Source organism: Pteronotus mesoamericanus, unplaced genomic scaffold, assembly GCF_021234165.1.
Source record: "Pteronotus mesoamericanus isolate MK-2021 breed Mesoamerican mustached bat unplaced genomic scaffold, CSHL_Meso_final contig_78, whole genome shotgun sequence".
Lineage (NCBI taxonomy): Eukaryota > Metazoa > Chordata > Mammalia > Chiroptera > Mormoopidae > Pteronotus > Pteronotus mesoamericanus.
In genome coordinates this window covers 10,163,012-10,307,190 of record NW_026555258.1, presented here as the reverse complement: position 1 = coordinate 10,307,190, position 144,179 = coordinate 10,163,012, and the positions used below count along the sequence as shown (strand labels likewise).

Below are 144,179 nucleotides of genomic sequence, written 5' to 3'. Positions count from 1 at the left end.
GATGGTGGACCTGGAAGGCACACCTGGTAAGTGTGGACTGTGAACCTGGGGGCTTTAGTCCTGCTTGCCTCCCACATCCAGATGTTTTCTCTCCACTGCAGTCTCTCCAGGAGCAGAAGGCTTTTCTGCACCACATCTGCAAATTCATTCAGAATCCACAATTCAGCTAAAAGCTTCAGCCTCCTTATGGCCTTCTGCCAGAGGAATCCAAAGAAAACAAGGAGGGCAGCATGTATGGTCAATAGCGGGGACAGGTCCCCAACATGATTCCTTTCTCATTCCCACCTCTGGTCCCCAGCCCCATCCTGACCCCGCATTTCAGAAGACAGAGTTACCCAGAGTCACCTCTCCCATTCCATAATGGCTTTATCTCCATTCACCAGGCCTCCTTGGGGTTCTCTGCGCTCTGAGGGAACAGGTGTGCTCTCTCTCTGCTCTTCCCCCAAAGAACTCTGCCCTGTGCCTTCTCCAAGTTTAGAAAGCAAAGCACAACCCAAGGGAATGGGGAATGGGAGGTCCTTCCTGCTTGGTGTTGAGAACACTCCCAGAGCCTCCTCAGAGTGATGGTCACATCTAACAGGCATGGCTCAGCTTTCCCTTTAGTAGGTGACTCAGCACTGAGAAACAATGGTGGGCATTTGGGAAGAGGGAATGTCAATACATGTGATTTTTTTTTTTTGGTGGGTGGGATAGATTAATATGGGGAAATAGCAATTTTCAGGCGATGGAAAGGGGTATGTGTGTGTGCGCACACCCATGGGCATGCCGGTCCAGGGACAGCGAAGAAGGTGGGTAGAATTTTATGTTGGTTTATGAGATAGTATCAGGTTATTTAGGCTCAAGGGATGTTGATGTCAGGGGCTCCTTAGTGTTGGATTTTTCAGTATGGAGTCAGAATAATGTTTTATGTGGTATATCCCTCGAGGAAGCTGTTAGAATTGTTCCAAGCTGCAGCAGTGGCCTAGCAGCTCCTTCCAGCTACTGGCCTCTGTTAGCTGATGTGAAATCCCCAGCCTCCAGGAGCCCCTCTGATTCTTGGGTCGAGGGGGAGGAAGGCAGTGCCCGTGTGAGGCTGAGAAGCGTCCTCAAGAATTTCTGTGCATATCAAAGGAGGTAGGGGCACACTCAGGGGAGAGACTAGACTTTCTGTTAATCTATAGATTTTTGATCGTTTTACTCTGAGATGCCCCAGCTTCACATCAAAACAACTACCCAATTTTTGCTGGATGCGTTTCTTCCCCTCACTCCTCTTTTCCATGTTGCTCTCTCCTTCCCTTCTTTCTTTTTCCTCCTTTTTTTGACTTTATTCTCTTCTAAGAAAGAATGGAGTTGTCCAGGAAGATCGATACAACAAACAGGGTAATAAAAAAATAGCCAAGGTACAGGAAGCAAAGAAAAAAGGTGTTAGGAAGATGATGATGATGATGGAAAGTGTGAGGCGAGTGCCCCAAATCAGCAGGAAGTCCGGATAACTTGGTTAGCAGATCATTTAACTCCAAGCTCCCTAATAACCAAAGTGAAGAGGGAGAGAGGTCATTTATGTGATTCTCAGTATAAATATGGTCTTCAGAAATAGGAGTATCGTTCTCAGAAATAAGTTAATTCCTTATTTTGGAGAAGTACTACCAACTCTGGCTCTTGGATTTGAGAGAAATATCTCTTGTGGGTTTTCATGAAGAGATTACTGTTCAATACAAAGAAAAGCCTTCTGCACAAGGTCCTCAGAAGAGACATAGCAAGTTCTCCTAAAGGTCTTCGGTGGAAGCCTGGAGGCCATTCTGCCAAGATCCAGTTTAATCCAAGTGATCCTAAGGGGGCTCATAACATATGCAGGTATGCAGCTCTGCTGGTCTGGCTCACCTCAATGTTAGTCTTTACGTAGGTCAAGAATTGCACCAGACCGGGCGTTCCTTTGGCTTTTATATCTTCATGATCATGTAGCCCTCTCAAAGATGTATTTCTAGCTCCAATATTTCTGTGCAGCTGCCGCTTATTAATGACTGGTTACCCAGCAGGTAATCTCAACAAACAGGTACACACACTGCTGGTTCACCAAATAGCAGGACCCTAATTTATCTTAAGTCAGGTATTCACCTGTATGTTCTTTGAATTACTGTGAAAAGATGTGCAATCAAGAGTCAAATCCTCAAGTTTCTGTTTTTTAATTTAATCTTTATTGTATTTTCCCATTACCATTTAGTCCCCTTATACCCCCTCCCTCCAGCAATCACCACACTGTTGTCCATGTTCATGAGTCCTTTTTCTTTTTTTTCTCAATCCCTCCACCCTCTAACTTCCACACCCCTTAGCTGTCATCCTGCTCTCTATGAGTCTGTCCCCGTTTTCTTTCTTTTTTAAAAATTTTTAATTTATTTTTTCAAATACATTTGTCTCTGCCTACCCCCCACCACTTTCCCTTGCCCCCTCCCACCTTCCCTCCCTCAGCTCTTCCCCTTTGGTTTTGTCCATGAGTCCTTGCTATATGTTCCTTGACTTTCCCCTTCCCTCCCTTTTCCCTGCCCCCCTCCCTCCTTCCCTCTTGTCTCTGTTGATTTCTTTTCCTTTCAGTGTTGCTGGTCATATTTTCCTTGCATCTTTGCACTGTTGGTTAGGTTCCGCTTATAGGTGAGATCATATGGTATTTGTCTTTCGCCCCCTGGCTTATTTCGCTTAGCATAATGCTCTCCAGTTCCATCCATGCTGTCGCAAAGTTTAGTAGTTCTTTTTTCTTTCTGCTACGTAGTATTCCATTGTGTATATGTACCATTACTTTTTGATCCAATCATCTACTGATGGGCATTTAGGTAGCTTCCAACACTTGGCTATTGTAAATTGTGCTGCTATGAACATTGGGGTGCATAGGTTCTTTTGTATTGGCGTTTTGGTATTCTTAGGGTATAGTCCCAGCAGGGGAATCGCTGGATCAAAAGGCAGTTCCATTTTCAGCTTTCTGAGGAAATGCCACACTGCTTTCCACAGTGGCTGCACCAGTCTGCATTCCCACCAAGAGTGGACTAGGGTTCCCTTTTCTCCACAGCCTCGCCAGCACCTGTTGTTTGGTGATCTGTTTATGATGGCCATTCTGACCGGTGTGAGGTGGTACCTCATGGTGGTTTTGATCTGCATTTCTCTGATGGCTAGTGATGCTGAGCATCCTTTCAAATGCCTCTGGGCCCTCTGTATCTCCTCCTTGGAAAAGCATCTGCCCAGGTCCTTTGCCCATTTTTTGATTGGATCGTTTGTCTTCCTGGAGTAGAGTCGAGTGAGTTCTTTATATATCTTGGAGATCAAACCTCTATCTGATGTATCATTAGCAAATATATTTTCCCATACGGTTGGCTCCCTTTTCATTTTGCTGATGTTTTCTTTCGCCGTGCAGAAGCTTCTTATTTTGATGAGGTCCCACTTGTTTATTCTTTCCTTTATGTCCCTTGCTTTAGGAGACATCAGTGAAAAAATTGCTGCGTGGGATATCTGAGAGTTTCCTGCCAATGTTCTCCTCTAGGACTTTGACGGTGTTGCGACTTATATTTAAATCTTTTATCCATCTTGAGTTTATTTTTGTGTATGGTGTCAGCTGATGATCCAATTTCAATTTTTTTGCATGTAGCCGTCCAGCTCTCCCAACACCATTTGTTGAAGAGGCTGTTATTGCTTCATTTTATGCTTCTGCCCCCTTTGTCAAATATTAGATGTCCATAGAGACCTGGGCTTATTTCTGGGCTTTCTATTCTGTTCCACTGGTCTATGGGTCTGTTCTTGTGCCAGTACCAGATTGTTTTGAGTATAGTGGCTTTGTAGTAGAGTTTGATGTCCGGTATTGTGATCCCTCCTACTTTGTGTTTCTTTCTCAAAATTGCGGCGGCTATTTGGGGTCGTTTATGGTTCCATATAAATTTTTGAAATGTCTGTTCTATTTCTGTGAAATATGTCAATGGTATCTTAATAGGGATTGCATTGAATCTATAAATTGCTTTGGGTAGTATGGACCTTTTGATGATATTAATTCTTCCAATCCATGAGCACGGTATATGCTTCCATTTATTTGTGTCTTCCTTAATTTCTTTTTTCAATGTTGTATAGTTTTCTGCATACAGGTCTTTTGTGTCTTTGGTTAAATTTATGCCTAGGTACTTTATTTTTCTTTTTGCTATATCGAATGGTATTTTTTTTTCTGATTTCTTCTTCTTCTATTTCATTGCTGGTGTACAAAAATGCCTTTGATTTCTGAATGTTGACTTTGTATCCTGCTGTTTTGCCAAATTCACTTATTAGGTTGAGGAGTTTTTTGGTAGAGTCTACAGGGTTCTCTATGTACACTATCATGTCATCTGCAAACAATGATAGCTTTACTTCCTCCTTTCCTATTTGGATGCCTTTTATCTCTTTTTCTTGTCTGACTGCTGTGGCTAGGACTTCCAATACAATGTAGAAAAGAAGCGGTGAGAGCGGACATCCTTGTCATGGTCCCGATCTTAGTGGGAAAGCTTTCAGTTTTTGCCCATTGAGTATGATATTAGCTGTAGGTTTTTCATATATGCCTTTATTATGTTGAGGAATGCCCCATTTATTCCCATTTTGCTGAGTGTTTTGATCATAAATGGGTGCTGTACCTTATCGAATGCTTTTTCTGCATCTATCGAGATGATCATGTGGTTTTTGTCTTGTCTTTTATTTATGTGATGTATCACGTTTACTGATTTGCGTATATTGAACCATCCCTACATGCCTGGGATGAATCCCACTTGATTGTGGTGGATAATCTTTTTAATGTATTGCTGGATGCGGTTTGCCAATATTTTGTTGAGGATTTTAGCATCTATGTTCATCAGAGAAATTGGCCTGTAGTTTTCTTTCTTTGTAGGGTCTTTATCTGGTTTTGGGATCAGGGTGATCCTGGCTTCATAGAAAGAGTCTGGGAGTCTTCCCTCCTCTTTGATTTTTTGGAAGAGTCTGAGAAAGAGAAGGTTAGCTCTTCCTTAAATGTTTTGTAAAATTCTCCTGTGAAACCGTCCGGCCCTGGGCTTTTGTGTGCTGGGAGTTTCTTGATTACTGCTTCAATTTCCCCAGCTGTTATCGGTCTGTTCAAGCTTTCTGTTTTTCCTCCTTCAGTGTTGGAAGATTATACTTTTCTAAAAATTTGTCCATTTCATCAAGATTTTCAAATTTCTTGGCATATAATTGTTCATAGTAGTTTCTGATGATCCTTTGTATTTCTGTGGTATCAGTTGTTATTTCTCCTCTTTCATTTCTGACATTATTAATTTGGGTCTTCTCCCTTTTATTCTTGATGAGTCTGCTTAAAGGCTTGTCAATTTTATTTATCTTTTCAAAGAACCAGCTTCTGGATTGGTTGATCCTCTGAATTGTTCTTTTTGTCTCTATGTCATTCAGTTCTGCTCTAATCTTGACTATTTCCTTCCTTCTACTTGCTTTGGGATTTATTTGTTGTTGTTTCTCCAGTTCTTGAAGTTGTAGTGTTAGGTCTTTTATTTGAAATGTTTCTATCTTTTTTAGGTAGGCTTGTATTGCTATGAACTTCCCTCTCAGGACTGCCTTTGCTGGGTCCCATAGGTTTTGGACCATTGTCTGTTCATTTTCATTTGTTTCCAGAAATTTTTTGATTCCTTCTCTTATCTCATTATTGACCCATTCATTGTTTAATAGTCTACTGTTCAGTCTCCATGAGTTTGCAAGTTTTTGAAGTTTCTCTTTGAGGTTGATTTCCAGTTTCAATCCCTTGTGGTCCGAGAAAAAGTTTGGTATTATTTCAATTTTCCTGAATTTGCTGAGGTTTGCTTTGTGTCCTATCATGTGGTCTACCTTTGAAAAACTGCCATGAGCATTTGAAAAGAATGTGTATTTTTCTTCTTTGGGATGTAAGGTTCTATATATGTCAGTTAAGTCTCTTTGATTCAGTGTGTCATTCAGCGCCACAATATGTTTATTAATGTTTTGTTTGGAAGATCTGTCCATTTTGGACAGTGGGGTGTTGAAATCCCCTACTATCAGTGTTTTGCTATCTATATCTTTTTTGAAGTCATACAACAATTTCCTTATAAACTTGGGGGCTCCTATATTGGGAGCATATAAGTTTACAATGTTGATGTCTTCTTGATAGATTTTCCTTTAAGTATGATAAAGTGCCCCTCTGGGTCTCTTTTTATGGCCTTTGTTTTGAAATCTACTTTGTCTGATACAAGTATGGCAACCCCGGCCTTTTTCTCATGCCCATTTGCTTGGAATATTTTTTTCCATACCTTTACTTTCAATCTGTGTAGGTCTCTTGCTCTGAGGTGGGTCTCTTGTAGGCAGCATATGTGTGGGTCATGTTTTCTTATCCATTCAGCTACCCTGTGTCTTTTGATTGAGGCATTTAGTCCATTCACATTGAGAGATATTACTGATAGAAACTTACTCATCTTTTCTCTTTGTACCTGTGTTCCTCTCTCTCTCATTCTTTTCCTTCATCTGCTTAAATCAGTCCCCTTAGCATATCTTGGAGTGTTGGTTTGGTAGAGATGTATTCTTTTAGCCTTCTTTTGTCTGGGAAACTCCTTATTTCCCCTTCTATTTTAATTGAGAGCCTAGCTGGGTAGAGCAGCCTTGGCTGTAGGCCCTTGCTTTTCATGACTTAGAATATTTGTTGCCATTCCCTTCTGGCTTGTAGTGTTTCTGTTGAGAAGTCAGCTCCTAGGCGTATTGGGGCCCCCTTGTATGTTACTTTCTCCTTCTCCCTTGCTGCCTTGAGGATTCTCTCTGTGTCTTTGACATTTGCCATTTTAATGATGATGTGTCTTGGAGTGGACCTCCTTGGGTCCCTCTTGAGTGGGGTCCTCTGTGCCTCCTGGATCCATGAGAGCCTTTCTCTCCTCAAATTAGGGAAATTTTCCATCATTACTTTTTCAAGGAGGTTCTCTATCCCTTGCTCCTCTTCTTCTCCTTCTGGTATCCTTATTATACAGATATTATTGCATTTCAGGTTGTCCTGCATTTCCCTAAATGCCTCTTCATTCTTTTTGAGTCTTTTTTCCATTTTTTGTTCTTTCTGGGAGCTTCTTTCTACTCCCATCTCACTGCTTTATCCTCCATCTCACTGATTCGATCCTCAGCTTCATCCAGCCTGCTTTGGATTCCTTCTACTGTGTTCTTCAATTCAGAAATGGTATTCTTCATATCCTCTTGTGTCTTCTTGATAGTTTCTATGTCCTTTTCCAGGCTGATATAGTTTGCTGTAAGATCCTGATAGTTTCTCTGCAGTTTCTCATAGTTATCTTTGAGCTGGCTGAGCTCATTGAGCTTCCTTAGAACCATTGTTTTGAATTCAATATCTGATAGTTCCCTTGCCTCTATTTCATTTAGCTCTCTCTGTGGGGAGTCTCCTTTTCCACTTATTTGGGGGGAACTTGTTTTTCTTCCCATTTTTGTGAGAGTCTGTTAAGTATTTTTGTCCTTTACTTTTCTTTCTGGGCCTGCCTCTGATGATGTCAGTTGTTGACCCTATATGACCTTGGGTTGTTTGTTTGAGCCTTCCAGGAGTCTACTGTCTGTGTCTGACTCCTGCTTTGGGCAGCTCTGTGACCCTTTGGTCAGGGCTGGGCTATTTTTTGGGATCGCTCTGCACTCTCACACCGGCTCCTTGAGCGCACTCCCGGCCCGGCAGGATCCCCAGCCTGCCTGGGCTCGCATGTGTTTGCCCCAGACCAGGGAGCTTATTTGCGACCTCACGTACTCATCTGGCCCCCCTGGCCGGCGAGCTGCCCGGCACTGGTCAGTTTAGGGTGTTCTATTGTGTGTTTTCCCTGCTTTTGGCTCTTTGGGTGCATTGCTTGCCCTCGCCAAATGGGGACTACGGAAATGGGAGGAAGTCAGCTCCAGGACTCTCCTCCAGGGACTCTGGGCAGCTCTGTGACCCCTTGGGCCGGGGATCTACTAATTTTGTGGGCCGCTCCGCAATCGCGGGCGAGCAGGTCAATTTACGCCTGCCCTTGCTGCTCTGTGCACTCCCTCACAGGCCGTATGGGTGCCAATCTGTGGGAGGCCTTGTCGGCCGGTGCAAGCGTTCGCCAACCTGCGCGGGTCACACACACACTCGCCAACCCTCGCCGGTCACTCGGCGCAAGTGTGAGCGCCTGCACTGGGTGTTTTTGGGGTGTCTATGTGTGCTTTTCGGCTTTTGGCTCTTTGGGGGTGTGGCCTCTTCCCGCACAATGGAGATTAGGGCAAGGAGAAGGAGTCGGGACTCTCCGGTTCCTCCTCCCGTTCTTTCCCCAACGCCTCCGTTTCTAGTCTCTCCTCAGGGACCTCCGGGCAGTTCCCTGACCCTTTCAGCCAAGGATCCACCCCCTGTGCAGACTGCATTTCAATCGCAGGCCATCTGGTTCATGCGCACCCAGCTTCGGCATCTTTGGGGTGGTGCTTTTCCAGCCCACAATGGAGACTACAGAATGGGGAGGGAGTCGGGACTCCCCAGTTCCTCTTCCCATTCTTTCCCCAATGCCTTGGTCTCCAGTCTCTCCTCAAGGCTCTCCCAGCCAGTCTGCACTCAGTCCCCCAGCTCACATGCACAAGCTGTGTACAGAGCGCACAAAAGGCAGGTTAATTGATTCCCTTGTGCCTGAGCGAGATGGGAGCTGCAGAGTGGGAGGTGCGTTATCACCTGGGCTCCACTGGCCACTGTATCAGCTCTCTTCACAAAGTTTTCTTCACCAGTCTTTTCCCAGGCACCAGCCCACCCTGCTGCCACCTCTACCTAGAGATCAAGGAGGGTGGCTGCCACTGCAATTTTTGCGTTGACCCTTTAAATGTTTCTTTGCATCCCCAGCCACCTGTCTCTGGCAGAGAGCGCCCCTAAGCTTTTCGGGGTTGTGTTTTGTTTGTATTTTCTTGGTTTTAGCTGCTGTAGTTTAGGGGTCCCTGTTTATGATTCAGACCCCGTTCTTCTTGGGGGAAGCTAACTGGCTGTTTCAATGTCCCTCTGGTGCTAGTGCTATGGGTACCCAGCCCACCCTCTCAAGCCTCCACCGCACTTCTCACCTGTTGCGATGTGTGAGAGTCAAATCCACTGTCAGCGGCTCCAAGGCTCCTCTCCCACTATCGTTCTATTTTTTTCCAGGTGATTACTCCACTATTTAGTTGCAATTCCAGTTTGGTCTTGGGAGGAGGTGAGCGTGACTCCCATTCACTCCTCCGCCATCTTCTCTCTCCCTCAGGTTTCTCAGAGAATGAAAAAATGATTTTACAATAGTTCACTTGTTAATTATTTCTGTCCAGTTGACCTCTGACAATTGTCAACATTTCTTTGCCATATATTCCTTAGACATTTAAAAAATAATTCTTTTGACAGTTGCCAAATGAGAGTGGGCTGGGAGGATGGGTGAAAAAGGTAAAGGGATTAAGAAGTACAAATTGTAGTTACAGAATATTCAGGGGGATGTAAAGTACAGTGTAGGAAATATAGCCAACACTATTGTAATAACTATGTATGGTGTCAGGTGGGTGTGAGATACATTGGGATGATCACATCAAAAGTTATGTAAATGTCTAATCACTGCGTTGTATACCTAAAACTAATATTATGTTGTATGTTAACTATAGGTCAAAAATAAAATATTAAAAATAAAATTAAAACAAGAAAAGTATTGCAAAAAAATTATTGACACAGTAATACCTAGGATATTTGAGGTACAAAAATAGACCATTTAGAACTCTGCAACATTAAGACTTTTATCATCTGGTTAGGAGTTAGAATACCTCCCCAATAATCACACTGAACCATGATTATATTCCCTCACAAGATTTCTGATATATCTTTTTCGTTGGACCATTTCCTTCCCTCTCTGTTAGCCACTATCGCTTGCATTTTTTATAGGCTGTAACAAAGGCATTCAGTTACATATATCACTTTTCTAAAGCTATATTAACTTTTTTCTCTGGTCAATAAGTCTTCATAGGTATTACATCAATTGTAAGTTTTAGTTTGACTTCCTAAAATATCTTTTAATTATGACAACTATTTTATACCTATGTTCCATTTTTATTTTTTTATAACTCAGTGTAAACATTATTTACTATGCCATATAATTGGGGCAGATAGATTAAATAATGTTTAACCTGTCTACATTTATAGGTCTACAGTTATATAACCTTGACAATTTCCTAACCTTCCCTACAAAAATATCATTTTCTCACATACCATACATTTCCCATAATTTGTGTAGTTATTACTAAAGGCCATTGCTCAGTGAACTCTAGGTTCCATCAGGTCTGGAGGTGTACAATACTCTGGACAGCAAGGAACAAGTTTTATATTAACTCAGGATTCAGGTACAATTGTGGCATACTGCCCATTTGTTTCCCATGGGGATGATCTAAGGTTGACCCTTAACCTTTTTAAACACCATCATTTATATCATAAAGAGCCAAAAATCCTTTCTACTCCTTGACAATATGGCTCTAAGAAAATATCAGTAAATATCATGCTTACCAGTAGCATCTCGACATAATTTAGGCTGGCCATAATGCTCCCACAAATAAGCCTCCTCTTATCTGAGCCTAACTGGCCACTGTGTTTAAATACATCAGATGCTGGTGCTATTTCCATGGCACACACTTCTTCCTGGATGAGGGCATGTGTTCCCTCCCAGAGTCAATGACAAGCAAGATATTGAATCTGTTTAGTAAATGCCCGGTCCGTTCAAATGGCTTCATCCTATTTCTGGGTCAAATGCCAAGTGTAGCCAGTTTCCTGGAAGGGGACTTCCTCTAGTAACCATTAGACTATAATAGTAATTCTTTAGGAAAGTACTTTCTCCTTGATTCAGCAGACTTAATCAAGCTCCCAGCTCCTAAGTCCCTTTTAGTCCTCTAGGCCAATGTTATGTGATCACAACCATTGTTGCCATGAGCCTAATTCAAGTACACTACTACAGCAAAAAAGTGCTGTGTTCTGCAACAGATTGCCAGATAAGCAGGTTCACTTGGTAGGTGCAATTCAGTTCAAGTATCCCAAAGCCTTCCCATAATCATTTTTTGGGAAGTTCTAGAGTGACACCATATAGTTGTGCCAATATTGCCCACTTGGAGATCACCATGATTCCTTGAATGCCTTCTGGTATAGTTTTCCATCCATGTTCATATCTGGTGCGGTCAAAAGAGCAAATTTTAGATTCCAATGTACTGGGCAGAGTCTCCCTCATACCCAGGGACTTGCTTTAACCAGGGTTCTCCTGGTTTACAGAAACATGATGCAGCAATTTTCAGCTGACAGTCATAGTACTCTATTGAGAGAGGTTCAAAGGCAGGAATCCTCTTAGGTGCACAGAGAATCAGCATGATAAATATAACAACAAAACGTGACTAAAATGATGTTCCTAATCTACTGCTATCCAGGCAGGCCCCCAGGAACTCTGCCTGATGTGTTCTCGGGAGATTGTTGCAGGGCAGCTTTGGCCCAACTCTCCTTCTCAGGGAAAAATGAATCCTGGGGCATCTTCCTGGATTGGCTGTGACTCAGCCCCACTTATGAGAGAAACAGCTCAGGACATTGTTCTCTTTTGCTGAGGTAGCTTTTTTTTTTTTTTTAATTTATTTACTTTTTAAATACATTTGTCTCTGCCTCCCCCCCACCTCTTTCCCTTGCCCCCTCCCACCTTCCCTCCCTCAGCTCTTCCCCTTTGGTTTTGTCCATGAGTCCTTGCTATACGTTCCTTGACTTTCCCCTTCCCTTCCCTTTCCCTGTCCCCCCCTTCCCTCTTGTCTCTGTTGATTTCTTTTCCTTTCAGTGTTGCTGATCATATTTGCCTTGCATCTTTGCACTGTTGGTTAGGTTCCGCTTATAGGTGAGATCATATGGTATTTGTTTTTCGCCCCCTGGCTTATTTCGCTTAGCATAATGCTCTCCAGTTCCATCCATGCTGTCGCAAAGTTTAGTACTTCTTTTTTTCTTTCTGCTACGTAGTATTCCATTGTGTATATGTACCATTACTTTTTGATCCAATCATCTACTGATGGGCATTTAGGTAGCTTCCAACACTTGGCTATTGTAAATTGTGCTGCTGTGAACATTGGGGTGCATAGGTTCTCTTGTATTGGCGTTTTGGTGTTCTCAGGGTATAGTCCCAGCAGGGGAATCGCTGGATCAAAAGGCAGTTCCATTTTCAGCTTTCTGAGGAAATGCCACACTGCTTTCCACAGTGGCTGCACCAGTCTGCATTCCCACCAAGAGTGGACTAGGGTTCCCTTTTCTCCACAGCCTCGCCAGCACCTGTTGTTTGGTGATCTGTTTATGATGGCCATTCTGACCGGTGTGAGGTGGTACCTCATGGTGGTTTTGATCTGCATTTCTCTGATGGCTAGTGATGCTGAGCATCCTTTCAAATGCCTCTGGGCCCTCTGTATCTCCTCCTTGGAAAAGCATCTGCCCAGGTCCTTTGCCCATTTTTTGATTGGATCGTTTGTCTTCTTGGAGTAGAGTCGAGTGAGTTCTTTATATATCTTGGAGATCAAACCTCTATCTGATGTATCATTAGCAAATATATTTTCCCATACGGTTGGCTCCCTTTTCATTTTGCTGATGTTTTCCTTCGCCGTGCAGAAGCTTCTTATTTTGATGAGGTCCCACTTGTTTATTCTTTCCTTTATGTCCCTTGCTTTAGGAGACATTCAGTGAAAAAATTGCTGCGTGGGATATCTGAGAGTTTCCTGCCAATGTTCTCCTCTAGGACTTTGACGGTGTTGCGACTTATATTTAAATCTTTTATCCATCTTGAGTTTATTTTTGTGTATGGTGTCAGCTGATGATCCAATTTCAATTTTTTGCATGTAGCTGTCCAGCTCTCCCAACACTCAGCAAAATGGGAATAAATGGGGCATTCCTCAACGTAATAAAGGCCATATATGAAAAACCTACAGCTAATATCATACTCAACGGGCAAAAACTGAAAGCTTTCCCACTAAGATCGGGAACACGACAAGGATGTCTGCTCTCACCGCTTCTTTTCAACATCGTTGGAAGTCCTAGCCACAGCGGTCAGACAAGAGAAAGAGATAAAAGGCATCCAAATAGGAAAGGAGGAAGTAAAGCTATCATTGTTTGCAGATGACATGATAGTGTACATAGAGAACCCTGTAGACTCTACCAAAAAACTCCTCAACCTAATAAGTGAATTTGGCAAAACAGCAGGATACAAAGTCAACATTCAGAAATCAAAGGCATTTTTGTACACCAGCAATGCAATAGAAGAAGAAGAAATCAGAAAAAATATACCATTCGATATAGCACGAAAAAAGATAAAGTACCTAGGCATAAATTTAACCAAAGACACAAAAGACCTGTATGCAGAAAACTATACAACATTGAAAAAAGAAATTAAGGAAGACACAAATAAATGGAAGCATATACCATGCTCATGGATTGGAAGAATTAATATCCTCAAAATGTCCATACTACCCAAAGCAATTTATAGATTCAATGCAATCCCTATTAAGATACCATTGACGTATTTCACAGAAATAGAACAGACATTTCAAAAATTTATATGGAACCATAAATGACCCCAAATAGCCGCCGCAATTTTGAGAAAGAAACACAAAGTAGGAGGGATCACAATACCAGACATCAAACTCTACTACAAAGCCACTATACTCAAAACAATCTGGTACTGGCACAAGAACAGACCCATAGACCAGTGGAACAGAATAGAAAGCCCAGAAATAAGCCCAGGTCTCTATGGACATCTAATATTCGACAAAGGGGGCAGAAGCACAAAATGGAGCAATAACAGCCTCTTCAACAAATGGTGTTGGGAGAGCTGGACGGCTACATGAGGTAGCTTCTTAAGAATGACAACTCCTCTGCGAATATTCTCGCTGTTCTGATTTTGTAATAATCAGGGCAGGCTAACCATTCGCTATATTAAAAAACCATGCATGTGTCCCCAGACCTAGTTCTTTCCCTAAGTCTGGTTTTATAAATGCTGGTGATAAAAAGTAAAAAAAATAAAAAATAAAATAAAATAAAATAAAATAAAGTAAAAAAAAAAAAAAAAGAATGACAACTCCCTTGTCATTATTTCGCATTATGGGATCTCTTTCAACTGTCCTGGTTCTCCCACTTTTTCCAATGACTACCTGTTTAACCCAGGCTGGGATTCTCTGGATAGACATTTTTTTGGTACAGATATACCGCCCTCCACAGGCCTGTAGCAGCATTAGGCTCTCCAGAGCTACAGCTCTTGTCCATTTCTAGGAAGGAGCAGAAGGGCAAAGGATGCTGGGACTATAGTATCTCTACTAGGAGGGAGTGGGGCATCACTTACGGTCGGTCTTAATTTAGCCCCACTAGGTAAAGCCACTCTCCAGCCCTTTTCTCTTTCTCTAAATTTAGAGGAATTTAAATTGAATTCTGGGCAGCATGTCTCCTGTCTAGACATGCAAATGTTATGCTGGACTCAAGCCAATGGGATTCCCAAGAGAAAGAGAAAATTTTTGAGGTGATGATCATTTTTGTGAGGTGATAAGTGGTATCATGACCCTCTCATGCCTGCTTTGCACCTCCCCAAATTCCCAAATATATGCCTCTTACACTGTCCATTAGACTCAGACGAAGCTGCATTTGCCTGGTATTGATCTATATTGTGCATCTGGGCAGAGTAGTCTCCAGAGCCTTTGCTCACCATCTTCAGGTCAGCCAGCTTCTTTTAAAATTGAAGAATAATTTTCATACAGTAAAATGATTTAAATCTTAAGTGTATAGCTTTTTACTGCTGATTTATTTATCTGTTTTCTTATTAATGTACATGGGTTATTTTTAGTTTGGCTCATTGTGAATAAAGTTGCACACTTTTTTGAAAATAGAAATAAGGTAGTTACATGATTCATTTTATTAAGAATTGTCAGACTGTTACTCAAAATGATTCTATAATTTTATATTTCCACCACCAATATATGACAGTTTCAGTTGTTCCAAATCCTACCAAAGTTTTGTATTATCTTTTAAATTGTAGGCATGCTATTGAATGTTGCATTGGGACTTTAATTTACTTTTCTCTGATGAGTAATGATGTTGAGCACCTTTTCACATGTGATATTGTCGAACATCTTCTTTTGTAAAATGCCTGTTCAAGCTTTTTGCCCACTTCAAAAAATTGAGTTGTATGCTTTTGCTTAATGATTCGCAGAAGCTTTTTATATATATTCTGAATATGTCTTTTAGTTTAGCAGATATATGTACTGTGAATATTTTTCTCTGTCCACTTTCTTAATGGGTCTTTTGATGAGCAGAATTTTTAAATTTTGATGAAATGGAACTGAATAATTTTTCTTTTATGGTTAGTCTTTTTCTTTCAATGACCTATCTATAAGGCGGGACAAACTTCTAATTACCGAACATCTTCTCTTTTTATTGTCTTATGAATGACCTTCCCCCTAAAGCACCAAGGTGCTTTATCTTATCCTCAGCTCAGAATGTCATATGTGCCTCATTTTTCCTTTCTGTCCTGAACCTGTCACATATGTAGGCTCTCTGGCTCTTTTGTGATGTGGAGTTCTCATATGTACCTAAGCAATTTATTTGTTTTTTTCCTTTTGTTAATATGTCTCATGCTGATTTAACTATCACAGCAGCAGGAAAAACCTAGAAGAGTAGTTTCTTCCTCCCCCACACTGTTAGTAGTTCATCTTTTCTTAAAAACAATTTTTTGTATGTGCTTAGTTCTTTGTGTTTTTTTGACAAGAAATCTTTAGTCATTTCAAGGTCACAAATTTTATATATACATATTTGTGTGTGTGTGTATATATATGTATATATATACACACACACATATATTTCAAGGAAATAATAGAGATCCATTTGATTCTTTGAAACTGTGACTATTATTACATGCTATGTAATTAATCATAATTAAGATTTGCATTTCCTATTGATAGGATTTTAGGATGTTGCCAGTTTTTATCTGTCATAAACTTGGATTTTATATATATGTGTTTATACATTCAATATACATTTATGATATTTCTATAGGTTAGATTTCTAAGGATGGTAGTTTCTAGAAAAAAGTATTAAATCACATATTTTTAAACATTAGCTTTAGGAATACATGAAGTGAAGAAAGGTTCTAACTTCAACACTGTGAAATAGATAATTTTCATGTCATCACTCTTGGTTCTTGTTTTTTCTGGCCATTAGTATTTTTAATTGCATGGTAAAAATAATGAGAAAATTAAAAACTAAAGCCATAGCAATATAATAAAGTAAGGATAGACAGAGGATCGGCAGCATGAGAGGTTTCCTGGATAGAAAAATAAAAGTTTTTAACTGATCTAACAAGCAAAACATTCATAGATGGAGAGCAGATAACAGCTAGTGAGGGGCGGTGGTGGATGGAGATTAGGTGGCAGGGATTGAGCAAAAACAAAAAAGGACTCATGGACAACAGGGTGGTGATTGCAGGGGGGAGAAAGTATAAAGGGTATAATTGGTAATGGGAAAAATACAGTAAAGATAAAAAAAGAAAAAGAAAAGTTTTTAGAGAATACAGTAAGAAATTATAAAAATCCTCAAAATGATAAAATCAGCTAAAATGTAATCTCTTTTCTCTTCCCTATTTCCATTCCTTCCCTCTTCAAGTACTTGCAAAGGCATTCAACAGTTATAAATTAAGTAATTGTTTTCAGCAATATAATGAAATGTGAAGTGTTTTGGAGTATATCTTAATAAAAAGGAAGACATTTGTTCAGGAAATATTTTGGGGAGGAGAATTAAAACAGTATTTGGAAGATGAGAAGGTGATGAATCTTCAAAGGGGAGTAGAGGAGCAGTGAGGAAAGCTACTGCGATGAGGCAGGGCCAATGGGTGGGGCTGCCGTCAGTGGATGTGAGTGTCCACAATAGCCTTGTCATACGTACGATAAAAATGCTAACCCCCCAACAGTTTGACTGTTCCCCAAGAGCCAATAGCAACCAGCAGATTCCAGTGGGTTTGTCAAGAGGATGCAGCCTGGGATTTCCTCTTACCCATCAGCTTCCTCAGGCCCTGTTTCAGGTCTTTGTTTCTCAGGCTGTAGATAAAAGGATTTAGCATGGAGGACAAAACTGTGTAGACAAGCGTTGCTATGTGGTCCTGGACAGTGTAGGTGGAGAGGGGCTGTAAATAGACATAAAAGATGCTTCCATAAAAGAGTATCACCACGGTGAGGTGAGAACCACAGGTGGAGAAGGCTTTGCGTTTCCCGGCTGCTGAGGGGATTTTGAGGACGGTGATGAGGATTCGCATATAAGAGAAGGTAATGAATAGAAAGGGCGTCACCAAAACAATAGGCCCTTCTGTCATTATCACAATTTCATTGACAAATGTGGAGGAGCAGGACAATTTCATCAGAGGGCTCAGGTCACAGAGAAAGTGATGGATAACATTGGAGTCACAGAAGGTAAGACGATTCAACAGAAGTGTGTGTAGGAGAGAGTGGACGTGAGCAAATGAGCAGGAAAAGGCCACTAGCAGGACACAGCGGTGATGGCTCATGGTGGTGACATAGTGGAAGGGGTCACAGATGGCCACATAGCGGTCAAAGGCCATGACTGCTAGGAGGAAGCTGTCAGTATTGCCCAAAGCATAAATAAAATACATCTGAGTCAGACACTCAGCATAGGAGATGGTCTTCTCTGACAGGAAGTTAACTAGCATCCTGGGGACGATGGTTGTTGTGAAGCAAATGTCAGTGAAAGACAGGAAACTCAAGAAGAAATACATAGGGGTCTGGAGTTGGGAGTCAGAGTGGATGGCCAAAATGATAAGTAGGTTCCCTGTTATAGTGATGAGGTATATCATGAGGAACAGGATAAAGAGTGGCTTCTGGTCCTCGGGCCGGGAGGACAGCCCCACGAGGATGAACTCAGAGACACTGCTGGTTTGGTTGACTGTTTCCATTGATTTGGGTCTAGTTATATACAAGAAGTTCTGCTATTTCACATGCTCCAATTCCATAACCCAAATCACGAGAGCCCAGCAAAGTCTTTGTTTCCTGTATTTAATCACAATTAGCTGCTGTGCAGGGGCAGTTTGCCAACCTCAGTCCTGATGCGGCCCTCCTTTCCAAGTCCACAGCCATCACAACGTCTTTCTACTGAAAGCTGGAAGGACAGAATAGGAGTTTCGCTTAGAAACCATCAGAGATGGACCTCTCTGATTTAAGTTCATTAATCTGTATTCTTTGAAAAGCAGTATTTCCCTGATGGGAATATAGCAATAAAAACAAGTCCTTGCTTTTGTGTATCTCATGTTCTAGTTGGGGAGATAGATCATCAAAAAACAAAATATATGATATAATATAAAGTAGGGATAAAAATCTATGAAGAAAATAAAGCAGTATTTAAAGGAATGGAGATGAGTGGGGAGTGTACATGGAGATTTTTTAGATAGAAAAGTCACAGGACACTCAGTCCCTGTCACAGCAAATTCAGCTGTTCATCCTAAAGTTAAACTTTGCACTACCTTGGAAAAAAAATAAGGATTTGCCAAAATACCTTACAGAGCAAAGCTAAAGAGGAACGTTGATCTCAGTTTGACAAAGTGTTTTTGTTTTTCCTGCTCTGGGTACAGAATGAGAAGCTCATCCTTAACCCATGGCATTTTATTGTCATCAGTCTGCGCCAGCCTCCCTTTTTTTGTGAATTATTTTTCCTTTCCTAAATCACATTTATACAGGAAGGGCATCAATTGTCAAGTATTCAATTCATGTTTTAAAAAATTTGTCTTTCATGTATGTATCTAAAAATATCTTTGAGAAACATATTAATTGTTAAAATATGTGTTTTTTTTTCTCATATCCAGTTACCTGGATGGATATCAAAGTGGTCTCCATTTCTTGCTCCTACAAAAAACTCTGCAGGAAGAGATCTTGTATCAGCAAAGGGTTTTAAACTTATTTTTTTGAGTCTGCATATTCATCTATACTTTGTGAATGGACATATTACATAGGGATTATCCAACATTTTGAGACATTGGTTATGTATAAATCTTTGGTTACCATAAATATCTCTACAGTGAACATATTTTATCACCAAAGTAAAATAATTTCTTCAGGGGTATATTTTTACACACATTTTAAGTGGGCTTATGCCCTGAAATTTTCATGCATTTAAAACATATGAAATTATCACACTCTTAATATTACAACAAACCATTATTTTCATCTGTCCAAGCTTCTCTCCAGTTTAAAAAAAAAAAAAAAAGCTTTCTTCACAACCAACCCAATAAAATTAATAGGATCTTAGGTAGCCAGAAACAATGGCAATACAGAAAACTGGTAAATAAAGTTCATTGATTTTCAGTCAAAAAAATAAAAACATTTTATATTATATAACAATTTATACATTAATATATTAATTCACTTAACAATCAGAAGCTGTAATTTCATTAACAAATGATGCATGGTTAATAATACTGTATTGCATATTTGAAAGTTGCTGAGAGAGTAAAACAAAAAAAAAAATGTTAACATTCTAATTGTAAGATACTAAACATCTTTAGACCTCAGTTTAGACCTCCTGGGTGATAGTGGACACAGATACCCGCGTTCTCATGAGGATCTAGTGAGAGAATGCATGTCAGCACGTGGAGAGAGACAAGCCTATTGGAAACACTCAGGAGAGGCTGCTGGTCCTCATCAGTCCCAGCATCACCTTCTGTCTTCGCTGTTCTGGATGTTCTCAAAATCAATTAAATCACATTTAAAATATCATATCCCTCACTGCCAAATCACCAGACTAATTTCAAGATTTTGTAAGATTTTATAGAAGGAATATTTGTTTATGCATTGAATAATTTGGGTTAGTTATTAAAATTAATAACAACCTATACTTACTGAAAATGTACTACATGTAGGCAAGCTTGTGCTCAGCATCTCACTGAATTCCGTGATGAGGGATTATGAAGTGTGTGTTGTCAACAGGAGACAAGGGCTTGCAGAGGTGAAGTGCTTTGCTCAGGGTCCCTAAGGAAGGGAGGAACCATCAGGATTTGAACCCCAAACTGACTCACTCTGAAGCTCATGCTCTTAACCCTGATGCTCCACCTCCTCATATTTGGGTATATAAGTTGTTTTCCTCACTAAGATTATTTCCTCATGAACTACTCTTCAATTCCCCCTTAACTGACAAGCTGTCAATTCATGTTCAGAATCTACCCTTGTAGTTGCAAGAGAGGTGACCTATCTTTCTGTGTTGTATAGATGGTGGAATTTGAAAATCTGAATATCCGTGATGAACGGGCCAAAATCAGGTGGGAAAATTGCCCATGCATGGCTGGGTGTGTCTAGTGTGTGGAGTTGCGGTCGTTGTGATCATGTCCTGGACTTCAACAAAAATGGGGATTTGATTTGTCCTCCATCACCTGTCCACGAGCTGGTACCTGATGTTTCATGACTAGCAAGTGTGAGTCCATATCTGAAAAGCAGTTTGTCAAATACAGGTCAATTTCAGAATGAGTCATTTATGAAAGGGTTGCCTGGGGAATATAGAATACAAAAAAATTGGTGGAGATTTGGATTAATTAATGAAATTGGGTGCTCCAGACTGTAGACCTCAGGATCACCCATGTTGATGACTAGAAAAAAGGAGTGGAAGTTTGGGATCTGAGAATCAGGAAGAATAGTTCTAACAGCACAAGGTCAGTGGGTGAGACTGAGAATACAACAGGTTTTTTGCCCCTTCTGATGGAATTTTGCTTCCTACAGATCAAACTGGATGGACCAATCTTGGATGGACCAAGATCAAACCAAAAGCCAGATGGAAGTTTTAGTCGCACCTGATGACTTTTCAATCCACAAACTACGTGGAACTCTCAGGGAGGAAAGAATGAGCCCCAAACTGAGCAGCCGGTGTCCTGAAGCTCACCTTCACATGCAGATGCCTCTCTCTCCTTCCCAGTGCCTCCGGAAGCTGAGCTGCGCCACAGCTGCTGCTCTGCTCCAAGTCTACTTCTCAGCCAAAGCTCAGCTCCCTGACACTTCTCCCAGGAAATCCTGAGCTGATTAACAAAAAGAGGAACAGGAAAGGAGAGAGGAACTGATACACTCCTTTAGAGGATAACACAGCTCCCTTCACTGGCCTCAGAGCCCCGCTTCTCTCCTAACACCTGGTCCCAGCTCCACATCTCAGAAGGCAGAGATACTCTGATTCAAGCCGCAAGGACTCTGGATAGTGGAAGCCCAGCCAGCTTCTCATGAGTTTGAGCTTCACTCTGGGGGCCTCTGGGGCTCTTGTTAGGGGAGGGAGTTGTGCTGTGATCACCTCTCAGGGGAGTCTGTCCTGTGATTTCTCTAGGCAGGGAAAGCAGAAAGAGAGTCAGAGTTAGCAGAGCGGACACCGAGGGGGTAAGGAGACCCCTGAGGTTTCCTGTTTAGATGCTGGGGCTAATCTCAGAGCTTCTACATCGCTTAACATTTCAAGGGCATGCTTCAGTTTCCTCAACTATGGGTTATCAAGGGTGGACAGATATTTATGTGGGTGAATATTTTTATGTTTGGCGATTCCAATGAGGACCAAGGCATATTCTAGAATTGAGCATGTCATAGGTGAACATAGGGAGCTTGCAGTGTTGAGGGGATTTGGTGAGGGCAGATCAATGGTGTGTATGTGCATCCCAGTGTCTGGAGAGGCATGTGAATTAGGTTTTTATCTAAGGGGGATCAGGCTAGTCTTTAAAGTGGATAGTCAAGTAAAGGCTATTGTCATATTTAGCAAAGGGGCTTTGTAAAAATAATGTGTTTTCAGAGTTTAGGCTCAGAACAGTGGTTTGAGGGTTGGAGTTGAGAAAAGGAGATGTTTATTAGCATGCTGGCCTTGCCACTTTGTTGCTTTTGACAAGTTACTTAATCTCTATGAGCCTCAGTTTGGAAAAATGAGGATAGCAACTATTCCTGGCTATACGCACTGAACCCAGAGCGATGATTTTCTTTTGAAATTCATATAGAGAATATCATGTATTCTGGTGAATGTCATGTATTCTGGTGAATGTCATCCATAACAATCTTACAGGAAATAACACACTCTTCTACTGCTCTCAATGCAAGCCACTGTCTCACACAATACATCTGTGTCTTTTTCCTTAGCCTTGAGTTTAATTTTTTAAATGTTAATCTACATGTGAAGACTAAGTACTACAGAGACAGAAAGCCCTGGATCTGCATACTGCCTCCTCTACTTACCATTCATCTGGCCTTCCTTCTTTCCATTAATTAATTCAACAAATATGTATTTATTCATCTCCAACTTTATTGAATAGAATTGACATATAACATTGTGTAAGTTTAAGGTGTGCAATGCAATGATTTGATATATGTATATATTGCAAAATGGCCACCACAATACTGTTAACTAACACATCTATCACCTCACACAGTACAAGTTATCGTTGTGGTGAGAACTCTTAAAATCTACTCTGGTTGCAATTTTCAAATATACAGTACAGTCTCACAGTTAACTATAGTCACTGTGCTGTAAATTACAATGAGAACTTACTCATTTTATACCTGTAAGTTTGTGCTTTTTGACTCTCTTCACCCAGTTCTCCGCCTCACCCCCCACCTCTGCTCCTGGCAACCACCAATTTATTCTGTTTCTGTGAGTTACGTTTTTGTTTTTGTTTTTATATTCCACATATAAATGAGATTATATAGTATTTGTCTTCTCTGTCTGACATATCACTTAGCATAATGCCCTCAAGCTCCATCTATGCTGTTGCAAATGACAGGATGATTTCCTTCTTTTTTTCATGGCTGAAATAGATGAATGATAGATAAATAGATCTATGTATAAGTTACATTTTCTTTGCCCATTTGTCTACTGATTAACATTTACGTTGTTTTCATGTCTTGGCTATTTAAATAAAGCTGCAATGAACATATGGGGTGCAGATATCTCTTCAAGACAGTGATTTTACTTCCTCTGGATAAATTACCCAAAAGTAGGATCACTGGGTCATACATAGGTAGCTCTGTTTTTAATTTTTTGAGGAACCTCCATACTGTTTTTCATAGTGGCTGTACCAGTTTACAAACCCACCAACAGTGCACAAGTGTTCCGTTTCTTCACGTACTTGCCAACACTTATTATCACTAGTGTTTCTGATGCTAACCATTCTAACAGGCATGAAGTGATATCTCATGCTGGTTTTGATTTGCATTTCCCTGATGATTAGTCATGTTGAACACATTTTTGTGTACTTGTTGGCCACTTGAATATCTTCTTTGGAAAAATGTGTTCAGGTCCTCTGCCTATTTTTAATTGGATTGTTTTTTGGGGGGGGGTTGGTGTTAACATATATTAATTCTTCATATATTCTGGGTATCAACCCCTTATCAAATATGTGGTTTGCAAATATTTTCTCCCATTCTGTAGGTTGCCTTTTCATTTCGTGAATCAATGTTTTGCCGTGCAGTAGAAGCTTTTTAGTTTTCTGTAGTCCCACCTGTTGTTTTGCTTTTGTTGCTTGTGTTTTGGGTATAACATCCATAAAATCATTGCCAAGACTAATGTCAAGAAGATTTTCCCTTGTATTTTCTTCTAGGAGTTTTATGGTTTCAGGTTTTACATTTAAGTCTTTCATTCATTTCAAGTTAATTTTCATGAGTGGTATAAGATGGGGCCCAGTTTCATTCTTTTGCATGTGGACATCCAGTTTTCCCAGCACCATTTTTAAAAAGTTGAAAAATGTTTATAGACTTTAGAGAGAGAGGAAGGGAAAAAGGGAGATAAACATTGATGTGAGAGAGAAACATTGATTGCTTGCCTCCTATATGTGCCCTGACCCAGGATTGAACCTGCAACCTAAGTATGTGCCCTGACTGGAAATCAAACCCCTAACCTTTTTGTGTATTGGACAACACTCTAACCAACTGAGTCAATGAAATCAGTACCATTTTTTGAAGATACTGTCTTTTCTCCATTGAGTATTCTTGGCTCCCTCTTGAAATATTAGTCAACCATATATGCATGGGATCTCTATTCTCTTCTATTGACCTGTGTGTCCATCTCTATGCCTGTAACATACTGTTTTGATTGCTATAATACAAAGCTATTGCATTATAGCATAGTTTGAAATAAAAAAGTGTGATACCTCCAGCATTGTTCTTGTTTTTTTAGATTGCTTTTGCTGTTGTGGGACTTTGTGGTTCCTTGTAAATTTTAGGATTCTTTTTTCTATTTCTGTAAGAAATAACATTGGAATTTTGATGGGAATAGCATAGAATCTGTAGATGACTATGGGTAGTATGGATATTTTAACAATATTAACTCTCCCAATCCATGAGCACAGGATGTATTTCCACTTATTTGTGTCTTCTTTGATTCCTTCCTCAATGTCTTATAGTTTTCAGTATACAAGTCTTTCACCTCTTTGTTAAATTTATTCCTAAGTATTTTATTGTTTTTGATACTATTGCCAATGGGATTACTTTTTAATTTACTTTTAAGATAAATAATTCTTTATGAAAAAAACATCTTTGAGAGAAAAAGGGACAGATTACACTAAAATAATAGAAGTATGTGTTTCTTTTGTGCAAACATATGATTTCCCAGAAATTATTCCCCTTAAAAAGGTGAGAATGAAGCAGCATTCAAAAGCCCAAGAGAAAATGCTAGCAGGCTTAGCTGAAGATGGCACAGGATGGTGGCTAAGGGGACGGACACTGGAGCCAGATACTGTGAATTAGGACCCTCCATATAGTATTCGCCTCTGAAACATCTATGTTCTTACTTAAAGAGTGAAAATACTTTTTTCCCCTATGTTTCTTTTCATTTCACCATTAGTTCTATAATTTGCTGTGTCTTTTAATTCATAAATATTAAATGACCCAATCTGGAATAATTATATATTCAAAAAGAATAACTGTAATGGATTATGACTTAGAGATTAAATGAGAATTGTGAATTCATAATGATATACAAGGTCTGTAAAGAAGGTATCCAGCCATGTAATATGAAAAATAGAGACATTTACTGAAGAAGATACAAGATACAAGAAACATTGCACATAGGACAATGACACTTCTGTCCACTTCAAAGTAGGCACCTTGGGACCTCACACAGTTCTCCCAATCACCACTAGCTGCCCCATTTTATTTTCCTGAATCTCATCGATGGTCTGAAATCTTTTCCCTTTCAAAGGTGATTTCAGTTTGGGGGAAAAGCCAGAAATCACAGGGCGCCAAATCTGTGCTGTAGAGGGGCTGAGTCACCTGGGTGATTTAATGTTTCAGCAAAAGCCTCTGCATGAGATGTGATGCATGAGAGTGTGCATTGTCATGATGAAGCTGCTAATCATCATTTGCCCATAGCTGTTGTGGTCTTCTGAATCATCAAAATAGTTTCCATGGGGGAATGTTCAAGCTTAACGCAATATTTGATGCAGTTTCGTTGCTCTACTCACTCAGTCATTTTGAATGCGATGACAACACAGTACACATGCTCATTCAACAGCATCTACTGCCACCACTGACTAGTACAGAGAAGTCATCCTTGTTCACACATGCACCTTCCAGTCCACTCTTCTTGGCTGCCAGGTTACATCGATGTCACACAAACCATTCATGTTATATTAACAATGGCTGGACTTTTTCTGGACAGACCTCGTAGTATCTATACCAGTGTATGCTAGCTGTTCTCCATTGCCCCTCCAGGTCCACTCTCCGGCTTTCTCCGTCCTGTTTTGTCTCAGGGACTGACCTTTATGGGCTACATCAAGTGGGCTCCCTGGCCCTTTGGATTTGGCCAATGGAAAACACAAGCCAAAAATCAAAAGGCAGAAGGAGAGAGAGGCTGGGGCATTTATTCTCTTGTCCTCCCTGCTGGACCATGGGTGACAGTGGCCACCCACAGCTCCTGTTTAGGGGTCCCACAAGCCTCACCAGGTTCTGATGACCACTCCCTCCCCTTGCACCTGCTCCCCGCTGCTCTTAGCCCTCACCACCCCTTAACAGTTTTCCTCAAATTTGCCAACATCTTTCTAAACAAGCCATTATTACCATCTCTTTTTTAAAAATCCTTTGTACCAGCTGGAACCATGTCTATGAAGAAAGACATTGCTGGCATCAGAGACATTGTTCCCAGGGACTTCAGTCCCCTCTGGTCCTGGGCACACAGATTCCCAAAGGGCAGTCAGGAATAGGCCAATTAGCCTGTGGTGGCTTCTCCCTGACCCAGATACTTGGGGACTTTGTTTCAGTCCTTACATTGGTAATTAAAATGTTACCTTTTTGCTCATTGCCCTGGAGTTGGTTAAGAAAAATGAACATCTGTAGAAGCACTGAGACCACAGATGTTTCTCTTTCTCGCCTGGGCACTGAGTCTCATGAAGGAAAACTGAGGAGTTGGGCAACAGTCTGGAGCAGAAGGGTCTGAGATCACTAAGCATGAACACAGGTCAGAGGAGCTGTAAATGTGCACTTGGCTATGGATCTGCCTGTGGGCTTCTGGGTTTGTGTGTGAGACTGTGTGTGTGTGTGTATGTGTGTGTGTGTGTGTGTGTGTATGTATTGTATGTGCCTGTCTACATGTCATTTGGTAGTTTCACATGTGTGCTTGTGTTATGTACCTGACTCACAGCCTGACTCTTCCTGAGTTAGACCCAACCTGGGCCCCGTTTAGCCCACGTAGACCAAGGTATCGGCTGCCTGGCATGCAACTAGGGGCTCCTCACTCATGCCTGTGACCGTAAGCACTGGCATCACAGCTGAGCATTGGGAGTGACACTGTTGGCTCTGCTGCTGGACAGGAAGGTGCCCAACCTCACAGGAGCCACAGTCAGGTCATAGAGGGACCCCATACCTCTGCCCAGCAGTGTGTGCTGGTGCACGTGTGAGTGGGTGACACCCTCGTGTGTGAGAGCAGGAGGGTGTGTTGTTTGGTTTTATCTATATGTTATCATATTGTATGAAACATGGTTGTTTGCCATGTGCGTACCACGTTGTGGTGGTTTAATGAGTGCGCCTGTGACTGAATAGGCCTAATGGCCCCAGGCTGACTGCCTTCCCCCAGGAAGGGGATGTGTCAGAGGGGCAGAAGCATGGCCTCATTATTAATGGGACAGTGTGTGGTACTTATTGTAGTGAGTATGTGGCCAGGTGTGCATAGAGTTGTTTGTATGTGTACTTGCAAGAGTTTTTAAATTGTTTGTGGCCTTGTGTGTTTTTGGTGATGTGTGTATAGTGTTTATGTGTGTGTGGTGAGTTGAGCGTCTACTGGGCGTGTCATGAGTCAGGTGGGTTGATGTGTATTGCGAGTGTGTTTGCAGGTGAGTGCTCCATCATTGTGTGTGGCGTATGTCTCACTTTGTGTGTTACTTATGATGTGCATGGGTGTGTATGAATGTTTATGAGCTCTTCTTCCCTTAGGGTGGCAACTTGGTAACAGGTAAGTAATATTCACAAATCAGCTTGTGTGTGTGTGTGTGTGAGTGCGATCTGCATCCATGACATCAATTTAAAAAAAAAATTTTTTTAAAGATTATATTTATTTATTTTTAGACAGAGGAGAAGGGAGAGAGAAAGAGTGGGAGAGAAACATCAAGGAGTGGTTGCCACTTGCGTGCCTCTACTGGGGACCTGGCCTGCAAACCAGGCATGTGCCCTGACTGGGAATCGAATTGGCGACCCTTTGGTTCACAGGCCGGCTGAGCCATACCAGCCAGGGCCAATTTTTCTTTAAGTCTCCTCATTCCAGGGCACCATTAGCTGGGATAACCAAACTCCAAACCACTTCCTGTTTCTTGGAATGGACCTGCCGTCATTTTCATGAACCTGCGTGTGACTGAGTCACTCAGAATTTTGCATCTCTCTCTTTTTACTAAATATCCCAGGCAAAAGAAATTCCAGGCATCTTGCTGTGAAAAGTAATTGGGCAGAATCACTTTCAAATAATGGTGACCTTGGAAAGTCATTTAAATCCTTGGCCTCAGTTTACATCTATAAAATGGAAAGAATTACACTTGCCTTGTGACTTTTACAGAGGCCCTGAGTAATGGTTTATTGTAAAAAAATGTATATCTACTGGAGAATTCTTGTCAGTTGGAAAATATATAAATATGAAGGCATTAAATTATCTAGTAAGGGGACTAAGAAAATTGGGGACCAATATGAGTCCTTACAGCTCTAAAATAACATACTGTGCTTGGCTCCCCTAACCAACAAACGGGAAGCTTCCATGTGGAATGGTTCTGAGCTTTGGCTCTGATCACACAGGTGTATTAGACTGAACCCTACAACGTAGCTAATACTTGGTAATTTGTGATGTATAGAAGATGATAACACATATATATTATTTATACATTACATATCACATATAATATATACACAGACACACGTGTGTACCATTCTGCCCCCCACTGTACCGCTGTGTGCTTACAGAGTTTGTATCATTTATGTTTCTGTTTCTTAAAAGCTAAAATAGGTGAAAGATCACAACTTCTTAGTGCAGTTAGAAAGTGGTTTTAATATCTGGCAATGTGAGTCTGGTGAATGGACTGACTCAGAAAAGGTAGATAAAAGTCCTTAAACTAGCACACAGATGTCCACCAAAATGTTGCTGTGTTGTTATGAAAGACAGTTTGTGGACTTTTCTGGTTTTAGAGCTACTGTGGCATCGAGTGGCTTTAAATGCTCACGATTTCTAGAGTGTCCCTGAGGTTGCAGCTGTAGGTCAATGGGACTCAGCAGGTTCTCAGTGCCATCGCTCCCACATCTCCTCAGCCCTGGAGCCTCACGTTACTTTAAGGCAGAAACAACTGTTCCCAGGTTTCAGGTTCATCTCCTGATTCTGCTGCAGTGAATTATTATGCATGGCTCTGGCCTGGTGGAGAAATTGTCTCTCCATGCTCATCGAGATCTAAACTCCTAGAAGGGGGATCTGCTTTACCTGTTCACTGACGGATCTCAGTCCTTAGTAGATGTCCTGACATGGACTCAGTGTTCAATAAATAACAGCTGAATGAAACAGTGAACACCGCCTGCTTCTGTTCAATGAGGTCTTGTTGGCTGTTTTCAGGTTCAGTTTTCCAGGAAGCAGACTGGGATACAGCAAAGATGCATACATTTATACATACAAAAAAATTATTAAGGATGTAGTTAAATTAATGAAATTACAGAATGAGATGTAATGGTTCTGGCTGTCTTTCTAGGATCATGAGATTCCCAAACCTCCTCTGTCCCCGGCAGAGAGAAGAGCGGCATTGGGGCCTCAGAACCAGAGCCACATGTCTGAGTTCCTCCTCCTGGGGCTCCCTGTCCCGCCAGGGCAGCAGGGCGCATTCTTCGCCCTGTTCCTGGGCATGTATCTGACCACGGTGCTGGGCAACCTGCTCATCCTCCTGCTCATCAGGCTGGACTCCCGCCTGCACACGCCCATGTACTTCTTCCTCAGCCACCTGGCCCTCACTGATGTCTCTTTCTCATCTGTCACTGTCCCTAAGATGCTGATGAATATGCAGACTCATGACTTCTTCATTTCCTACCCTGGGTGTATTTCTCAGTTGTATTTTTATTTATTTTTTGGTTGTGTTGATAATCTTCTTCTGGCCGTGATGGCATATGACAGGTATGTGGCCATCTGTCACCCTCTACATTACACCACCATCATGAGGGAGAGGCTGTGTGTGCTGCTGGTGGCTGGCTCCTGGATTTTCTCTTCGGGCAGTGCTCTGCTGCACACCCTCCTCCTGGCTCAGGTGTCCTTCTGCACTGACAACATCATTCCTCATTTTTTCTGTAGCCTCTCCATTCTAATCAAGCTGTCATGTTCAAACACCTCTGTGAATGAGCTGGTCTTATTCACTGAAGGGGCTATGGTTGTCATTTTTCCATTGTGTGGCATTCTGGTTTCTTATGGACACATTGGAGCCTCTATCCTGAGGGTCCCCTCTACCAAAGGGATCTGCAAAGCCTTGTCCACCTGTGGCTCCCACCTGTCTGTGGTGTCTCTCTTTTATGGGACAATTATGGTTCTGTACTTTTCCTCCTCATCAAGCAACTCCACTGACAAGGGCATGATTGCCTCTCTGATGTACACAGTGGTCACCCCCATGTTAAACCCCTTCATATACAGCCTAAGAAACAGAGACATGAAGTTGGCTCTGAGAGTTCTTTTAAAAAAAAACCCTTTTGCCATGTGAGAATTACCTAATCATGTTATTTTATACACTGACCTTGTCACACATCCTGAAAAATGGCATGTTGCTCACCCGTGCCTCTAGCATCCTCCCAACTGTCCTTACTGGACCTAATCCCTTTTACGCTAGTCATATTTGGTGTCCATTTATTCTTCAAAAAACCAAAATATGGCATTTCCCACAACACACATTCAACTTGTAGTCTTCAAACTCCTTTTAGTCAGACAAGCACTGGTCATCCTAAATAGCTCACACTGTTGTCTTCTCTGGCTGAGACGAGATGAAAGACTTGCTAAGATCACAAAGCACACCAACTACCTTTCTCAAAAGGAAAATGACACCTGTATTTTATACTTCCTTCAAAAAGATAAAACCAGTTTAGCTTTAGGCTAAGATTAGAGGTATGATACATGGCTGAGTTTCTGACTCTTAGGTGGCAGAAGGCCTGAATTCCCAAGTGTGTTATGGTACCTCACTTTGTCTATAACAAAATGAATAATTGGCCCTTCAAGCAAAGCCAGTTTAAATTTTGTGCAATATTGTTTTGATAGGTAAGAAAAAAACCCTCCTCAAGAAAAGGTAATATGACTTTTCATTATAATTCAGTTTCTGTTTGTTGAAGTAAATGAGATATAAATCACTTCCTTATTTCCCTTTTCTTTTGTTTTCCAAAGCTACAAATATTCAGTCAAGCTTCTAATGTTTAGTTTAATAAGGTCTAGTATGCTTATCATTTTAATGTATTACATAGTTAATGACGTGCTTTTGATGGTGCTAAAACCTAAATAAATTTAATTTGATTGTGTTTGTGACAAGAACATAACAGGAGCACCCTGTAGGAAGACTGTAATTTTTTGCCTCTTAGTTAGATTTCTGTGGTGAGATCAGGCTATGTCTCTCTGATTAATGTGAGTCTGGGAAAATGATTGTTGCCTTATTACCAAACTGAGAGCTCCCACTTCTAATTCTTTTTTAAAAAAGACATTTAATTTTTTTTTATTTTTAGAAAGAGGGGAAAGGAGGAAGAGAGAGAGGGAGAGAAACATTGATATGAGAAACATCAACTGGTTGTCTCTTGTATGTGCCCTGACCAGGGACTGAACCCACAATGCAGGCATGTGTCCTGCCCAGGAATTGAACCAGCAGCCCTTCGTTTTGCAGGACGATGACCAACCCACTGAGCCATACTGGTCAGGGCGAGAGCTTCCATGTCTAATAAGGAAAAGCTAAATGCATGGGTTCACAATTCATGCACATAAAAGTACTTGTTGCATGACTACTCTTGTCCCAGGAGATCTTAGTTCTGTGAATATAGATTTCTGAAAAGCCTCGCAAACCCATCTGCATGTAGGACTTACATCCCAGCCCTCCTGCTCCATTCATCAGGTTCCTGTCTTCATAGCAGTTTTTAATCTTCTAACACACCATAAGCTTTACTACTTCCCTTTATTGTCATTGTTTCTTCACGGGAATGTAAGCACTACACTAGATGGGTGTGGCGTCAGAAATAAAGAAATAAATTGCAAGCTTTATTCATAGGTAAAGACTACTATGAATAAAGGAAATGTAAAAAGGAAGAGCAATATGGCCATCAAAAAGAAGGACCCCTTACCCTTTGCAACATCATGGATGGACCCAGAGGGTATTATGCTAAGTGAAATAAGTCAGTCAGACAATTACTATATAATTTCATTTATATGTGGAATCTAAATAAAATAAACAAACAAAATAGAAGCAAACTCATATATAGAGAGAGCAAACTGATGGTAGCCAAATGGGAGGGGTGTTAGGAGAATGGGTGGAAAAGGTGAGGGGATTAAAGAGTGCTAATTGGTAGTTACGAAATAGTCACAACGATGTTAAGTACAGCATAGGAAATATGATCAATAATAGTGTAATGGCTATGTATGGTGTCAATAGGTACTAGACTTATGGGGGGCATCATTCTGTAACTTATATAATTGTCTAACTACTAAGCTGTATACCTGAAACTATTATAATATCAAATGTCAACTGTAATTGAAAAAAAAAGGGGGAGTAAGAGTGCCGGGGTGTTTATCGCTTATGTCGTATGGCCCAGGTAGATCTCGTTGGAAAGGTAACATCTAAACAAAGACCTTAGTGAGGACAGGGAAGCACGCTATTGGGATCTCTAGGGACAATAATCCCAAGCTTGAAAATCAGCAATTAGATGCTCAGAGGTGAGACAGTGCCTGGCCCACTGCAGGAACATTGAGGGGCCTCTAGAGCTGGGTAGGGCCGAGCCCGGGATGGAGAGTAGGTGATAGGTTCAGTGATATTAGGAGACCAGATCTGCAGGGCACTTACAGTCATAGTATCAACAGGTGTATTAGTTAAGGGTCTCCAGAGAAATAGAACCAATAGGGTGTGTATGTGTGTGTACATGTGTGTGTTTGTAGGAAGAGACATTTATTTTAAGGAATTGTTCATGTAATTGTGGATGCCAGTAGTCCAAACTCCACAGGGTAGAGCAGCAGACTGTAAATGTGGGGAGAAGTTGCGATTTGAGACTAAAGGCAGTCTGCTGACAACATTGTCTTTTCTTTGGGGGAAATCAGTCTCTTTCTCAAGCCCCTCAACTGATTGGATAAGGTTCTACTACATTATGGAGGCCTGTCTAATTTACTCAGAATCTCCTAATTGCAATGTTAATCCCATCCAAAATCAAAAAACCTTCATAGAAACATTTAGAATAATGTTTGACTCAATTATCTAAATACTATAGTTGAGCCGAGTTAACACATAAAATTGGCCATCATAGTAGAATTTTTGGTATTCATTTTGAGTAATCTGGGAACCCACTGGAAAGTATTAGATAAAAGAATAACATAAGCATACTTAATTTTGTTACTGATTCTTTAACAAACTCCCAGATTTTTTGAGGTATAAGTGACATATACTGGACTTCATAGACTTCAAGTATAGAATTTAAACAGTTTCAACATAGGTACAGACCCACTGAAACCATCATTATAAACTGTTGGGATCATGAAGTTTCCCCAAGCCTACCGCCTGCTCCCTATTTGCTCCTCCCAGCTGTCGCCCAGGGAACCACTGATCTGTTTCAGTCACATAGTTTGCATCTTCTAGAAGTTTCTCTAACTGGAATCATACAGAACATATTCTTACTGTTGCCTTCTTTCACTCAGCATCTGCATTTTGAGATTCATCTATGTTGCAATATGTATCAATATATCTTATATTCTTCTGCTCATTAGTTTATTCTTTTTATTGCCAAGCAGTTCTCCATTGTATAGATATAGCACAGCTTATTTTGCCCATTAATCTGTTGATGGGTATTTAGGATTCTCCCTAGTTCCAGCCTGATTTTTATTACATCCCAGCACTTTTTGCCATTTATCATTAATTTTTCATAATTTTTTCCTGAACCCCCTACTTCAGTGTGTGTTCTCCAAGAGGAATTTATTTATTTTATTCACTGCTGTCTCCAGAGTCTGTATCACTGTCTTACTTGTATGAGAACCTTAATAATTACCTAAGAAAATGAGTGAATGAATGAACAAATGAATTCATTTTACATTATCAAATGCCTGTTTGAGCCATAGCTGATCCCTAGGGATACAGACATTGACAATGACCCTCAACATTTAGTAGTCTTTCATTACATGCTCATTTATCATCCCTCAAACTCACAAGGAGACTATTATTATTATTATTTCCACTTTGAAGAACCTGAGTCTGAGCAATCGCTGATAAATTGCTCAGGAATGCTCTCTTAGTAAAGGGGTGGAGCCCTGAGTCTTTTCTCAGAGCACGTAGACTCAATCACCTTGCTGAGGAGCAAGGCACAGACCCTACCCTCCAGGACCCAACAGAGGAGTAGGGAGAGCAGCACCTTCATAGGGACTTTATGTTCTAGTGGAGGCCTGGGTCGTGCTGTGGGAATCTGCTGAATCCCCCATGCTGCCTGGGCCATACACTGCTGTGCAGAGAAGCTGAATCGTGATGAGAGGCCATGGGCACCTGGGCACCTCCTGCTCCCATCCAGAGAGTTGACCAGAAGCCTCAGGCATCACTGACATTAAGGACACTTTCACTTGAGACACCAGTTGCAGCTCAGCCCCTCTGGACCCTGAGCATGCTCCTTCCCAAGGGGCTGAGAAGAGTTGGGCAATTATCCCAGGTTGACTGCTGCTCTACTCTGGGACTTGGGGCTGTTTCCCTCTGGGGTTTCTATGAGTAGAAGGAGATCTTCTGCTCGTTGTTTTGCAGCTGCTGATCAGACATGAAAGTGGGCAGCGGTCCTCAGGCCACTGTGGTCTCCTCTGTCCTCTAATCCTGAGTGTGCTGCACAGAAAGTGAGGATCCAGGTAACAGCACAAAGCACAAGGTATTAGAATCCTAGCACTGGTACCTATCCGAAGGGGCCCAGAAATCGCAGTCGTGTGTGTGTGTGTGCGCGCGCGCCTGCGTGCGCGTGCGTGTTGTATGACTTTGTGTGTATGTGTGTTGTGTGGCTGACTCACACACCGAATACTTCCACGTAGGCTCCATCCATATAAATCAGGGAAGGTTGGACATTTCCTCAGCAATGTCTGCTGATTTCACTTGTGTTTTGTTCCCATGTGCTGTATTTAAGACACTGTGCATCACTTGTGATTTGAAGATGTCTGGCTACTTTGTGACTACAATGTGTGTGGTGGAGGATGCTTGATAATTCTGTGTGTACTGTGTTACACATATGAGAGTGCATGTTGTGAGTTTTGCATAGATTTCTATGATGTTGACTCACACCGTGACTGTATTTACCTAGCCTGATATAAGCTAGAGAGAGAAGTCTATATCTCTCCCTTGGCAAGTGTGTGGCTGTGATAGTGTTTGAGTGCTTTGCTTTTGTGTGTAACAAACTCACACCTTGATTTCCTTCACGCAGAACATGTGTAGGAGAGAGACTTAAAACCAGGATACAAAAAAAGGCCTAAAAAATTCTTGCTTTGATACATTTGTACTCTCCACTTGCTAGACACCACAATCCACACAGGCAGCTCCAAAGAAATCCCATTGTGAAAAACTGCTGGGGGCCGTTTTTCAGTGATTTGAATAACACAGGAGGGCCCCTGGAAGCCCAAGAATTTTGACACTCTCCTTAAATTTTGTTAAATATTTTAGAAACTAAGCACTCATTTCTGTGGTCACACGTCTACACAACTTGTTTTTTTTTTTCCCTCACTTAACAGCTTGGAGCCTTAGCTTTTGCTTCTGACGCTCGGCAACCTCCACTGTAAAATGTGAATTATTTTAATCACAGATGAATCTTGTCTGTAGGTGCTGAAGTTCAGGGCACAGTGCCAGCACTTAGTAAATTGTAGCCTTGTACAGGCCGGGCCACCTGACTGTTCATTCCTGGCTGCCTGGGAGACAAGATTTGGTACAAAGACAGGAAAATCAGGCCCATCCAAAGACTCTCCCAAACCTCCAGGTAGCGGCTTCTCCTCTTTTCGACGGAGCGTCTCCCCAGCCTCCTCTTCCACTGGTGGTGCAGACTGAATCAGGCACCGCCTCTTATCATTCCCTTCCCTTCACATTGGCTTTGACCAGGAGATGCAGCAGGTCCCAGTTACTTCCTGGACTACTTTCCTGGTTAGCTTCTCACTCAGCAACTTTATATCAAGTTCCTCTCCCAAACATATGGATATGTTAACATTTAACTTTCATTTAATGCTTTTTTGTTCCCACGGGAAGAAATGAGTGGATTGTCTTTCTAGTGAAAAGATGATCAGAAAATCTACCTTTGAGACCAGGTCCCACTATGTGATATGGATGTGGAATTATGTAAGCCACTGTACTAATCATAATAGGAAATGAAAGAAAAATAAGTCACTGTCTTCTCTGCTTCCCAGACATGGAAGAAATACTGTTGGTTGACTGAAATTGAAGGCACATGAAACCGTTTGCAAACTAAAGGGCTGTAGGAATATGAGTGGTGGCCATTAACGGAGCGGAAGGACTCCCTCAAATCCTGACTATTTCTTAAGGCCCTGGATTTTTTTGTCTAATTAAAGAGAGAGAGAAACAAGTAGGATTGACAAGCAGAGATTCCAATAAATTTAAGAAACAGTAGAGAATTGTGACCATAGCAGTTACTAAGAGGGTGGTCATGATAGTCCTTGCTCCTTCTGAGTAGGTATATAAAGAAGTTTTTTTTTTTTAAGTCTTATTTTAATTTATTTTTTCAAATACATTTGTCTCTGCCTACCCCCCACCACTTTCCCTTGCCCCCTCCCTCCGTCCCTCCCCTTCCCCTTTGGTTTTGTCCATGAGTCCTTGCTATATGTTTCTTGACTTTCCCCTTCCCTTCCTTTTCCCCACCCCCCCTTCCCTCTTGTCTCTGTTGATTTATTTTCCTTTCAGTGTTGCTGGTCTTATTTTCCTTGAACATAGATGCTAAAATCCTCAACAAAATATTGGCAAACCGCATCCAGCAATACATTAAAAAGATTATCCACCATGATCAAGTGGGATTCATCCCAGGCATGCAGGGATGGTTCAATATACGCAAATCAGTAAACATGATACATCACATAAATAAAGGAAAAGACAAAAACCACATAATCATCTCAATAGACTCAGAAAAAGCATTCAATAAGATACAGCACCCATTTATGATCAAAAACACTCAGCAAAATGGGAATAAATGGGGCATTCCTCAATGTAAGAAAGGCCATATATGAAAAACCTACATCCAACACCATACTCAAGGGGCAAAAACTAAAAGCTTTCCCACTAAGATTGGGAACACGACAAGGATGTCCGCTTTCACCACTTCTTTTCAACATCGTATTGGAAGTCCTAGCCACAGCAGTCAGACAAGAAAAAGAAATAAAAGGCATCCAAATAGGAAAGGAGGAAGTAAAGCTATCATTGTTTGCAGATGACATGATAGTGTACATAGAAAACCTTGTAGACTCTACCAAAAAACTCCTCAACCTAATAAGTGAATTTGGCAAAACAGCAGGATACAAAGTCAACATTCAGAAATCAAAGGCATTTTTGTACACCAGCAATGAAATAGAAGAAGAAGAAATCAGAAAAAAAAATACCATTCGATATAGCAAGAAGAAAAATAAAGTACCTAGGAATAAATTTAACCAAAGACATAAAAGACCTGTATGCAGAAAATTATACAACATTGAAAAAAGAAATTAAGGAAGACACAAATAAATGGTATATAAAGAAGTTTTAACAACACCTACCTCCAAAGACTATTGAACATTTAATGAGGGAATAATGCAAAAACATATTTGTTTGACAAAGTGTTCATTAAATGCGAATTACTATAGGTGTGAAGATCAGTACTGGTCACTAGTGATGATCAGGCAGGTAACTGTGAATTCTAATAGACACTTCCATCCTTCAGTGTCCCCAGTTCTCAATGCCAGACCTCAGATCTCAGCAGTCTTCCTGCCTATGGAAACTCACTTCTGAGCTCACGTGAAGCACCACATACTGGTGGAGATGAGTGAACTGAAGTGAGGTTTATTCCTTGGCAAACAGATGAACATGGACTAAGACATGTACCACTGGGGAGGGGATGTACCCCAACAACAGCTATGAGCTCAGGGACTCCCTGAGAGGTGAGAGCTCAGAGAAGTTAGCGCAAACTGAGCCTTCGTGCAGACCATCTTGTAAGTCTCATGTTGATCAAATTCCTGCATTTGATCTTGGCTTTACTTGGATAGTTAGCCTGTCATATAAACAATGGATAACATTTTGTGTGATTATTTTATACAGGACACTGTTCCGATGTGTCTTGAATTAGAACCTCTTATTAACTATGAATGCGTGATACTGGTATCTTCACTTTAAGTCACAAAACATGAGGCCAGGGGAGATTCCACTGCCCAAGTCATCCATCTAGAAAGCAGTGGGGCCAGACTCCACAGCACAGGGAGTCTGGCTGCAGATACTTACCTTTCATCAGTCCTCTATCAGTGTTCCCGGAGGGTCAGAGAGCTCTGTAAGGGAAGAGGTCCTGTGTGTCCCATCTACTCGTGCATCTGCAATTAGTAGCATAGTGCCAGGAACCTGGTTGATTAGAAAAATAGTAAGAATGAATTTGCTCTGATTTCATTTGAAAGAAACCAGGCTATGCATTGAGGGTGTGTTGCTTGCTTTGGCAGCAGTAGCAGACATAAAATAAAGGTTTTATTCTTTTTTGTAGGAGAAAGTAAGTGATCCTATGAGGTGGCCATAATCACACTTTGAGAGAATCTTATATTTTTCATTGTCCTTTCACCCCCAGCAGAGAGAGGAGGACCATGAGGAGGGAAAACCAGAGCTGCGTGTCCGAGTTCCTCCTCCTGGGGCTCCCCGTCCCGCCAGGGCAGCAGGGTGCGTTCTCCGCCCTGTTCCTGGGCATGTACCTGACCACGGTGCTGGGCAACCTGCTCATCAGGCTGTACTCCCACCTGCACACGCCCATGTACTTCTTCCTCAGCCACTTGGCCTTCTCCGACATTTCTCTGTCATCTGTCACTGTCCCAAACATGCTTATGAATATGCAGACTCCACAACAATCAATCTCTTATGTGGGATGCATTTCTCAGCTTTATTTTTTCATACTTTTTGGTGGTCTTGATAATTTCCTTCTGATAGTGATGGCATATGACAGGTATGTGACCATCTGTCACCCTCTACATTATACTACCATCATGAGGGAGGGTTTGTGCATGCTGCTGGTGGCTGGCTCCTGGACCATCTCCTGTGGCAATGCCCTCTTGCACACTCTCCTCTTGGTCCAACTGTCCTTTTGTGCTGACAATACCGTCACCCACTTCTTCTGTGACCTCACTGTGCTCCTGAAGCTGAGCTCCTCAGACGTCTCCCTCAATGAGCTGGTCATCTTCACCGAGGGAAGAATGGTTTTTACCTTGCCTTTGGCTATTGTTTTGGGCTAATATATTTGTATAGGGACGATCATCGTGAGGCCTCCCTCCACTAAGACTCTTGAAAGTCTTCTCTGCCTGTGGCTCCCATCTCCTCGTGGTGTCTTTATACTATGGGACACTTGCAGGTGTTTACTTTTTGTCCTCATTGTGGGATTCCAAAGACATAATTGCTTCGGTCATGTACACGGTAGTTACCCCCATGCTGAACCCCTTCATCTACAGCCTGAGGAACAGGGATATATAGCAGGCCTTAGGAATGTCTGTCACCAGGGTTAACCTCTTTAAGTGGCAATCACTAAATCCTCTTAATGTAGTCCGGAGCAGAGTGAGGTATAGCTCCCAACATTATTGTATGGTCAACATTTCCCTATAACTTTAATAGAATATCCATACTGTTGTCACGTATAAGTGCTGTTAATAAGTGAATGAGGTAAGGTTTTCTACTGGCGTTGTTTATAATTCTTTATCCCTAATTAACATTTTTCACTTGTTCATCATCTCTTATAAGATACATGGAAAATCTTGTGCAAAACATGTTGCATAATTACAATTGTGGATTTATCTTTTTCTCCCTTGAAATTCATCAGTTTTTGCTTATGTGTTTTTTATACTATAAGGACACACTGATTTAACACCATGATCTGCTCCTGGTGAACTTTTTCCTTTGAATTAATTCTTTTTTGCTGGCTCTTCATCGGCTTCAGCTGATTGACTGCATGTCTTCCCAACTCATTCAGTGACATCATGTTAACAATAATGACACTATGAAAATTGGCAAGTGCTACAAAGCAAATCTTTTAACAAAAAACAGAGAGAAACTTAAAAAAATGTATTTCAGAGCCCTGGTTGGGTGGCCCTGTTGGTTGGAGTATTGTTCCTTATACCAAAAGGGTGCAGGCTCATTCCCTGATCCGGGCACTTAGCTGGGTTGCAGGATCGATCCCCGGTCCGGATGCCTATGAGTGGCAACTAATTTATGCTTCTCTCTCACATGTATATTTCTCTCGCTCCATTCCTCTCTCTCTAAAATCAATAAAAATGTGTCCTTGCATGAGGATAAAAAAATACATTTTATAGCACACCACTTGTTTTATAATTAGGAGATATTTCTAGCAATGGATCCTCCCTTAATAGCTCATCTACTTCTGATATTAGTGTCGATATTTTATTTCCATATGCATAGATGCATACACAGATGCAGATACACATTGAGATATAAATACTAGTATAGTATATCTAGTAAATGTGCAGCTTCTTTTGGTTAGGGTTTACATGGCATTTCTTTTCCATCACTTTAAAATTTTCGATGTCCTTATATCTAGAGGTGTCCATTGTTAATGGTGGAAAGCTGGATTTTGCCCTTTTTATGTAAAGCAACAATTATATTTTTGGAGAAGTTTATCTATTTACATCTAATGTAATCATAATCTTTGAACTTACATTTTCCAAATTACTATGTTTTTTTATTTGATACATCTGTTTCATATTTATTCTCTCTTGTCTTCCTCCCTTTTGGAGGCTGGGCTGGGTACAGTGATCTTTACTGATGGTGCCTGATGAGGCAGGGCGCCCTATGACCCTTCCCTTCCTTCTTCAGGGGATCTGAATGGAAACTGTGCAGGCCTGGAGGTGCTTGGTGTGTTGGGGGATCAATCTGGGGCAACGACTCCCCAGCAGCTGAGGGCCTCTCGTTCTCTCACTGGGGCTGGTGGTCCAGGGGGTTCTTAATCCTTGGAGGCCACGTGAACCATGAGATCCACCACCTTGACTCTGTAGCCAAATTCACTGTCATATCAAGAAAAGAGCTTAACAAAGTGGTAACTGAGGGCAATGCCAGCCCCAGCATCGAATGTGGTATGTCACTGCTAAAGTTGTAGGAGACAACCTGGTCCTCAGTATAGCCCAGGATGTCCTTGAAGGGACCCTCAGATTCCTGCTTCACTGCCTTATCGATGTCACCATATTTGGTAGCTTTCTCCAGGTAGCAGGTCAGATCCACACCTGATTCATTGAGGGTAGGGACATGGAAGGCCACGTGAGTGAACTTCTATTCAGCTCAGGGATGACCTTGCCCGCAGCCTTGGCAGGGCCAGTAGAAGCAGGGGTGGTGTTCTGGGCAGCCCCTCAGCCATCACACCACAGCTTCCCAGAGGGGACATCCGTGGTCTTCTGGGTGGCAGTGATGGCATGGAGTATGGTCATGAGACCGTTCACGCTGCCAAAGTTGACATCGATGACTTTGCCTGGGGGTGCAGAGCAAGCAGTTAGTGGTGCAGGAGCCTTTGCTGACAGTCTTCATGGAGTTGTCATACCTGTCATGGTTCACACCCATCCCAAACATGGGGGCATGCCAAGGGGCAGAGATGAGGACCCTCCTGGGCCCACCCTTCACATGAGCCCCTGGCTTCTCCATGGTAGTGAAGACACCGGTGGACGGCACAGCATATCCAGCACCAGCATCACCCCATTTGATGTTGGCTGGACCTCGCCAACATCACTCGCCCTGGAAGATGGAGACATACTTTCCATTGATGACAAGCTTCCTGTCCTCAGCCTTGACTGTGCCTTTGAAGTTGCCATGAGTAGAATCATACTGGGACATGTAGACCATGTAGTTGAGGTGATGAAGGGGTCACTGATGGTGACAATATCCACCTTGCCAGAGTGAAAAGCAGCCCAGGGGACCAGGAGCCTAATAAGAGCAAATCCGTTCACTCCAACCCTCACCATCGTGTCTCAGGGTTGAGGCTGGTGCTGTGCGGGAAGACAGGGCTGCCGGTCAAACAGGAGGAGTGGAGAGCCTTCTCTTCCTCTCTTTTGATTAATTAAATATATACAAGGGAGGACCCAAAAAACGAGAATTATCTTCTGGAAGGCAGTCCCCTTGTAATACAGCTTCCCCCATTAGGTAAGTGTCTTGGGAACCCATCTGTATCAGTGCACCAGCTGGCATTGTTGTGAGTGGCTGTGTTGGGCTTCAGTGAATTTTCTTTAAGACTCTTTAAACATATTTGCCCATTTCAAGATGGGTGATTTATGAGTACACCTGCCTACACTGTGCTGAGTGTTCAGCAGTTTTTGACCAAAAAAGGCATAACACCTGTGTCCCACCCTCCTTATTCAGGTAATCTTGCCCCAAGCAACTTTTGTTTGTTTGTTTCCCCTGATGAAAAAAAGTCTCCAAAAAAAATAACCATTTTGCTGATAAGGAAGAGTAAAAAGAAAAAGTGGCAGAACTAATAGGCATCAAAATAAATGAGTTCAGAAACTGCTTTGAGCAGTGGAAAAAATGTCTATAGGTGTATTGCATCAAATGGAGAGTACCTTGAAGGTGACTGAAGTTTAAACATGTAAGAGTAAATACACAACTTTTAATAACAAATTCCAAGTTTTCTGTTTGGTCTCATATATTTTCCATTCACCTACTATTAACTGATTAATCATAATAATTTTTATTTTATAATTACTTTTTGTGCTGTATGAAGATTACTTCTTACTTTCTCTTTAATTTTTTAAAGTAGTTTATTTTACAAAACATGAAATTGACCATTTTGGCCATTTGAGGTACACAATTCAGTGGCATTTAGGACACTATCACCGATATCTCATTCTAGGACTCCTAAAGGAAATTTCAGAACATCAATGCAATTGAGTATTTTGCAACTGTTAAAAACAAACAAACAAACCCGAAGACATCTATGAAACAGTATGAAGAGATATCAGGATATATTGTTAAATGGAAAATAAGCAATGTGTAAAATAGCATTGGTAGCAGGCTACTTTTTAGGTGAAAATGAAGGGGAAATAAAATTTGTCTTCCCATTTGAGCAAAAAGAAACAGAGGAAGAATAAATCAGAAACTAATGAGATTGTTTACCTAGAGGAGATGGGACAGAAGAGATGGGGACATGAGTATAATGACTTGTAAACTTCTGAATTTGTTGTCTTTAAATTTAAATTATATTTTATTGTTTATGCTATTACTGTTGTCCCAATTTTTCCCCCTTTTCCTCCCTCTCTCCAGACCGCCCCCCCCCTCAGGCAATCCCCACACCATTGCGCACGTCCAAGGGTCCGGCACATGTATTCTTTGGCGACTGTATTCCTTATGCTGTACATTACATCCCCACGATTATGCAGTAACAACGAACTTATACGTCTTAATCCCTTCACTCTTTTGGCCCATCCCCTGACCCACCCCGCATCTGGCAACCTATAAAGCATTCTCTGTATCTGTGATTCTCTTCCTGTTTTACTTGTTGATTTATTTTGCTTTTTAGGTTCAATTATTAATTGATATGTATTGGATTCCATTTCATTATTCATATTTTTAATCTTCTTCACCTTCTTCTTAAAGAAGATCCTTTAACATTTCACATGATGCTGGTTTGGTGGTGACGAACTAGCTTTTTCTTGTCTGGGAGGCTCTTTATCTGTTCTTCAAATCTAAATGATAGCTTCGCTGGCTAGAGCAATTTGGTTGTAGGTCCTTGCTTTTCATCACTTAGAATATTTCTTGCCAATCCCCTCTAGCTGGCAAAGTTCCTTTGGGAAAGCGGCCAACTGCCTTATGGGAGCTCTCTTGCAGGTAACTAACTGCTTTTCTCGATGCTTTTTTTTTTTTTTTAAGATTCTCTTTAACATTTGGCAGTTTAATTATGATGTGTCTTACTGTGGGCCTCTTCAAGTTCATCTTGTATGGGACTCTGTGCTTCTTGGACTTGTATGTCTATTTTCTTCACCATGTTAGGAAAGTTTTCTATTTTTTTCAAATTGGCTTTCAATTTCTTGCTCTTTCTCTTCTCCTTCTGGTACTCCAATGATGTGAGTGTTAGTACGCTTGAAGTTGTCTAACAGGCTCCTTAGACTGTCCTAATTTTATTGATTCTTTTTCTTCTTGCTGTTCTGATTGGGTATATATTGCTTCCTTACATTCCAAATTGCTGATTTAATTTTTGGCTTCAACCACTCTACTGTTGATTCCCTGTAAATTGATCTTCATTTCAACTAGTGTATTCTTTATTTCTGACTGGTTCTTTTTTGTGGTTTCCTGTCATTTTTTATGCTGTTGAAGTTCTGAGTTAACCTGCCCTTCTTCTAAGTTCATTGAGCATCCTCATAACCAGTGTTTTAAACTCTATATCTAGTAGAGTGCTTATCTCCATTTTGTTTAGTTCTTTTTCCAGAGTTTTGTTCTATTCTTTCATTTGGGACATGTTTCTTTGTCTCCCCATTTTGGTAGCTTCTCTGTGTTTGTTTCTATGTATTAGGTAGAGCTTTCATGACTCCTTGTCTTGGTAGAGTGGCCTAATGGAGTAGCTGTCCTCTATGGTCGAGTGGCACAGGCTCCCCTATCACTCAAGCTGGATCCTTGAGGTACAACAATAATGTGAGATGTTTACACCCTTCTCTTGTATTTTAGCCTGGATTGCTCTTGGCAGGTCATCAGAAGGGGTTTACCCAGGCCACTGACCACCAACCTCCAAACACCGTGGAAGATCCACTGTGCAGTGGCGCACACCACAGAGCAGGACCTACTTCAGCAGGGCTCTAGTCCCTGCTGAGTCCGCCCCTTGAGTGTATTGCTTATGGAGGTGGTTGGGTGGTGGTGCTCTGACATGGTCTGTAGCTGTCCACTGGGTACACAGGCTCTTGGGCCTTCCAGAAGATGCCGCCACCTGTGTTCTCTTCAAGGCAACCCTGCATAAATTAAAGCAATCTGCAGATGGCTAATATTTGTGCTAAGATTAGAAGAGCCCAAATGAGGTCAAGCTCTGGACCAAAGCCAGCAGCTGCTAGTGCCAGGCCTGGGGCAACTTACTGAGAGGTAGGGGGCTCGCTGAGGCCAGATGTTGCCTGTTTGAGAGAATTTAGGAAAACCTCAAGCATGAACCAAGACAAGCCATTCATACAGAAAAGCCACTGGAACAGCTTGGGTGGGCCCAGATATTTGGTGGGGTGTAACCTCAGAAATCACCAGGGTGGGGCAAACAGTGTAAGTCAAGTTGGCGGAGTCTCAGATACGGTGCCAGCCTGCAGGCTCTGTGGCTCTGTGGCTCTGTGATGGGTGGGCTCAGAAAAGAAACCATGGCCTCTGCCTGCATTTCCCTCTGGGCAAAAGCTGTCCCCCATCTCTCGCTCTGACGCCAGGAACACCAGACCTTCCCAGTGTGCCTCTGGTGCCTTTCCAGCTGCTGCCTCTGTGCAGGAGCTCAGAGAGATTGAGTCTGACTAAGTCTCTGTGTGGGCCCTTTATGAGGAACTGCCAGGTAATCCGGATGTCTCTGTCTTCTGCAGCCTTAGTACCTACTGTTTTCTTACAGCCAGAAATTATGGGAGCTTATCTTCCTGGCACTGGAATCCTGGGCTGGGAGGCCTGGTATTGGGGTGGGACCCCTTGCTCCTGAGATGTCCCTCTAGATTTTTAACTGCCTCAAAGGATTATGGGACCAGCCCATTCTGCATCTCTGCCCATCCTATAAGTTTCAATGTGGTTTCCTCCTTAATTCTGTAGTTGTAGGATTTCCATTCAGCTGTTTCTGAATAATAATTTTTCTGTAGTTTAGCTGTAATTTTGATGTGTTTGTTCTAGGAGGCAAGCTGTGTTTACCTACGCATCGAGCTGTGTTTACCTATGCACCAGCACACATCTATGGTGTCTACTGACAAAAAATTAACAAATAAAAAGAAGAAGGGGTGCATAAAGCAAAATAAAAGACAAAATAAATAAACCTAGCTATGTTTAAAGTATAACATAATTAGACTAAAGGGGAAAATAAAATAGGTAACAAGTAATTATTGGACTGAGAATTGTGTCTATGTCCTCTCACAATAAAAAGAAAAAGCTGGAGACAAAGTCTTAGGCTGTAGTTACTGTGTCACTAAGAGTGTCATGAGTTCAAGATTCTGAAACTACTTTCCATGTATCCAAAGACTCAGCAAATAAGTAAACATTCAGGTAAAGGGGAGTGACTCCTCACTCTTGTCGGAAAGGTGCTATGTACATGGAAATGGAGAGGCTGGAAAGAACTCTATGACATCAAACTAGAACTGGTGATAGCAATTCAAACTCATGGGCTTTAATGTATAAAGAGATAGAAATTTATATGTTACATGTCAACATCTATACTGATCCCATCACCCATTCTTCGGGGCCCACCTTCTGTGGGTAAACAATCTTTAGTTTCCTAGTCCCTACTTTGGACTTCCTCTGTTTCTTTCAGATATATTTCCTAGTGGCTCTCTCAGATCATTTAGAATGCTTGTAAGCAATGAACAAACCTAAAGTTTCAAAATGAATCAAATGGTTGGATTATATCTCATACAAATCCATGAGCCCATAATATATGAATAAATAAAAAGGATATGAGTGGGGAATTAGGGAAAGTTCCTCTTATAGGAAAATACAACTAATAAGAACAGAAGAAATGATAAGATTAGAAAAATCACCATCCGGTGACCGCATTTGCAAAATTTTGTCATGTAAGAATCATCAATGGATATTAAATGTAGTGGGTGAAAGGTTAAGATGGAAATAGTTATGATTATAGAGTTTTAAATTATCTACCCAAATAATATCTATTAATTACAAGGTTAAATAGTAACTTTCAAAAATGGTAAATTTGCAGTAGAGAACCTGGCAGACACTACCTTAGCAATTTGATCAAGGATAAAAACACTAGTAATTGGAGAAATTAATATCATACGCTTTCTAATAATATGTGCTGTGGTATATCTCCTGAAAATCTAAGCCTGAAACATACAACTTTAATACATACCTACGCACAGAAGGTAAACATAGTAAAATGTTAAATTTTGGGACATCTGTATAAGGCCTATACATAAGTTCTTGATATCATTTATACAACCTTTGTATATCTTTAACATCATTTCAAAAAAAAAGTTGAAAAATCCTTTTTCCCAGCTGGCACAATGCCCAAGAAGAAAGGAGTCCAGGGCATCACTGGAATCAGAGAGACGCTGTCCCCTAGGTCTCCAGCCCCTCTGGCTCTTGGACACTTAGCTCCCCAAAGGGCAGGCAGAAATTAGCCAGAAGCTTGGGGATTTGGTGTCAGTCTCTCATTAGTAAGGACATGTTATCTTTTGAGTCATTCCTCCTGAACTGTTTAAACAAAATGAAAGTCTGTAGAAGTGCCAAGGCCCCAAATGCTTCCTCTAATTTTGAAGAAAACCTGAGGAGTTGGGGAAAAATCTGGAGTAGTGTTGTCTGAACTCACCGAGGAAAACGCAGTCAGAGGGGCTGGATGTCTGCACTTGGGGACGGCTCTGTCTCTGTGCTAGTAAGTGCATATATGAGAACTTGTGTCCATGACTGTGTCTGCATGTATTGCGCATGCTTGTGGACATGCTATTTGATAGCTGTGTGTCTGTGAATGTGCGTGCACATGTGTGTGCTATGGACCTGATTCACGGCCTGACTCTTCCTGAGTTAGGCCAAACCCAGGCCCGTTTAGCCCACATAGACTGAAGTATCGACCTCTAGGGGCTCCCCACTCACGCCCGTGACCGTAAGCACTGACATCACAGCTGAGCATCGGGAGTGACACTCGTTGATCTCATACTGGACAGGAAGATGCCAGACCTCAGAGGAGCCACGGTCAGGTCAGAGAGGGACCCCGCACCTCTGCTCAGCGGCGTGTGCTGGTGAGACTGTGGGTCACACACTCGTGTGTGACAGCAGGAGGGTGTGTCGTTTGGATTTCTCTGTATGTTACCATGTGTGTGGCCATGTGCCTCGGGTGTGGGTGGTGGTTTAATGAGTGCACCTGTGGCTGAACAGGCTTCTCTGCCCCACGCTGACCGCCTTCCCCCGACAAGGAGATGTGTCAGAAGGGGCGGAAGCATGGCCTCTTTATTAGTAGGGGTGTGTGTGCTCCTTATTGTAGCGAGTGTGTGGCTGGGTGTGCATATGTGTCGTTGGAGTGAGTTTCTTGTGATAATTTGAATGTTTTGTGGTCTTGTGTGCTTTTGGTGATGTGTGTATGGTGTCTGAGTTTTGTGTACGTGGTGAGTTGAGTGTTTACCAGGTGTGTCATGAGTCAGTTGTGTTGTTGTGCATTGTCAGGGTGTGCGGGTGAGTGCTCCATCATTGTGTTGTGTGTATGTCTCACTTTGTGTGTTACTCAGGATTGTATGTACGTATTGGCTTGGCCAAAAAGTTTGCTTAGTTTTTTCTGTACGATGGCTCTTGGTAGTGCTTAGGTGCCTTTAACTTCATCGGAAACAATTTTGTTAGGTTGTACTGTGACAGCTGTGACATCAGAGTGCATTTTTAAAGACTTATCAAAATTGGTGAATTTTTGTGCTCCCATTTTAATTTTGAGGATGGGCAAAAATATGCAACATTTTTGGACTACACTGTTTTATTTCCTCAAGAAATGTGAGACTGCAAATGATGCACAGAAAAAGGTTTGTGCAGTGTATGGAGAAGGTGCTGTGACTGATTGAACGTGTCAAAACTGGTTTGCAAAGTTTCTTGGTACGATGGACATTCTGGCCCAATATTCTTTGCCGTGGGCTGTCTTATGTGTTGGAAGGTGTTTAGCAGCACCCCTGGTCTGTACCCACTGAAGCCAACGGTGGAAGATAGCTGACTTACTCAAAATAGTCAAATCAATGAAGTTAGTGATGAACATGAGAAAGGTATCTTTTTATTTTATGGAAAAAGTGTAATGGGCTTTTAGTCCGATCCAACATATGAGTATTTGAGCAGAACCACGTATTGGCTCTCTTTCCTTTAGGGTGGGATCTTGGTCACAAGTGACTGAAATTCAAAGATCAGCACTCTGTGTGTTTATGTGTGTGTGATCTCCACCTATGACCTCATGTGTTTCCTTAAGTGTCCTCATTCTGGGGCACCATTAGCTCAAGAAACCAAACTCTAAGCAACCCTGTTTTTGAAACAAATCGGTTATCATTTTCACGTACCCGAGTGTGACTGAGCTGCTCACAATTTTGCAAACTTTTAGTTTTATTGAAGTTCCAGGCCAATTAAAAATAAAACAAACAAACAAACAGAAAAACAACTAAGAAAACCACTCCAGGCATCCTGCTGTGTGAAAGTATATGGTAGAATCACCACCCAAAGGCGGCGAGACCTTGGGAAAGTTGCTTAAGTCCTAGACTCATTTTCCACACCCATCAGTTGGGAGGAACATTTGCCTGGTGAATCTTACAAAAGCCTTCAGTAAACGGTTGTTGGATAAATACAAAGAAGTTAAAATACTGGAAAATTTTTCTTCACTTGAAAAGTATATGAATATGAAGGAATGAAATTATCTAGTAAGGGCACTAAAAAATTTTAGACAACTTTGAGTCCGCACATCTCTAAAATAAGATACTGTGCTTGGCTACCCTTACCAACAAATGGAAAGATTCCATGTTAACTGGCTCTGGGCATGGGTTCTGATCAACCAGATGTATTACACTGAACCCCACGAGGCAGCTAATACTTGGTAAATTGTAATTCATAGAAAATAAAAATATGTAACAAGTGTATACATTACATATCACATGTAATACAGACACAGATACATACGTGTGTGCCATTTTGTCCCCGACCGTGCTGTTGTGTGACTACAGAGTCTGTATCATTTATGTTTCTATTTCTTAAAAGCTAAAATAGGTAAAAGACCACAAATTCTTACTGTAGCTGTGACGTGGTCTTAAATTCTGGGAATGTCAGTCAGATGAGTGGATTGAATTAGGAAGCATAGGTAAAATCCTTAGTTCAACTCCCAGACGTTCAGCAAAATGTTCAGCATTCTTATGAAAGTTTCTGGACTTTTCTGGTTTGGGAGCTATTGTGACATCGAGTGGCTTAAATGCCCACAATTTCTTGAGAGTCCCTGAGGTTGCAGCTGTAGGTCGATGGGACTCGGCAGGTTCTCACGTGGAGACTGCCATCGCTCCCATATCTCCTCAGCCCTGGAGCCTCACGTTAGTTTAAGGCAGAACCAACTGATACCAGGTTTCTGGGTTCATCTGATTCTGCCGCAGTGAATTATTATGCATGGCTCTGGCCTGGTGGAGAAATTGTCCCTCCATGCTCATCGAGATCTAAACTCCTAGAACGGGGACCTGCTTTACCTGTTCACTGATGGATCTCGGTCCTTAGTAGACGTCCTGACGTGGACTCGGTGTTCAATAAACAACGGCTGATGAAACAGTGAACACCTCCTGCTTCTGTGCAGTGAAGTTTTGCTGGTTGTAGGGGTTTCAGTGTCATCCTGGAACCAGGCTGGGATACAGCAAAGGTGCATACTTTTACAGGTCTAAGAAATTAATAAACGTAGAAAAAATTCATGATTTTCCCAGAGACTTAGAGTATGAGGTGTGATAATTCTTGTCTTTCTAGGATACAGAAGATTCCAAAACCTCCTCCGTCCCCGGCAGAGAGAAGAGCTGCATGGGGCCTGAGAACCAGAGCCATGTGTCCGAGTTCCTCCTTCTGGGGCTCCCCGTCCTGCCAGGGCAGCAGGGCACGTTCTTCGCCCTGTTCCTGGGCATGTACCTGACCACGGTGCTGGGCAACCTGCTCATCCTCCTGCTCATCAGGCTGGATTCCCGCCTGCACACACCCATGTACTTCTTCCTCAGCCACTTGGCTTTCTCTGACATTTCTCTGTCATCTGTCACTGTTCCAAACATGCTCATGAACATGCAGACTCGGCAACAATCCATCCCCTACATGGGATGCATTTCTCAGCTCTATTTTTTCATATTATTTGCTAGTCTTGACAATTTCCTTCTGGCTGTGATGGCATATGACAGGTACGTGGCCATCTGTCACCCCCTTCGCTATACCACCATCATGAGGGATGAGCTGTGTGTACTGTTGGTGGCTGCCTCCTGGATTATTGCCTGTGCTCATGCACTGGTGCACACTCTCCTCTTGGTCCGATTATCCTTTTGTGCTGGCAATAGTGTCACCCACTTCTTCTGTGACCTCACTGTGCTTCTGAAGCTGAGCTCCTCAGACGTCTCCCTCAATGAGCTGGTCATCTTCACCGAGGGAGGAATGGTTTATTTCCTTCCTTTGGCTACTGTTTTGGGCTCTTACATCTGCATAGGGACGATCATTGTGAGGCCTCCCTCCACTAAGAGACTCTTGAAAGTCTTCTCTACCTGTGGCTCCCATCTCCTCGTGGTGTCTTTATACTATGGGACACTTGCAGGTGTTTACTTTTTGTCCTCATCGTGGGATTCCAAAGACATAATTGCTTCGGTCATGTACACGGTAGTTACCCCCATGCTGAACCCCTTCATCTACAGCCTGAGGAACAGGGATATAAAGCAGGCCTTAGAAACGTCTGTCACCAGGGTTAACCTCTTTAAGTGGCAATCACTAAATCCTCTTAATGTAGTCCGGAGCAGAGTGAGGTATAGCTCTTAACATTATTGTATGGTCAACATTTCCCTATAACTTTAATAGAATATCCATTCTGTTGTCACGTATAAGTGCTGTTAATAAGTGAATGAGGTAAGGTTTTCTACTGGCGTTGTTTATAATTCTTTATCCCTAATTAACATTTTTCACTTGTTCATCATCTCTTATAAGATATATGGAAAATCTTGTGCAAAACATGTTGCATAGTTACAATTGTGGATTTGTCTTTTTCTCCCTTGAAATTCATCAGTTTTTGCTTATGTGTTTTTTATACTATAAGGACACACTGATTTAACACCATGATCTGCTCCTGGTGAACTTTTTCTTTTGAATTAATTCTTTCTTGCTGGCTCTTCATCGGCTTCAGCTGATTGACTGCATGTCTTCCCAACTCATTCAGTGACATCATGTTAACAATAATGACACTATGAAAATTGGCAAGTGCTACAAAGCAAATCTTTTAACAAAAAACAGAGAGAAACTTAAAAAAATGTATTTCAGAGCCCTGGTTGGGTGGCCCTGTTGGTTGGAGTATTGTTCCTTATACCAAAAGGGTGCAGGCTCATTCCCTGATCCGGGCACTTAGCTGGGTTGCAGGATCGATCCCCAATCAGGATGCGTATGAGTGGCAACCAATCTATGGTTCTCTTGTAGCAGGGCACAGCCAGGGCCCGCCCCAAAGGGTATTTGCAATGTGGTCCAGAGATTGGTGTGTCCAAGACAAATATACTCCCCACCCCAGGGCCGGACCCCTTGGGGGATTGGACCTTGAGCAGGACACTTTAGAGTCATTTTGCATGTCAATAACAGAATAGCTTCATTCCTCATTTGCAAAGAGGGTTATTTTGTGTATCACTAAAGCTAATTAAGAAGATTACAAAGACTGAACAGAGAATGTAACTGGGGGAGAGAAAGAGAAGAGACAGGGGCCTGCAGGAGAGACAAAGGGACACAGACTCTGGGGAACAGTGTGAAGACCACGAGGAGAGAAGGAGGGGAAAAAGGACTCTTGGTAGTGGGCCATGAGAAGGTGCTATATGGTTATGGATTGAGAGCTGGAGATCGTGGCGACGCAGTGGATGGTGTTGAGACCCGCGAGAGGTCTGCCTAGTCGAGGCCCGGACTTCTGTTCTTTTTCTTCTGAGGGATGGTACCCTTGACTGGGCTGACTGGCCTAACTGGGTAAAGTGGGGAAGGCAGGACTGTGTGTGCTGGTGATCATTTTGAAGGGATTTTGAGGTTTAAGGGTGACATTTAGCCATTAACCAAACCTGAGTATCCTTTGAGTAATTATTTGTTCCTTTCCTTTACAACAAACTCTGCCATTGAGAGCCATAATTCCAAGGGCAGCGGGCAAAGGACCCGTAACCGAGCGGTCCCAGGGAAGGAGGGTGTCGTTCTTTCGGTAATAGCATCTATGCACTGCCCTCACCAACGGGTCCTTTTGTTCGGTAACACCCTCCCACATCCATATTTCTCCCTCTCTCTCCCTTCCTCTCTCTCTAAAATCAATAAAAATACATCTTCCTGTGAGGATAAAAAATGCATTTTAGAGCACATCACTTGGTTTATAATTAGCAGATATTTCTAGCAATGGGTCCTCTCTTAACAGTTCATCTACTTCTGATATTACTATGGAATTTTATTTCCATATGCATAGATGTGTACATAGATACAGATACAGACAGATATAAATACTAGTATAATATATCTAGTAAAGATGCAGCTTTCTTTTGGTTAGAGTTTCATGGCATTTCTTTTCCATCACTGTAAAATTTTCTATGTCTTTATATCTAAGAGGCGTCCACTGTTAATGGTGGAAAGTTGGATTTTGCCTTTTTTATGTAAAGCAACAATTATATTTTTGGAGAAGTTTATCTATTCACATCTAATGTAATAATAGTATCTTTGAACTTGATTTTCTAAATTACTATATTTTTTATTTGACACATCTGTTTCATATTTATTCTCTCTTGTCTTCCTCCCTTTTGGGGGGTGGACTGGGTACAGAGATCTTTACTTAAGGTGCATGATGAGGTAGGGCTCCCTATGACTTCCCTTCTTGAGGGGATCTGAATGGAAATGTGCAAGCCTGGAGGTTCTTGGTGTGTTGGGGGATCAATCTGGGGCAATGACTCCCCAGCAGCTGAGGGCCTCTCGTTCTCTCACTGGGGCTGGTGGTCCAGGTGGTTCTTACTCCTTGGAGGCCACGTGAACCATGAGATCCACCACCCTGTTGCTGTAGCCAGATTCGTTGTCATTACAGGAAATGAGCTTAACAAAGTGGTGACTGAGAGCAATGCCAGCCCCAGCACTGAAGCTGTAGGAGCGTCACTGTTAAAGTTGCAGAGGACAATCTGGTCCTCAGTACAACCCAGCATGCACTTGAGGGGACCCTAACATGCTTGCTTCACTGCCTTATTGATGTCACCATATTTGGTAGCTTTCTCCAGGTGGCAGATCAGATCCATACCTGATACACTGAGGGTGGGGACATGGAAGGCCACGTGAGTGAACTTCTATTCAGGTCAGGGATGGTCTTGCGCGCAGCCTTGGCAGGGCCAGTAGAAGCAGGGATGGTGCTCTGGGCAGCCCCTCAGCCATCATACCACAGCTTCCCAGAGGGGCCGTCCAGTCTTCCAGGTAGCACTGATGGCATGGACTGTGGCCATGAGTCCCTCTATCATGCCAGAGTTGACATGGATAACCTTGGCTGGGGCGAGGGCACTAGGTGGTGGTGCAGGAAGCATTGCTGACAGTCTTGAGGGAGTTGTCATACCTGTCATAATTCACATCCATCACAAACATGGGGGCATGCCAACGGGCAGAAATGAGGACTCTCTTGGCTCCACCCTTCAAGTGAACCACAGGATTCTCCAAGGTAGTGAAGACACCAGTGGCCTTCACAAAATATTTAGCATGAGCATCTGCCCATTGGATGGTGGCTGGACATCTCTCCTGGAACATGGAGATGGACTTTTCATTGATGAAAAGCTTCCTGTTTAGCCATGACTCTACCCTTGAACTTCCCATGAGTAGAATCATACCAGATCAAGCAGACCGTGGCGTTGAGGTGATGAAGGGGTCACTGATGGCAATAATATCTACTTTGCCAGAGTTAAAAGCAGTCCCGGTGACCAGGCGCCCAATTTGGCCAAACCTGTTCACTCCAACCTTTACAATCACGGCTCAGGTTGCGACTGGCACTGTGCAGGAAGACGCAGCTCTCTGTCCAACAGGAGGGGCAGAGAGCCTTGTCTTCTTCCCTTTTGATTGATTAAGTGTATGTGAAAGGAGACCCTCAAGATGGAATTGTCTACTGGAGGGCAGGCCCCTGTAGTACAGGCTTTGCCTGCTACCTGAGTGTTCTAGTGTACTTTCTCTTTTGTTTTCCCCAATGAAAAAAGTCCTCAAAAAGGAACACTTTGTTCAGCGAAACAGAAACGGAGACATGGAAGTAAAGAACAAACTCAAGAGTGACCAGGGAGAGGGGAGCAGGATAAGAGGGGAAAGAAGGGGGAAGAGGCAAGTCAAGGAACATGAATAGAGGACTCAAGGGCACAGACAATGGGGTGGGAACTGGCTGTGGGAACAGGGGAGGGTTCAGGGGAGAACGGGGCAGGGGAGAGCAACAGGGAAAACGGTGGGACAGCTGTTACTGAACAACGATAAAAAATAAAATGAAAATACAGGTAAAAAATTTTAAATATATAAATTTGAACCGTTGGTACCAGCCTTCTCTAATAAAATAAGAAGACGACCAAAAAAAGAGAAACGTTTGCCAGTGTGGACGAGTTAAACAAAAAATGGCAGAAGCGCTAAAAGGCATCAAAATCCATGGGTTCAAATACAGTTTGGAGCAATGGAAGAAAAGTCTCTACAGGTGTAGTGCATCAAATGGAGAATACTTTGAATGTGACCGAAGCTGAAATATGTAAGAATAAATACACAACTTTTAATAAATAAAATCAGGGCTTTCTTTTTTTGGTCCGCCCCGTGTGTTGTTATTCCATTCTTCAAGTATTAACTGATTAATGATACCCTATTATTACTTTATAATTATTTACTGTGCTGTATGCAGTGGTTACTTCTTATATCCTCTATATTGTTTAATTGTACTTTATTTTTCAAAACATGAAATTGACCATTTTAGCCATTTGAGGTACACAATTCAGTGGCCATTTAGGACGCTATCTCCAATATCTCATTCTAGGACCCATACAGGAAATTCTACAGAAATTCAATGAAATTACTGTGCAACTGTGGAAAAAAAAAACAACACAAAGATATCTATGAATCAAGATGGAGAAACATCGGGATGTATTGTCAAGTGGAAAATAAGCAATGTGTAAAGTAGCATTGGTAGCAGGCTACTCTTTAAGTGAAAATGAAGGGGAAATAAGATAAGACTTCTAATTTGAGCAGGAAGAATGAATCAGAAGCTAATGAAACTCTTTACCTAGAGAGGTAGAACAGAAGAGACGGGGAGATGAGTATAATGACTCATACAGTTTTGACTGTGTTGTCTTTTTAAATTTAAATTATATTTTATTGTTTATGCTATTACTGTTGTCCCAATTTTTCCCCCTTTTCCTCCCTCTCTCCAGACCGCCCCCCCCTCCCTCAGGCAATCCCCACACCATTGTGCACGTCCATGGGTCCGGCACATGTATTCTTTGGTGACTGTATTCCTTATGCTGTACATTACATCCCCACGATTATGCAGTAACAACGAACTTATACGTCTTAATCCCTTCACTCTTTTGGCCCATCCCCTGACCCACCCCGCATCTGGCAACCTATAAAGCATTCTCTGTATCTGTGATTCTCTTCCTGTTTTACTTGTTGATTTATTTTGCTTTTTAGGTTCAATTATTAATTGGTATGCATTGGATTCGATTTCATTATTCATATTTTTAATCTTCTTCACCTTCTTCTTAAAGAAGATCCTTTAACATTTCACATGATGCTGGTTTGGTGGCGACGAACTAGCTTTTTCTTGTCTGGGTGGCTCTTTATCTGTTCTTCAAATCTAAATGATAGCTTCGCTGGCTAGAGTAATTTGGTTGTAGGTCCTTGCTTTTCATCACTTAGAATATTTCTTGCCAATCCCCTCTAGCTGGCAAAGTTCCTTTGGGAAAGCGGCCAACTGCCTTATGGGAGCTCTCTTGCAGGTAACTAACTGCTTTTCTCGATGCTTTTAAGATTCTCTCTTTGTCTTTAACCTTTCTTTGGCAGTTTAATTATAATGTGTCTTGCTGTGGGCCTCTTTGAGTTCATCTTGTTTGGGGCCCTCTGTGCTTCTTGGACTTGTATGTTTATTTCCTTCACCACATTAGAGAAGTTTTCTATCATCATTTCTTCAAACAGGTTTTCAATTTCGGCTCCCTCTCTTCTCCTTCTGGCACCCCTGATGCTAATACCAGGTGCAAAGTGTCTGTTGGTATACCAGAAGTTGTCCAACAGGCACTTTACACTGTCCTAGGTTTTTTAAAATTATTTTTTCTTCTTGCTGTTCTCATTCGGTATGTATTGCTTCCTTATATTCCAAATCGCTGATTTGATTCTTGACTTCAACCACTCTACTGTTGATCCCCTGTAAGCTGATCTTCATTTCAGCTAGTGTATGCTTGGTTTCTGACTGGTTCTCTTTTATGGATTCAATGCTCCTTTTTGTGCTACTGAAGTTCTCCGAGTTCATATGCTCTTCCCCTAAGTTCGCTGATCATCCTTATAACCAGTGTTTTAAATTCTACATCTAGTAGAGTGCTGGTCTCCATTTTGTTTAGTTCTTTTTCTGGAGTTATGTTCTGTCCTCTCGGTTGGCCCATGTGTCTTTGTCTCCTCATTCTGGCAGCTTCTCTGTGTTTGCTTCTGTGTATTAGGTAGGGCTTTTGATTTCCTGTCTCGATACGGTGGCCTGATATAATAGGTGTCCTGCAGCATCAGGTGGTAGTCTCCCGTGTCACTCAAGCTGGGTACTCAAGGTGAACCAACTGTGTGAACTGCTTACACCCTCCTCTTGTAGTTGAGCCCTGATTGCTCTTGGCAGGTCATTGGAAGGGATTTACCAGGCTAATCAGCAGCAAGTGCTGGCTAAGCACTGACAACCAACCCCTGACAGCCATGGAGGACCAGCTGCGCAGGGGCCCGCTCCACAAGCAGGACTTACTTTGGAAGGGGCTCTAGTGCCCACTGAGTCCACTCCTTGAGTATATTTCCTGCGGAGGTGGTTGGGTGGCGATGCTCTGACGTGGTCTGTAGCTATCCATTGGGTGCACAGGTTCTTGGGCCTTCCAGAAGGTGCCGCCACCTGTGTTTTGTCTGAGGCAACCCTGCACAAGCTACAAAGCGATCTTCAGATGGCTACTACCGTGCTGGGCTTGGAGGTGCTCAAGCAAGGGCAATCTCTGAGCCAAAGCCAGCGAGCTGCTAGTGCCAGGCCTGGCGCAACTTACTGAGAGGTATGGAGCTTGCTGAGGCCAGATGTTGCTTGTCTGAGAGAATTTAGGAATACCTCAAGCATGAACCAAGACTAGCCATTCATACAGAAAAGCCCCTGGAAACAGCTTGGGTGGTCCCAAGCATTGGGTGGGGTGGAGCCTCAGGGAATCACCAGGGTGGGGCAAACAGTGTGAGCCAGGTTGGCGGAGTCTCAAGATATGGTGCCAGCCTGCAGGCTCTGTGGCTCTGTGGCTCTGTGATGGGTGGGCTCAGAAAAGAAACCATGGCCTCTGCCTGCATTTCCCTCTGGGCAAAAGCTGCCCCCCATCTCTCGCTCTGACGCCAGGCACATCAGACCTTCCCTGTGTGCCTCCCTGCCTGAGCTCAGAGATTGAGGCCAATTAAGTCTCTGTGTGGGCCCTTTATGTGGAACTGCCAGGTAATCCGGGTATCTGTGTCTTCCACAGCCTCAGTCCCTACTGTTTTTTACAGCTAGAAGTTTGCGGACTTATCTTCCTGGTACTGGAACCACGGACTAGGGGACGTGGCGTTGGGCTCGGAAACCTCACTCCCGAGATATCCCTCTTGATTTTTATCTGCCATACGTGGGTATGGGACCAGCCTGTTTCACCTCTCCGCGTGTCTTCCACTCCTACCAGTCTCAATGTGGTTTCCTCCTTAATTCCGCAGTTGTAGGACTTCCACTCAGCTCCATTATTGGCATTTTTCAATAATGGTTGTTCTGTGGTTTCGATGTGATTTTGAGGTAGTTGTGGGAGGAGGCGAGCTGTGTTTACCTACACCGCCATCTTTTTCTTTTTTTCGGATTTTATTTACTTGTTTTTAGAGAGATGGAAAGGGAGGGAGAAAGAGAGTGAGAGAAACACCAATGTGCGAGAGACACATCGACCGGCTGCCTCTCCCATGCCCCTGGCCGGGGACCCTACCTGCAACCCAGGCATGACCCCTGACTGGGGATCGAACCAGCGACCCCTTGGATCAAGGCCATCCCCTTATCCACTGAGACACGCCAGCCACGGCTTACACCACCCCCTTGACGGGCTCAACTCTATGGTGTCTTTTGCCACAAAACAATGAACAGAAGAGGGGGTGCTCAAAGCAAAACAGAATAAGACAAAACAAATAAACCTAGCTATGCTTCAAGTTAATAACATAATTAGACTAAAGGAGAAAACAAAATAAGTAACGGAAGTAATTACTGAATCGACAATCTTGACTATGCCCTCTTACAATAAAAAGAAAAAGCTGGAAAGAAAGTCTTAGGCTGTAGTTACTGTGTCACTAAGAGTGGCATGAGTTCAAGATTCTGAAACTACTTCCCATGTATCCAAAGACTCAGCAAATAAGTAAGTAAACATTCAGGAAAAGGGGAGTGACTCCTCACTCTCGTGAGAAAGGTGCTATGTACATGGAAATGGAGAGGCCGGAAAGAACTCTATGACATCAAACTAGAACTGGAGATATCAATTCAAACTCATGGGCTTGAAAATATGAACATATACTGTTCCCATCCCCCATTCTTCCTGACACACCTTCCGTGGGTAAACAACCTTTAGTTTCCTAGTTCCCAGTTTTGACTATTTCTGTTTCTTTCAGATATATTTCCTACTTGGCTCTCTCAGAGCATTTAGAATGCTTGCAAGCAATGAACGCACATAAAACTTCAAAATGAATCAAATGGTAATGGATTAGAACTCAAAGAGTAAGAATCCATGAGCCCATAATATATAAATAAGTAAATAAAAGGAAATGAGCGGAGAATAAGGGAAAGTGACTTATACAACTAATAAAGACAATAGAAGGCTAGAATTAGAAAAGTCATCACCTGGTGACCACGTCTGCAGAACATTGTCATACAAGAGTCACCAATGGATGTTAAATATAGTGGGTGATAGGTAACGAAGGAAAAAGTTACTATTACGTAGTTTCAAATTACCTACCCCAATGGCCTGTATTAATTGGGAGGTCAAATAGTAAATTTGAAAATGATAAATTTGCAGTAGAGAACCTGGCAGACACTACTTTAGCCATTTGATCACGGATACAGACGCTAGGCTTTGGAAAAACTATTATTATGTTTTCTAATAACGAGTGTTGTGGTGTATCTCCTGCAAATCTAAGCCTGAAACATATATACATTAACACATACCTGCACACTGAAGGTAAAATAGTAAAATGTTAAACTCTGGGACATCTGGGTGAGGCCTGTACAGGAATTCTTCATATCATATAGAACATTTGTATACCTTCAACATCATTTCCAGATAAAGAGTTGAAAAATCCTTTTCCCAGCTGGCTCAGTGCCCAAGAAGAAGGAGGTCCAGGGCATCACTGGAATGAATCAGGGACGCTGTCCCCTAGGTCTCCAGCCCCTCTGGCTCCTGGACTCACAGCTCCCAAAAGGGCAGGCAGAAATTAGCCAGAAGCTTGGGGACTTGGTGTCAGTCTCTCATTACTAAGCACGTGTAATCTTTTGAGTCATTTCTCTCGGGCTGTTTAAACTACGTCAAAGTCTGTAGAAGTGCCATGGCCTCAGATGCTTCTTCTATATGTCAAGAAGCCCCTTCACTTGTGTTGCCCTGAGGAGCAGGGCAGTAGTCTGCAGTAGTGTTTGATCTCACCAAAGAGAAGCACAGGTCAGAGGGATCGGATGTCTGCACTGGGATACGGCTCTGCCTGCTTGCTAGTAAGTTCATACATCAGTCTGTGTCCATGACTGTGTGTCCATGACTGTGTATGCCTGCATATATTTCACACGCTTGTGTACATGCTGTTGGACAGTTGTGTGTGTGTGTGCTACGTACCTGCCTCACAGCCTGACTCTTTTCCTAAGTCTGACCCAACCCTGGGCCCCAGATCGGTCCCCTGGCGTGCGACTAGGGGCTCCTGACTCACGCCTGCGATTGTAAGCACTGGCGTCACAGCTGAGCATCGGGAGTGACACTCGTTGATCTCATACTGGACAGGAAGATGCCAGACCTCAGAGGAGCCACGGTCAGGTCAGAGAGGGACCCCGCACCTCTGCTCAGCGGCGTGTGCTGGTGCACGTGCAAGCTGAGCCCGTGGGTCACACGCTCGTGTGTGACAGCAGGAGGGTGTGTCGTTTGGATTTCTCTGTATGTTACCATGTGTGTGGCCATGTGCCTCGGGTGTGGGTGGTGGTTTAATGAGTGCACCTGTGGCTGAACAGGCTTCTCTGCCCCACGCTGACCGCCTTCCCCCGACAAGGCGATGTGTCAGAAGGGGCGGAAGCATGGCCTCTTTATTAGTAGGGGTGTGTGGCTGGGTGTGCATATGTGTCGTTGGAGTGAGTTTCTTGTGATAATTTTAATGTTTTGTGGTCTTGTGTGCTTTTGGTGATGTGTGTATGGTGTCTGAGTTTTGTGTACGTGGTGAGTTGAGTGTTTACCAGGTGTGTCATGAGTCAGTTGTGTTGTTGTGCATTGTCAGGGTGTGCGGGTGAGTGCTCCATCATTGTGTTGTGTGTATGTCTCACTTTGTGTGTTACTCAGGATTGTATGTACGTATTGGCTTGGCCAAAAAGTTTGCTTAGTTTTTTCTGTACGATGGCTCTTGGTAGTGCTTAGGTGCCTTTAACTTCATCGGAAACAATTTTGTTAGGTTGTACTGTGACAGCTGTGACATCAGAGTGCATTTTTAAAGACTTATCAAAATTGGTGAATTTTTGTGCTCCCATTTTAATTTTGAGGATGGGCAAAAATATGCAACATTTTTGGACTACACTGTTTTATTTCCTCAAGAAATGTGAGACTGCAAATGATGCACAGAAAAAGGTTTGTGCAGTGTATGGAGAAGGTGCTGTGACTGATTGAACGTGTCAAAACTGGTTTGCAAAGTTTCTTGGTACGATGGACATTCTGGCCCAATATTCTTTGCCGTGGGCTGTCGTATGTGTTGGAAGATGTTTAGCAGCACCCCTGGTCTGTACCCACTGAAGCCAACGGTGGAAGATAGCTGACTTACTCAAAATAGTCAAATCAATGAAGTTAGTGATGAACATGAGAAAGGTATCTTTTTATTTTATGGAAAAAGTGTAATGGGCTTTTAGTCCGATCCAACATATGAGTATTTGAGCAGAACCACGTATTGGCTCTCTTTCCTTTAGGGTGGGATCTTGGTCACAAGTGACTGAAATTCAAAGATCAGCACTCTGTGTGTTTATGTGTGTGTGATCTCCACCTATGACCTCATGTGTTTCCTTAAGTGTCCTCATTCTGGGGCACCATTAGCTCAAGAAACCAAACTCTAAGCAACCCCGTTTCTGAAACAAATCGGTTATCATTTTCACGTACCCGAGTGTGACTGAGCTGCTCACAATTTTGCAACCTTTTAGTTTTATTAAAGTTCCAGGCCAATTAAAAATAAAACAAACAAACAGAAAAACAACTAAGAAAACCACTCCAGGCATCCTGCTGTGTGAAAGTATATGGTAGAATCACCACCCAAAGGCGGCGAGACCTTGGGAAAGTTGCTTAAGTCCTAGACTCATTTTCCACACCCATCAGTTGGGAGGAACATTTGCCTGGTGAATCTTACAAAAGCCTTCAGTAAACGGTTGTTGGATAAATACAAAGAAGTTAAAATACTGGAAAATTTTTCTTCACTTGAAAAGTATATGAATATGAAGGAATGAAATTATCTAGTAAGGGCACTAAAAAATTTTAGACAACTTTGGTCTGCACATCTCTAAAATAAGATATTGTGCTTGGCTACCCTTACCAACAAATGGAAAGATTCCATGTTAAATGGTTCTGGGCATGGGTTCTGATCAACCAGATGTATTACACTGAACCCCATGAGGTAGCTAATACTTGGTAAATTGTAATTCATAGAAAATAAAAATATGTAACAAGTATATACATGACATATTATATGTAATACAGACACAGATCCACACATGTGTGTGCCATTTTGTCCCTGACCCTGCTGTTGTGTGACTACAGAGCCTGTAACATTTAAGTTTCTATTTATTAAAAGCTAACAAGGTAAAAGACCACAAATTCTTACTGCAGCTGTGAAGAGGTCTAAAATTCTGGGAATATGAGTCAGATGAGTGGATTGAATTAGGAAGCGTAGGTAAAATTCTTAGCCCAGCACCCAGATGTTCACCAAAATGTGCAGCATTCTTATGAAAGTTTCTGGACTTTTCTGGTTTGGGAGCTATTGTGCCATCGAGTGGCTTAAATGCCCACAATTTCTTGAGAGTCCCTGAGGTTGCAGCTGTAGGTCGATGGGACTCGGCAGGTTCTCACGTGGAGACTGCCATCGCTCCCACATCTCCTCAGCCCTGGAGCCTCACGTTAGTTTAAGGCAGAACCAACTGATCCGAGGTTTCGGGTTCATCTCCTGATTCTGCCGAAGTGAATTATTATGCATGGCTCTGGCCTGGTGGAGAAATTGTCCCTCCATGCTCATCGAGATCTAAACTCCTAGAAGGGGGACCTGCTTTACCTGTTCACTGATGGATCTTGGTCCTTAGTAGACGTCCTGACATGGACTCGGTGTTCAATAAACAACGGCTGATGAAACAGTGAACACCTCCTGCTTGTGGGCAGTGAAGTTTTGTTGGTTGTAGGGGTTTCAATGTCATACTGGAACCAGGCTGGGATACAGCAAAGGTGCATACTTTTACAGGTCTAAGGAATTAATAAATGTGTAGAAAAACTTCATGATTTTCCCAGAGAATTTCAGCATGCGATGAAGTAGTACTGGCTCTCTTTCTAGGATACTGAGATTCCCAAACCACCTTTGTTCTTGGCAGAGAGAAGAGCTGCATGGGGCCTGAGAACCAGAGCCATGTGTCCGAGTTCCTCCTCCTGGGGCTCCCCGTCCCGCCAGGGCAGCAGGGCGCGTTCTTCGCCCTGTTCCTGGGCATGTACCTGACCACGGTGCTGGGTAACCTCCTCATCATCCTGCTCATCAGGCTGGACTCCCGCCTGCACACGCCCATGTACTTCTTCCTCAGCCACTTGGCTTTCTCTGACATTTCTCTGTCATCTGTCACTGTCCCGAAGATGCTTACAGACATGCAGACGCAGCAACAATCCATCCCCTATGAGGGATGCATTTCTCAGCTCTATTTTTTCATACTTTTTGGGAGTCTTGACAATTTCCTTCTGGCTGTGATGGCATATGACAGGTATGTGGCCATCTGTCACCCTCTAACCTACACCACCATCATGAAGGAGGAGCTGTGTGTGCTCTTGGTGGCTGCCTCCTGGATTATTGCCTGTGTTCATGCACTGGTGCACACCCTCCTTGTGGTCCGACTGTCCTTTTGTGCTGACAATGCTGTCGCCCACTTCTTCTGTGAATTCACTGTGCTCACGAAGCTGAGCTGCTCAGACATCTCCCTCAATGAGCTGGTCATCTTCACCGAGGGAGGAATACTTTTATTCTTGCCTTTGGCTACTATTTTGGGCTCATACATCCGTATAGGGATGATCATCGTGAGGGCACCCTCCACTAAGAGACTCTTGAAAGTCTTCTCTACCTTTGGCTCCCATCTCCTCGTGGTGTCTTTATACTACGGGACACTTGCAGGTGTTTACTTTTTGTCCTCATCGTGGGATTCCAAAGACATAATTGCTTCAGTCATGTACACGGTAGTTACCCCCATGCTGAACCCCTTCATCTACAGCCTGAGGAACAGGGATATAAAGCAGGCCTTAGAAACGTCTGTCACCAGGGTTAACCTCTTTAAGTGGCAATCACTAAATCCTCTTAATGTAGTCCGGAGCAGAGTGAGGTATAGCTCCTAACATTACTGTACGGTCGACATCTCCATATAACTTTAACAGAATATTCTGTTGTCAAGTATAAGTGTTGTTAATGAGTGAATTGACGTAAGGTTTCTACTGGGGTTGTTTATAATTCTTTATTCCTAATTAATATTTTGCACTTATTCATCTCTTCTAAGATATAGAAATTTTTTTGCAAACCACATTGCATAATTACAATTGTGGATTTGTCTTTTTCTCCCTTGAAATACATCAGTTTTTGCTTATGTGTTGTTTATACTATAGGGACACACTGATTTAACACCATGATCTGCTCCTGGATAACTTTTTTCCTTTTGAATTGATTCTTTCATGCTGGCTCTTCATTGGCTTCAGCTGATTGTGCGCATGTCTTCCCAACTCATGCAGTGACATCATGTAAAGAATAATGACACTATGAAAATTGGCAAGTGCTACAAAGCAAATCTTTTAACAAAAAACAGAGAGAAACTTTTAATAAATGGTTTTAAGAACCCTGGTTGGGTGTCGCTGTTGGTTGGAGTATTGTTCCTTAAACCAAAAGGCTGCACGCTCAATCCCTGGTCCAGTCACACACCTGGGTTGCTGGATCAATCAGCAGTCAGGATGCCTATGGGTGCCAACGAATCTGTTTTTCTCTCTCACATCCATATTTCAATTTCTCTCTCCCGCCTCTCTCTCTAAAATCAATAAAAATGTGTCCTTGCATGAGGATAAAAAAATACATTTTATAGCACATCACTTGTTTTATAATTAGGAGATATTTCTAGCAATGGATCCTCCCTTAATAGCTCATCTACTTCTGATATTAGTGTCGATATTTTATTTCCATATGCATAGATGCATACACAGATGCAGATACACATTGAGATATAAATACTAGTATAGTATATCTAGTAAATGTGCAGCTTCTTTTGGTTAGGGTTTACATGGCATTTCTTTTCCATCACTTTAAAATTTTCGATGTCCTTATATCTAGAGGTGTCCATTGTTAATGGTGGAAAGCTGGATTTTGCCCTTTTTATGTAAAGCAACAATATATTTCTGGAGAATTTTATCTATTCACATCTAATGGAATAATATCTTTGAACTTACATTTTCCAAATTACTATGTCTTCTTATTTGATACATCTATTTCATATTTATTCCCTTGTTTTCCTCCCTTGTGGGGGATGGGCTGGGTACAGTGATCTTTACGGATGGTTTATGACAAAGTAGGGCTCCCTAAGACACTCCCTTCTTTAGGGGGGGTCTACGTGCAGGCCTGGAGGTTCTCAGTTTATAGGGGGATCAAGCTGGGGCAAGGACTCCCAGGCAGATGAAGGCCTCTCATTCTCTCGCTGGGGCCGGTGGTCCAGAGAGTTCTACTTCTTGGAGGCCATGTGAACCATGAGATCCACCACCGTGTTGCCATAGCCAAATTCATTGTCATTATAGAAAATGAGCTTGACAAAGTGGTGACTGAGGACAATGCGACCTGCAGCATTCAAGGTGGAGAAGTGTCACTGTTAAGGTTGCAGAATACCAGCTGTCATTTGTGGTGAGTGGCTGTGTTTGGCTTCAGTCAATTTTTTTTTTTTTTTTTTTTTTTTTTTTACTTTTTATTTTTATTTTTATTTTTATTTTTTTTTTTATTTTTTTTTATTTTTTTTTTTATTAATTTATTTACTTTTTAAATACATTTGTCTCTGCCTTCCCCCCCCTTTCCCTTGCCCCCTCCCACCTTCCCTCCCTCAGCTCTTCCCCTTTGGTTTTGTCCATGAGTCCTTGCTATATGTTCCTTGACTTTCACCTTCCCTTCCCTTTCCCTGCCCCCCTTCCCTCTTGTCTCTGTTGATTTCTTTTCCTTTCAGTGTTGCTGGCCATATTTGCCTTGCTTCTTTGCATTCTTGGTTAGGTTCCGCTTATAGGTGAGATCATATGGTATTTGTCTTTCGCCCCCTGGCTTATTTCGCTTAGCATGATGCTCTCCAGTTCCATCCATGCTGTTGCGAAGTTTAGTACTTCTTTTTTTCTTTCTGCTACGTAGTATTCCATTGTGTATATGTACCATAATTTTTTGATCCAATCATCTACTGATGGGCATTTAGGTTGCTTCCAACACTTGGCTATTGTAAATTGTGCTGCTATGAACATTGGGGTGCATAGGTTCTTTTGTATTGGCGTTTTGGTGTTCTCAGGGTATAGTCCCAGCAGGTGAATTGCTGGATCAAAAGGCAGTTCCATTTTCAGCTTTCTGAGGAAATTCCACACTGCTTTCCATAGTGGCTGCACCAGTCTGCATTCCCACCAACAGTGGACTAGAGTTCCCTTTTCTCCACAGCCTCGCCAGCACCTGTTGTTTGTGGATCTGTTTATGATGGCCATTCTGACCGGTGTGAGGTGGTACCTCATGGTGGTTTTGATCTGCATTTCTCTAATGGCTAGTGATGCAGAGCATCCTTTCAAATGCCTCTGGGCCCTCTGTATCTCCTCCTTAGAAAAGCATCTGCCCAGGTCCTTTGCCCATTTTTTGATTGGATCGTTTGTACCGTGCTCATGGATTGGAAGAATTAATATCCTTAAAATGTCCATACTACCAAAAGCAATTTATAGATTCAACGCAATCCCTATTAAGATACCAATGACGTATTTCACAGAAATAGAACAGACATTTCAAAAATTTATATGGAACCATAAACGACCTCGAATAGCTGCAGCAATTTTGAGAAAGAAACACAAAGTAGGAGGGATCACAATACCGGACATCAAACTCTACTACAAAGCCACTATACTCAAAACAATCTGGTACTGGCACAAGAACAGACCCATAGACCAGTGGAACAGAATAGAAAGCCCAGAAATAAGCCCAGGTCTCTATGGACATCTAATATTTGACAAAGGGGGCAGAAGCATAAAATGGAGCAATAACAGCCTCTTCAACAAATGGTGTTGGGAGAGCTGGATGGCTACATGCAAAAAATTGAAATTGGATCATCAGCTGACACCATACACAAAAATAAACTCAAGATGGATAAAAGACTTAAATATAAGTCGCAACACCATCAAAGTCCTAGAGGAGAACATTGGCAGGAAACTCTCAGATATCCCACGCAGCAATTTTTTTCACTGATATGTCTCCTAAAGCAAGGGACATAAAGGAAAGAATAAACAAGTGGGACCTCATCAAAATAAGAAGCTTCTGCACGGCTAAAGAAAACATCAGCAAAATGAAAAGGGAGCCAACCATTTGGGAAAATATATTTGCTAATGATACATCAGATAGAGGTTTGATCTCCAAGATATACAAAGAACTCACTCGACTTTACTCCAAGAAGACAAACGATCCAATTTTTTTTTTAAAGATTCTTCCAAGGCACTTGCCGATTTCATACTGGTTGACCCACAAGTGCACCTGATGTCACCATGCTGAGCGCACAACAGTTTTTCACCAAAAGTGGCAAGAACTCCTTGTCCCACCTTCGCTGTTCAGCCAATCTTGCCCCACAGCAACTTTCTCTTTTGTTTTCCCCAATGAAAAAAGTCCTCAAAAAGGAACACTTTGTTCAGCGAAACAGAAACGGAGACATGGAAGTAAAGAACAAACTCAAGAGTGACCAGGGAGAGGGGAGCAGGATAAGAGGGGAAAGAAGGGGGAAGAGGCAAGTCAAGGAACATGAATAGAGGACTCAAGGGCACAGACAATGGGGTGGGGACTGGCTGTGGGAACAGGGGAGGGTTCAGGGGAGAACGGGGCAGGGGAGAGCAACAGGGAAAACGGTGGGACAGCTGTTACTGAACAACGATAAAAAATAAAATGAAAATACAGGTAAAAAATTTTAAATATATAAATTTGAACCGTTGGTACCAGCCTTCTCTAATAAAATAAGAAGACGACCAAAAAAAGAGAAACGTTTGCCAGTGTGGACGAGTTAAACAAAAAATGGCAGAAGCGCTAAAAGGCATCAAAATCCATGGGTTCAAATACAGTTTGGAGCAATGGAAGAAAAGTCTCTACAGGTGTAGTGCATCAAATGGAGAATACTTTGAATGTGACCGAAGCTGAAATATGTAAGAATAAATACACAACTTTTAATAAATAAAATCAGGGCTTTCTTTTTTTGGTCCGCCCCGTGTGTTGTTATTCCATTCTTCAAGTATTAACTGATTAATGATACCCTATTATTACTTTATAATTATTTACTGTGCTGTATGCAGTGGTTACTTCTTATATCCTCTATATTGTTTAATTGTACTTTATTTTTCAAAACATGAAATTGACCATTTTAGCCATTTGAGGTACACAATTCAGTGGCCATTTAGGACGCTATCTCCAATATCTCATTCTAGGACCCATACAGGAAATTCTACAGAAATTCAATGAAATTACTATGCAACTGTGGAAAAAAAAAACAACACAAAGATATCTATGAATCAAGATGGAGAAACATCGGGATGTATTGTCAAGTGGAAAATAAGCAATGTGTAAAGTAGCATTGGTAGCAGGCTACTCTTTAAGTGAAAATGAAGGGGAAATAAGATAAGACTTCTCATTTGAGCAGGAAGAATAAATCAGAAGCTAATGAAACTGTTTACCTAGATGAGGTAGAACAGAAGAGACGGGGAGATGAGTATAATGACTCATACAGTTTTGACTGTGTTGTCTTTTTAAATTTAAATTATATTTTATTGTTTATGCTATTACTGTTGTCCCAATTTTTCCCCCTTTTCCTCCCTCTCTCCAGACCGCCCCCCCCCTCCCTCAGGCAATCCCCACACCATTGTGCACGTCCATGGGTCCGGCACATGTATTCTTTGGTGACTGTATTCCTTATGCTGTACATTACATCCCCACGATTATGCAGTAACAACGAACTTATACGTCTTAATCCCTTCACTCTTTTGGCCCATCCCCTGACCCACCCCGCATCTGGCAACCTATAAAGCATTCTCTGTATCTGTGATTCTCTTCCTGTTTTACTTGTTGATTTATTTTGCTTTTTAGGTTCAATTATTAATTGATATGTATTGGATTCCATTTCATTATTCATATTTTTAATCTTCTTCACCTTCTTCTTAAAGAAGATCCTTTAACATTTCACATGATGCTGGTTTGGTGGCGACAAACTAGCTTTTTCTTGTCTGGGAGGCTCTTTATCTGTTCTTCAAATCTAAATGATAGCTTCGCTGGCTAGAGTAATTTGGTTGTAGGTCCTTGCTTTTCATCACTTAGAATATTTCTTGCCAATCCCCTCTAGCTGGCAAAGTTCCGTTGGGAAAGCGGCCAACTGCCTTATGGGAGCTCTCTTGCAGGTAACTAACTGCTGTTCTCGATGCTTTTAAGATTCTCTCTTTGTCTTTAACCTTTCTTTGGCAGTTTAATTATAATGTGTCTTGCTGTGGGCCTCTTTGAGTTCATCTTGTTTGGGGCCCTCTGTGCTTCTTGGACTTGTATGTTTATTTCCTTCACCACATTAGAGAAGTTTTCTATCATCATTTCTTCAAACAGGTTTTCAATTTCGGCTCCCTCTCTTCTCCTTCTGGCACCCCTGATGCTAATACCAGGTGCAAAGTGTCTGTTGGTATACCAGAAGTTGTCCAACAGGCACTTTACACTGTCCTAGGTTTTTTAAAATTATTTTTTCTTCTTGCTGTTCTCATTCGGTATGTATTGCTTCCTTATATTCCAAATCGCTGATTTGATTCTTGACTTCAACCACTCTACTGTTGATCCCCTGTAAGCTGATCTTCATTTCAGCTAGTGTATGCTTGGTTTCTGACTGGTTCTCTTTTATGGATTCAATGCTCCTTTTTGTGCTACTGAAGTTCTCCGAGTTCATATGCTCTTCCCCTAAGTTCGCTGATCATCCTTATAACCAGTGTTTTAAATTCTACATCTAGTAGAGTGCTGGTCTCCATTTTGTTTAGTTCTTTTTCTGGAGTTTTGTTCTGTTCTCTCGGTTGGCCCATGTGTCTTTGTCTCCTCATTCTGGCAGCTTCTCTGTGTTTGCTTCTGTGTATTAGGTAGGGCTTTTGATTTCCTGTCTCGATACGGTGGCCTGATATAATAGGTGTCCTGCAGCATCAGGTGGTAGTCTCCCGTGTCACTCAAGCTGGGTACTCAAGGTGGACCAACTGTGTGAACTGCTTATACCCTCCTCTTGTAGTTGAGCCCTGATTGCTCTTGGCAGGTCATTGGAAGGGATTTACCAGGCTAATCAGCAGCAAGTGCTGGCTAAGCACTGACAACCAACCCCTGACAGCCATGGAGGACCAGCTGCGCAGGGGCCCGCTCCACAAGCAGGACTTACTTTGGAAGGGGCTCTAGTGCCCACTGAGTCCACTCCTTGAGTATATTTCCTGCGGAGGTGGTTGGGTGGCGATGCTCTGACGTGGTCTGTAGCTATCCATTGGGTGCACAGGTTCTTGGGCCTTCCAGAAGGTGCCGCCACCTGTGTTTTGTCTGAGGCAACCCTGCACAAGCTACAAAGCGATCTTCAGATGGCTACTACCGTGCTGGGCTTGGAGGTGCTCAAGCAAGGGCAATCTCTGAGCCAAAGCCAGCGAGCTGCTAGTGCCAGGCCTGGCGCAACTTACTGAGAGGTATGGAGCTTGCTGAGGCCAGATGTTGCTTGTTTGAGAGAATTTAGGAATACCTCAAGCATGAACCAAGACTAGCCATTCATACAGAAAAGCCCCTGGAAACAGCTTGGGTGGTCCCAAGCATTGGGTGGGGTGGAGCCTCAGGGAATCACCAGGGTGGGGCAAACAGTGTGAGCCAGGTTGGCGGAGTCTCAAGATATGGTGCCAGCCTGCAGGCTCTGTGGCTCTGTGGCTCTGTGATGGGTGGGCTCAGAAAAGAAACCATGGCCTCTGCCTGCATTTCCCTCTGGGCAAAAGCTGCCCCCCATCTCTCGCTCTGACGCCAGGCACATCAGACCTTCCCTGTGTGCCTCCCTGCCTGAGCTCAGAGATTGAGGCCAATTAAGTCTCTGTGTGGGCCCTTTATGTGGAACTGCCAGGTAATCCGGGTATCTGTGTCTTCCACAGCCTCAGTCCCTACTGTTTTTTACAGCTAGAAGTTTGCGGACTTATCTTCCTGGTACTGGAACCACGGACTAGGGGACGTGGCGTTGGGCTCGGAAACCTCACTCCCGAGATATCCCTCTTGATTTTTATCTGCCACACGTGGGTATGGGACCAGCCTGTTTCACCTCTCCGCGTGTCTTCCACTCCTACCAGTCTCAATGTGGTTTCCTCCTTAATTCCGCAGTTGTAGGACTTCCACTCAGCTCCATTATTGGCATTTTTCAATAATGGTTGTTCTGTGGTTTCGATGTGATTTTGAGGTAGTTGTGGGAGGAGGCGAGCTGTGTTTACCTACACCGCCATCTTTTTCTTTTTTTCGGATTTTATTTACTTGTTTTTAGAGAGATGGAAAGGGAGGGAGAAAGAGAGTGAGAGAAACACCAATGTGCGAGAGACACATCGACCGGCTGCCTCTCCCATGCCCCTGGCCGGGGACCCTACCTGCAACCCAGGCATGACCCCTGACTGGGGATCGAACCAGCGACCCCTTGGATCAAGGCCATCCCCTTATCCACTGAGACACGCCAGCCACGGCTTACACCACCCCCTTGACGGGCTCAACTCTATGGTGTCTTTTGCCACAAAACAATGAACAGAAGAGGGGGTGCTCAAAGCAAAACAGAATAAGACAAAACAAATAAACCTAGCTATGCTTCAAGTTAATAACATAATTAGACTAAAGGAGAAAACAAAATAAGTAACCGAAGTAATTACTGAATCGACAATTTTGACTATGCCCTCTTACAATAAAAAGAAAAAGCTGGAAAGAAAGTCTTAGGCTGTAGTTACTGTGTCACTAAGAGTGGCATGAGTTCAAGATTCTGAAACTACTTCCCATGTATCCAAAGACCCAGCAAATAAGTAAGTAAACATTCAGGAAAAGGGGAGTGACTCCTCACTCTCGTGAGAAAGGTGCTATGTACATGGAAATGGAGAGGCCGGAAAGAACTCTATGACATCAAACTAGAACTGGAGATATCAATTCAAACTCATGGGCTTGAAAATATATACTGTTCCCATCCCCCATTCTTCCTGACACACCTTCCGTGGGTAAACAACCTTTAGTTTCCTAGTTCCCAGTTTTGACTATTTCTGTTTCTTTCAGATATATTTCCTACTTGGCTCTCTCAGAGCATTTAGAATGCTTGCAAGCAATGAACGCACATAAAACTTCAAAATGAATCAAATGGTAATGGATTAGAACTCAAAGAGTAAGAATCCATGAGCCCATAATATATAAATAAGTAAATAAAAGGAAATGAGCGGAGAATAAGGGAAAGTGACTTCTTATAGGAAAATACAACTAATAAAGACAATAGAAGGCTAGAATTAGAAAAGTCATCACCTGGTGACCACGTCTGCAGAACATTGTCATACAAGAGTCACCAATGGATGTTAAATATAGTGGGTGATAGGTAACGAAGGAAAAAGTTACTATTACGTAGTTTCGAATTACCTACCCCAATGGCCTGTATTAATTGGGAGGTCAAATAGTAAATTTGAAAATGATAAATTTGCAGTAGAGAACCTGGCAGACACTACTTTAGCCATTTGATCACGGATACAGACGCTAGGCTTTGGAAAAACTATTATTATGTTTTCTAATAACGAGTGTTGTGGTGTATCTCCTGCAAATCTAAGCCTGAAACATATATACATTAACACATACCTGCACACTGAAGGTAAAATAGTAAAATGTTAAACTCTGGGACATCTGGGTGAGGCCTGTACAGGAATTCTTCATATCATATAGAACATTTGTATACCTTCAACATCATTTCCAGATAAAGAGTTGAAAAATCCTTTTCCCAGCTGGCTCAGTGCCCAAGAAGAAGGAGGTCCAGGGCATCGCTGGAATGAATCAGGGACGCTGTCCCCTAGGTCTCCAGCCCCTCTGGCTCCTGGACTCACAGCTCCCAAAAGGGCAGGCAGAAATTAGCCAGAAGCTTGGGGACTTGGTGTCAGTCTCTCATTACTAAGCACGTGTAATCTTTTGAGTCATTTCTCTCGGGCTGTTTAAACTACGTCAAAGTCTGTAGAAGTGCCATGGCCTCAGATGCTTCTTCTATATGTCAAGAAGCCCCTTCACTTGTGTTGCCCTGAGGAGCAGGGCAGTAGTCTGCAGTAGTGTTTGATCTCACCAAAGAGAAGCACAGGTCAGAGGGATCGGATGTCTGCACTGGGATACGGCTCTGCCTGCTTGCTAGTAAGTTCATACATCAGTCTGTGTCCATGACTGTGTGTCCATGACTGTGTATGCCTGCATATATTTCACACGCTTGTGTACATGCTGTTGGACAGTTGTGTGTGTGTGCTACGTACCTGCCTCACAGCCTGACTCTTTTCCTAAGTCTGACCCAACCCTGGGCCCCAGATCGGTCCCCTGGCGTGCGACTAGGGGCTCCTGACTCACGCCTGCGATTGTAAGCACTGGCGTCACAGCTGAGCATCGGGAGTGACGCTCGTTGATCTCATACTGGACAGGAAGATGCCAGACCTCAGAGGAGCCACGGTCAGGTCAGAGAGGGACCCCGCACCTCTGCTCAGCGGCGTGTGCTGGTGCACGTGCAAGCTGAGCCCGTGGGTCACACGCTCGTGTGTGACAGCAGGAGGGTGTGTCGTTTGGATTTCTCTGTATGTTACCATGTGTGTGGCCATGTGCCTCGGGTGTGGGTGGTGGTTTAATGAGTGCACCTGTGGCTGAACAGGCTTCTCTGCCCCACGCTGACCGCCTTCCCCCGACAAGGCGATGTGTCAGAAGGGGCGGAAGCATGGCCTCTTTATTAGTAGGGGTGTGTGTGCTCCTTATTGTAGCGAGTGTGTGGCTGGGTGTGCATATGTGTCGTTGGAGTGAGTTTCTTGTGATAATTTGAATGTTTTGTGGTCTTGTGTGCTTTTGGTGATGTGTGTATGGTGTCTGAGTTTTGTGTACGTGGTGAGTTGAGTGTTTACCAGGTGTGTCATGAGTCAGTTGTGTTGTTGTGCATTGTCAGGGTGTGCGGGTGAGTGCTCCATCATTGTGTTGTGTGTATGTCTCACTTTGTGTGTTACTCAGGATTGTATGTACGTATTGGCTTGGCCAAAAAGTTTGCTTAGTTTTTTCTGTACGATGGCTCTTGGTAGTGCTTAGGTGCCTTTAACTTCATCGGAAACAATTTTGTTAGGTTGTACTGTGACAGCTGTGACATCAGAGTGCATTTTTAAAGACTTATCAAAATTGGTGAATTTTTGTGCTCCCATTTTAATTTTGAGGATGGGCAAAAATATGCAACATTTTTGGACTACACTGTTTTATTTCCTCAAGAAATGTGAGACTGCAAATGATGCACAGAAAAAGGTTTGTGCAGTGTATGGAGAAGGTGCTGTGACTGATTGAACGTGTCAAAACTGGTTTGCAAAGTTTCTTGGTACGATGGACATTCTGGCCCAATATTCTTTGCCGTGGGCTGTCTTATGTGTTGGAAGGTGTTTAGCAGCACCCCTGGTCTGTACCCACTGAAGCCAACGGTGGAAGATAGCTGACTTACTCAAAATAGTCAAATCAATGAAGTTAGTGATGAACATGAGAAAGGTATCTTTTTATTTTATGGAAAAAGTGTAATGGGCTTTTAGTCCGATCCAACATATGAGTATTTGAGCAGAACCACGTATTGGCTCTCTTTCCTTTAGGGTGGGATCTTGGTCACAAGTGACTGAAATTCAAAGATCAGCACTCTGTGTGTTTATGTGTGTGTGATCTCCACCTATGACCTCATGTGTTTCCTTAAGTGTCCTCATTCTGGGGCACCATTAGCTCAAGAAACCAAACTCTAAGCAACCCCGTTTCTGAAACAAATCGGTTATCATTTTCACGTACCCGAGTGTGACTGAGCTGCTCACAATTTTGCAAACTTTTAGTTTTATTAAACTTATAGGCCAATAAAAAGAAAAACAAAGAAAAGCGCTCCAGACATCCTGTTGTGTGAAGGAATAGGGCAGAATCACCACTTATGAAATGGTGGCGAGACCTTGGGAAAGTTGCTTCAGTCCCAGGCTCTCTTTCCACACCCATCAGATGGGAGGAATTACACTTGCCTGGTGTCCTATACAGGTCCTCAGTAAACAGTTGTTGGATAAATACAAAGAAGTTAACACACTCTATAGTTTTTCCTTCACTTGAAAAGTATATTAGTATGAAGGAATGAAATTATGTAGTCAGGGCACTAAGAAAATTGTGGACAACTTTGGGTCCACACAGCTCTAAAATTACACATTGTGCTTGGCTCCCCTAACCATCAAATGGGAAGATTCCATGTTAAATGGTTCTGGGCATGGGTTCTGATCAACCAAATGTATTAGACTGAACCCCACGAGGCGGCTATAACTTGGTAATTTTTAAATCTCAGAAAAGAGAAATATGTATCGTTTATACTTATCACATGTAATACAGACACAGATACACACATGTGTGTGCCATTTTGTCCCCCACCCTGCTGCCGTGTGCCTACAGAGTTTGTATCATTTATGTTTCTCTTTCTTAAAAGCTAACATAGGCAAAAGACCACAAATTCTTGGTGCAGCTGTGACGTGGTCTTAAATTCTGGAAATGTGAGTCAGATGAGTGGATTGAATTAGGAAGCGTACGTAAAATCCTTAGCCCAACACCCAGATGCCACCAAAATGTTCAGCATTCTTATGAAAGTTTCTGGACTTTTCTGGTTTGGGAGCTATTGTGGCATCGAGTGGCTTAAATGCCCACAATTTCTTGAGAGTCCCTGAGGTTGCAGCTGTAGGTCGATTGGACTCGGCAGGTTCTCACGTGGAGACTGCCATCGCTCCCACATCTCCTCAGCCCTGGAGCCTCACGTTAGTTTAAGGCAGAACCAACTGATACCAGGTTTCTGGGTTCATCTCCTGATTCTGCCGCAGTGATTTATTATGCATGGCGCTGGTCTGGTGGAGAAATTGTCCCTCCATGCTCATCGAGATCTAAACTCCTAGAAGGGGGACCTGGTTTACTTGTTCACTGACGGATCTCAGTCCTTAGTAGACGTCCTGACATGGACTCGGTGTTCCCTAAACAGCTGATGAAACAGTGAACACCTCCTGCTTCTGTGCAGTGAAGTTTTGCTGGTTGTAGGGGTTCCAATGTCACCTTGGAACCAGGCTGGGTTACAGCAAAGGTGCATACTTTTACAGGTCTAAGAAATTAATAAATGTGTAGAAAATCTTCATGATTTTCCCAGAGAGTTACAGCATGCGGTAGTGATAATTCTTGTCTCTCTAGGATACGGAAGATTCCCAAACCTCCTCCGTCCCCGGCAGAGAGAAGAGCTGCATGGGGCCTGAGAACCAGAGCCATGTGTCTGAGTTCCTCCTCTTGGGGCTCCCCATCCCGCCAGGGCAGCAGGGCGCGTTCTTTGCCCTGTTCCTAGGCATGTACCTGACCACGGTGCTGGGTAACCTCCTCATCATCCTGCTCATCAGGCTGGACTCCCACCTGCACACGCCCATGTACTTCTTCCTCAGCCACTTGGCTTTCTCTGACATTTCTCTGTCATCTGTCACTGTCCCGAAGATGATTACAGACATGCATACGCAGCAACAATCCATCCCCTACGTGGGATGCATTTCTCAGCTCTATTTTTTCATACTTTTTGGGAGTCTTGACAATTTCCTTCTGGGTGTCATGGCATATGACAGGTATGTGGCCATCTGTCACCCTCTTCGCTATACCACCATCATGAGGGAGGAGCTGTGTGTGCTATTGGTGGCTGCCTCCTGGATTATTGCCTGTGTTCATGCACTGGTGCACACCCTCCTCGTGGTCCGACTGTCCTTCTGTGCTGACAATTCCGTCGCCCACTTCTTCTGTGACTTCACTGTGCTCCTGAAGCTGAGCTGCTCAGACGTCTCCCTCAGTAAGCTGGTCATCTTCACCGAGGGAGGAGTGCTTTATTTCCTGCCTTTGGCTACTGTTTTGGGCTCATACCTCCGTATAGGGACGATCATTGTGAGGGCACCGTCCACTAAGAGACTGTTGAAAGTCTTTTCTACCTGTGGCTCCCATCTCCTCGTGGTGTCTTTATACTACGGGACACTTGCAGGTGTTTACTTTTTGTCCTCATCGTGGGATTCCAAAGACATAATTGCTTCAGTCATGTACACGGTAGTTACCCCCATGCTGAACCCCTTCATCTACAGCCTGAGGAACAGGGATATAAAGCAGGCCTTAGAAACGTCTGTCACCAGGGTTAACCTCTTTAAGTGGCAATCACTAAATCCTCTTAATGTAGTCCGGAGCAGAGTGAGGTATAGCTCCTAATATCATTTTAATGTCGACGTCCCCATATAATTTTAATAGAATATGCATCATATTGTCAGGTAGATGTGCTGTTACTATGTCAACTATGTCATGTTTCCTACGTGGATTGTTAACAAATCATTATTCCTGTTTGACAATTTTTCCTTATCATTTCATATAAGAAATATATGAAATCTTACGCCAAACATGTTGCAGAATTATAATTGTGGTTTTTGTTTTTCTGCCTGTCGACATGTCAGTTTTTGCTTATGTACTTTTTGTCCTCTGTTATTGAGGATACACCAACGTAACACCATGATCCACTCCTGGTGATCCCCTGTTTTTTTGACCTGACTCTTTTTGGCTGGCTTTTCTTGGATCAAGCCGATTGTGTGCATGTCCTCCCAACTCTCATTCAGTGACATCATGTTGGTAGAGTGTAAATAGCCATGATCAGGATAGTTTCAGTATGAAAATTGGCATATGGTATAAAGTAAGCTCTTTAACAAAAGGGAGAGACTTTTTAAAAATGTATTGAACAGCACATGACTTTATAGTTCAGAAATATTTCTAGCCAGCGGTCCTCCTATAACACTGTGTCATTTTCTTACATAAGTATACTTTATATCTTGTCTTTAGATATCTCTATAAACAGAGATAGAAATAGAGACAGGCATAGTAGTGTAGCAGAGGTAGTAAGGGTTCCACTTTCTTGTGGTTCGTATTTACATGGTATTTCTTTTCTATCACTTTAAACTTTTATGCCCTTACATCTGTAAGGTATTTGTTGTTAACAGTGTAAAGTTAGATTTTGCTCTTCTTATATATAGCAACAATTATTATATTTCTGGAGAATATTATCTATTGACATCTAATGTAATCATATTTCAATTTATATTTTCTGCTTTACTAGGTTTCTCTTGAGACATCTGTTTCACATCAAGTCTCTCTTTCTTTTGATTATATATTTTGTTATTTAATCTTTCTCTTATTATTCATAAATTATTATCATTCTTTTCTGTGCTTTATGCAGAAATTACTTACTACCTTCTCTTTCCTTTTTTAATTGTAGTTTATTTTACAAAACATCAAATTGACCATTTTGGCCATGTGAGGTACACTATTCAGTGACAGTTAGAAGACTCATAACCAATATCTCATTCTAGGACCCCTGAAGGAAATTCTACAGAACATCAGTGCAATTGAGTATTTTTCAGTTGCAGAAAAAGAAGAACAAAAATATCTGTGAATCAATATGGAGCAATATCAGGATATATTGTTAAATGAAAAAAAAAAGCAACATGTAAAAGAACAATTATAGCATGCTACATTTTTTTTGTAAAATAAAGGAGAAATAAAATATACATATGCCACCTATTTGAGCAGAAATAAACACAGGAAGAACAAATCAGAAACTAATAAGAAAGTTTATATACAGAAGGAGGGATAGAAGATATGAGGAGATGAGTATAATTATTTGTATAGTTTTGACCATGTTGTCTTTTGCCACACACACAAAATAAAAGAGGTGGTGCATAAAGCAAAACAGAATAAAGAAAACAAACCTGACTACATTTCAAAATAAAAACATAATTGGATGAAAAAGATAAATGAAATAACTAGCATAATTAATTCTGGAACACACTATTTTGTGAATACACTCGCATTATAAAAAAACTGGAAATGAAATCTTAAGCTGTAGTTAGTGTGTCATAAACAATCGTAAGAGTTTGAGATTTTGAATCAACTTCCCATGTATCCAAGGATTCAGCAAATGAGCAAACATTGAGGAAAAGGGAGTGACTCCTCTCTCATGAGCAAAGTGCTATGTATGTGGAAAAGCAGTGTCTGGAAAGAACTCTACAATGTAAAACTAGAACTAAAGATATCAATTCAAACTCCAGGTTTAAAAATATATAAATAGATAGAAATTTATATGTTATGTATCAACATATATACTGTTCCCATCCTCTGTTCTTTCTATCCCTCTCCTGACCCATCTCCAATGGGCAAACATTCCTACAGTTTCTTAGATTCTAGTTTTCCCTTTTTGTATTTTCTTTTTAAAATATATTTTTATTGTATTTTTCCCACTACCATTTATCCTCCTTATATCCTCTTCCACATCCACCCACCCCCTTCCTGCTGGCAATCACCACCATGACCATGAGTCATTTTTTTCTCTTTGCTCAATCCCTCTGCTGCCTGCCACCCCCTGCCCCTTAGCTGTCACCCTGCTCTCTGTCTATGAATCTGTCAATAGCCTGTCAGTCCAGTTTGTTCATTGGATTCTACATGAGTGAAATCATACTTCATTTTTATTTCTCTGACTGGCTTAGCATAATGTTCTCCAGGTCCATCCATGCTGTCACAAAGGGTAAAATTTTCTTCTTTTTTACGGCTGAATAGTATTCCGTTAGTATTCTGCTGTGTGAATATACCAGTTGTTTTATCTCCTCATCTACTGATGGACACGTGGACTATGTCCATATCTTGGTGATTGTAAATAAACCTGCAATGAACCTAGGGGTTACTTATGTTCTTTTGAATTAGTGTTTCAGGTTTCTCTGGATAAATTTCCAGAAGTGAAACTGCAGGGTCATAAGGCAGTTCCATTTTTAATTTTTTGAGAAAACTCCATACAGTTTTCTACAGTTGCTGCACCAATCTGGACTCCTACCAACAGTGCAAAGGGGTTCCCCTTTTCTTCACATCCTCTCCAGCATTTGTTTGTTGATTTATTGATGATAGCCATTCTGACAGGTGTGAGGCAATATCTAATTGTGGTTTTAATTTGCATTTCTCAGATGATTAGTGACATTGAGAATCTTTTCATTTGTCTGTTGTCCATCTGTATGTCCTCTTTGGATATGGGCAAATGCCCATATCCTTTTGTGATGTATTGCTGTGTCTATTCAGGTCCCTTACCCATTTTTAAATTGTATAGAGTGTTTTTTGGTGTTGAGTTTTGTTAAGTTCTTTATAAATTTTAGATATTAATCCCATATCAGATGTATCAGTGAATATGTTCTCACATTCAGTGGGTTGTCTTTTTATTTTGTTGATGGCTTCCTTTGCTGTGCACTCTTTAGTTTGATAGTCTTATTTGTGTATTTTTTCTTGTTTCTCTTGCCTGAGGAGAAATATCAGAAAAAATATTGTTCTGAGCAATGTCCAATATTTTACTGCCTATGTTTTCTCCTCAGATTTTTATGGTTTTGGATCTAACATTTAAGTCTTTGATTCATTTTGAATTAATTCTTGTGTGTGGCATAAGAAGATGGTCTACTTTCATTTTTCTGTATGTACCTGTCCAATTTTCCCAATAACATTTGTTGAATAAACTATCTTTTAGTCCATTGTATGTGCTTTCTTCCACTGTTGAATATTAATGACTATTTATTTCTGGGATCCCTATTCATTTTCATTAATCTATGTGCATGTTTTTATGCCAGTGCCACACTATTTTGATTACTCTGGCCTTATAGTATAGTTTGATATTAGGAGGCATGATTACTCCAACTTTGTTCTTTCTCAGGATCACTGTTGCTATGTGGGGCTTTCTGTGCATATAAATTTTTGAAATATTTGTCCTAGTTCTGTGAAATATGTCTTTGAAATCTTGATAGGAGTTGTGTTCAATCTACAGGTTGCTTTGGGTAATACTGACATTTTAATGATGTTAATTCTTCCAGTCTGTGAACACTGTATGTGCTTCCATTTATTTGTAACTTCTTCAAATTCATTCTTCAGTGTGTTATAGTTTTCTGAGTACAGGTCTTTTACGTCCTTGTTTAAGTTTATTCCTAAGTATTTTATTCTTTTTGAAGTGATTGAGAATGGGATTGTTTTCTTAATCTCCCTTTCTGTTAGTTTATTACTAGCATATAAAAATGGAACTAATACATGGATATTCATTTTGTATCCTGGTACTTTGCTGAAATCATTTATCAGTTCTAGTAGTTTCATGGTGTAATTTTTGGGGTTGTCTATGTACAGTATCATGTCATCTGCAAATAATTACAGTTTTAATTCTTCCTTTCCAATTTGGATGCCTTTCATTGTTTCTTCATGTCTGTGGTTAGGACTTTCAGTAATATGTTGAGTAAGAGAGGTGAAAGTGGGCATCCCTGTCTTTTTCCAAATCTTAAGGGCAATGCTTGCAGTTTTTGCCTACTCAGTATGATGCTGGCAGTGGGTTTGTCATATATGGTCTTTATTATGTTTAGGTATGTTCCTTCTAGTCCCACTTAGCTGAGAGTTTTTATCATAAATAGGTGCTGGATTTTATCAAATGCTTCTTCTGCATCTATTGATATGATCATGTGTTTTTTATTCTTCATTTTGTTTACATGATGAATCACACTTACTGATTTTCAAGTGTATCAACCTTGCATTCCCAGAATAAATTCCATTCGATCACAGTATATGATCTTTGTGATGCATTGCTTTATTCAGTTTGCTACTATTTTGTTGATGATTTTAGCATCTGTGTTCATCAGGAATATTGGCTTATAATTTTTTATCTACTGGAGCTCTGGATAAGTGGCTGTAAACAAAATTTTGTGCATTGGGCCTTTATGAGGTTTTCTGAATCTACAGCTGTCTCTTCCTGGCATACAGAAACCCTGATGCTTTTCACAGCTAGATGTTATCTAGATTCCGTACTGGCTGTGGTGTTATAAGCTGGGGAGCCCAGCTTGGGGTTTAGACTCCACACTTCTCAGGGGAACCCCCTGGGCACTGAATATCACTCTGGAACTTCAGCTGCCGCCCATGGGAGCCCAGCCAGCCCTCACATGCCTCCTCCACACTCCCTGCCAGTCTCATTGTGGTGAAGTGTCTTCTTCTGTCAGTAGTTGTAAGACTTCTCTCCAGTTTCTCTACAATGTAGTTGTAATTCCAGATTGATTTTGGGAGGTTAGTGCAGCTTCCACGTATCCATCCACGATCTGGGATCTCTGGACCATGATCCCGTTTCTGTTCTGCTTGTTTGCTTAGTTTGTTTTTTAAATTCAATTGTTGATAGTTATATATTTATTGTCACTTTAATATTCATAGTTTAGGTCTTCTTCTTAAATAAGTCCTTTAACATTTCATATAATAATGGTTTGGTGATGATGAACTCCTTTAGCTTTACCTTGTCGGGGACATACTTTATCTGCCCTTCAATTAAGTGATAGCTTTGCTGGATAGTGTAATCTAGGTTGTAGGTTCTTGCTTTTCATCACTTTGAATACCTCTTGCCAATCCCTTCTAGCCTGTAAAGTTTCTTTAGATGAATCAGCCAGAAATCTTATGGGAACTCCTTTGTAGATAATTATCTGCTTTTCTCTTGCTGTTTTAAATATTCTCTCTTTATCTTTAAGCTTTGGCAACTTAATTATGATGTGTCTTTGTGTGGACTTCTTTCCATCCATTTTGATTGGGACTCTCTGTGCTTCCTAAACTTGTATGTCTATTTCTTTCACCATATTAGGGAAGTTTTCTCTCATTATTTTTTCAAATAAGCTTCCAATTTCTTGCTTTTTCTCCTCTCCTGCTGGTACCCCTATCATTAGAATTTTGGTACACTTGAGGTTGTCCCAGGGACTCCTTACCCTATCCTCGTTCTTTTTTTTTTTTTTTCTTATTTATTTTTGCTGTTCTGATTAGATGTCTTTTGCTTCCTTATGTATCAAATCATAGATTTGATTCTAGCTTCATCCATTCCACTGTTGATTACTCCAAATAATTGTTCTTTCTTTTTTAAATGTTTTAAATACATTTGTCTCTGCCTCCCCCCACCACTTTCCCTTACCCCTTCCCTCCTTCCCTCCCTCAGCTTTTCCCCTTTGGTTTTGTCCATAAGTCCTTGCTATATGTTCCTTGACTTTCCCCTTCCCTTCCCTTTCCCTGTCCCCCCTCCTCCCTCCTTCCCTCTTGTCTCTTTTTATTTCTTTTCCTTTCAGTGTTGCTGGTCTTATTTTCCTTGCATCTTTGTATTGTTGGTTAGGTTCCGCTTATAGGTGAAATCATATGGTATTTGTCTTTCGCCCCCTGGCTTATTTTGCTTAGCATGATGCTGTCCAGTTCCATCCATGCTGTCGCGAAGTTTAGTAGTTCTTTTTTTCTTTCTGCTGCGTAGTATTCCATTGTGTATATGTACCATTACTTCTTGATCCAATCATCTACTGATGGGCATTTAGGTAGCTTCCAACACTTGGCTATTGTAAATTGTGCTGCGATGAACATTGGGGTGCATAGGTTCTTTTGTATTGGCGTTTTGGTATTCTTAGGGTATAGTCCCAGCAGGGGAATCACTGGATCAAAAGGCAGTTCCATTTTCAGCTTTTGGAGGAAATGCCACACTGCTTTCCACAGTGGCTGCACCAGTCTGCATTCCCACCAACAGTGGACTAGGGCTCCCTTTTCTCCACAGCCTCGCCAGCACCTGTTGTTTGTTGATCTGTTTATGATGGCCATTCTGACCGGTGTGAGGTGGTACCTCATGGTGGTTTTGATCTGCATTTCTCTGATGGCTAGTGATGCTGAGCATCCTTTCAAATATCTCTGGGCCCTCTGTATCTCCTCCTTGGAAAAGCGTCTGCCCAGGTCCTTTGCCCATTTTTTGATTGGATTGTTTGTCTTCTTGGAGTAGAGTCGAGTGAGTTCTTTATATATCTTGGAGATCAAACCTCTATCTGATGTATCATTAGCGAATATATTTTCCCATATGGTTGGCTCCCTTTTCATTTTGCTGATGTTTTCTTTCGCCGTGCAGAAGCTTCTTATTTTGATGAGGTCCCACTTGTTTATTCTTTCCTTTATGTCCCTTGCTTTAGGAGACATATCAGTGAAAAAATTGCTGCGTGGGATATCTGAGAGTTTCCTGCCAATGTTCTCCTCTAGGACTTTGACGGTGTTGCGACTTATATTTAAATCTTTTATCCATCTTGAGTTTATTTTTGTGTATGGTGTCAGCTGATGATCCAATTTCAATTTTTTGCATGTAGCCGTCCAGCTCTCCCAACACCATTTGTTGAAGAGGCTGTTATTGCTCCATTTTATGCTTCTGCCCCCTTTGTCAAATATTAGATGTCCATAGAGACCTGGGCTTATTTCTGGGCTTTCTATTCTGTTCCACTGATCTATGGGTCTGTTCTTGTGCCAGTACCAGGTTGTTTTGAGTATAGTGGCTTTGTAGTAGAGTTTGATGTCCGGTATTGTGATCCCTCCTAATTTGTGTTTCTTTCTCAAAATTGCAGCGGCTATTCGGGGTCGTTTATGGTTCCATATAAATTTTTGAAATGTCTGTTCTATTTCTGTGAAATACGTCATTGGTATCTTAATAGGGATTGCATTGAATCTATAAATTGCTTTGGGTAGTATGGACCTTTTGATGATATTAATTCTTCCAATCCATGAGCACGGTATATGCTTCCATTTATTTGTGTCTTCCTTAATTTCTTTTTTCAATGTTGTATAGTTTTCTGCGTACAGGTCTTTTACGTCTTTGGTTAAATTTATGCCTAGGTACTTTATTTTTCTTTTTGCTATATCGAATGGTATTTTTTCTCTGATTTCTTCTTCTATTGCAGTGGGATTCATCCCAGGGATGCAGGGATAGTTCAATATACGCAAATCAGTAAACGTGATACATCACATAAATAAAAGAAAAGACAAAAACCACATGATCATCTCGATAGATGCAGAAAAAGCATTCGATAAGGTACAGCACCCATTTATGATCAAAACACTCAGCAAAATGGGAATAAATGGGGCATTCTTCAACATAATAAGGGCCATATATGAAAAACCTACATCCAACACCATAATCAACGGGCAAAAACTGAAAGCTTTCCCACTAAGATCGGGACCATGACAAGGATGTCCGCTCTCACCGCTTCTTTTCTACATTGTATTGGAAGTCCTAGCCACAGCGGTCAGACAAGAAAAAGAGATAAAAGGCATCCAAATAGGAAAGGAGGAAGTAAAGCTATCGTTGTTTGCAGATGACATGATAGTGTACATAGAGAACCCTGTAGACTCTACCAAAAAACTCCTCAACCTAATAAGTGAACTTGGCAAAACAGTAGGATACAAAGTCAACATTCAGAAATCAAAGGCATTTTTGTACACCAGCAATGCAATAGAACAAATAATTGTTCTTTATTTCAATTAGTGTATCCTTCATCTGATAGGATCCTTTTTATGCTGTTGAAGTACCTTCTGAGTTCCTTGAGCTTCCTTATAACCAGTGTTTTGGACGCTTCATTTGATAGATTATCTATCTCCATTGTGTTTAGTTCTCTTTCTGGAGTATTGTTCTGTTGTCTCATTTTGCCCATATTTCTTTGTCTCCTCATTTTGACAGCCTCCCTGTGTTTGTTTCTATGTATTAGGTAGAGCTTCTTTGACTCTTTTTCTTGGCAGCGTGGCCTAATGTAGTAGGTGCCCTACAGTGTCAAGTGGCTTGTCCTCCATTATTACTGAAGTTGAGTACTCAAGGTGTGCCCACCATGTGGGCTGAGAACTCCTTCCTCTTATAGTTGAGTCTTGATAGTTGTGACCACTGGTTATGAAACACTTCCTTTCAACCTGGCCTGTAACTGTCCACTGGGTGCACAGGCTCTGGGATTTCTCAGGTGGCACAGGCCAAGTTCAGCCACCACCTGTGTTCTGTCTGGGGCCTGTGGGCATAAGCTATAAAGTGATCTGCAGGTGGTTGCTGGTGGTGCAGGTCCTAGGGCCACTTAGCAAGATGTAAGGGCGTTGGGATCATCTGTTGTTTTTTTAAGCAAATTTAGGAAGGTCTAAAGTGATCCTACCTAAGCCATTTATATGGGAAAGCCACTATTAATGGCTTGGTGGAATAGGGCATAGATTTAGTAGTTGCCAGGGCTGGGCAAAACATGAGAACCAGTTAGATGGAGTCTAAGATATGGTACCACCACACTGTGGCTTTGTATGGGAGAGGGCTCAAAAAAGGAACAATGGCTGCATCCTGCATTTCTGTCCAGGAGGAAGCTGACCCCAGTTCGCACCTTGATGCCAGATGCTTCAGTTCCTCCCACTATGCCACTGGTGCCCTTAAACTGCTGCCCTAATGCTGGAGCCCAAAGGAACTGAGTTTGAGTAAGACTATGTGCAGTGTGAGGCCCTTTAGGAGGAAAGGCCTGAGAATCCCAGTTTTTCTGCCAACCCAACTGCCACTCATTTGTACAGTCAGAAGTCAAGGGGACTTATCTTCCTGGCACTGGACCCCTGGGCTAGGTGATCTGGTGTTGGGTTGGGATCACTCACTCCTGAGGTGTCACTCCCAATTTTTATCCACCACATGTGGGTGTGGGACCAGCACATGCTGCATCTTTACTTCTCTGTGTCTCTGCATCTCCACCCCTCGTTCCCATCTGGATGAATGTGGTTTCATTAATTACTTAGTTTTCTGATTTCCATACAGCTTGATTTTGTGACAGTTCTGAATTCATAGTTGTTCTGTAACCTAGTTGTAATTTTGCTGTGGTTGTGTGGGGAGGCCAGCAGTGTTTACCTATGCCTCCATCGTGACCACAAGTCCTCTGATCATGTGGTATTTATTCTTCATTTTGTTTATGTGGTGAATCACATTTATTGATTTGCAGATGTTGTATCAACCTTGCATACCCAGAATAAATCCAACTTGATCATGGTGTATGGTCTTTTTGAGGTATTGCTGTATTCAGTTTGCTAATATTTTGTGAAGGATTTTAGCATTAATATTTATGAGGGATATTGACTTATAATTTTCTTTTTTGTAGTGTGGGCCTCATAAAATGAGTTTGGATCCTCCTCTTTAATTTTTTGGATTAGTTTGAGAAGGAGAGCTATCAGTTCTTAGAATTTTTGGTGAAAGTTACCTGCAAGACTATCCAGTGCAGGACTTTTGTTTGTTGGGAGTGTTTTGATTACTGCTTGAATTTCATTAGGTGTAATCTGTCTATTCAGATTCTTTTATTCTTCCAGATTTAGTTTTGGAAAATTGTATGTTTCTAGAAATTTATCCATTTCATACAGGTTGTCCAATTTATTGGTATATAGTTGTTCATGATATTTTCATACAATCTGTTGTATTTTTTGGTGTCGGTTGTTATTTCTCCATTTTGATTTCTGACTTTATTTGGGTACTCTTTTTTTCTTTCTTGATGTGTCTGGTTAAAGGTCTGTCAATCTTGTTTATCTTTTTAAGAACCAGTGTTTGGATTAGTTGACCTTTTATATCATATTTTAGACTCTTATTTCATTTATTTCTGCTCTTATATTTTATTATTTCCTTCCTCCTACTCACTTTGGTCATTGTTTGTTGTTCTTTCTCAAGTTCCTTTAAGTGTAAAGTTAGATTGTTTATTTGAGCTTTTTCTTGTCTTGAGACAGGCCTGTAATGCTATGAATTTCCCTCTTAGAGTTGCTTTCCCTATTTCCCACAGATTTGAAATTGATGTGATTTAGTTTTCATTTGTTTCAAGGTATCTTTTGATTTCTTCTCTGATTTCATTGTTGACCCATTCATTCTTTAATAACATATTATTTAGGTTACATGTCTTTGTGTATTTTTTGGTTTTCTTCTTGTGATTGACTTCCAGTTTCACAGCATTGTGGTCAGAGATGTTTGATATGAATTCAATCTTCTTAAACTTATTGAGACTTATTTTGTATCTGAAAATGTGGTCTATCCTAGAAAATGTTCTATGTGCACTTGAAAAGTATGTACAAAGTCTATCCAGAAAAAGCTGAGCCATTGTTAATATAATGAGAACAGTTTGTATGACATCAGTATCACCTGCCTGTGCACTGGAATGTACATGCATGAGCAATGATGACTTCACTGTATTTAGTCAGTGGGGGAAGTAGACACCATTGAGTGAGCATGTGTACTGTGTGCCTTTCGCATTCAAAATGACTGAGCAAGCAGAGAAACAATTCTGCATTAAATTATACATTAAGCTTGAACATTACTCTGTGCAAGCTATTTGGATGATTCAGAAGGCCGCAGTTATGGGCAACTGGTGGTTGGCAGCTTCATCACTACAATGTGCCCACTCATGCATCACATCTCATGCAGTTTTTTTCAGAAACATCAACTCACTCAGGTGACTCAGCACCTCTGCAGCCCAGATTTGGTGCCCTGTGATTTTTGTTTTTTTTCCAAAACTAAAATCACCTTTGAGAGGGAACAGGTTTCAGACAATGGATGAGAATCAGGAAAATATGATGGGGCAGCTGATGGCAACTTGGAGAACTGTGTGAGGTCTCAAGGTGCGTACTTTGAAGGGGACTGAGGCATCATTGTCCTATATGCAATGTTTCTTGTATCTTTTATCTTTTTCAATAAATTTCTCATATTACATGGCTGGATACATTCTGGACAGACCTCAGATATTCTGCTGCTTTGGGGTGAAATGATGTGAAATATAAATTAAATCCATTTAATCTAGTGTGATGTTTAAGGATACTGTCTCCTTGTTGATTTTCTGTCTGGAAAGTCTATGTATTGAAGTCACTGGAGTGTTAAAAACCCAAACTATGACAGTAATTCTGTCAATCTTTCCCTTTATGTCCATCAAGAATTGCTTTAGGTGCTCCTATACTGAGTGCATATCCTCATATTGGACTGTGCCCTTTATCATTATCTAGTGCCTTTCTTTATGTCTTACTAAGGCCTTGGTTTTAAAGTCTATTTTGTCAGATATAAGTACTGCAACCCCAGTTTGTTTTCTTTCCATTTCCACAAAATATTGTTCTGTATCCCTTTACTTTTAGCCTGTATGTGTATTTCATTTTGAGGTGGGTCTCCTGGAAACAGCATACATATGGGTCTTGTTTTCTTATCCTTTCAGCTACTCTATGTATTTTGATTGGAGCATTTAAGCCATTTACATTTAAAGTGATTATTGATAGATACGAATTTATTGCCCTTTTGTTTTTTAACTATTTTTGTTTTTTTCTTTTCTTCTTCTTCTTTTTTTTTTTTTTTTTTTTTACTCTTTCATCATTCTGGTTTATTTTTTTAACAACCATATTGGAAAAATGATTAATTTCCATTTTTACACCCTGTGATCTCTCTACATAGTTTTAATAGTAGCATCAAGAAACAGTTTTTGTGCATAATGATCTGATTATATTATTTGATTATATTGACTTGATAATTTAACTGAACATTTTTTCTGTTTTATTGAGAAATTAATGACATACATCACTGTATAAGTTCAAGGTATACTACATGATTGTTTGACTTACATATATTGTGAAATAATCACCACAATAGGTTTAGTTAACATCATACATCATCTCATATAGATACAAAAAAAGTAAAAAAAAAAAATTCCTTTTGTGATGAGTACTCTTAATAGCCTTCCTACATATTATAGCAACGGTAACTATAGTCACCATGTACATTACATTTCTAGTACTTTTTTTTTTTTCCAGTTAAGATATTTTTTTTTAATTAATTTATTTACTTTTTAAATACATTTGTCTCTGCCTTCCCCCCACCTCTTTCCCTTGCCCCCTCCCACCTTCCCTCCCTCAGCTCTTCCCCTTTGGTTTTGTCCATGAGTCCTTGCTATATGTTCCTTGACTTCCCCTTCCCTTCCCTTTCCCTGCCCCTCCCCTTCCCTCTTGTCTCTGTTGATTTCTTTTCCTTTCAGTGTTGCTGGTCATATTTTCCTTGCTTCTTTGCATTGTTGGTTAGGTTCCGCTTATAGGTGAGATCATATGGTATTTGTCTTTCGCCCCCTGGCTTATTTCGCTTAGCATGATGCTCTCCAGTTCCATCCATGCTGTCGCAAAGTTTAGTACTTCTTTTTTTCTTTCTGCTGCGTAGTATTCCATTGTGTATATGTACCATAATTTTTTGATCCAGTCATCTACTGATGGGCATTTAGGTTGCTTCCAACACTTGGCTATTGTAACTTTCATTTAATGTTTTTCTCCTCCCACGGGAAGAAATGGGTGTATTCTCTTCCCAATGAAAAAATGACAAGGAAATCTATCTATGAAACCAGGTCCCACTGCACAGTATCTCCATGGTGTCCAATCTTTTGGCGTCGCTGGGGCCCACTGGAAGAAATAGTTTTCTTGGGCCACACATTAAATACTCAAACACTAACAAAACTGAGGAGCAAAAAAAAGATTTTAAGTAAATTTACAATTTGTGTTGGGCCACATTTATAGCCACCCTGGGCCGCACGTGGCCTGCGGGTCACAGGACTGACGGCCCTGGATGTGGAATTCTGTGATCCACTGCACTGCTCCTGATAATAAGTGTAAGAAATAAAAATTCCCTGTCTTTTCTGCTTCCCAGACATGGAGTGAACACTGACAGTTGGCTGAAACGAAGGTACGTGAAACCACTCGCAAACTAAAGGGCTGCAGGAATATGAGTGGCGACCAATATCTGAGCAGAAGGACTCCCTCAAATCCTGAAATGACATTTCTTAAGACTCTGGATTTTTTGTCTAATTAGAGAGAGGGAGAAACAGGAGGATCAGAGCAGAGATTCCAATAAGTTTAAGAAACAGGAGAGAATTGTGACCATAGCAGTTACTAATGTTGTAGTCATGATAGTTCTCATTCCTTCTGAGTATGTATATAATTAAGTTTGAATAACACCTACTTCCTAGGACTATGGAAAACTTAATGAGGTAATAATGCAAAAATGTATTTGTTTGACATAGTGTTCATTAAATGCGAATTACTATAAATGTGAAGATCAGTACTGGGAAATAGCGATGGTCAAGCAGGTAACTGAATTCTAATAGACACTTCCATCCTTCAGTGTCCCCAGTTCTCAATGCCAGACCTCAGATCTCAGCAGTCTTCCTGCCTATGGAAACTCACTTCTGAGCCCATTCAAAGCACCAGATACAGATGGAGATGAGAGAATTGAAGTGAGGTTTATTTCTTGGCAAAAAGATGACCAGGCACTAAGACACATACCACCAGGGAGGGGGTTTACCCCAAAGACAGCTATGAGCTCAGAAACTCCCCTTGAGAGGGTGAGAGCTCGAACAAGTTAATGCAAACTGAGCTTCGTGCTGACCATCTCATAATGCCATTTGATTAAATTCTTGCATTTGATCTTGGCTTTATTTGTACAGTTAGCCAATCATAAAAACAATGACTAAAATGTTGTGTTTATTTTATACAGGATGTTCCTAGATATTGATGTGTCTTGAACTAGAGTCCTCTTATTAACTCTTCGAATGTGTGATACTGCTATCTTCACATTACAGCTGCACAACATGAGGCCAGGAGAGACTCTATTGCCCAAGTCATCCATCTAGAAAACAGTGGGGCCGGACTCCACAGCACAGAGAGTCTGGCTGCAGATGCTTACCTTTCGTCAGTCCTCTGTCAGTGTTCCCGGAGGGTCAGGGAGCTAAGGGAAGAGGTCCTGTGTATCCCATCTATTCGTGCATCTCCAATTAGTAGCATAGTGCCAGGAACCTGGTTGATTAAAAAAATAAGAAGAATGAATTTGCTCTGGTTTCACTTGAAAGAAATCATGCTGGGCACTGAGGGTGTGTTGCTGGCTTTGGCAGCACTAACTGATGATTAAATTCAAGGTGTTATTCTTTTTTGCAGGAGAAAGTAAGAGACCCTACTGTGGTGGCCATAATCACACTATGAAAGTCTCTGACATTTTTCACCATCCTTTCACCCTCAGCAGACAGAGGAAGACCAAGAGGAGGGACAACCAGAGTGGCATGTCCGAGTTCCTCCTCCTGGGGCTCCCCGTCCCGCCAGGGCGGCAGGGCGCGTTCTCCACCCTGTTCCTGGGCATGTACCTGACCACGGTGCTGGGCAACCCGCTCATCCTCCTGCTCATCAGGCTGGACTCCCGCCTGCACACGCCCATGTACTTCTTCCTCAGCCACCTGGCCCTCACTGATGTCTGTTTCTCATCTGTCACTGTCCCCAAGATGCTGATGAACATGAATGCTTGGGGTCAATCCATCCCCTATGTGAGGTGTGTAACACAGATGTATTTCTGCATATTTTTTGGTTGTATTGATAACCTTCTTCTTGGCATGATGGCATATGACTGGTACAGGGCAATCTGTCACCCTCTACACTACACCACCATCATGCCAGAAAAAAATGTATATTTCACTATTGGCTGTGTCCTGGTTTTTTTCATGTAGCAGTGCAATGTCCCACACTCTCAGCCTGGCCAGGCTGTCCTTCTGCGCTGATAACACTATCCCTCATTTCTTTTGTGATCTTGTGGCTCTGCTCAAATTGTCCTGCTCTTACACTTCCCTCAATAGGCTGGTCATCCTCACTGTGGGAGCTCTGGGTATCATCATACCACTGTCTGGCATCCTGGTCTCTGATGTCCACATTGGGGTGTCCATCCTGAGGGTCTCCTCTGCCAAAGGGATGTTCAAAGCCTTGTCCACCAGCGGTTCCCACCTCTCTGTGGTATGTTTATTCTATGGGACTATTATGGTTCTGTACCTTTTCCCATCATCAAACAACTCCAATGACAAAGACACAATTGCTTCAGTGATGTGCAAGGTGGTCACCCCCATGCTGAACCCTTTCATCTGGGGAGTCTTTTCAGGAGGGAAATCCTTTTCTCCAAGTGAAAATCGCCTCACCTTCTCAGTTCTTAGTTCACCAAATGGCATGTCAGAGGTTCCTCCTTGGAAAACTACGCAGAGGACCGTCCTTGCTGTTGACACCCACCCATCTCAGCTCCAGTTCCGACCACTTGCTTTGCGTGTTATTCCTGTGTGCTCTCCATGAACCCAGCAGCTTCATTCCAACTTCCAGGCACAGACACACCAATGGTGGTTTTTGAACCAAGTTCTTTTTAGTTTTATTTTTCTTCTTTTTATGTGTCCTTAAGCCTTGGGATCTGCCACATACAATAGCACGGTTATCTCATTTGTCTTTGAAGCACTAAACTTAAGTCAGGAGTAGAAATTATCATCCTCAACAATTACAGTATTTTCTTATTTTAGTGAATAGAACAAAACAAAATCTTGCTTTGATATGTGTTTATTCTTTAAGGTCAAAGAATTTTTTACTTCAAATGTATTTGTTATTTCAATTTGTTAGGCATTTTTATGAGCTGTCTCCTCTCATTCTTGAAGTTTCTGATGCTTGTGTTGAATAATATTGAACATGTCAAATGTGATGTGGTTTGGAAATGGCATTTTTGTAGTGTTTATGTGGCCCTCTTCCATAAGTTCGTATCAATATTTGTGAAACTGAGTGGTGTAGATAATTAGAACACTTAAAATGGTTGTAATAAGAATTAATGATAATCCATATTTCAACAGTCAGCTCCTTTAGTTTCACTCACAATTTTTCAAACATGTTTTTCTAGGACTAGGAATCTCAATTTAACTCCAAAGTTTAAGGTAAGGAAATCGAGACTGTTGGCTTACTGAACGGAGCAGCAGACCAACTAAATGCTTTTAATGCTTTCCTATAATCTAAATGCAATACAAAACTCCGGTGCAGCTGAGGCTGAGATCATTTATATTAAATGATTAAGAGCAATACACGTAACTGAATCAAGATGCATGTCCTGAAAATAAACATCTACACCTACACTGGGAATTGCTATAGTTAATTGATGTAACCAAGGAGAAAAATTCTGCCAAAATTTTGCAACATAGTTGAAAGGACTTCATAGCCTTGGGAACCCTTTAGATAAGGAAATGAGGACCAAACTTGAGGGGAGGGGACAGGGGATAATGGGGGAAAGAAGGGGAAAGGGCAATCAAAGGAACACAAATAGAGGACTCATGGACACAGACAATGTGGAGGGATTGACTGGGAGTTTGGGGGATGGGGTAGGGGTGAGCAATGGCAAAAAAGGTGGGACAACTGTAACTGAACAACAGTAATAATAAAAGAATCATCCCTTGATGAAGCAATGGAATAGGGCAGGTGGAATTCCGATCTCCCATCCTTTAGTTGGTGGCTGGGTGGGAAAAGCTTACTCTTCCAAAGGAATCTGCTCTGAAAACTGAAGATGGAGGAAAACAATCTTTCCATGTTAAATTCTGCTGTGAAATAAATATATTTGTGTGGGAAGTTTTCCCCGGTGTGAAGTTGTGTTAATTAAGATAATGAGAAGGTAGTCTCAATGGAAATGTCACTACCATCGGAGGAGGACTCCTGTTTCTTTCTTATTTCTTCATTTTCATTTATAGTTTTATTGGGGTATAACTTACATACAGCTTTAAAATGTTCACCTTAGTATGTTTTATATATACATGTGAAACCATCACCACAACGAAGACAATGAACATATCCTCAAAAATCACCCTAAACAATCTCCTCATATGTTTTTGTAATCCTGTCCTCCTTCCCCTCATTTCTGATATTAGTATTTTCTGTCTTTTTTTTCTATGATCAGTCTGGTTTATCAATTTCATAATTTTTCTGAAAGAACCAATGTTTGGTTCTATTGTTATTATATATTGCTTTTCTGTTTTCTATTTCATTGATTTCTGTTTTTCTCTTTAATATTTCCTACTATATTACTATATTTGCTTACTTTGAATTTAATTTGCTCTTCTTTTTCTAGTTTCTTCAGATAAAATCTTAGGTGACTAACAGGAGACCTTTATTGTTTTCTGTTACAGGCATTTAGTGGTATAAATATCCCTTTAAGCACTTCTATTGCTTTATCTCACAATTTTTTATATATTCTGTTCTCATTTTCCATCAGTTAAAAGCGTTTCTAAGCTTCCTTGGATTTTTTTCCTCTTGGCTTACAGTTTATGTAGCAGATAATTTAGTTTCTAAATATTTGGGGATTTCCCCCCATGTTCTTTATTAATTCCTAAATTAATTACATTTTGGTCAGAAAGCATACTTTGTATGATTTGAACCCTTTAAAACTAAGTAAAACTTGTTTAGTGGCCCAGCATATGGTTCACCTTGGTAAATGTTACACACATACTTAAAAAATGTGTATTCTGCTATTGTTGGGGAGAACATTCTATAAATGTCAATTAGGACAAGTTGGTTGATACTGTGTTTTTTTGTATTATTACTAATTCTTCTCTACTTGTCTTTTTGATTTTTGAGAGGAGTGTTGATATTTCCTATTATACTTGTAGATTTGTCTATTTCTCCTAAAGTTCTATCAGAATGTGCTTCTCTTTTTCCCCCCAAACCTGTCATTAGATGCTTATATATCTAGAATTTTTGACCTCTTGACAGACTTACTGCTTTATCATCATGAAATGATGTTCTTTTTTCCCTGGCAATAGCCTGTGCTCTCAAGTCTAATTTGTTGAATATTAACATTGCTGCTCCACGTTCTTTTTTATTTGTGTTTGCACGATGTACATTTTTAAAATGATTTTATTTATTTTTATGGAGAGGGGAAGGGAAGGAGGAAGAGAGGGAGAGAAACTTCAATGTGTGAGAGAAACATCGATTGGCTGCCTCTCACACTCCAAGTGGGGACCTGGTCCACAACCCAGACATGTGCCCTGACCAGGAATCGAAGCAATGACCTTTCAGTTAGTGGATGACACCCAACCCACTCAGCTACACCAGTCAGGGCTGCATGATATATATTATTTTATCCTTTAACTTTTAATTTATGGGCCATAGTATTTGGGTCTTGCTCTTTAATCCAGTTTGAGCATCTCTGCCCTTTGATTTGTTTTCTTAAATAACTCACATTTAATGTGATTATTGAGAGGATTTGGTTTGATTCTACCATTTGATATTTGTTTTCTATTTGTCTCATTTGTCTTTTCATACATTTTCCTCTTTATCTCTGCCTTACTTTGGATTAATTGAGGCATCTTTTATTTCATTTTAACTCCACTGTTGATTGATTAGCTGGGGATAGTTTTGTGGTTGTTTTGGAGCTTATAGCAAACATTTTTACTCCATCAGAGTGTAATTCAAGAAATACTACACCACTTCTAACACAAGCAACTTAACAATTTCCACTCTCCCAAACTTTGTGTTATTGTCCTCATTCATTTTACTATTACACTTTTATAAACTCCACTATAGATTTATTCTTTTAGATTTAAACAGTTGGTTATAGTTTAATGTGACTTAAAATTAAGAGCATTTGTTTTATATTTATCCACATGTTTACTATTTCTGATCTGCTTCACCCAGCTTTCAATTTAATGTCATTTTCTTCTATCAAAGCCTTTCATTAAATGTTTTCTGGTGATGAATATTCTCAGCTCTTTTACATCTGAAAGTCTTTATTTCTCCTTTCTTCATCTCTTAGTACTCTAAGAGATGTTGCTTCATTGTCTTTAGGCTTGAATACTTTACAATGAGAAATATGCTGTCAGTCTTATATTTCTTTAATATATATACCTTTTCCTGAGTCTGCTCTCAAGGTTTTCTTTTTATCACTGGCTTACCCACTTTATTGAGGTATGATCAACTACAAAAAGCTGTACATATTTAATGTGTATAACTTGTTAAGTTTAAAGATAAGTATATACCTGTCAGATCATCACTACAATATATTCCATAAACATATCCACCCTCAATGAATTATCAGCAAACCAAATTCCACAACACCTTAAAAGGATTATATACCATGATCAGCTGGGATTTATTCCAGGGATGCAAGGATGGTTCAACACATGCAAATCACCCAGTGTGATATACCACGTTAACAAAATGAAAGATAAAACCACACAATCATCTTGATTAATGCAGAAAAGGCACTTTACAAAATTCTAACATCACTAATCACTAGGGAAATACAAATCAACACTACAATGAGATGCCACTTCACACTTGTTAAGATTATTATTATTGAAAAAAAATAGGAAACAACAAAGGGCAATGATGAAGTTATAACACCTGTACTCGGCTGTTGGGAATGTAAAATGGTACTATGGAAAATATTAAAGGTGAAAGTAACCCATGTATCCATTGACAGATGAATGAATGAACAAAATGTTGTATATGTATATAAAAATGGAATACATTATTTAGCCTTATAAAGGAATATAATTGTGATACATGCTAAAACATGGATGAACCTTGCAGATGCAATGCTAAGTAAAAAAAGCCAGACCCAAAAGGGAAAATATTGTATGTTGCCACTTATATGAAATGCCTACAAGAGTCAAGTGCATAGAGAAAGAAATTAGAATGGTTACCGGGACCTGAGGGAGTGGGGAATGAGTAGTTATTGTTTAATGGGTACAAAGTTTCAGTATAGGGTGATGACAAAGTGGTGAAGATGGATGGTGGTGATGGTCGCACAACAATGTGAGTACTTAAAATCACCAAACTGTACACTTAAAAATCATTCAAATGATAAATTTCATGTTATGCATATTTTACCACAATACAATAATAAGGGATGAAGAAAAATATACCATGCCAACACTAATCAAAAAAAAGTTGTAGTAGCCATTTTAATGTCAGGCAAAGCTGATTTCAGAACAGAAAAACTTATCAGGGATAAAGAGGACTAAAATTACAAAATGATAGAGAGGTTGATTCATCAAGAAGACATAACAATCACTAATGCATAGGTACCTACAACAGAGTGTCAAAATCTGATAGAATGGCAAGGAGAAATAGACAAATACACTATTATACAGTGGGCAATTTCAACACCCCTCTATTAGTAAGTGACAGACCCAGCAGACAGAAAATCAGTTAAGCGTGTAGTTGAACTGAACAGCATGATCAATCAACTGGATCTAACTGACATTTTTAAAACACTTCATCCAGCAATAGTAGAATACACATTTTTCTCAAGCTCACGTGGAATATTCACCAATATACCCCACATTCTAAGTTATAAAACACCTTAATAAATTCAAAATACTAGAAGTCATACAAAGTATACTCTCAGACCACAAAGAATTTAAACTAGAGATCAATGGCATAGTTGGAAAATCTCAAAAGGTTTGGAGATTAAACAACACACATCTAAATACCACATAGGTCAAACAAGAAGTCACAAGACATATTTAAAACATTTTAGATGAAATTAAAATGAAAAGACAACTTATGAAAAATTGTGGCATTGAGCAAAAGCAATGCTTTGAGGGAAATTTATAGCATTAAAATGTATATATTAGAAAATAAGAAAGCCCTAAAAGCTTCCACCCTAGGCAACTAGAGAAAGACAATATAAACTTAAAGCAAGAGATGAAAAGAAATACAAAAATTGGAGCAGAAATAAGTAAAACTGAAAACAGAAAATTAATAGGAAAAAAAATCAATGAAACCACCTTCTTGCTCTGTCTTCACATGGCCTTTTTTTCAGTGTGTGCATGTGGAAAGAGAGTCTGAGATCTTTGGTATGTCTTCCTATAAGGACAGTGATCCTATTGGTTTGGGGCTCCATCTTTATGATCTCATTTAACCTTACTTATGTTCTTAGAAGCCCCATCTTCATATATAGCCACATTAGGGATTAGGGCTTCAATAGATAAATTTTGGAGGAATACAACATAATTCCATAACAATATGTATACATAGAAAATCTTTGTTTCTGCATTTTTTGTGTTATTAGAGTCTTACTTTATTTAATTTCTGTAATTCACTGATGTGCCATTTGATCACTGTGCAATAGTCCTTATGTAAAATACCTCGATTTACTTGTGAATGAACTTTTTTTATATTGCTATGCTACTATGAACAATATTGCCATGAACTGTCATATTTATGCCCCCAACTGTACATGTGCAAAACTTTTTAGGATATATAAACTTGAGGGGAACTGCACAGTCCAAGACAATGAAGATTTTTCAATTGTAAAACATAATGCCATATTATTTCCCTATTAGAAAAAATAAAACTTCTTAAAAAGTACACTCAATTGTCAACAAAGAGCAGCTTCTATTATTAATTTTTCCATTCTATTACCATTTTTTGTTGTGTATAATGTGCTCCTGTGTATAATGTGCACCCACATTTTTGGTCAAAATTTTCAGGAAAAAAATCTTTTGTTTTAATTTTTTATTTCAATTTTTTAATTTATATTTAGATACTTGTTTGTATTATAAAGGAATTTTAGCATTTATTCTGGAACATATTATCATACAAGAAATTTTATGTAACAAATAATTACAAGACACAAGAACAGATACAAGGTATGTCTGGTATTGCCCATGTTAATGCACATCCTTATTTTTCCATTAAAAATTTGGGCAAAAAAGTTCACCTTATACATGGTAAAATATGGTAATATAAAAATGGAAACATGTTGAAATTTTAATTTGTTTTCCCCTGATTATCACTGAGGTTGACAAACTTTTAATATATTAGCCCACTTGAGTTTATTTTCTCTCAAATACGTATTGATCTCATTGTTCCCATTTTCCAATTTTGTTGTGTAAGCATATATATTTTATTAAATTACAAACTATTACAGGGGACATATTTTGAATAGGGGTCAGGAAGATGGAAGGGCTTAGAATAGCAGAAGATAAAGATGAAGTTCTTCTAGGAAATAGTATCTGGTTCCTGGGCAAGTAGTAATGTCATTTGATAATTCAAAGAGGTACTTTTCCTCATACTGTTGTTCTTCTGGTTTGAGAAGGCAGTCTTGCCAACTCAGGAAAAAACATGCAGGTCAACTGTAGCATTATAACTGATCGATTTTTAAGACAAAGCAGGACAAATTAATAACACAAATATTCACACACCTTCACCTCAAATAAGAAGCACATGATATTAATCTTCTAGCTGGCTTTGAAGAAACAGAGCTGGAGATGTATGAAATAAATTTGGAATCAATTTTGTAAGTGATTTAGTGGAAAACAGCTCTTGACTGGTAATTCTAAGGCATTGAGAGAAAACCGAACCAGAAAATGCTGACTCCAGAGCCTTTGAGCAGACCAGGATTTATAGAAACTGCAGTCCATTTCCCAGGCTCCCATTGTGATGATGGGATATAATGGCCCTCAGTCTTTTGTTCGGTGAGTGTAAGTATTAGCATGTTTTCGCTGTTCTTGAAATAGCATAGGGTTCAGAAACAAGAGATTTTCATTAACACACTCAACCTCCAATTTGGTTTGCTATAAACTCAAAATTACATTTTCTCTATTGTCAACTAACAAGGCAAAAGGCTTTTTGGAGTCACCAGGTTCCTAGGAGCTGCTTTGTGGTTATTATCATTATCCCACCAAGGACAACTCTCCTGTTGCCTGTCAACAAACAGTTCTTCCGTCAAGGGAACCAAAAGCCAAGAAGCAATTATTTCGTTTGTCTCTAATTTGGCAGTGGGAGTGTGAAGTTTGTTCTCCCACCCCTGCCTGGATTTTTTCCCCATGATTTGTAAAGTTAGAACCCACACCCATTTCTCTGAGTTGTAAACAAGTGTGTCTATATATCTATCTTATCTGGTTTTGATCTGGTCATTCTCCCTGTTGTGATGCATCTCTGAGACCCTAAGAGACTCTACCTGCTTCGTTATATTCTGTGTCTTCTAGAGAGAAAAGGAAGAACCTTCCCATGCCTTGTAGCTGAAGGCATAAGACCTCATCACCTAAGAGGCAATGAAAGGTCAGAAGTGGAATCCATATTCAGTAATGTGATTGTATGTGTTTGTGTGTGTCCAATGTAAGTTACTGAACTCTAGGCTTGCTCCACATACTTCACACCAGATAAGAGCAGCAAGCTCCATGTAGTGAGACACTTTCTCAGCTCTCAAAGAGAAAAACCTTTAAAGATTTTATTTATCTTTAGAGAGAGGGGAAGGGAGAGAGAGGGGAAAGGAGAGAGAGAGGGAGAGAAACATTGATGTCCAAGAGAAACATTAATTGGCTATCTCTCGCATGCCCCCAATCAGGGACCTGGCCAGCAACCCAGGCATGTGCCCTGTCTAGGAATCGAACCTGTGATCTTTTGGTTCACAGGTTGGCACTCAATCCACTGAGTCACGCCAGCCAGGGCAAAGAGAAGAACCTTTAGATTGGATAAATGTTTATATAGTATGTGGATTCTATTTTTTAACAGATAGATCATCCTGTTCTCTTTCTCTATTATTTTATATGTTCACATGGGCAAGTCTAAGATTAGTTGACCTGAGAAAGAGAGAGAGAACTAATAGTACTGGCAAAGTGTAAGAAGTATTAAAATATGACAAGAAAAATATCAGTTATAAATCACTGGCATACAACTTAGTTTAGGAAGTGTAAAAAAGGAAGTGTTATTTGATAAACTATTCTGAACGCTTACAAAGCTTATTCTTTGGCAGATCCAAGATATGACTGGAAAAACCAAAGCATTTCTTGGTATTCTGAGAACCTGAGTAAGAGCGATCTGGTAAGAGCTGGAGGAATGAGGTGGGAATTTAGAAGAGAAACAGACTTCTCCATGCTCCATAACAATTCCTTTAGAATGAGTGTTGCTACACTGAACATGTTGAGGAGTGGGAAGGCATTTTCTTAAAGGGAAGACTGATGGATATGGAACAAATTACTAGATCTATGTTATTGACATAGATTCTTTTCTAAATGCCCTTGTCTTGAGCAGTTACATATGATGCTTCCACCAGGTTTCCAACTCCTGATTTCTGGAGGTCCAGAGCAGTTCACTGGGTTCTTATCTTGCTTGACCCAATCCATGGAAATAAAGCATGGTATATGAATAATGTTATTAATTAAATATTTCTAATTAAATAGAAAAATATTAGAAATAAGCCAAAGTATATGTGGGAGGCATGCATAAATTTAATAAGGACAACAGACCAATTGGAGAACCTCTACTAGTGTTTCTAATGACTGGTTACTGACCTAGCCTTCCTAGTCTTGGATTTCCGTCATGGACTCTTGGACTCCTCAGACTTGAACTTGGTCTGATATGATCATCATTTTGATGTTTAATGATTTTTCCTAAAGAAACTGCGTTGGTTTCTAGATGGACATATAGTATCCTGATGTCAGACCATCACTAGCTCATTAGTGGGCAAAAAGCATGAGCTACTCAGGTTAAAGTCACGTACTAACTGTAATGTTTCTATTATATGGTTGTCATAATGATTTCACATTCTTTCATATTTCCATCTCGTTTTTTGGTCTATAATAAAACAGAGGAAGACCATGAGGAGGGAGAACCAGAGCTGCATATCCGAGTTCCTCCTCCTGGGGCTCCCCATCCCGCCAGGGCAGCAGGGCGCGTTCTTCGCCCTGTTCCTGGGCATGTATCTGACCACGGTGCTGGGCAACCTGCTCATCCTCCTGCTCATCAGGCTGGACTCCCGCCTGCACACGCCCATGTACTTCTTCCTCAGCCACTTGGCCCTCACTGACATCTCTTTTTCATCAGTCACAGCTCCAAAGATGCTCATGAATATGCAGACTCAGGATCAATCCATCTCATACACCGGATGCATTTCCCAGGTGTATTTCTTTTTATTTTGGGGTGATCTCGACAGCCTCCTTCTTACCTCAATGGCGTATGACAGGTATGTGGCCATCTGTCATCCCCTCCACTATACCACCATCATGAGTCACAGCCTGTGTGTTCTGCTAGTTATTGTATCCTGGGTCCAATCCTGTACTACTGCCCTTTTGCATACCCTTCTCCTGGCCCGTCTCTCTTTCTGTGGGGACAACACTGTCCGGCACTTCTTCTGTGATCTCTCCACCTTACTTAAGCTGTCCAGCTCAGATACCACAGTCAATGAGCTGTTTATCCTCACTGTGGGGGTGGTGGTCATCACCTTGCCATTCATATGCATCCTGGTTTCTTATGGCCGCATTGGGGCTACCATCCTGAAAGTTCCCTCCACCCAGGGTATCTGCAAAGCCTTGTCCACATGCGGCTCCCACCTCTCTGTCGTGTCTCTGTACTATGGGACAATTATTGGGCTGTACTTTTTTCCTTCATCCAACAACTCCAACAACAAGGATGTCATTGTGGCTGTGTTGTACACTCTAGTTACTCCCATGCTAAATCCCTTTATCTACAGTCTGAGGAATCGGGATATGAAAGGAGCTCTGGGAAATATACTCAGTAGAGGAACATGTTTCCCACGATGAGCATTGTCTTCTCTAGTCATCGGATGCAAGACCCGCTTCACCCTGCACATGCAATGTGAGCATCCTTTCCTCTCTGAATAGCTGCTTTGTAATGAATCTTGATGTAGCACCCATTCTTCTGTCTGTTTCATCTTGGGCTTGGTTTCCTTCTCTGTCTAGTTTTCTTGTTCATTTTAGAATTATGCAAAAGGTGTATTAAAAACATACCTGCACAACTATTCTTTTCCAAATGTCTTTTTAAATTTCTCATATGCTATCCCCTGTCCTACAAACGTCTTAAATGTTTATGCAGCCACAGTTTTATTTTTTTATAGTTTACAAATTTTATATAGATAACAAAAATATTCATGCTGGCAGTTTCATGATTTTATCTTTGTGTTTAATTTTTAATACACTTGGAATTTATTTTTATGAGTGACATTAATTAAAAATTGAATTTTATTTTTGTTTCTAGTTTCTTATCAATTGCCCAAATTTTGATTTTCAGTTATGTTTATAAAGTGATGGTATATCACTTTTTCTTTTCTTAAATTCAGTGGACATGGTCACAAAATGAAATAAGATGTTTTTCTATAAATGCCAGGAAAATGGCCCAGAAAGGACTGGAAGAGGCCCCAGGTGGCAAACTCAAACTTGGTGGGGACCTTCTGTGTCTTAGGGTGACCAATTAGGAGTGAAGCATGGTAGTGACCTACAGATTCTAAAGTAAATTTCAAGGCAATGATGTGATTCTCAGTTTAATCTTCTAAGGGAGTTCTGCCTTTCAAGGTGTGGAGCTAAGAATGGCTAGTCAGTGAAAGAAACCATCAATCAAATGAGAAGACAACCTATTGAATGAGAGAAGACATTTGCAAATGACATATCCAATAAGGAGTAACCTCCAAATAAGTAATAAACCTCCATATAATTAATTTGCCAAAAAATAAATTACAATTGAAATTAGAGCCTGTTAACAAATGATAGGACATATTGGGTTAGTGGGGCTTAGCTAATGTGGTGCTTAAATAGAAGCGCATAGACTTAAATGCATATATTTTTAAAATGAGTAAAATCAATTATCTAGTTTCTACTTTCATTTATTTATGACAGAGTAAATGGGGCCAAACTTCCTTTTTGTAGCAAAAAAATAAATAAAAAAATATATGAGGGAACCATTTGTAGGCATTCAACAATACGCAAGCAGAACTGTGATTCTTAAAAGAAGAAAAATGCATGAAATGTGCTCTAAATTTGCCTGTACTGCTGCTCAGAGGTACATTTTACAGATGACAGCTTTAGATTGGAGTGCTGGTCTCTGAAGCGAGAAGGTAGAGATTAGAATTTGGGGCTACTCAAGCACCTGGAATTTGTGTGGCAAGGTTCCTGAGAAGAAAAAGCTGTACAAAACTCAGAAATGCACATGGGTTTAAACATGAATCCTTGGCAAAGGACTGAGGTGAGCATGCTCAGGGTGACCTAACACAGGTCTATTAGTGCGGCTGCTCCAGAAATAGGAGCTTAATGGAGATGCCAGAGACCACACAGTGATGGGCACAACTGACTGCTGTTAGAGTCAAAGCAGAGAGAGCACAGGGAGCACTTTGCATATTCAGGTCCCACTCCAGGAAATCTATTCCCTAGGAGTATAACCATGCTCTAGGGTAAGGGCCAAGCCCAATAAAGTAAGAACCACCTGAAGTAGATCTACCTGAACAAAGAATAAAACAAAATCTGAAAAGACTGAAAAGGATCTGCCATTAATTTAACTGACTTCCAGAATAAAAGTCAACACATTAAAACTAAAATATACTTTTACTAAATGCATCATCCAAAATTTCCAGCAAACATTGAAAAATTACTAAACACATGAAGTACACAAAAATGTATCATGCCAAGAAAGGAGGAGTCACAGGAAACAAGTTGCAAGAAACCAGAGATACTGAAACTGATGAAAAAAGATGTGGAGGCAGTTATCCTAAGTATGTTCATTACATAAAAGAATGCGTGGGGCAGACAATTCATGTAAAGAAATAAAAACTCAACATTTCTCAAATGTGGTTAAAAGCATCAACTTACAGAATCAAGAAGTTAAGCCAACTGAAAGAAAGATAAATTTAGCAAAAGCAATGCAACTAGGCATGGCATAACTAAAGATAAAAAGAAAACCAAAGTCAAAGAAAAAAACCCATCAAGATGCCAGAGGAAAAGGACACAGAACATCCAGAGGAAGACAAATAGAGAATTGGGCAGGGTTAGGGCTGGAGTGTGGTGAGGCAGGTGGAGTTGTTCAAGTGCAGGGTAGTTTCTGTTTCCATTTAAATTTTATTATTTTGTTGATCATGTATTTTTGTATTAATTCTAATTTGGTAAAGGGTGCACTGAGGTAATCTTAACTAAAAATTAATCTTTAATTTATATTTGCCTTAATTACTGAGTTTTTGGCAGCTCTCAGACAGAGCACCTGAAGCAAAATTTACACATACACTTCATTTGCCTCACTCTAGTCTTGCCCTAATTATTCACTTCTACAAAAAATGCTTCTACAAAAAAAAAAAATCAAGTTATTTTGTATTTAAGTACTAGAACAAACTCTTAGCCCTCTTCCAAAATAATGTAAAACAGTGTTGGTGAACTTTGCCAGGTGTTTTAAATTTCCAATGGACTTTAGAAAGGCGTAACAGCATTTATGTTTAGTCCAATGATTGGAGCTGCTACCAGCATTTAAAGCTCAGTGGCCAGTGCTGCTGAATGGCTTGAGATGCACAGACATAGTGCCCAACAAAAAATTGCCCTTTCCAAGGGTTAAGATACCCTCACTGACTGGTTTATTTCACTTAGCATAATACTCTCTAGGTTCATCCATGCTGTCGCAAAGGGTATGAGTTCCTTCTTTTTTTACAGACATGTAGTATTCCACTGTATAGATGTACCACATCTTTTTTATCCACTCCATCTACACTTGCGCATTTGGGCTGGTTTCAGATCTTGGCTATTTTTAATAATGCTGCTATGAACTTAGGAGTGCATTTATTCTTTCTGATTGGTCTTTCAGGATTCTTAGGATACATTCCCAGATACCATACGATCTCATTCCTATATGGAATCTAAAGAACAGAATAAACTGATGAACGAAACAGGACCAGAGGCATGGAAACATGGAACGAACTGACAGATCTCAGAGGAGGGGGGTTTGGGGCGGGGGCTGGAAGAGATTAGCCAAAGATCATATAAATATATATGCATAGCCCATGGACACAGGCAACAGTGTGGTGAAGGCTGGGTAGATGGGGGCAAAGGTGGGGGAATGGGGACATCTTAATAGTGCGCATGGAAGAAACCTGGTTCTTCTTGCTGACGCAGTAAAGGATTACAGATTCAGCAAGCCTATTGGCATGCAGGCAAAGTTTACTAGTGCTAAGTTCTAAGAAGAGAGCAAAAGCGAGGGTGGCAAGAGCCCAGGGTGCTCAGAGGTTGGGTGACCAGCACCTGGGTGGCCAGAGACCTAGAGGCCAGGGGCCCAAAGGCCAGAGAGAGACTTCTTTGTTCTGAGGAATGTGAAAGTTGTTATAAGTGGAACGATTTTAAAATAGAACAAAAGCAGACATTTCAGAGAAACTGCCTTGCACGTCTTGCTCCTTGAACCCTTGCACTGTTTAGACTGGACCAGATCTTTGGACTGTGCCAAACCTACATTGTCTTACAAACAATTGTTTGTAAAGCCAGAAGGACAGCAGACATCCTGACCACCAGAACTCACGGTTTTGGCCTCTCTACCTGAAGACACAATCAGTAACCAATATTGCACAGCGAAGAGTAGCTCAGCTTATTAACACTGACAGGGATTCTTCTTCCTTCCATGTAATTATTCCTTTCCTTTTATTATTAAAGCCCCTTGAGTTCAATGTGTAATAGGGACAACTATTTGGATTTCTGCCTGAATCTGGGCTGCCCAAATTGCAATTCTTTGATCCCAAATAAATGCTTGTTGCTTTTCATTTCAGTGTTTTAATTTTAGGTTGACAGGAATAACCTTGGAAATTAGATGTTACTGTCTACAGGATGGGGCAAAAGGAGGTTTATGGTCATTTGTATGCAAAAAATAATAATAAATAATAATACAAAAATAAACTGTTTTGCATACTCACAACTGTAAACCTATTGTACTTTTGCCCCACCCTGTGCATTTCAGGAAAATAAGTGGACTTATTTAATAGAATAGGCATGGTGAAATCCCTGTCTCTCTCTCTCCAGAGGGAGCTTGAAAAGATAGAGGAAGCTGCCTTCCAGGGCCAAAATGCAGGAAGTAGAGAAGAAAGATGAAAACCTGAAATGTTCTTCCCAAACTTTACACCTAGCAAATTTCATTCATGATGAAGCTCAAATTATAGCTCCTCCTGAAACCTCCCATATTTTTGTGTTAAAACTAATTATTCTAAAGTGACATCAACAGGAATGGCAGGGTAAAAACCCTGAAATATACTTCCCCTAACAAAGAATAAAATCTGAAAATAAAATATCTAAAAATACTATTAAAAATTATTTATTTCCTGAATTTTTCTAAGGACTTGGGAGTGATGAGGTGAATTGTGGGAACCGAGAACCCTTGGAGATAAAATATTGTATTAAAAAATCTACACATTTTTTTAATTCATAGAAATATTTACTTGTTCCATCTAACACAAGGATTTCTTTTTACTTTTGAGTGTTCAATCCATCACTCATAAAAATCAAGTATTTTATCACTTCTTTCTGCCAGGGGCTCAGAAATTATTCTCAGGAATTCCTGTACAGCTCTCCCAATGAGTGCTGTCCGACATGCATGGCTTGGTATTAAAAGAAGAGGCACATTCTCAGTATAGATGTCTGTGACTGAAAATGAAAGTATCAGTTGAGTAATACTCAGCATTTCAACTATACTTCAAAAAATAGGTGCAGATAAATGATGGGTAATTTTTAAGTGGAAGCACATCAGTAAGGATTTATTTATTCAGGAGAGTAGAATATAAGTCCTTATACACTGTTGCAAGAGCTGAGGAACCGAGGTCAGGAAAGTTGACCTTAAAGACTAAAAACTAAAAACTGAAGATTTCTATCTAAAACTTAAAAATAGATGGTTTCAAAAGATTAATGAATAGTAGCTGCAAATCTCAAGAATCACTGAAACTCCCCCAAATGTCTATATAGTATAAGCCAAGGGGTGGATTTTCTTTTTGTAATGCAAGTGCCTGATTTACACTTTGATTGATCCACTTTAAGGAGGCATCCTTCAAACACGGCTTTCTGCAATGAACATTTTGCCAGCCACCTGTAGACAAAAGAACTAGGTCCCCTCCCCACCCTGAGGCTTCTTTGTTTTAGAGATCTTGGTGGATTTCTGTAACTGACCATTTGAGTCTCTTGGGGTTTCTTTTTCTCTTCTCACACTTTAAATTCCCTCTATTATTTTTTAAATTTATTTTTATTTAAGTATAGTTGGTATACAACCTTATAGTGGTTATATTAGCTTCGGGTTACAATATAGTGACTCAATATTTTTACACCTTACAATGTGATCACCCCGCTAACTCAGTAATCATCTGTCATTGTATAAACTTATCATACTACTATTGACTATAATCCCCTTCCCCTTTTTCCCATCACCCCATCCGTCCCTTCTCGTAACCATCATTTTGGTCTCTGCTTCTATGAGTCTGTTTTTGTTTTGTTTTTAATTCCACATATGAGTGAAATCATAGAGTGTTTGTCTATCTCTGTCTAACCTATTTCACTTAGCAAGACTCTAGGTGTCCATGTTGTTGTGAATGGCAAGATTTCATTTTTTTATTGCTGTATAATATTTCATTATATATGTATAAACACACATACACAAACATACATACATCTTCTTTACCCATTCATTTATTGATGGACACCTAGGTTGCTTCCATATCTTGGCTATTGTAAATAATGCTGCAATGAACATAGAGGTGCATATATCTTTTCATATTAATGTTCTCATTTTCTCTGGATAAATACCCAGAAGTGAAATTGCTCAGTCGATGGTGGGGGCCTAGGGTTTCATGGGCTCAGTCTTTATTGGTGATTTAAAATATAAGAGTGGTACATTTGTACCCATGAAACCCTAGGCCCCCATCCTTGACCCCAATAAAAGCAGAAGCCAGGCCCGTGCACTCTCTCTCCACCCTCAACTTCCCTATGTGGCTCCAGGTATGTCATGAGCTTTTCAGGACCTATGAGTAAGAAACTTTTCTTTTCCAAAACTTACTGCTGGTTATCACTGAGGGCATCTTACAATCATACTAAGCACCACAAGGGCTGGCCCAATCAGAGTATGTTATGGACAGGCTGAGATGGGCACAAAACACTGTCTGCAGCAGCAATGCAGCTGGCTTTTGGGAACTCAGTGGGAAACTGTTGTGACTGTCACATCTGCCCGTGTATCTAACTAAAATTATGTCCAGAGGGTAAAGGCTCCTGCTCTTCTGCCTTTGGGATCTTTCACAGTTCCTCTCATTGGAAAACATTAAACATGAATAATCCAAGAACGAAAAATCTGTAAAATGTAGTTACCAGCCTCATCATTACAACGCAGGGGATGACTTAGAAGTGAGTGATGATAATGCTTAGTCAACACCAAACAATCTAGTATAGGGCATAAAGACAAGAAGGGAGGACTGGATAGGATACTGAGACAGTGCCCATGTGCAAGTTCCAGGAACAGCATGAGAGATGCATGGGACAGAGTCACCCCAGATGAGCCCACTTTAGATCAGCCGACCTGCAGCTGGACAGAAAAGCATGAATGAGACAAGCCAAGACCAGGAAAATCACTATCCCCAGTTGAAAGGGCTGAGCCCAAACTTAGATCAGCAAAGCCCCAACCAACCCTCAGATTCCTAAGTAACATTAATGCTTGTTGTTGAATCCTACTGAGATTTTTGTGCTCCTCTGTTACCCAACATTTTTGTGGTGAGAGCTGACTGCTACACAGGAGTATGAAAAGGCCCTTATGTCACAGGAAAACCTAACATCAGTGGCGTTGGAAAGTATATTCCTACCATGGCAGTGAGGAGGAAGGAGTAAATTTAAAAACAACAACAACAACAATCCAATATACAACACCTTGAATATTGAACAAGTACTTCTCAGGAGATGTCATTTTTTTCTGCCATTTTTTCAAAATTTATTTAGTTGAGGATTTGTCCTTCTCCTTTGCCGAACAAAAGCTCTTATGGACCCCATAAATTCTCTTCTAATCCTTAGGTACCAAAAGGGCAACGATTACTTTCCATCAGAGACTCAATTCTGTACTTAAATTTCCCTTTCCCTCATATGGATCTAGCTGCAGGCAAGAATCTGAGGTCCAGAAAGTTGTCAGAATGGTATATCGTCTCTCTATCCCCGCTCATTTCTCTGAAGGCTAGGTGCATGTGTGCTCCCCATACTTGTGGTGATGGAGCATGGGAGCAAGACTGAGAAAGGGGTGACAATAATATGCTTCTTTGGTTGCTACCATAATGAGGAAGCTTGACTTCTCTTAACTTGGATGATGGTTAAAACTAACTCATTCTCTTGTCACTTCCAGGTCAGGGGATATTTGGGGACTGTCTTCCCACACATCCTCTGTGACACAACTACAGTATAGTTTTCCTGGGGATGTTTCCCCTCATAGCCTCTGGTTTTGGGGTGGTGCATCCCCTAGAAATCTCTTATTATCTTGTGGCATCTCCTGGATTTTCTGATAGGTCTTGGGAGGAAGTGAGAATGGTTGCACATCAGTTTTCTCTCTTACGTAATCCCCCTGAGGTCCATAGGACACATTTTTGCTTTTATTGCCCCACTATGGAAATAACTGAAGGTATTTCCCAAACATAATTCACCCTCATTCATCTCTCTCTCCCTTCCATTTCATCTCTATTGCTCCTCACACTCATAAAAGCAAGGGATACATATCAAACTCTCTGAACAGTTCTGTTGAAGCTTCTCCCACTAAGTTTAAAGTGAGGAGGGAACCACATCCCCCCAAGGGAGAATTTGGGGCTCACTGCATAGCTGTGTTCAAAAGAAACATTTTTATAAGAAATCTCTCATCTCCATCTCTTAGCACTTTTTAGATCCACATCTAGGTTCAGAGGTTCAAGAGCTATGAAACTGACTATTGGGCATTTCCCATAAACACCTTTATTCTGTGTCTTACAACTTACTCTAGTATCTGGTGCCTAGGAAATCTTGGTGTCTCAGTTGGAACTTCCTGTCTAAAATCCTAAAACATGCTGCTCCTCTGCCTGTGATCATCGGGACACGATAGAATTTTGTGTGTCTGGAAAATTCTGATTTGTTCAGTCTCAAGTAAACAGCACCTTCTCTGGGAAGTGTTTCCTATATTCTCTGCCATTAAGCTGAGCTAATTATTCCTCCTTGGGACACAGTGATCTATACAAACAATTATAGTCCTTAGCTGAATCGCTCTGGAGTCAGCCAGCCAAGATTTAAGCCTTCCTTTCACTAACTGCAATCTAAAAGTGTTCACCTCTGTGAGCCTGAGTTTTCCCAACACATCTCTTAGGGGTCTCCTCCGGATTAAAGCAAGTGATTTTAATGTATATTAAGTTTTTGACTTGTACCTGAAACATCGGATGTGACATTTATTTTGTTGCTGAATATCTGAATGTGCTAGGGATGTATGACATGTATTCCTAAAGGACAAGAAAGTAGTGTGTTAATTATTATGTAAGGAGAGCAAAATTTAATATGTTCTCTCTGAAAGTTCTAGAAGGGCTCAGTATCCCTGGATGCATAGGTCTCTGGGGAAGGAGAAGCCATATTAGCAGTAAAATAAAAATAATTATTTAAAAATGGAGCTGTGAAGAGCCAAATACATTTTACAACAACTTAAAAACTGGGGGGAAGGACCAGTCCTGTCTGCCTCCATTTAATGATACCAGTCGAAGTGCCACAGTGCCCTAAGAGTCTTCTACAGTCCCTGCTACCCAAGGAAAGAGCAAATTTAGTCCTATAAAACACACCCTGTTTTACTCTTCCCCGCATAGGTCCGAGATGTCAGGCAAAGTTTGTAAGTGACAACTGTAAGAAGGAAAACAAGTGAGCTATATTTTTAATAAGTTGTATTTACATGGCAAGTATCAGTTGGAAAAATTTTTTCTTATTCAAGACTTTCCTCAAAGCCCCTTTCATGTCTTTATTTCTCAGGCTGTAAATAAAGGGGTTCAGCATGGGAGTTACCACTGTGTACATCAATGAAGCAATTATGTTATTGTCATTGGGGTTGTTGGATGAAGAAAATATAGACCAATAATTGCCCCGTAATAGAGAGTCACTACTGACAGATGAGATCCACATGTGGACAAGGCTTTACAGATGTTGCTGGTAGAGGGACCTTGGAGGATGGTGGCCCCAATATGGCCATAAGAAACCAAGATGCATAAGAATGGAAGCATAATGGCTGTTAATCCCACAGTAAAGATTACCAATTGGTTGAGGGAAGTGTCTGAGCAGGACAATTTGAGCAGGGCAGCAAGGTCACAGAAGAAGTGGGGGATGGTATGCTCAGCACAGAAGGACAGCTGGGCTAGGAGGAGGGTATGCAAAAGAGCACAAGCACAAGCGATGACCCAGGATGCAGCCACCAGGATGACACAAACGCTCTGACTCATGATGGTCGTATACTGCAGAGGGTGACAGATGGCCACATATCTGTCATAGGCCATTGACGTGATCAAGAAACTGTCCAGGTCAGCAAACAATATGAAAAAATATGCCTGCGAAATGCAGCCCTCATAAGTAATAGAGAGGTCCTGGGTTAGCATGTTCATCAGCATCTTTGGGACAGTGACAGATGAGAAAGAGATGTCAGTGAGGGCCAGGTGGCTGAGGAAGAAGTACATGGGCGTGTGCAGGCGGGAGTCCAGCCTGATGAGCAGGAGGATGAGCAGGTTGCCCAGCACCGTGGTCAGGTACATGCCTAGGAACAGGGAGAAGAACGCGCCCTGCTGCCCTGGCGGGACGGGGAGCCCCAGGAGGAGGAACTCGGACACGCTGCTCTGGTTGTCCCTCCTCATACTGGCGTACTGACTGGAGGGGACTGGTGGAGAAGGTGAAGGGAAAAGAAGAAGTTTCTCAGAATAAAAAAAAATGTTTGTTGTGACATAGCATAGCAGAAGTATTTTGATTTAGAAAATGTCTTCATCCCTATTTTATTACATTTGATGCATATTTTGCTGAATGAATGCAGGAAAAGTAGAGGTTAGAATATACAGCCACTTTCTTTCTCAGTGGGATCATATTCTCTGTAATGATAATACTAACAGTTAATGTTTATTAAAGATTGTTCTTGTACACTGTTTTAATAGTTTACATGCAGTAACTGACTCAACAGTCAAGTATATGAGCAAGGTAGGTACTGTTATTATGTCCCCACTTTGGACGGGAGAGCTGAGGCCAACAGTCTAACGGTCACAGCAGTGAGAAAAGGAGAAGCTGGGATTTGGACCCAGACATTTTGACTCCAGAGTTTGTCCTCTGGAAACAAAGCAAATTATCTGACATCAGAAATCTCACTGGTCTTCATAATGTTGCATGTAATGATCCATTTAATTCTGTATCCCCTGCTTGTCTACATAACCCATAATTATTTCTCATTTGTTCACTGATTGTAGACTCAGAATCTATCACAGATAATTAATGCATATATAATATAAATTTGTTAATCAATAAAAAAACATCACATCCAATAAAATTCATCATGGCAGTCTCTTTAAGAAACTTACATCAGGACTCATTCAAGACCCCCGTTTAGGCCTAATACTCCTGGGGCCCCATGTTATTTAGTTGTCACATGGCATCACATTCAAAGAAGTGCAACCTAAAAGCCAAAAATAATTTTAAAAGGAATTACAATCTTTTCAGTATCTCTGAAATAGCCTATAAGAGATCTGTTTACTAACCTAGATCATGAATTATTAAAATATCTCTATATATAATTTTTAAAAAGTAGGAATTCACTATAACATATCAAAACTTACTATAAAGCTATATTGATTACAACAAATAATGTATTTTTACAAATATAAACCAATAAAACAGTGGCAGAAAATAGCCTAGAAACAAGACACGTTTATAATGAGCACTTCACAACTGACTGAGTGGCATTGTAAATCATATGAAAAAAATATAGACTCTTTTCAGTTAATGGTGCTGAGGAAGTTGCCTTTCCACAAGGGCAAAATCACATTATATCACTACCTTATACCATATATTTTAAAAATCTTAGATGTATTAAAAACCTAAGTGTGAGAAGCAAAATGTCAGAAACATTAGAAAAAAACTTGTAGATTGTTATGACCATAGGGTAGTAACACATTTCTTAATAAAGACCCCCAAATCATACAACATAAATGTAAGTGTGAGTGCATTAAAATAAAGTTTCTTTAGTACAGCCACTACCGCCACTGTGGGAAAACGACAAAGAGACAAGCTGTGTGTGGGAGCGTATGTGCTGCCCTGAATCAGCTGAGGATCAGCACTCGGGGTACATGTCGAATTCCTGCGAATTGGTAAAGACCAAAAATTCAATTAATATGAGCTAGAAAGTCAAAGAAAAATGAAGTCAAAAATAGCCAATAAATATACTAAAAGAGGATTTATTTTCCAAGTGATGAGAGATGCAAATTAAAACATAATGAAATGCCACTGATAAACTTTTAAAAATATATATGAGAACATCATGCAATGACAAGCATGTGGAGAGAAGAAACTCTCAGACATTGCTATTAGATATTTAAAGTAGTTCTTCTGCTTTGAATATGTCTTATAAGTTGAAGACTTATATTTCAACTTACTGTAACACAGATTTTCTCCATCTGTGCTGTAGAAAGGTGTTCACACTTCTTCACAAGGAAAAAGACCACGTTATTATTTGCAACTTTGTAATAGTTAAGAACTAAAACAACTAATTGCCCAATAGGCAAGCAATGAATAAACTGAGGTTAGTTTATTCATGCAACCAATCCTATCCAGCAGTAACAGTGAATGGACTCTATACCACAGTGTCCATGTGGATAGATCTTTAAAAATAAATTTTGGGTTAAAATAGATGCAAAATTATACTTACAATATATCATATCAAGACACTCAACAACACTGTATTACTTAAGGTATATTTATGTATGTGGTAAAAATATAAAAACACATAAAAAGTATTAAAAGGTATTTTAAAAACCTCATGAGAGTAGCTAACTCTACAGAGAAGGAGGTGGGAAACAGGGATGGGTAGATGGAGCTTTGGCTGTGTCTATAACATTCTGGATTGCTTGTTTTAACTGTCAGAAACAAATGTGGTACCACGCGATTATTTGTTAAGTCTGAATATGGATACCTGTAGTCATATATATTGTTTAAGTAAGAAATAATCAATATATTGCTGTAAATAAAAAAGAAACACTTCTAAGGTCACATTCTCTGGAAAATGTTATTGGCCAAGAAGGGTGAGATGGAGGATAGATGGTGAAATGAAGGGAAAATCTGCCTGGGTAAAGGCGATTCATAATAAAATGCTGCCAGTTTGATTAATGTGCTATACAGTTTGGTAATATTTACATCTTTAAAAGAATGACTTCATAATAATCAGTGTTAGGAAGGCAGAAGATCTATTGTTCCCTATCAATTTCCAAGATTCCTTTAATCCTATGCTTTCCCACCAGCAGTTTACGTAAGTTTTACTACTAAAGTTTAATAGAATACTCAAGTTGTCAATCCCAAAGGCCAGATCTTCTGCTGCTAGGCCAGCCCATCAAGTCTAAGAAAATTATTGTCATAAAGATGCTATAAGGAAGCACAGAGTCCATGCCTTGGTAACTCTCTCCCATTCAAAAAGGGGCAAAGATTGTGTCTGTTTCATTCTCACCTAAACGTACAATATCCAACACAAGAAAAAGAAGCAGGAGCAGGAAGGTAGTGTCCAGAGGTCTCATCATCACTTTGTCAACTGGACTCAGGAGGTTACAACATACTGCCAACCTGGTTCCCCAACCTCCACCTGAGCGAAAGGAGGAATGTAATCATGAACCAACTTAATCCAGGAAGTACAAAGTCATGTCGAATGACAGCTTTCAGTGACTACAGCAAAGCAGCCACTGGGTCCCTGTAGTATCTGGAACCAGATAGCAAATCAGAATATTAATGAATGCTTAATCATTAGGTCTCTCAGAAACGAGGGAAGATAGTTTACTTAGTCCTAGAGGCAGAGAAGGCTTTCTGCACAGACTTGCACCTCAGATCCAAACCTGACCCCACAGTCTCCATGGATTGTGGGAAACGAGTGATGGAACACTCTTAAATTTCTTGAGATTCTCAGAGGACATGCAAAACTATACCCGTGTAGTGTGACTTCCAGAAATATCCCTACCTAAAACACCACTCTCAATAGCCTGCTGACACCTTACATTCTTTCATCAAGAGGAAAAAGGCTTTAGGTGCCAAGTACAGATTAGATTTAAAGGTAAGTATTTCTGGGAGTCACGGTCCTCTGTTCACCACTCTCACTGAGATGGAATGGGTGGGAGCCATATATTTCGGGGGCCAGGTTTGGTGGTCAAACAAGGGCCATGACCTTCTCAGACAAAGTGAGGGGGGACAGGGGTGAGGGGTGAGGATTACAAGCAGAGTGAAGGCAGAGGCTAGAGACATTGAAAGCGAATATACTACTTTTCCAATTTGGCTGAGATGGCTGAAGTAGGGCTAAAAATAGTCAAATTGTTAATACAATCTGATTTTGCACCAGGTGCTTTCCAAATACTTCTCACTTCTTACTACAATCTGTCGACATAAGCATCCTAATTCTTATGTTAGAGAGGAGAAAATTGGGACTCAGTGATGAAACTTGCGCAGTGTTGTGGCACTAGTAATATGGTGAACCTGGGATACTAGGTCTACCTGGCTTCAAATATGAGATTCATTAATCTCATATTTATTGTGGAATATATGCCAACTGTGTGATATATACTTTACATCATATTAGCCTAATGGGACCACAAAAAAGGCATTATTTTTATTTAACCAGTTGGAAATGAGGGCTCTGAGAGTATAAGTAATTTGCCTAAAACATTCAGTATGAAAATAATGGACAGGTCATTCAATCCCAGATTTATCTGATTTCAAAGCCATGTTTCTAACTACTGTACCACATTTTTTCTAGAAGATCATAATTTGACCAAAAAAAGACATCTACTCATTAAGGAGAAGGAGGTAGGATTTGTAATTTCATAAAAGCATCTGAGTAAATGTATTGTCTCAGTCCTTAATCAGATGATCAAAAGTAAATAGAGTAACAAGGACACCAGCTACTAAGTTTACAAAGACAGATGCTGATAAATGAATTTCTCAAGGCTCCAGGAAAAAAGTAGATCAGACCCTGCTAAATGTTTTTGACGAAATGCCTCGTTTCAACCAATAAGGGAAAGGTTAAGGCAACTATGGTACACATCCATTGGCAATAATATCACATAGCCAATAAAATGAGCTCATGAAAAGCTTATGTTATAATATTTAAAAGGGCATAATAGAAAATTATATACAGGCATGTTTACAGTTATTTGCCCAAAAAATACAAACTTTTTTTTTAACCTGGAAGGTTGTGCTCATAGCCTGGATGCAGGCCAGATACCCTGCAAAACTGTGAAAGAGATATTTTCCTAGAGAAGAAAGTACAAACCCCAGGAATTATAATTATTATATCCACCTAAGTTATTCAAGATGACACAACAAAAGTATATAAAGTACCTTGCACAAATCATACACACACACACATACACACACACATTGCTGAGTGGAGCCTTCAAGTACTGCCCCCACCTAGCACAGGGGTAATAAATTCCAATACTGTCAGCTCTTAGGTAGGAACTACTATTTTGTTTTTTCTCTAAAAGGCTTAGAGCTGGGAAAGAAAGAAAAGTCACAAGCTCACCCCTGAAGTGAGTAGGAGGTGTGCTCTCTCTTTTAAACCAGGTCTAGGCTACGACGAAGTTATCCATTTTTATCAGCCAGGCTGGGGACCCAGGAGACCAAGGCCACACGTTTCTGGTGAAAGACAATTTTGGAGTAATTACTTCATTTCCCTTCACCATTCCCAGTGGATATGTGCTTTAGCCAGAGACTAAAGATAGTCAACTCCCTTGGGAATATAAATGAGACCTTTCACATCTTCAGATTCATTTATTTATAAAGAATTTTCATATCTATGAGCTTGTTTAACCCTCACAATAATTCTTGAAGTAGGCTGCATTTTCTTAATGCTATTGCATTTAAAAGTGGCTCAAAAGAAAATGGCCAAATGAGGGTTCAAACCCAAACACATTAGCTTCAAACGTTAAGTTTAGTTCCGCTGCACCATGAAGCTTCCCCTGAAAGAGCGGGTTCTGTAGCACATGGACTTCTTCCTTCTCACGTTCAATCTGAAACTGGGAGCAGAGCTGCTACTGATCTCTGGGGAATAAAAACACTTTTCAAAGGATGGCTGGATTTCTGTTTCTCAGAAGGTTTTTTCTTCCTACAGAAACACCTGAATGCATGCAGTGATATGTTTTGCCAGTTGTGACACATAACAATAGTTGGCACATCCTCAGTTTCAAAAATCTATTCTTTAACCATAACACTGAATGTGAGAAGCCTTCTGAAACCTACTGCATTAAGTCTGGCAAACACAGAGAAGACTTACAGAATCAAGGGGAGGAGACAGCATTTTGTTCATCATTTTTCAGTAATTCATTCATGCATAAAAATAGTGTGTACTTACTATGTAACAAGAATTTTTGTGAGAACTGTGAGTATATATATTCGAAAACGCAGGGTTTTGGGGGTTTTTTTTCTTCTCAAAGAGCCCAATCTAGTTAGCAGGATCGACAAACCAGCATGTGTCAAATGCTATAATGAAGTCTGTAATGAGTGCTGAGTGCTATGGGAGCACAAGGGAGGGCTATCAAACCCAAATTTAAGGGGTCAAGCAGGGAGGCTTATAAGATAATACACACACAAGATAACCAAAATAAGTAGAAGGTGACATGGACAGTAGAGAAAGACCACTTAGAAGGGAGAAAAAGAGAGGAATAGAAAAAGACCTAGAAAAAACAAAAGATGGTCAATTTGGAAAACTATTATCAGCAAAATTAAAATGGCTGAAATGTACACTTCAACAGGGGAAGAAGTTCAGGATGAGACCAGGGAAATTAGCAGGAATGAATCATGCAGAACCTTGGAAGCCACACTGAACAATCTGTACTTTATCCAAAAGGAAAAGGAGAGCCAAAGGAGAATTTGATGAGAATATTGACAGTGTCATGTTAGAAATTATCACTACAGGTGAAGAATGGATGATAAGGATGTGTTTGCGGTGAACGGAAGGTATATTGGCAAGGCAAGGATGGAGTGATGAATCCAAGACCAGAAGCAAGGAGACTAGTTAGGAAGTGGTTACAGTCATTTAGGTAAGAGATTATGGAAGTATATCTAAGAGAGATAATGGAGTTGGGGAGAACTAAATGTATTTAAGTTTCCTTCAGATTCAGAATCTAAAAGACATGGTAGGTAATTTTGGTGCGAGTTAATTTTGGTTAGACTATAGTAAATGAGGAAAACAAAGGACCTAAACACCTCTCTTTAAATGTATGGCTTGAACCACGGAGTGTGTGGTCGTGCTATTTACTGAGAGGGAACATGGAAGGAGAAAGAGAACTGAAAAGTTTTTAACACACCAAGCATGAAAGACCAATGGGTCATTTGTAAGAAAAAAATTCAGGAGGTAGGTGGATATATTTTGGATAGAGATGGAAATTCACAGACCACCAACACAAGAGAGAATGAGATTTCCTAAAAATAAGGTAAGAAAAGTTGAGAAAAGAGGACAAGAATGAAATGGAAAGAGGAGAGAAGGAAAAGAGAACGGGGTTGAGGACTGGCCATAGAGAGCACTGACAATTAAAGAAATTGCAGAGAAAGAGTATCCAAAAAAAAGATATTGAAGCACAATCAGAGACATGGAAGAAAAATATGAAAATGTGGGGCCATGGGAACTAAGAGAAGAGAGGTTTAAGCGTTAAAGAAGAAAACACCCACTAGATTTACTAAAGAGGATTTGTGCGTGATGTGACAGGTAGTAATCTCAGGAAGCCGTGGGAATGGAATCCAGATTACAGTAGACTGAGGAATAAATGAAGAGTGAGCGAGTGCGGAAGGTGGCTGATTGAAATGACCCAACATTGAAGCTTTGCTACATGGTGAGGTGAGGGGGAGGTCAAAGGTCACATGATAAAGACTCAGGCACATGGGTAAGAGAGTGATAAGCCATGAACTCCATCCTGAATGGATCATAGTGAAGACAAAACAAATGGAGGAAATGGACAGGAACAGATACTGGATAGATTTATGAGACCAAAGGTTCTGGACAATGGGTAGAATGGGAAAAAAGCAAAAATTGAGTGTTTAAATTTAATATTTTATAGATGAAGCAGTCTGGTCTTCGTAATACAGCCATGGGCTGAGATGGCAGAAATGCAATGGAAGTCAAGGTCATTGAAGATGAGATCAAAGAATAAGTATGTCATGATGGTGACTGGTTCATTCATGCAAATGCTGATGGCAACCAAGTTGACGGTGAATTGTAGGGGAGAAGTAAACTGATCCAGGTGCCAAAATCTATAACAAAATAGGAGTTTGGTAGTTGGTTTTGGAGGCTTTGGCATAACATTTTCTACTTTTTGCCCAGTACTGAAAAAGCTCTATGAAGAAAGATGTCTAATTACAGCATAATTTTAAAAGATACTAATTAGTTACAGCCTGTTTCCATCAATAGGGAAAGTGTTAAGGCAACTACAGTATACACACTGGAATATTAAATAATCATTAAAGTTGTGTTTATGAAAAGCTTATGATATAATTTTTGAAAGAACATAATAGAAAATCACATACAGGCATGTTTACAACCATTCGCAACACCACAGATTACCATTACTTTTAAACCTGGAAGGATGTGCTACAAAATGTGAACAGAAGCGGTATTTTGTTGTTGGGAGTAGAAGTACTTATTTATTTTAAAAATATTTGTCCACCGTAACATTATATAATCATGTGTTTCTTTCATAGGTAATAAAAAGATTAGTAGTTTTGTGAACTACTAATCTCATGGGAGAGAGTGGTCCAGGAAGAAAAAAGCCCACAGGCTGACAAACTTCAAGAAGAGGAAGCCAGCTGCCCTAGCAGGCACCGCTGCTGTGCTTAATTGCTCTTATCCCGCCCGCATCCACTGACATCAAGGCACGAGCCTTCCAAGCACAAGCTCCCGGTGCCTCAGAGAATAGTTCCTCTCCTCAAAACAACTGCAGCCTACAAGCAAATGCTTATTGCCACTAGCATTTGAACAAAAAACCTCCAAAAAAAGGTGATTATCCCTGTCTCTTTCCACTTCCCATTTAATAATGATCATTAGAGAGAAAAAACACAAAAATCATTTCCTTTAGGTTAGCTGGTGGGTAGGTGCCCAATGAGATCACTTCGAGTGGGATATGGTTCTACCTAAACTCTCTGAGGCCGTTTACTCATTTGGCTTTCTGTCTGGACCTGGTTGGAGCTAGTCCTTCCTTTTTTAACCTCCCTGGAGTTTAACCTATGCCAGAGCGTGCTTCAGGCTGGGAAAGCAGAGCCTGGGACTGAAGGGGGACTGAAGGGGGCCTGAGGGTGTCTTGAGAGCTTTTGCCTGTGAGCTCATTCCCTAAGGTCCCCAGCACAAACATCCCTCCCACAAAACATGTTTTCTAAAGGATCAAGGGTAAAGTTGGACAATTAATTGAAGTTGACGGACGTATTTAAAAGAAAATTACAAGCTCTGCTCCCTTACCCTCTAGGGTTCTCTCCTTGGCTAGTTATACTCTTCAATTCATTGCTTTAAGACTGGTAGAGAGCAGTGTGAGAGCCTGAGCTTGTAGCTTTTCTTTTTGATGCTCAAGACTGTCTAGGACCTTGGAAGCTGATATTAAGGTTGCCTACAGAGAATCTGCACACACACCCATCAAACACTGGATCATAAATGCAGGTAAGGTCAGTATTACAAATGGAATGGGTATTTTTTTCCTCAGCAATATGTGAGTTTATCTATGGGTATAGAAGAGGAAGAATCAGAAAGATGATTTTGGCGTGGAAGAGGAAAGAGAATGAAAAAGACTGTGAGAGAAAAGAGAAAGAGGAAGAAACGTTTAGTAACAGGAGAATGAAGGTACAGAGACAGAGAGAGTGAGTGGAAGGAAGGAGAAAATGAGAGATAGAAAGATAAAATGAAGGGACAAATGGGAGAAAGAGAGAGGTAAAAAGAAATAAAAGTGACCCAAGAGATAACAACAGATACAGGAAAGCAGAGTCTTTCAGAATTTTCACTTGCTTTGGATCCTAACATAGAACATCAGATCTGGACAGGCCAGAATTTAGGCATTCCACAACTGTTTAAGTGGTTACATCAGGCGTTTAAGGAAGACCTCTTAATACTTTCAAACTACCTCCCTCACTGCAGTTGGGAGAATGAATTAATAACATAATCCAGAGTTACTTAAGAGATCTTTCCCCGAATCAAAATAAGTAAAAATCTATATTAATGAGTTTTCTTTAAGGAGTATAATATATTCTTTGCATCCTTTTATTTAAAAATTCTCCTCTCATCTGAAATTTAACAATGGGTACTGAAGTCTAATCTTCTAAAGGTCTCTGTGCCATGGTTGATGGTTCAGAGTACTCCCCTCAGGGCATCCTTGGGGCAATGACATGGCTGAGGCATCATATCCTGTAGTCTGGTCATCAGTGCCACAGATGCACACGTTCTATTTTGTCAGAGAACCAAGAAAAATTGCCTCACACTAATATACCTCTTGACAATTTTTCTAATTCCCTTACTGACAACATGAAAGGAACATATTAGAAACAAGTTTCCTAGTTTCTGAAGTAAAACATATTTTTCATATGGCTAAAAATAATTACTACAGTCTTTAATATTTTCAACCATTCTTCACCCCCAGCAGACAGAGGAGGACCATGGGGCCTGAGAACCAGAGCGGCGTGTCCGAGTTCCTCCTCCTGGGGCTCCCCGTCCCGCCAGGGCAGCAGGGCGCATTCTTCGCCCTGTTCCTGGGCATGTACCTGACCACGGTGCTGGGCAACCTGCTCATCCTCCTGCTCATCAGGCTGGACTCCCGCCTGCACACACCCATGTACTTCTTCCTCAGCCACCTGGCCTTCACTGATGTCTCCTTTTCATCTGTCACTGTCCCTAAGATGCTCATGGACATGCAGACTAAGTACAAATCCATCCCCTATGCAGAGTGCATAGCACAGATGTATTTTTTCATATTTTTTACTGACCTGGACAGCTTCCTTATTACATCAATGGCATATGACAGATATGTTGCCATCTGTCACCCTCTGCACTACACCACCATCATGAGGGAAGAGCTGTGTGCCTTACTAGTGACTGCGTCCTGGATCCTGTCCTGTGCCAGCTCACTTTCCCACACCCTCCTCCTGACCCAGCTGTCCTTCTGTGCTGCTAATACCATTCCCCACTTCTTCTGTGACCTTGGTGCCCTTCTCAAGCTGTCCTGCTCAGACGTCTTTCTCAATGAGTTGGTCATGTTCACAGTAGGGGTGGTGGTCATAACCCTGCCATTTATATGTATCCTGGTATCTTATGGCTACATTGGGGCCACCATCCTGAGGGTTCCGTCAACCAAGGGGATCTTTAAAGCACTGTCCACTTGTGGGTCCCACCTCTCTGTAGTGTCTCTATATTATGGGGCAATATTTGGGCAGTACCTTTTCCCAACATTTAGCAATTTCATTGACAAGGACATCATTGTAGCTCTCATGTACACAGTAGTCACACCAATGCTGAACCCCTTTATCTATAGCCTTAGGAATAGGGATATGAAAGAGGCTTTTGGGAAACTTTTCAGTAAAGTAACATTTTTCTCATAGCACTATCTGTGACTTTTATTTCAGTCATAACCTCATCTTTGTTGATTTCACAGATTTGATTTTCCATTTGAATATGTCTGAAAATTTTAAGGTCTCCTGAGACATAAGCCCTAAGATAACTGAAGGCATGTTGGACATACTCAGAAAATATTTGTTGACCAGAATTTCATTCTCTTATTAACAATGCTCTCTTTTAAGAATAACTTTTGATTAGCAAATGATAAATTAATTTTATTACTTATTTCTGCCTTTGGGGGTATAAATGATAATACACAGTTTGGTTATCCTTTATTTGAGGAGATTTTTGAAACTCGTATTTTGGGACCATATCTTAGGCTTTAACATACCCCAGAATATAAAGAATTAGCAATATTATTTCACTGCACAATCTTATGCAGACTAAATGGGTTTTCTTTTTATTGGTTTAGGTATATTGAAATAAAAAAATCCAAATTACTTATCACTTAAATTAGAGGAAATGTATTACTCTCTGCCCATGGCATAAAATGTTACAACTCTTCTTTTTAAGATTTTTGTTTATTTTTAGAAAGGGGAAAGGGAGGGAGAAAAGAGAGAGGGAAACAGCGATGTGTGGTTGCCTCCCATGAGCCCTGTACCAGGGACCTGGCCCGCAACCCAGGCATGTGCCCTGACTAGGAACTTAACTGGTGACACTTTGGTTCACAGGCTGGCACTTAATCCACTGAGCCACACCAACCAGGACTAAAACATTAGAATTCTTAAGAGGAAGGTCCTTGTAGCAGGCCAAGACCAGCCAGGGACCCCTCTTCGCCAATACTGTATGGCTGATACTGCTTAGCCCCCATCCACAATCATTAATGAAAGCATGTTTCATGCTGTCATCCTTTGAAAATACAAAGGATGCAGCAAAAGTAGGTTTACAGTTGTTAGTATGAAAAAAATGCAATAATCAATAAATAACACAGGAATAAATTCTATGTTTTGCGTACTCACAACTGTAAACCTGCTGTTGCCCCACCGTGTACAACCACATTGTAGTGCGTATTCTCTGAATGTGTCTCTGCTTTCCGACAAGTGCCACTCCAGTTCCAGCACTGACTAGATCCTTCATGGGCATCCTGCCTTCCCAAACGAAGAATGAAAGCAAAGTTTCTCGAATTTTGGTGTGCACAAGAATTCCTGGAGAACTTGTTAAAACAGAGGTGGCCTGAATCTACCACCAGGAATCCCGTTTCTTCACTAGTCCTGGGATGGGTCCCCACATGATGCTGACCCTGTGGCTCTGTGAACTCTGACTTGAGGAGCCCTGGTGTGAAGAATTTAGTCATGGAGGTTGTGGGAAGCACATTTATAACACCTTCCATGAAACCTGGGTGTGGGGACAGTGAAACAAGGGAATGCTTACATTCTTTCAGTAGTAATCTGTGGTTTATGTTGATATTTTCAGATTGATTCTGGCTGCAGTAAATTTCTTTTGTCAATCTCTAATATCAGAAGTTCTTTCCTTGAACTATCAATTTTCTTTTGTCTTTTGAATGTAATACAGATGTTTCAGGTACTACATATCATGCTTTGTATTAATCACACCAGACTATGTTCAATGCAAATGAAGCCAACGTTTTGGAAAAAAATCACATCTCGTATCCATTGGTGGCTTTTTTGTTTTCATGAAGCTTTGTGGGATTTCAGTGTGACTTGTAATTTTGCTAATGTCACTCAAAAATACACTTTAATATTTTAAATAACAATTATTTCACACTTGATGTATAATAAACTGTACACTTGTTATAAAGCACTACTTTATTTCAGAGTGTCTATATATCCACAAAAGACACTTCAGTTCTTGACAAGGCAGTGAACAATTTTGTCATATGATGTCATTCGTGTCTGAAAGTTCTCGCTTGACTTGTCATGCTTCTTGAAATAGCCCACAAGATAGCCTTTGTCTTAAATCCCATCCATATCATTGTTATTATGGAGCTCAGGTTTTTAGCCCAGTCTTTTAATCTTTTTTTTTTTTTTGTCTGCCCTATGCAAAATGCAGTCTGTTTACTCAACTTTATACATAAACATTTAAGACTTGCTAGGATATAATATGCAGGTAGAGTGACATTTAAGGCTCTGGTGATGCCCAACCTCTAGTCTGAGGTGTGAATTTAGAAAACAAAACATTTGAAAGAGTCTGATATCTGATATGTGTCAAATGTTACATAACAACTTTGCCTTATTCATTTATTTCATTCTATAAGCTTAAACTTCAGTTATAAGTACATGAAAACAGGCTGCTATGTTGCCTGTCTTTGCACAGGGTCCCCTTGGGCTTGCATTCGTCACGTTTTTTCATGGGCATTTTCGAAGTTAGGTTCTTTTCTTTTCAAAGGAGCGAGACACAGGCACAGAGACACTAAGACAATGGAACCCATTAAAATGGATGCTTTTGGAGATTTTAAAGTAGCCTTGGTCAGACAGCTAACAAAAGGGAACACTTCAAGGTTTAGTATAATCTTTAACAGAGTTTCACAGTAAATCTTTGTCACGTCAATTAAAATATTGACTAAAAATTTAACATAATTTTAAGTAGACTGATATATTGATATTGTATGTATTCTATGTAATGATATGCATAGAAGCAGAAATGTGAATACTATTTTATTATAGAAAAAGAAAGCTATAACATACTGCTTAAATAAATCCCATTTATGTAAATAAAATTTCATGAATAAAAACCATTTTAGAAGGACAAAAGGTGAATAATGGAAGTGTGAATACTTTATTCTTTGTTTTCATGTTCACATTGTTTGGATTTTCATCATGAAGCAGAATTCATTTTATTAGCAGCAACCCGATAAGGAGTATCCACTGAGAAGAAAAACCCCTCTTGACACCCCGTTAGGAGCTAACTAGGAGAAACACAGCTGTGGTAGGGAAAGGCCAGGAAGGAGGCCTTCCATAACTCCTTTTGGGCTCACACTCAGGGTACCCACCCTGATGTTCTAAGGACAGTGCTTCCTCAAAGTCTGCCCTCACACCCATCTGCCTGAGAGTTACCTGGCCCCTGGCCTCAAGAGTGAGCATTTCTGGAGGTAGAGCATCTTTAACAAGCTCCCAGGTGATTATGCTGAACATCAAAGTTTAGGGACCATTGCCTTAGGGCATCTGTCCTGGAGGGAGTAAGAAGGCGACTGAGCGAGCAATTAATACACGTTTAATGCAGGTCTTCAAGAGCTGCGTGTTTTGTCCCCTTGGGTCCTTTCCCTGGTGGGCAGAAAGAAGTCTTCCCATCTCCATTTCTGAAGATGGTGAACTGAGAAGAGTAAACTCCAGGCTGGTGCCTTTCCCCTCTGATGTCAGTGAGAGGTTTAAGACCCAGGATCTGGTTTCTGGGTGTCCCACAGAGAAGGTGAGAAACCAGTCCATATTCTGGGAGGCTAGATGACTTCAGCATAAAGTTCAGAGGAGAACTGTGTCAGGAGCAGGTGCGTGTATGCAGGCATGTGTATGTACACAGGTGCTCATCACTTCTCTGTGCTCTTTCTGATGTCACATATTACTGCGTCTTAAAGACAGGGATACTGCAATCACCACTGACCAGCGACTCCCACAGCTTTAACCCTGAGCCTTGGGGAGACAAATAGGGCCAGTTGCCTGCTCAATGATGTCCTGCCTGTAATCCCTAGTATAGTCCCATACCTTCCTCAAAGGCCTCAAACTTCAGGTCTAGGAAACCTACTACCTCAGTTTCACTGGCCTGAGCTCCACTGAAGATAAGGTACTGAGTTTCTTCACTAGAGAAGTCTGCGTTTTATATTTAATGGAATCAATGTCACCTAATAAAGGACATCTCCCAGGATCAATACTTGTTGATTATACTTTTTTCACTGTCCTTTCACCCCCAGCAGACAGAGGAGGACCATGGGGCCTGAGAACCAGAGCAGCGTGTCCGAGTTCCTCCTCCTGGGGCTCCCCGTCCCGCCAGGGCAGCAGGGCGCGTTCTTCGCCCTGTTCCTGGGCATGTACCTGACCACGGTGCTGGGCAACCTGCTCATCCTCCTGCTCATCAGGCTGGACTCCCGCCTGCACACGCCCATGTACTTCTTCCTCAGCCACCTGGCCCTCACTGATGTCTGTTTCTCATCTGTCACTGTCCCTAAGATGTTAATGAGCATGCAAACTCAGGATCAATCCATTCCCTATGCAGAGTGCATAGCACAGATGTATTTTTTCATATTTTTTACTGACCTGGACAGCTTCCTTCTCACCGCAATGGCATATGATCGGTATGTGGCCATCTGTCACCCCCTCCACTACATGACTATCATGAGAGAGGCACTGTGTATCTTACTAGTCGCTGCGTCCTGGATCCTCTCCTGTGCCAGTGCCCTGTCCCACACCCTTCTCCTGGCCGAGCTGTCCTTTTGTGCTGACAACACCGTCCATCATTTCTTCTGTGACCTCGGTGCCTTACTCAAGCTGTCCTGCTCAGACACATCCCTCAATGAGTTGGTCATTTTCACAGTAGGAGTGGCTGTCATTACTCTCCCCCTAATATGCATCTTGATCTCTTATGGCTGCATTGGGGCCACCATCCTGAAGGTTCCATCTACCAAGAGCATCTGCAAAGCCTTGTCCACGTGTGGCTCCCACCTCTCAGTGGTATCTCTTTATTATGGGACAATTATTTGGCTCTATTTTTTTCCCTCATCTAGCACCTCCAGTAACAAAAATATAATTGGCTCTGTGATGTACACAGTGGTCACTCCACTGCTCAACCCTTTCATTTACAGCCTAAGGAACAGGGACGTGAAGGGGGCCCTGGAGAAACTCTTCAACAGGGCAACAGTTTTGTCTCAATGACATTCGCTCATCTCTGTAACAGATACATTTATTCCTGGATGCTAGCCCCCTGGTCTTGAACCCAGCATGGAATAAGTGCTCAGTATATTATTGATAAGTTGAATTACATTCTGTTACAGGTATTCTCTCTTTTTCTTGTAATTCTTTAGCATAAATCATTAGATCTAACTTGGTATTATTGATCACTACTTTTGTCTATTAGACTGAAAAACTGATAGCTAGTAGAATTTATGTCTCTCCTCTTATTTCCTGGGAATTTATTAGTTATTTTTTCCAAATAAGTAGTGAATTTTAATTTTAATTTTATTATTTATTTTTATTGTTGTTCAAGTACAGCTGCCTCCATTCCCCTCTTATTATTTTTAAAACAGATTTATTGAGGCAAATAAACACATAAACATTGTATATATTTATAGTGTACAACCTGATGTTTTGATATGTATACATTATAAAATAATCACCACAATTAAGCTAATGAAGGTATCTATCACCTCTGCTTAGATATCCTTTTATTTGACTTCTGTGTGTGTGATGAGAAGACTTAATTTTAAGATCCATCCTCTCAGCAAATATCAAGTGCAGCATTGTTAACTATAGTCATTCTGTGCATTAGATCTCACAAATTATTCATCCTGCATGACTGAAACTTTGTGCATTATGCTAAGTGAAATAAATCAGACTCAAAAAAGATAAATACTGCATGATCTCACTTATATGTGGAATCAAAAATAATCAAATTCATAGAAGCAGAGAATAGAATGGTGATTTCTGGGAAGAGTAAAAGCTGAGTGATGTTGGGAATTTATTCATTTTTGTGAATTGTTGGAAGATAATGGCTAATAGGGCTCCCTTGGCATAGAAAGGTTGCAGAACTGGGAATTTGTAAAGTATCTCCTTTCCTTTCCCCACCTCCCATTCAGTGCTCTTTCCATGTTTTTTGTTGGTGGTGAAGACGGTGGGGCAGGAAAGGAAACGGTATCATGTGCCCTTTGTAGCTCCAGGGAAGTCCTCATTGCTATGAGTTTAGCTGCTCCCTGTATCAATCTTCATGATCTGTTTCCCTGAAAAGTCATTTCTACTCAGCTTAGTGACCCCAGGTTTGTATTATGGGCCCAAATAATCTAACTTCATTGTCATCCAGTGAAGGACCACAGAGTTCTCTTCAGGCTGTACTTAGTTAAGAATAAATAACAATACAAAGATGCAAGGAAAATATGACCAGCAACACTGAAAGGAAAAGAAATCAACAGAGACAAGAGGGAAGGAGGGAGGGGCGGGCAGGGAAAGGGAAGGGAAGGGGAAAGTCAAGGAACATATAGCAAGAACTCATGGACAACACCAAAGGGGAAGAGCTGAGGGAGGGACGGAGGGAGGGGGCAAGGGAAAGTGGTGGGGGGTAGGCAGAGACAAATGTATTTAAAAATAAATAAAGAAAGAAAAAAAAGAATAAACAGGATCACAAATACTTGGGAGATGGAGCACCATGTAGGTATGAGAGAGGAGTATTTGGGAAAGACAGATCCCAGCTGCAAACTATCTATCAGAGTGTGTGGCCTCTGGCAATTTACTTAACTCCTCTGAATCTCAATTTCTTTTTCTAGGTAAATTGAAAAACTATTAAGACATCTAATATATTTTTTTATTTGAAATAAATGAAATGCTAAATTTGGCTTAGCATTACAACTGCCCGACAATAATGAATGTTAGCTTTCCCTACCTATGCATTAGAGGTGAATTTTGGAGTGGAACTTGCATAGATAACACCTGAGTTATGGTGAAACAGGAGCAAAGCATGTAAATTATAACCGCAATTCAAAGCAATCAGGGGTCCTAGGACACAGCTACGCACCTTCTCTGGCTTGAACTAGAACCAAATGACTTAAGGAGCAATGGATGAGTGAGTTGTTAGGTGTGTGGGTGAGGAAAGGCAGATCAGAAGAGCATCTTACTCTCTGCTCCTCATGTTCACTCAGAGAGCTGCCCTGGACGTGGGGCCGAGGAAGCTGCCTTTTAGCACCCCAGCTTACTTTGTGGAAAAACAAAAAGCGCCCTTCACCCCAACCTGCTCTATTTGGCTGCAGGCATGGATTCTCTCTATCTGCAGGTTCAGTCTCAACCAGTTCCGGAGCCAAAAACAACACCCGAATGTGGCTGGATACTCTTGCTTGTCTAGAGGAAGCAGGCTTTGGTTGGCCTGGACACACCCATGAGTACTTGGCTCAGTTTCTCTGCTGGCCCTCCAGTTCTGTTGTCTGGATCTCTGTTATTCTGTTGGGCCTTTGTCAGACCCATCCTCCAAAGGAGTACCACTGTCACTCAAATTCTTAGTCATGGACTGGTGGCATTGCTAAGAGTGGATTTTTCTCAAGAAATGTCAAGCCTACTTGCCTGTTGGGAAATGTTTTATGTTTTATCACCACCTGCCTTATGAGACCGGCTTTCCCTGGTTTAAGACAGCCCAATGCAAACTGGTAATTGCAATACTGATTTAACACATAAATAGAACTTCTGGAAATTGCTTTGGAAGTATGCAGTTTATCTGGGGCATCACCCCTCACTCATGCCAATGCTGTCTCATAACCTTCCCTAGTGAACACATCTCACTGGATTTAGAACAAAGTTTGCTACATTTTTAAAAAATTGTGGTGATACACTCACAAGTTTACAAATATTCTGGAGGTTAGTAGGCACTGATATTTCAACTGACCAGTGTGTATCTTTCTCAAAAGTTAAAGTCTAACAGCAATAGACAGGTTTTTCTCAGGGGAGAAAAATCACAACATCACAGAACTAGGCACTCCAGTATTTATACTGTAGCTTTGGATAATATATTATTATACATGTAAAATTTCCACTCTTACATATAAATTTTAAGAGTAAAAATGATCCTATTTTGTCACATATGAAAAGTGTAGAGGATCTACTAGAGAATTAGAACCACTTAGCTTTCAAAGGAAAAATAGAAAACCCTAAGTGTTGCATTTATTATTATTTTTGAAGATCCTTAATTGGGGCGGAGGGAAGAAGCTATAAATGAAATCAGGAGGGAACTCAAGTACACATAAAATTTAATTTACTTGTCATTAATGATGAAAAGTTGGAGTTAATCAGAAAAATACCAGAAAAGTAGTAAGAGTTCCTGTTTCTTGTTGTTTCTGTAATTCAATAGCCATTTAGGAAGTGAAGTACTATATGTCAGTGGACCTAGCACTGGTCACACAGAGCTAGATAAAAACATGACCTCCATGCAAATGAAGGGAACATCCTAGAGACAGGCATACTAAAAAATATGTATGAGTATTCAAAAGTGCTTTCATATAATACTACTACTACTAACTGCTTATGCATGTTTACTATATGTCAAGGGCTTTATTGAAAGCTTTACCTGTATTACCTCCTTTAATCCTAATAATCCTATGAAACATATACTGTTATTATATGCATGTCTCAGTTGAGGAAACTGAGGCTTAGAGACAATGACATTCTTATAATAAATGACAGCACGAAAGGGGATATAGTCAATGCTGCCTGTAAAGCAAAAGCTTCACAGGGAAAGGAGTTCTTCGGTTGGGTGTTAAAGGACACTCAGGATTATAATATAATGGCAGAAATGGCTGTCTGGGCAGAGAGAACAAAAGGAACTGGGGCACTGAAATACTAGGGAAATATAAAAAACATGGGGATTGCTAAATTACATGTGTGAAGTAATTCAAGTCAAGGAACATGTATAAAGTACCCATGGACAAGGACAACAGGGTGGGGACTGAAAGTGGGAAGGAGGGGTGGGCAGGGCAGGGGAGAGTAATGGGGGGACAACTGTAATTGAACAATAAAAAAAATTTAATAAAAATAAATTATATGTGTGTATGCGTCAGTGGAGCATCAAGAGATGAGTCTGGGCAGGCAGACAAGGACTATATTATGAAGGGGCTACAATGCCTTGTTAGGGAGCTTAGACACTGCCTTGCAAGTGATGTAGTACTGTTGGCTGGGGATGGGGCAAAGTAGAGATTAAACATGGGGAAGGCTACATTCATGTTACCAATGTGTGAGACGGTCTGGCGGGATTGGAGAGCCTAGGGACAGGGGGCTCAATCAGAAGGTCATTGTACACCAGGCAACAGGTAATGTGTGTTTGAATGAAGACAACTGCACAGGGGATAGGTAAGAAAATATCTCTAAAACCAGACTAGACTGGTCTTGGTAATCAGTGGGAACTAGGTAGTAGAATAAAGGATTGTTCTTGATTTCAGGCTCTGAACAGATATTTAAGAGCACAGTGGAAGGCTAAGCACTTGGAGTAATTTTGATTAGGTTTAACAGTCTTAATGAAGTGAGGAAACAAGTTCTGACCATTTGCTTTTTAATAAAGGGTTCCAAGAAGGAGGAAGGCAAATACCCTAATAGGTAAGGGGCACCAGGAAGCTCTTCATCACCACCACCCACATTGATCTCCATTAAAAGCATATCCCACTCCCATTACACCACCAAAATGCAAAAATTCATAAATAATTTGTACATGAGTGTGAATCATTTTAAAATCAACATTTAATTAACCTTGTTTGAAACGGGTGTCCTTAAAGGAACAGAGGTGAAAACTTCGGGATTGGGAGTGAGTGCAACTGGGCGTACCAAGGGAGGAATATATTTGGAACTTGGCATACAGTGGTAACAATTTTGGCTGGGTGGAAGCCAAGGATGTTACATCACCGAACAGTGATAGGCAGCAGTGCCCCATGGTAGATCTTCGTAACGTTGTGGTCACAAAGTGGACACCCAGCCTCATCTCCTACTTTGCTTGAGGTCTGTGGGAAAGAACTTAAATCCAGCCCCAAAAGGAGTTTAAACATGTACTGTAATGTCAATGGATTGAGATTCCCTGAGGGTCCAAATGGAGGAAGACACTAGAAGGCTATCTAGAGAAACTACCATCTAGAGGAACCGGGAGGCAGGACTGACTGAGTACTCTGAGCAACAGGTTCAGGATCTCAGAGGGGTCATGGGCATGTGTCTTGTTCTGTGCTAAAGCCCTAGCACTTACAACAGCTCCCAGCAAAAAGTAGGTGTCCAGGATATATTTGTTAAATGAATGAATTTCAGGGAAAAGATTTTTACCTTTTTGAGTGGGGGAAGGAGGAAGAGTGACAACAGTAATAATAACAGCTATCATTTATTGAAAACTTACTACTATTAGCCACTATACTAGATGCATTTCATTGTTAATCTCAGATAATCCTCCAAGTTACCTTATTAGAGATTATTATCTCCATTTAGATTAGAACGTAGCTCAGAGAGGTTAGCAATCTTATGGCTAGCATATGGCAGACCCAAAACTGACGCCAGGTTTGTCTGACTCCAAGCCGATGTCTTTTCATTAAAGGTCGCTACCACTATGTCTAAGAAGAAAAAACTCTGCCATGACTGAGGAGCCTCCTAAGGGCCCTCTTCATGTCCTTGTTCCTTAGGCTGTAGATAAAGGGGTTCAACATGGGGACCACCACAGTGTACACTACAGCTGCTACAATGTCCTTCTTTTCGGAAGCAACAGAAGGAGGGCACAGGTAGGTACCAAAGAGGGTCCCATAGAATACACAGACAACACAGAGATGGGAACTGCAGGTGGAAAAGGCTTTGCCCGCCCCACCAGGAGTTCGGATCCTCAGGATGGCTGACACAATGTGGATGTAGGAGATGACAATGCAAATAAAGGGGACAATGAGTACTGTGCCCCCTAAGGCAAAAACCACCAACTCATTGACATGGGTGTCAGAACATGACAACTTCAGGACAGGAGTTATGTCACAGAAAAAGTGAGCTATTTCCCCAAAAACGCAGAAGGACAGGTGAGCCATGAGGAGGGTGTGAGTCAGGGCAACAGCATGCGTGAGGACCCAGCACAAGGCAAGCAGCAGGGCACAGACCCGGGGGCTCATGACTGCGGAGTAGTGCAGAGGGCGGCAGATGGCCACGTAGCGGTCATAGGCCATCACAGCCAAGAAAAAGCTGTCCAGATCACCAAACATCAGGTAGAAATACATTTGTGTGAGGCAACCGGCGTAGGAGATGGTATGATGCTGAGTCTGAACATTCGCCAGCATCTTGGTAACTGTGGAGGATGTTAAACCCATGTCAACTAAAGACAGATTAGCCAAAAAGAAGTACATGGGCGTGTGAAGGTGTGGGTCAGAGCCGATGGCCAGGATGATGAGCACGTTCCCCGTCAAGGTAATAAGATACATACATAGGAAAATACCAAAGAATAACTTCTGTTGCTCAGGTGGCCCAGATATTCCTCGCAGGAAAAATTCAGAGAGGCAGGATTGGTTTTCCATGACTCTGGAGCCTCCGGAAGATAAGAAGGACAGTGAGAGTGCTACATTTCTTCTAGAACTCTACGTGTTGCTGACTTCCAAATCTCCTAACTCCCAAATCTCCCTTTAAATTAATTATTATTCCCAATCCTGCCTTTACCTCCAATCTGACCCTACTTTCTTCTTTTTCTCTCTTCCTTAGGACCCTATTTTTTTTCCTTTCCTCTCTCCTTCCCTCTGGTCAATCTTTTACACAGAGGGTACTCTACTAAGGAGGCTCTGGGCATGTTCAAGCCTGGGGATTACCAAGCCTTGAACTAGGTCTACAGCCCCACATCAATTTCATCATTCCAGTAACATGGATACATGAGTACACTGAGGTGAACTAAATCTCACATTCTCTTGGTAGCCCCTATACCCATACAAAATTCTTTTTAAAATACTTACAATATCTCATTTTAGAATGAAGGAATATGAAGGACTCACGTCCCTTTATTTCCTCATCATTTCCTCTGAAATAGAAACTATGGAGTTCTGCATTTTTTTCACCGTTTGATTTTTTGTCCCTGCCATCATTATCATCTTGTAGCTAACATTTACTAGCCACGTGCTCTATGTCAGGCCCTCTACTAAGCACTCATACATATTGCCACCTGTGATCCTTAAACAACCCTGGGCAGCAGAGATTACTGTTATTACCACTGTACAGAGAAGAAAACTGAGGATAAAGATGTTTGAGTAATTTGTACAAGCACCCACAGCTTGTAAATATTTGAGGCAGAATTCATACTCACAGCCTTGGCATCATAAACTGCATCATCAATCAATACAGATAGAAAGTGATTTTATATCACTATGTTTACATTTAACCCCTCAATATTCCTAGTTTAATATCTTTAGCTTCAATTACCCTTCCTATATTGTATACTTGTCTTTTATAAAAAAAGCAACAAAGTTTAAGAACTAGTGCAGCCTACAGGATCTGGTCCAGAGGTCCCCAAACATTGGTCAGTGGACCAGTTTTTCAACTAAGTGAGGTGCTTATTAAAGATACAGAAACCTCAGACCTACTGAGTTAAATTCTTTAGGATACAGTCTGGGTATATGTATTTAAAACTGAAAATGAAAACTAAGCCCTCCTCAGGTATTTTAATGTTCGATAAGGCTTAAGGAAAATTCACTCAGTTGAACTCTTCATTTAATTCAAAGATGAATAAGTTAAGCTTCAGAAAAATAAACGAATTGTAAAATTAAAAATTAAGGTTCAAAAAAGGGAAGTTCACACTGTGCCTTAGAGGAAGATATGACACAAGGATCAGGGTCTCCAGGCTCTCAGACCGGTGCCTGTTCTGTTAAGTCTGGTGTCATTTCATTTTTCTTTTGTTTTTTTTTTGGTGTTCATTTTTTTTTACTATTTTTTGTAATTAGTATCTTATAGATCTAGGCCCTGGCTGGTGTGGCTCAGTGGATTGAGTGCTGGCCTGCAAACCAAAGGGTCACTGGTTTGATTCCCAGTCAGGGTACATGCCTGGGTTGAGGGTCAAGTCTACAGTAGGGAGCATGCAAGAGGCAACCACAGATTGATGTGATGTTTCTCTCCCTCTCCTTCTCCTTCCCTTCCCCCCTCTCTAAAAATAAATAAACAAAAAATCTTCAGAAAATCTTATAGATCTAAATATGTTCCTATTCCCAGTTTCTATTCAAAGTCCACACCTAGAAGAAAAATTTACCTTCAAATTGATAAAAGATTTACTGATGCAACCCTGGCTGGTATGGCTCAGGGGACTGAGTGCCAGCCTGTGAATCAAAGGGTTGCTGGTTTGATTCCCAGTCAGGGCATATGTAATCCCCAGTAGGGGGCGCTTGAGAGGCAACCACACATTGATGTTTCCCTCTTTTCCTCCCTTCCCTTCTCTCTAAAAATAAATAAATCTTTTAAAAACAACAGATGTACTAATGCATCGCTCATATTTTGAAGTTAATACTTCAAACTTTAGTAAGAGCAACATCTGAGAACTAAAAAAATCGCATATTTATCTACCTCTCAACCCCACACTAATTGAGGAACATATCTCAGAGCTTTGTAACTCTTCTGAGAGATCAGAAAGCCACAAGTTATTTTATTCTCTACTCCGTCTCCCAATGGGGAATGTGATGCCTCACAAAGATCAGACTCCTCTGACTGGGTACATTCTAATAACCATATCCTGGAAGGCAAGACACTCTCTTAAGACCCAAGTGTGTTGTATCTTGTCAAGAGGAGTGTGACATAGACCATCAAAACACGTCATGTGTTCCTGACATCCAGATCCTGCCTTCAGCGAGTTCATTCAATTCCACTAAGGTTCTCAAAGAGATGGCAAGTTATTTCACGGCAGAGATACGTCTCTTCTGTTACCTCTGTTGGCATATAATGCCTTGATTAGACTATTCTTACAGAGGTCCCTCAGTCTATGGCACCAGTCAGTCAACACTAGAAAATTCTTCACATCCTCTAAAAAGTCTCCAAAACTCTCCACTGTAAGTCCAGCATTTTACCTTTTGTTCTTTCTTTCTCTACTCAGGGGCCTGGTGCTAATATCTCTTGCTCCACCCAGTGCTTCCTTTCCCAAAAAGGTTTCTCATCCTTCACCCTGTCTATAGCCTCAGAAAACGCTGTAGATCCTAGAGACAACAATGATGTGCTTCCAGAAATTTAAGGCAATCTCTGCTTCTGTTATCCCAGGTTAATGAGGTCCCTTAACTTACCTCCACTGCTTCTTCATTTACTGTGTCTGCTCACAGGTAAGAACTGGCTTGGACATGATGGAGAGACTATTGCAAAAGCAGGACTCGCTGGCCTATAACTGTCTGTCTCGAGTTTCTTTTTTTCACTGCTACTCTGGTTATTGAGAAGGCACTGCAGATGTCCTTAATTTTGGAGGAAGGAGAGAAGAGCTGAGGTTCTTCCTGACAACGTTTGTGATGGGACTAACTGAAATCAGGGTTCGGGGTCAAGAATAATCAATGCAGATGGTAAATAGCCAGAATCAAGAGTCAGATTGCTAAACTCAAGCTAAAAATAAGTTCAGGGAGGGAAAGGGAGAAAGAAAGAGACTAGGATTCCAGATGAGGAGCTCGAGAGATCAACAAAGGACTGTAAAGCCAAGCTGGAACAGAGAAGACATCAGCTGAAGGCCAGAAGACGCTCGGTACTGAGTACTTAGGATGATCTAGGACACATGGTACTCTGGCCCCAGTCAACCCAGGTCTTCAGCAATTTTGAAGTATTTTATACTTGTATTTTGAAACCTGAACTGAGAGACTCAGGAACACAGAGTCGCTAGCTCTCAGGTTAATACCAGGAGGACAGTGAACGTGCTCTGATTTGGGCATCTACAGACAGGGAATCATGGGACAGAGTTCCCTAGGGCCTTGTTAGAACTAACACTCACAATTCCCTAACTTCCCCTCTTTATCTCTCATAACAGACCAAATTAGTACAGTATTGGCTTCATCAAAATATTTTTAAAGCTTTACTTCTTTTTCTATATTAAGTGGTAACCATAGTTCATGGCAAAAAAATAAAAAATAAAAAAGACTTTCTGTGTAGATCAATCTCTTAGCTGCTCTCTTGCAACAAGATTTGTCCCTAAACTCTTATTTTACAGAAATCCAAAACTGTCAATATTCACATCTACAAACAGTTTAGTGACATATGACATATTTTTCTTAGATAGTTCTCATGCTTCTGGTTAAAGATATATTAAAGTCATGCATCTAATTTCACTCCCTCCTAAAACACTACTAAGAGTAAAATGATTTTTAAAAAGACATAAAATCCACAAGGACAGAGAAGAGTGGAAAGCAAATAATAGTAACAAAATTTCAGAAGTTGAAAACCATTGGATGCAGGAGTGGTAATCAAGATGAGGATGAGGTTTACATTGCCTTCGACTTGACTAAACTTTAGACAGTTTCTTCCTGACTGTGGACCCTGTGCCTCCATTTTCTTAAAGAGCTTTACTTTGGAAAACTTGCAATGTTAAAATTTTCTCTGCTCATTTGAAATGTAAATCTTCTCCCAGGATCTTGACAGTTTTATAATCAAGGAATCTCTTCCTCAGTGACCTGGGAACCATCCCTTGGAAATGTCACTATCAAGAAAGCACACTTATCTCCCAGTCTCTGTGGGAGCGGAGGGGCCTAACTCCAAAGCACAGAGGACAGACGGACAGTTAGCTAGCACAGATGGTGCAATCACTGGAACCAGCCCTCCCAAAACACCCTCCAGCACAATGCAGTGAGCCCCACCCAGCACTTGAAAGCTATCTTTTGTTGCAGGGGAGTTGAGTTCAATCTCTCTCCCCTATTGCAATAGCCTTGAATAAAGTCTTCCTGTCTGTTTAACCCTGCATAGTACAGTTTTTCTTTGACAGTGATAACAGTTAGCAGACATGGAAAAGCTCAATCCTAAACTAGCAGTAGATAAAATAAAAGAATCAATCTTGTCAGCAGTAAAGAATCTTCAAAAGCCCCCAAAACTGGAAGCCCTGACACCTCTGGATTTTGGAGTGAAAGGGAAATAAACTTAGAGGTGATAGCTATTTTAAAAGAAACCAGATCCCTAAATTTCCATTTTCACCCCATGATACAGGGATACTGTCCCTCTCCTAAGCCAGGAAAAGTTGGGAGGTTTACTTTCTGGAGAAGGGTGGAACTGGGGGTTGCCACATATAACTCAGATTCGTGAGCACACGAAAAACAGGAAAATTACATGAATTATATGACTATATATGCACATCAAATGCTGAATATTGAAACCCATGGCCCTTTATTTGTTTTTTATTTTATTTTACTTTATTTTATTTATTTTTTTAAATGTCAAGATCTATTATAAAATATTAAAAAAATTAAATCCATTATAAAGTCTCAGCAATTAAAACAACATGACACCAGCACAGAAATGATCAAGGAGATCAATGAAATAAAATGGGTATTCTAGAAACATATATATCTGTCTAAAAATGTAATATATGATTAAATTGATATTTCAAATCAATGGGGAAAATAGGCCTTATTCAACAATTAAGGTGCATAAACCACTATTACTTGAAATAAAGCAAATATAGAGCCCTATTTCACATAGTCTATAAAAAATATTCCAGTGAATTAAAAATCAATATGTAAAATCTAAGGAGTTTTAAGAGAAAATACAAAATAATATTTTTCTTAACCTGAAGTAAAATACTCAAACTCAGAAGCTATAAAGAGAAATATTGACAGTATGACTATATTAAACATTTAAGGCTATACAGTAACATACATGTAAAAAAGTTAAAGGACAAGTAATAGAATAGGAAAGTATTTGTAATACATCTAAGAAAGGGTTACTAGTTTGTTTTTTTTAGGGAAAAAATTCTACAAACACTTAATCAAAAAATGGATAAAGAATACCAAAAAGTCATTTAAAGCTTTTAAAAAATAATAGAAATAGGCAAGAAATATACAAAAACAAGTTTTCTATCCCTTTCTCTTCTTCTCCTTCTGGTATCTCTATTATATGGATATTATGTTTCACATTATCCTGCATTTCCCTTAACCCCTGTTCGTTCTTTTTTAGTCTTTTTTCATTCTTGCTCTTCCTGGGAGTTTTTTTCTCCCTTGTCCTCCAGCTCCCTGATTTGATTCTGTGTTTCATCTAACCTGCTTTTGGTTCTTTCTACTGTGTTCTTCCATTTGGAAATTGTACTCTTCATTTCCTCTTCTCTCTTACTGATAGTTTTTATGTCCTTTCTCAGGCTGATATATTTTGCAGTAAGTTCCTCATAGTTTCCCTGTAGTTTTTGGTAATTCTCTCTGAGCTCATTGAGCTTCCTTAGAACCATTGTTTTGAACTCAATATCTGATAGTTCACTTGCCTCTATTTCATTTAGTTCTCTTTCTGGGTATTCCTCCTTTCCCTTTGACCAGGGGGTGTTTCTTTGTCTTCCCATTATTTGTGAGACTTCATTTTTGGTTCTGCTTCTTAAATGGATTGGTCTTGATTTCCTGACTTTGTGGTGTGAATTTGTATGGTAGGAAACCACTGCTTTTTCTTTCTGGATCTGCCTCTGATGATGTCAGATGTTGACCCTGTGTGACCTTAGTCTGTTCGAGACTTCCAAGAATCTACTGTCTGTCCTTTATTTGGATTTTACTCCTAGATCTATTCCTTGAGTACAGAATATTGTAAGAATTTTCTTTAGAGTCTGACTAGCTGAACAGGAAAGAACTGTAAACATAAGACATTGAGGGTCCCTTCCTCAAAAACAGCCTCCCAGCCAGACTGTCCTACAGTGAAACTCAATGCTGACATCTGTAAGCACAGAGCTTCCAGCCAGTTTCCAAAAGCTTTACTGTATTGTGGTATATATCAGTAAAGCATGTGAACTTGAAGTGCAAGTTCTCTGAATCTTCTATATGTATGTACCAATGTAAACACTCCATAGGTCAAGATATGTAACAATTCCTTGAAGCCAGAGGCTACCTCTTACCCATTCTGAGGCGCTATCCTCTTAGAGGTACACACTCTTGCGATTCATATCTCCATCAGGTTACTTTTGCCTTAAAGTTCATGTGAAAGGAATCCTATAGTATAACTCTTGTATTTGGGTACTTTAGCTCAACAGTCATCTGTCAGACTCAATAATGTTGCTGCACATAGTTGAAATTTGTTCTCTTTACTGCTGTGTAACATTTTATTACACAAATAACCCATACTTTCTTTATTTCTCTGTTAATGGACATGTGGATTGCTTCCAATTGTGACTATTATGAGTAAATCTGAGGGGAACATCCTTAAGCATACCTTCTGTGCGTCACACATACTTATTTCTCTTGGGTATACCCCTAGATGTGATATTCCTGGGGAATGCTGTAAACAATATTTAGCTTTAATATATGTAGAAAACTATTTTCCAAAATATTTATAGAAATTTACACTGCCACCCAAAATAATTGACAGTTCTAGTTGCTAAATATTCGACAAAACTAGTAGTGTCAGTTTTTTCCTCCAACATTTTACTACATTTTGAAACACACAACAAAGTTGAATTTTACAGTGAATAGCCTTACAACAGCCACCTAGCTATAACCCTTAATATTTCATTATGCTTGCTTTAACATGCATCTATCTATAATTCTATCCATTCTTTAATCTACCTTATTTTAAAATCAACTTATCGAAGTATTACTTACACGGAATTAAATGTACTCATTTATGTGCATCTTTCAAAGACTTTCAACAGATGTGTATACCCGTGTGAACATTACCACAATCAAGATATAGAGTATTTTCATCACCTTAAAAAGTTCGCTTGTATCCACACCTCAAAAATCCCCTCTCCTACTTCCAGACTCATGCAGCTGGCAACTTGATTTATGTCATAATAGACTAGATTTACCTTTTCTGGAGAGTTAAATAAATGGAATTTTATAGTACATACTCTTGCCTCTGGCTTTTTCTGCTTACCACAAAGTGTCTGAGATTCACCCACATTGTGGCATATATTAATAACAATGATTTATGTTTTCAATATTGACTGGTATTCCATTGACTTAATATACTACAATTTGTTTATGTCTTCTACAGTTCATGTGAACTTGGCTTTGAAACCCAGCCATCATGTTGTGAGAAAGCCTAAACTATGTGGAGCGACCATGTGGAGAGACCACATGGAGAGACCACATGGAGAGACCACGTAGGGATGTTGCAGCTGACAGTCCCAGCTAACACTCAGCATCAACCACCATACGTGTGAGTGAACAAGCCTACAGATGGTCCAGTCCCAACCTTCTAGCTTCCAAGTTAACATTGCACAAAGCAGAGAGGGGCTATTCAACTTGCCCTGTGCAAACTGAAGATGAGAAAAATAAATGCAGTTGTTGTTTAAAGTCACTAAGTTTGGGGGCGGTTTGTTACACAGTGA

At 40.8% G+C, this 144,179-nt stretch overlaps 8 protein-coding genes, 1 non-coding gene and 1 pseudogene across 10 annotated transcripts; 8 read left to right on the top strand and 2 right to left on the bottom strand.

The window, feature by feature from the left end:
* Window positions 1–13,854: 13,854 nt before the first annotated feature.
* LOC129079721 (small nucleolar RNA SNORA72) lies at window positions 13,855–13,988 on the top strand. Its single transcript, XR_008530083.1, has one exon. It is a non-coding gene; the product is annotated as a small nucleolar RNA SNORA72 (small nucleolar RNA).
* A 2,994-nt stretch (window positions 13,989–16,982) lies between these two features.
* LOC129079293 (olfactory receptor 1L8-like) lies at window positions 16,983–17,927 on the bottom strand. Its single transcript, XM_054584431.1, has one exon. It carries the CDS (start codon window positions 17,925–17,927, stop codon window positions 16,983–16,985), a length of 945 nt encoding a protein of 314 aa, XP_054440406.1.
* An 11,289-nt stretch (window positions 17,928–29,216) lies between these two features.
* LOC129079297 (olfactory receptor 1J1-like) lies at window positions 29,217–30,161 on the top strand. Its single transcript, XM_054584434.1, has one exon. The coding sequence runs from the start codon at window positions 29,247–29,249 to the stop codon at window positions 30,159–30,161; it is 915 nt and encodes a 304-aa protein (XP_054440409.1). The 5' UTR covers window positions 29,217–29,246.
* An 8,297-nt stretch (window positions 30,162–38,458) lies between these two features.
* Window positions 38,459–39,332, top strand: LOC129079294 (olfactory receptor 1J4-like; annotated as a pseudogene).
* Window positions 39,333–50,516: 11,184 nt separating this feature from the next.
* Window positions 50,517–64,744, top strand: LOC129079291 (olfactory receptor 1J4-like). Its single transcript, XM_054584428.1, has 2 exons — window positions 50,517–51,005; window positions 63,749–64,744. Exons 1-2 carry the CDS (start codon window positions 50,517–50,519, stop codon window positions 64,742–64,744), a joined length of 1,485 nt encoding a protein of 494 aa, XP_054440403.1.
* Window positions 64,745–77,117: 12,373 nt separating this feature from the next.
* On the top strand, window positions 77,118–78,113 carry LOC129079296 (olfactory receptor 1J4-like). The gene has a single exon (XM_054584433.1). The coding sequence runs from the start codon at window positions 77,127–77,129 to the stop codon at window positions 78,111–78,113; it is 987 nt and encodes a 328-aa protein (XP_054440408.1). The 5' UTR covers window positions 77,118–77,126.
* A 14,624-nt stretch (window positions 78,114–92,737) lies between these two features.
* On the top strand, window positions 92,738–93,863 carry LOC129079484 (olfactory receptor 1J4-like). Its single transcript, XM_054584732.1, is given in 2 exon segments — window positions 92,738–93,208; window positions 93,210–93,863. Coding segments are annotated over 2 exon segments (1,125 nt in total).
* A 6,350-nt stretch (window positions 93,864–100,213) lies between these two features.
* Window positions 100,214–125,083, top strand: LOC129079292 (olfactory receptor 1J2). Of its 2 annotated transcripts, none has more exons than XM_054584430.1 (2): window positions 100,214–100,254; window positions 103,135–104,083. In XM_054584430.1, exons 1-2 carry the CDS (start codon window positions 100,214–100,216, stop codon window positions 104,081–104,083), a joined length of 990 nt encoding a protein of 329 aa, XP_054440405.1. The 2 variants fall into 2 exon arrangements, with proteins under 2 accessions (XP_054440405.1, XP_054440404.1); XM_054584429.1 differs by lacking the exon at window positions 100,214–100,254 and adding an exon at window positions 124,136–125,083 and having other exon boundaries at window positions 103,142–103,630.
* A 3,882-nt stretch (window positions 125,084–128,965) lies between these two features.
* LOC129079290 (olfactory receptor 1J4-like) lies at window positions 128,966–129,919 on the top strand. Its single transcript, XM_054584427.1, has one exon. The coding sequence runs from the start codon at window positions 128,978–128,980 to the stop codon at window positions 129,917–129,919; it is 942 nt and encodes a 313-aa protein (XP_054440402.1). The 5' UTR covers window positions 128,966–128,977.
* Window positions 129,920–135,315: 5,396 nt separating this feature from the next.
* Window positions 135,316–136,251, bottom strand: LOC129079288 (olfactory receptor 1N1-like). Its single transcript, XM_054584425.1, has one exon. The coding sequence runs from the start codon at window positions 136,249–136,251 to the stop codon at window positions 135,316–135,318; it is 936 nt and encodes a 311-aa protein (XP_054440400.1).
* Window positions 136,252–144,179: the final 7,928 nt, after the last annotated feature.

Coding starts and splice junctions, on each gene's coding strand:
- LOC129079293 (XM_054584431.1), bottom strand. CDS start 17,927: ATGGAAACAGTCAACCAAACCAGCAGTGTCTCTGAGTTCATCCTCGTG.
- LOC129079297 (XM_054584434.1), top strand. CDS start 29,247: ATGTCTGAGTTCCTCCTCCTGGGGCTCCCTGTCCCGCCAGGGCAGCAG.
- LOC129079291 (XM_054584428.1), top strand. CDS start 50,517: ATGGGGCCTGAGAACCAGAGCCATGTGTCCGAGTTCCTCCTTCTGGGG. Junction 51,006..63,748: donor TGGTGCACACTCTCCTCTTG/GTCCGATTATCC, acceptor CTTGGCAGAGAG/AAGAGCTGCATGGGGCCTGA.
- LOC129079296 (XM_054584433.1), top strand. CDS start 77,127: ATGGGGCCTGAGAACCAGAGCCATGTGTCTGAGTTCCTCCTCTTGGGG.
- LOC129079292 (XM_054584429.1), top strand. CDS start 103,142: ATGAGGAGGGAGAACCAGAGCTGCATATCCGAGTTCCTCCTCCTGGGG. Junction 103,631..124,135: donor TTTTGCATACCCTTCTCCTG/GCCCGTCTCTCT, acceptor CCCAGCAGACAG/AGGAGGACCATGGGGCCTGA.
- LOC129079290 (XM_054584427.1), top strand. CDS start 128,978: ATGGGGCCTGAGAACCAGAGCAGCGTGTCCGAGTTCCTCCTCCTGGGG.
- LOC129079288 (XM_054584425.1), bottom strand. CDS start 136,251: ATGGAAAACCAATCCTGCCTCTCTGAATTTTTCCTGCGAGGAATATCT.